At 47.1% G+C, this 111,861-nt stretch overlaps 3 protein-coding genes across 5 annotated transcripts; 2 read left to right on the plus strand and 1 right to left on the minus strand.

The window, feature by feature from the left end:
- Positions 1-6,179: 6,179 nt before the first annotated feature.
- Positions 6,180-34,273, plus strand: NCBP3 (nuclear cap binding subunit 3; the record flags this gene model as incomplete). Its single annotated transcript, XM_079726091.1, has 14 exons — positions 6,180-6,362; positions 8,314-8,379; positions 10,316-10,421; positions 19,777-19,902; positions 21,747-21,875; positions 22,087-22,163; positions 22,903-23,011; positions 25,357-25,456; positions 25,756-25,859; positions 28,468-28,762; positions 30,474-30,628; positions 32,128-32,293; positions 33,430-33,588; positions 34,055-34,273. The coding sequence occupies 14 exons, from the start codon at positions 6,180-6,182 to the stop codon at positions 34,161-34,163; spliced, it is 1,884 nt and encodes a 627-aa protein (XP_079582217.1). The 3' UTR covers positions 34,164-34,273.
- Positions 34,274-44,263: 9,990 nt separating this feature from the next.
- On the plus strand, positions 44,264-103,302 carry ITGAE (integrin subunit alpha E; the record flags this gene model as incomplete). Of its 3 annotated transcripts, XM_079726087.1 has the most annotated exons (31): positions 44,264-44,297; positions 57,780-57,900; positions 65,242-65,333; positions 66,584-66,651; positions 67,003-67,120; positions 67,341-67,487; positions 67,901-68,016; positions 68,615-68,766; positions 69,990-70,143; positions 70,733-70,883; positions 71,389-71,456; positions 72,970-73,105; positions 73,652-73,794; positions 74,156-74,296; positions 74,963-75,199; positions 76,226-76,356; positions 77,938-78,068; positions 79,279-79,442; positions 80,851-80,979; positions 83,988-84,061; positions 87,511-87,643; positions 89,690-89,788; positions 90,309-90,388; positions 91,086-91,163; positions 91,685-91,748; positions 91,831-91,938; positions 95,373-95,429; positions 95,746-95,841; positions 97,318-97,413; positions 101,930-102,040; positions 102,990-103,302. In XM_079726087.1, 31 exons carry the CDS (start codon positions 44,264-44,266, stop codon positions 103,083-103,085), a joined length of 3,525 nt encoding a protein of 1,174 aa, XP_079582213.1. In that variant the 3' UTR covers positions 103,086-103,302. The 3 variants fall into 3 exon arrangements, with proteins under 3 accessions (XP_079582213.1, XP_079582214.1, XP_079582215.1); XM_079726088.1 differs by lacking the exon at positions 91,086-91,163; XM_079726089.1 differs by lacking the exons at positions 95,373-95,429; positions 95,746-95,841.
- Positions 92,796-95,141, minus strand: HASPIN (histone H3 associated protein kinase; the record flags this gene model as incomplete). The annotated part of the gene is made up of 1 exon (XM_079726090.1): positions 92,796-95,141. One exon carries the CDS (start codon positions 95,139-95,141, stop codon positions 92,796-92,798), a length of 2,346 nt encoding a protein of 781 aa, XP_079582216.1.
- Positions 103,303-111,861: the final 8,559 nt, after the last annotated feature.

Consider the following 111,861-nt stretch of genomic DNA (forward strand, 5'->3'; position numbering starts at 1 on the left):
AGCTTCCTTATTGGTACAATGCAGACAATATCAGCAGCACCTCCTCACGGGGTTCTTGGGAGGTTGAATGAGGTATTTGTGCCAAGCCTCTGACATAGTGCTTGGTACATAGTAAGTACTCAGCAAGTGAGACCCTTAAAAAACAACCCAAAGAACTTTCTGCCTCTGGGGCTGCCTGAAGCCGGCCTTAGAGACCAGAAGCTCAACACGTCCTGCATGACTGGTATTTGCTCATCTGCAGAGCTCCTCGTCAGGTGCCGCTGGAGACCAACCAGAAGGAGATCAAGCCAGAGGCTGCCCATCATGGTGATCAGTTTTTCTGTCTGAGAAATGGAGACCAAAGCTGCTGCTGCCTGTTTCCTGGTTGTCCTGCAAAGGTCCCATGCGGGCTACACCAAGCCCTCTGCAGGAGGGGGTCCTGGCAGCCAGGCAGAAGTTGCCCAAACGCCACTCCCTCCCGACCCTCACTGTCCCTCCATTTTGGACCCACCACCTCTCGCTTCCTTACTGGTCCCTGGCTTGGTCCTCAGTGCTCCAATCCATTCTCTTACAAGCTGCCAGAGTGGTCTTTGGGCACCCACCTGACCACGCCCACCCCTCTCAGTGCTCGGCCTGGGGTCTGAGGCCATTGCCATTAGCCTCACAGGCCTCCCTGGACGCTCTCCTGACCCATGCCCCGCCCACCCTCCCTCCAGCCACTCCTTGCTCCCCACGGCTCTTCAGACCCACCCACTCCTCCCGGACACGCCTATCCCCCATCCCTGCCTCTGTTCATCAGTGTCGGCCCCACCCTCCGAGGCCTATTCTGCAGTCGGCAAGATCCTCAGGTTGGTTCATCCCAGGCGTTGGTCACCAAACCTTGTGCCTGGGTTTGACAGTGCAGATTGTCACGCACAGGAGCTTCGAATAGGACCACGCTGTCATTTCGCCACGAGGACAACCACTCTGCGTGGCACGCTAAGGTAGGGAAGCTGAGGCTCAGAGTCACTCAGCGAGTTAGGGAAGAGCCAGGCCAGAGCCCAGGCCTCCTGCCCACACCCCCACCCAGGTTCCCACGTCAGCGGCTGGGAAAACCCGAGAGCCCTGCGCACGGGGAAGGACACCTGGGAAGATCGGAGATGGAGGTTGCACTCCCAGGCCTAGCTACATGGGGGAGCTTAGCCCAGGCCGGGGTGTCCAGCTGAAGGCTCGGGGCAGTCCAAGGTTTGCCCTGGGAGGTCCTGGTTCCTCACAGAGAATGTCTCTGGGCTCCGGATCCCACAGGAACTTTGCCTGGTCTCTGCTTCCCCCAACCTCTATCATCCTATATGGTCTCAGCCTGAAGGAGAGGAGGGATGGGTGGTCAGGGCCACTGAGGGTTCCAGTTTTCCCAGGAGAACACCCAGATGCAGTGGGACTCCTATAAACACCTCACAGGATATAGATTCCCTTCCCCCCCCCACAGGCTGGCACACCTACGCAACCTCCCCTTGGGCAAACAAGCAGGCCTATCTATGGGGCTGCCTCCTGGGCCACTGGGGTTCCACTGAGGGAGGCTGGGGAGCCATGCGGTGGGTGGTACTGGGCCCTGGGGGTCAACTGAGGCCCAGAAGGAGACCAGGAGGGGCTGGGAGGAGACTGTCCTCTGTCTCACCTGCAGAATAAAGCCCTGGCCACTCCCTGCACTGCTTCAGCCTCCTGATGGACTGGGTGTCCATGGCTTAAATGACCACCTCCTGTCCCTGGTCCCTTCCTGCAAAGTCTGGGACCTCTCACTCTCCAGGGCAGCTGCCAGTTCCCACGCAGGTTGGGCTGACAGTTTATCATTAGCCCATGCTAGCTTTGTGGTCAACTTCCATGCTCTCCCCACTGCCTAGGCCCCCACCATCTCCAGGTCACCTCCTCCAGGAAGCCTTCCCTGGTCCACAGCCCCAGAGGCACCCTTGACATGTGGTCTGGTGTCTGGTTCATCTCCTATAAGACTGGAAACAGGGCCCAGGGATCGCAGCCTTACCTACCGGCTGAGTCACTTTCACAACTTGTTATCTGTCTACTCACTGATCCGCCATGATGAAGACCATTGGAAAAGCATCTCTCAACTGAATCGCAGGAGTGGGACTTTCCCTCTGGGAACCCCGTTCTCTCCACCTGATCCCTAGTAAGCCTCTTCGCTGGCCTGTATATCTCTGGCCTTCTCTGGTCTTCCCTCCCTGCTCCTCAGCCTGCAGACTAGCTCAGGTCTTCCCTTAACTATTTCCCTATTGCCACCCCCTTGGCTTTCTGAAGGCTGCTGTCCCACACTCCCAGGCACACAGGACGAACCCCCCCACCCCCCGGCTTCTCTCTCAGACGCCCTCTGCGCAGACTCCTTCTTCCCTCTTACTTCCTGGCTCACTCTGTCCAGTCCCCAGCAGCGCTGGTCCCTGCTTGTTCTAGTCACACTCCATGCTATTGGCTGATGCTCTCTGCCCTGAGAGCCCTTTGACACCCCCTCCCCCCAGTCCTTCGGTCTCCCCAAGACCCTCCCTTGCCCATGGCCTAGGCACAGGTCCACACTGAAGGGATGGAACCGCAGCGATGGGGAACCGTGACATGGGAAGGGGCCAGTTAAACTTCTTCGCCCTTGGTCTCCCCCAAGCGCAGGGGATCAGCCTTGAGGGGCGGAGCTTTCACAGGAGAGGATCCACATGCCCTCAGGTGCTCTCGTCTTCTTTCAGGTAATCTTGCCAACACCCACCCACCTCCCTGGGAAATGCACCCCAAAGCTGAGAGAGGGCTCCCAGCTGCAGTCCGCCCTCTCCCATTCCCAATTCAGCCTAAATATCAGTTATCAACCTGGCTCCATGCTAAAATCTCCTAGGGAGCTTTTGAAAAGTCATCCACCCTTAGAGATTCTGATTTATTTTGGTCTGGGATGTAGTCTGGGTGTCAAGGTTTTGTTGTTGTTGTTTGAACAAACAGACTTTATTTTTTGGAACAGTTTTAGGTTGACAGAAAAAATGAGTAGAAAGTACAGAGTCCCATACACCCTCTCACCTGCCTCTCCCGCCCCCCAGTTTCCCCTGTTAGTAACATTTGCCTTAGTGTGGTACTTTTTTTTTTTAAAGGTGGATATATGAAATTATGTATTTTTTTTAATGTTATTTATTTATTTATTTTTGGCTGCATTGGGTCTTTGTTGCTGTGCGTGGGCTTTCTCTAGTTGCGGTAAGTGGGGGCTACTCTTGTTGTGGAGCATGGGCTCTAGGTGTGCGGGCTTCAGTAGTTGCGGCACGCGGGCTCCAGAGTGCAGGCTCAGTAGTTGTGGTGCATGGGATTAGTTGCTCCGCGGCATGTGGGATCCTCCCGGACCAGGGCTCGAACTCGTGTGCCCTGCATTGGCAGGAGGATTCTTAACCACTGCGTCACCAGGGAAATTCTGTATGTGACACTTGATCACTTCTTTTATGAAACTCTCCAGTCTGTCTCAGTATCCCACTCTCCTGGTTTCTTCTATTAATAGGAAATTATCCAGACATTGGAAATAAGAAAAAGGAATAGAAAAAAAAAGAGCCACACTGATGTTGTCTCAGTATAATGCCAGCTGCTATCTAACATGCCTATTCCACCTGGGATCATCTCATTCTCTAGGGAAGGGTACCTCAGTTTGACTTCCGATTTACTATTGATTAGGGTATTTTACAACTCTGTAAGGGCAGAGGTTAATTTATAGAAAATTCACAATGAGCAAATAATTCTTTTTTTAAATTTATTTCTTTTGAGTAAATAATTCTTGCCCAATAGTAATGCAAATATTTTCTGTCTGGTAGAAAAGGGAACCCCAAAGGTTACAGTTTCTTGCCTTGTAGAGCATTAACCTCTGTGGTTAAATTCATTTTAATATTCCTTTGATTGACCAACTTGGCGTTCATGCTCAAATTCTCTTTTGAGCTAGTCTTAATATCTTCCTAGGGGCTTCCCTGGTGGTGCAGTGGTTGGGAATCCGCCTGCCGATACAGGAGACGTGGGTTCGAGCCCTGGTCCGGGAGGATCCCACATGCCGCGGAGCAACTAAGCCCGTGCGCCACAACTACTGAGCCTGTGCTCTAGAGCCTGCGAACCACAACTACTGGGCCTGTGTGCCACAACTACTGAAGCCTGCGTGGCTAGAGCCCGTGCTCTGCAACAAGAGAAGCCACCGCAATGAGAAGCCTGTGCACCACAATGAAGAGTAGCCCCTGCTCGCCGCATCCAGAGAAAAGCCCGCGTGCAGCAACGAAGACACAACACAGCCAAAAAAATAAATAAATAAAATAAATTTATTTTAAAAAACAAGACCCAGTGCAGCCAAAAATAAATACATAAATTTATAAAATCTTACTGATGTCCTCATTCATTAATGAGGATTAAAAGCTTTGACGTGTTCATTTAATATTTGGGAGTCATGTTTTTTAACTTTTTTGAAAATTGTTCTTTGCCACACTAGTGCTGTGACCTCACCTCAGCAGGCTGCACTGAGGAAAGGAAGGGGTGGTGGGGGTGAGTTAGGTGAACAGAAAGGTACAGGCATCAAGGGCTTTTCTGACAGGAGTCTAGGACCCCTGGTGTTTCCTGGATGCCCTGGCTTGCTCTGGATTCCTGATTCTCGTACCAGCCAGAGGTCCCCCAGGGAGCTGGTTCTCCTCTGAACTGTGCTGAATTGCAATGCCTGAGTCCTCAAGGCTCTTACCCTGCAGGGAGAGGGGCTTGCCCAACCTTCTCTGCTGGCCTCCTGATGTCCATAGCTGAGGAGGGATTGCTTCCTCCTCTCCCCATGCCCCACCCCCTCAGGCCTATGGAATACATGTAATGGCACGGTCTGTGACTGTGGCCCAAAGCTGGCCAGCTAAACACAAACTTTCTTTGAAATGTTCTTTAAAATTCATGCAAGTGCATTCCATGCACTTAACCCAATCTTGTAACTACTATGTGTCCCTTTCATCAAGGAAAACTAGCCCTCTAAAGAGCTCCATCTCGTGTTTGCTCTGTGTTTTAGACCATATTTTAAAAAAAGCAAAACCGAACAAACAAAAAACTATGATGTACTGTACTCCTTCTGTTTGATCCTGTATCTACATATAATTATCTCATTTAAGCCTCACAACCTCCCATGGTGGGTAATGACCCATTTTACTGATGAAGAAATTGAAATTCCAAAGGGTTAAGTAGCTTGCCCAAGGTCACATGTGGTGTAAGGGGCGGAGCCAGCCAGCTTGAGACCCAGGTGTGTCTGATATTGATCATGTTCTCCCTTGTTTTATAATTATTTGCTTCTCCATTGTCAGAGCTGGTGAGGCCTTGGAGACCCTAGGATCCCACCTCCACCCTCCTCAGATGGGAAGACAGGACCAGAAAGGGGTCAGAACTAGCCCAAGGTAACACAAGGAGGAAGGTGCAAAATCAGGATTCAAAGCAAAAACCAGTGGCGCCCTCTGGAAGCCTAGAGGACACTCCCTCTCTCCCAACCAGGTTCTTGTTAGAAATGTCCGCAAGAAACCATGCTCAGAAGTCTCCAGTAGACCGAGCCCTTGGGAGACACGAAATTAGCGTTCAAGCTCACTACCCTCTTGGAGTCTCAATTTTGCGGTATGTAAAATGGGCCAACTATTGGGAGACTTGAAAGAGACAAAGGTTGTCAAGGCAAGTGCATTGTAAACCTACAGACTTGTCCAGAAGTGACAGACCAAGGCTCATTCTGGTTGCCAAGGCTCATATCCGGATTTTGTCCTTTAAATAGCCTGTCATCTTGGGTAAATTTCAATGCCTCAGTTTCCTCGAATGTGAAATGGGGATAGTAAAAGTAGTAACTTCATAGGGTTGTTGTAAGGATTCAAGCGCTTGGAACAGTCACTGGCAGGTAATGATAATTCAGTAAAATTAGCTTTGATTACAAGTTCACTGCTCAAGGTGTAGCTATTTTCTAAGCCCAGACTGTAGCGAACTGCTCCAGGCCCCGCCCCCTCCAGCAGGCCCTGCCTCCGTTCCCACTCGGTCCCGCCTCCTCTTCACCAGATCCCGCTCCAGCCGTCCAGGGTTCCTCCCACCACCAGAGGGCGTCGGCGCTGAAGAGAGCCTTCTAGCCGCAGCAGGCGACGCTCTAGGTAGCGGCAGCTCTGTGGCCTGTGGCGCTCTAGCCCGCGGTGTGCGGGGCGAACTCTCAGTGGTGCGGCCGGCGGGCGGCGATGGCGGCCGTACGGGGCCTGCGAGTGTCGGTGAAGGCGGAGGTCCCGGCGGGGCCGGCCTTGGGGCCCCCGTCGCCTGAAGCGGAGTCAGGTTTGGACCGCGGCGAGCCGGAGCCCATGGAGGTGGAGGAGGGCGAGCTGGAGGTCGTGCCGGTTCGGCGCTCGCTGAAGGAACTGATCCCGGTACGGGCGGGGGGCGGGGGCGAGGGCGAGGAGGAGGTCGCTGAGCCAGTGTCCCGCGCCGGAGGGGGCCGGAAGGGGAGGTGGCCGGGGCCGGGGGAAGTCTGGGGAAGGGATGAGGGGGGCGAGCGCCCGGGGGGCGGGGGCGCCAGGCTTGAGCAGAGACGGGGAGCTAGAGAAAGGACGCTGGGGCGCCCGGAAATGGGTGTTGAGGGGGCTGGAGGAGGTGGGGAAGAGCTGGGGGGTAGTTGAGGACACCCTCTTCGCTGCCCCTCCGAGTCAGTCTGTGCAAGAGTGTGAATGAGGAGGGGTTGGGCTTATCTGGGGGCTTGAGATAAAGGGCGAGCCCCGGGCGGGAACAGAACCAGGAGCGGCCCAGAAAGAACTGTCGAGGGGCGCGAGCATCCCGGTCTCTTTGTGGGTCCTGCTGCGGTGGAGCTGGTATCTGTTAAACATAGCACTCGCGGTTTCCCTTGGGAGAGCTGGGCTTGTCAGCTGCAGAAACTGTGTTTCTGTTGTGACTTGAGGGTCATCTTGTCCCCGCGCGGCTCCGCTGTTACACCGTGGCTCCAGCATCTCACCCTTAACGAAAACAAAACATCAGTGAACTAGCAGTGGTCCTTGGTCCCTCTTTTATCACAATGGGGATGCTGAGAGGTGTTTTTGCGTGTGGTTTGATGGTCTTGTGTCCGGTTCTTAGGGCTGGTCTCAGGCCTGCATGGCTCCTCTCACGTACTTAATTTCCCACCTAACATGGACTACTTTTTAGCACATGTCTGCTAGTCTTGCTTTTAAATTAAGATTATGGAAAAAGGTAAAAAAAAAAAAAAAAAGTGAGAGCACTAAAGACAGTAAATTATAGTGACTCTGGCAACAACAATTAACATAGTGGCATTTTACCATTTACTACATTATATCATTTAAAATATCACTGAGGTTGTGAAGTAGGTGTTATCATCCCTTCCTTCCTTCAGTTCAACATGTACTTACTGCGTCCCCCACTTAGTGCCAGCCACAGTCCTAGGCACTTGACCAAGATCAAGACCAGACTGTGTCCTGGAGTTTATGTTCCAGTTGGGGGGACACAATTTACGGTAGTGGTGAGTACTGTGGAGAGAATAAAGCATGTTAATGGGATGGAAGTGTGCAGAGGGCAGGGAGCGTGTGCAGAGCAGGAAGCAGAATGGCATAGGATGGTCAGGAAAGTCCTCTGAGGTAGTGAAATTTAAGCTGAACCCTAAGTGACAAAAAGGAGCCAGCCATGTGAAGATTTGGAAGAGAGTGTTGCCTGCAGGGGCAACAGTAAGTGCAGAGGCTCTGAGATGGGAACAAGATTGTTTTGTTGGAGAAAGGTCAAGTTCTGTAGCACAAGTGGGAGAGCAGTTAAGAGGTCAGAAAGGTAGGCAGATACCACAGAGGAAACCTAGGCCCAGAGAGGCCAAAGGAATTGCACAGTGTCATGTAATCAGTGAACGTCAGAGCTGCGATTTGAGTCCCCAGGCTTCCAAATCCCATCCTGTTTTCATTGCACTGTGCTGTGTTTTCCCCAGAAGGTCGAGGTGAGTCCTGACTTTCTGCATTTTGGTGAAGACTTGTGCTCCATCTGGTGGCCTGGCACAATGAATTTGTCCAGTCTGGGTTGGGGAGATAAGTGACTGTGCCTCATCTTGGGTATTTTTCATGAACGCCTTTAGATTTTCATTTACACGGATACCTTCAGTAGATGGAATTACTTTAGTTTGTGGATAGGTCTAGAAAAGCCTTCTTGGTAGAGTGGTTGATTGCTACTTGGAGTCACTGGGACAGGCTTCCCCATAATATGGGATTGTCAGGGTGGGGGAAGGATTGCTGGAAAGAACGGCTATCCAGAAGGAATGGGTTGTCAGGCTGTTGTTTATCACCTGCTTGTCGTCAGTTGCTCGTTAGCAATTCTCACCCATCCCCTTCTTGTTAGGACACAAGCAGAAGATATGAAAACAAGGCTGGCAGCTTCATCACTGGAATCGATGTCACCTCCAAGGTAAGACAGACCATGATTAATTTATTCATTTTGAGAAACAGGTGAACTTAATGAACAAATCTCTAGGAGTTGTAGAACAGCAATTATTCTTTACCTCCTTTTTTCTTTTGTTGTTGGATTGAAACTTTTTTTTTAGGTTTAAATTTTGTGTTATACAGTGATGCCTTCATGCATCCTGAAAACATTCAGACAGCGTTTGTGTGTTGTTGAATCCATGAGAAGATATAATCACTGTACCTAGATGCCTGTAATTAACCATGTCCAAGAAAAAGTTCTGCACTGGAGTGCTTTTTTTTATGCCGTCCATTCTTTAAAAATGCGTAAACTGTTTCCACTTTAAATGAAGCAAAACATGAAAGTGCCTTGCACATAGTAAGCCCTTAGTAAATGTCTTTATTCCTCACTGGTTGAGGCCGAGAAAAATACGATTTCCTGAATGTGTGTGTGTGGCTAAACTTTGAAGGCCAAGTGGACTGAATTATTCCCAGTACCTGGGAGTATTGCCTTTTATCTAGTGATTGCTGTTACTAGGTTACCAGCTTCACTGCAACTCTTCACAGAGCCAAACATATTATTTTCTTTACAATAAACAGTTGATACTTATTTGTTGCTTTAATTGCAGCTTAAACATTGTTTCTGATTGTTTCTGATTAAACATTGTTTCTGATTGTTTCTGATTCTGATGCCTGCAATTAAGTTTCGAACAGAGTTTAGGTTACAATTCTGAATAAATAATACTGTGTTACTATATTGGATGTATGAAAGCAAAAATAAAAATAAGTATGTCATGCTTACTCTTTTGTGTTTTATCTGGGTCTCAATCTGTCTCTGATTGCTTAAAGGCCAAAAGAAAGAACTGATCATCTTTTTTGACAAGAAAATAGAATAAAGTGAAGATGTTTTCTTATTGTAATTGAAAAAGAAGTGTACAGTACTCTTCTTAAGCCTACACCGTTTACCATTATATGAAACAAATATATGGGGGAAAGGGTGGTAGCCAAGAATTGGTACTTCAGTCTTAATAAAGGAAGGTAGATTAGTTGTTTCCACTGGGAAAACTTAAATGAAGAAAATTAGCATAACTGTTGGGAAATAACAGAATTGTTGCTGCTTTACCAGTCCCCACAAGCTTTCTATAGTCAGACCTTCAATTAGTGTGGCAAAGTCAATATACAATTAGTGAAGCTTCCTAAAAGCTGTCAGAAACCCATAGTTGGACCTGAATTTATTTTACCTCTTGGAAAAAAAATTTAGGAAACTGATTGTTTTGTTTTTTAGAGAGCATCAATGCTTCTTGTCACTTATAGATGAAAACTGGCAATTCCGTGGGCGCAAGTTTAGAATAGAGGAGAGAGTTTCTTTGCTTCAATGTTATTTTGAAATGCAGAAAAAGCTTTAGGGAGTAGACTGCTCAGGCGGACATAATGTGATAGGTGTGATTACCATGCACACAGACTTTGTGAAAAGGGGATGGTGGTGGGGCTTCTAGAAATAGCACTGAGATGAGGAGATCTGCCCCTTATTAGCTGAAGTGCCTCTAGCAAATCTTTTAACTTTCTTTGTGCCTCAGTTTCTGCACCTGAAAAATTGGAATGTTAAGATTGTTTAGTTACAATTTGTTTGCATGATTCCTAATAATAAATGTCAAACCATTATTCATTACTCACTGAATCAACAAATATTCATTGAATTCCTACTATGTCCCAGATACAGTGATAGGCAATGAATCATTGTAGAGATTATTACAAATTATAGCACTATTAGTGTACACCCTCCCAGTCATTGACTGTGAATATCTAGTTCTCTGCAAAAATTATTAAAGGCACAATGTTGCTTATTTCTTCTAAGTTACTTGTCACTGATGCATCATTTTGTGTTTGTGATTTAACTTTCCTCCTCCATGTTTCACTTCTTTGGCTTTTTCTGTACCTTCTAGGAAGCAATTGAAAAGAAAGAACAGCGAGCCAAGCGCTTCCATTTTCGATCAGAAGTAAATCTTGCCCAAAGAAATGTAGCCTTGGACCGAGACATGATGAAGAAAGGTATAGGGTGTTTGGGGGGGATTTTTCCACATTTTCCCAGAGAATGACTTTTCCCTGCCATGGCCTCATGCTTCTGGCCTTGCCTTGCATGTCCAGTCCTCATCCAGATACTGCCAAAGGAAGGAACTTGTGAATTCCCCATTTCTGAGGTGACCTGTTAAAGTTGAGCTGCATTAGCTGTCTCTCAGATGTTAGAGCTGGGAAAAAGGAGATTGTCTTCTCGGAGAAGCCCCAGAGAACGTCACCTAGTTGGTGGCAGAGCTGAGATTAGAACTGTGCTTCTATGGACTCTTAACTCATTTTCTGCTTTTAACATAAAAGTGTTAACTTTTGTTTGCCTTTAAATGTAGTGGGAGTGTATCACAGTGAGACTGTATTTTAGGGGAGTCAGATTGGTGGGGGGGATACCATTAATACTTCGGTTGATACAGGCTTGTGATTTTATTTTATTTTTGTGTTTTGTTAGGGTAAGTATTATGCTTCCTGAAATTCACCCTGAATTATCATATCTAGTAATCTATCCCAATTTTCGAAAGCAATTTATAAATAGAGGGGAAAATTATTATTACCCTTTCAGGGAGTTCACAGTCATATTTATTATTCCATAAATGCAAATGATCGCCCTCTGTTGTATTGCAAATTTGGGATTTGTGAAGGGCTTAATAGGCAGCCTTCTGAATGCATGGTAAAGGTCTGTGCTCTGCTGTGTGAGTTTCTCTAGGCTTGCTTGTTTGATAAAAACATGTTGAATGAATGAAAGAATAGCGACTATTTGTTGGGAACTTGCTCTCTTACCAGGCACTGTGTTAATTAGCAGGTTACATATTTGTTTTGTACTCATTTCTCACAACAACCCCATGAGGAATGTATTTTTATCCCTATTTTACAAAGGAAACAGGCCCAAAGAAGTTAAATAAGTGCCCAGGTTTACACAGCTAGTAAAAGTAGAGTCAGGGTTAGAACTTGATAAACCAGATAAACCCAGGTTTATCTGACTCTAAAGCCTTGCTTTTAACTACTTTGCTCTGTTGCCTTACAATATGTGATATGATACCAGAGATCCAAACCTCATTCCATGCCAGTGGACAGAGCTCAGATGCAGAGCTCAACTCTGGATGCTGCTTTACTCCTTTTTTCTGCATAATGAGTTCAATTTGGAAATATGACCTTGCTTCCCTTGCAGGCTAGGCGTCCAGGCATCTGCTTGAGTGGATTTCTGTTTCAGGAAAAGTCCTGTGAAGGCCAAGGCCAGCTGTGCAGCTTGGCATTCATGTACCTGCACAGTCTAGACCCAAGCAGATGTCTGAGGCCTTTCTTACAACTCCACCTTGAAAGCAGCCCACCTGTTTACTTCTAGTCCTGTAAGCATTCCTTGTGACATCTTGCTTCTGATCTTGCTCATGCCTGTCACTCTGTTGATTTGCCCTTCCTTGTCCCATGCTTTTTCTGGTTCAGATGTCACTGCCTCTGTGAAGCATCCCTAATTACCCACTTCAGCCTCTCTTCCCACCTGTGTTGGGGCTCTTTAGAGTGCTAAGCCCTCCTGGGATCTAGTCTCAGTTCCTTAGTGAATGCGGGCGAGTTAGTGAACCTTTTTAGGCTCACTTTCCTTGTCGTAAAATGGGAATAGGATACCTTCCTGAAAATGATCACTTTTGGGGTTAAATTTTAATTTTTAAAAAAATGTTTTTTTGAAAAGTAATCCCGATCTCATGGTTTTAAAGATTCTCTTAAAAACAATAGATCTGCCTGGAATGTCAGTTGCTCATTACAACCTGTTTTTGATCCAGGAGGCAGCATGGCTTTGGAGTGTGTTCTTGAACTCCAGAGAACCCTGCTGCCTTTCCCAGATCAATTTAAATTAGAGTGGGGGAATGGGTTTGGATAGATCTCAGAGATAGTTATTATTTTTATATCTCCTCAGGTAATTCTAATGTGCAGTCAGGATTGAGAACCACTGGTGTTGTGGTTAAGAGCATGGGTTCTGAAGTCTGACTGCCTGTATTCAAATCCTGACTTGTGACTTTCTAGCTCTTTGACCTTAGGTAAGTTGTTTAGCCTCTAAGAACCTCAGTTTCCTCATCTGGAAAGGCAGGTTAACGTTAGTTCTTTTTTTTTTTTTTGGTGGTACGTGGGCCTCTCATTGTCGTGGCCTCTCCCGTTGCGGAGCACAGACTCCGGACGCGCAGGCCCAGCAGCCATGGCTCACGGGCCCAGCCGCTCCACGGCATGTGGGATCTTCCCAGACCGGGGCACGAACCCGTGTCCCCTGCATCGGCAGGCGGACTCTCAACCACTGAGCCACCAGGGAAGCCCTAACGTTAGTTCTTATAGGGTGGTTGGGAGGCTCTAACAAAACGTTATGATTCTTAGAGTGGTGTCTGGCATATAGTAAATGTTAGTTATTATTATTATCTGGCATTCTCCATCTTCCAAACAGTCATCTAAGTGGTTCAGCCTCTTGGGAGAATGGGGACATTGGAATAAGCATCTTGATTCCTGCAGCCACAGTAGGTGTCAAGTTATTTCTTCTTATTAATATCAACAGTAATAAAATACACCATTTGATAAATGCTTACTATGTGCCAATCACTCTGCTATGTGGTTAGCTTATCTTCCAACAACCCTGTTGCAGGGAAAGTATTTATCATTTCTGTTTTACTGGTGAGGAAAGTAAGGTGCTGAGAGGTTGAGAAACTTGCCCAAGGTTCCACAGGTAGTAAGTAGCAAGGCTGGGATTCGAAGGCTGGTCTGACTGAAGCCTGTGTTCCTGACCTCTCTGCCAGCTTCAGGGATGTGGTTTGGGATGCACTGCACTAGACCAGTCCTCATCAAGAGTAACTCGCTACTTCTGAGTGACAGTGTCAAGCAGCTTCTCTTTATCTCCAAGATCAAAGCTCTCATGGTTGGAAAGGACCTTAGAGGTCATCTGGATCCCACCTCCTGCCCAGTGCTGCAGGCCTTTTGGCAAAGTTCCCGATGGTCCTTTGGCCTCTGCCTGAACATTTCCTAGTGGTGGCATGAGAACTATTTATGAAGCAGTCAGTCTTGTTTTTGTTTTAATTAAGGCATGCACACTGTTTATTTATTTATCTTTCTTTCTTTTTTTTTTTTTTTTGGCCGCACCCTGTGGCATGTGAGATTTTAGTTCCCCAACCAGGGATCGGATCCGTGCCCCCTGCAATGGAAGCACGTAGTCTTAACCACTGGACCTCCAGGGAAGTCCCCACCGTCTTGTTTTTGGATACTTCTTCATGTTGAACAAAAATTGCTTTCTAGTAATTTCTGTCTATTAGTTATTGTGTAACTCTTAGAACAACATTAAGTCCTTTCCTCATTCACACAGTAACTCTTCAGGTGAAGGAATGGACAGCCCATTCCCTAAACTTTCTTATGCAACATGACTTTCTGGTCTCCCTCCTATAGACCCTTCCCAGTTTCTAAATGTCCTTCATCAGATGAGGTACAGATTCCAGATTTGGTTGGATTCGTGCAATGCATGGCAGGACTCTGACCACGGTTTCTGTCCCAGCCATTTCATAGTAGTCATCTTCTGGTCAACCAAAACGCCAGTTCTTTCCCTCAGGAATTGCACCTATCAAAACAGTCTTTCTCATCTTGTACTTGAGACATTTTAAAAAGTTGCCTTTTTACTTATCCCTATTAAATTACATCTTGACTTCAAGACTCCATTTCAGCCTGCAGAGTTAATTTTCATCTTGACTCTGCCTTTCAACATTTTAGCTACACTCCTCACTTTGGTATGCATGGCTTCTGCATCTTTAGCCAGTTGTTGGTAAATGTTGGTAAACAGGATAATCCCTATTGTGCCATGACACACAGATCCATGAATTACAGTCTTATTCTATTATCAGGCCCACCTATCATTTTATTGTCATGGGGAACTAGATTACATGCCTTAATAAACTTGAGATAGAACATGTCTGTGGCATTCTTTGAATTTCTTGGCCTGCTAATCCAATCAAAAAAGAAAAGAGGTTAGCTGGCTTGCTTCTTAGTGAATTCATGTCATTTCCTATGGGAAAGACTTGGTTTCTTAAGGGATCAGAGATTCTGTCTGATAAGCTATTTTTAAAAAATTTCAGAGAATGACAATCTTTTGCATCGTTTGGGAATTTCTCTTTTCCTCTTTTCTGAAAATCAGTACAGAATTAGTCCTTCTCAAGGCTTTAAGGTACCTCGTTCCTTCCCTGCAACTTTTTAGAGATTACTGCCTAATTCTGAAATCACTGCTTTGTGTTTTGGTTAGTACAGTGGGGTGTAATTCTAGATTAGAAGATTTAAATCTATTAAAACTATTTCTAAAGCCCTTGTCACCTCTCTTGGGTTTTAGTTCTTACTTAAGGATAGCTATTCTACTGCCCTTTAGTAGTACAGCAAAATAGATCAACAGTTCTGCCCTTTTTCCTGCATCATTTTCCCAAAGCAACGTTGCTCCAAACACTTGGGAAAAAAAACCAACCATTGGCTTTTTTTTCTTTTCTTTTTTTTTTTGGCCATGCCGCTTGGCTTGTGGCATCTTAGTTCCCTGACCTGGGATTGAACCCGGGGCCATGATGGCAGTGAAAGCGCCGAGTCCTAACCACTGGACCACCGGGGAAGTCCCCCATTGGCTTTTTTTTTGTGTGTGGTATGCGGGCCTCTCACTCTTGTGGCCTCTCCCGTTGCGGAGCACAGGCTCCGGACGCGCAGGCTCCAGACGCGCAGGCTCAGCGGCCATGGCTCACGGGCGCAGCCACTCCGCGGCATGTGGGATCTTCCCGGTCCGGGACACGAACCCGTGTCCCCTACATCGGCAGGCAGACTCTCAACCACTGCGCCACCAGGGAAGCCCCCCACTGGCATTTTTGATGAGGCTATTTGCTCTGGACTGTAACCTTTTCTTCATTAGATGTTAGACAAACAATTCATGTCCACCAAAGAAAATTTGGAAAGTAAACTAAGAAGAAAAGTTGCCCACAGTGCACCACCCAGATGCGGTCATTGTCAACATTTTGTGCATTTCCTTCTAATCTTTTCTGGGTATGGACTTTATTTTTGCTTTTCCCTTTGTAGTCCTACTGCTTTCTTCCTTTTCACTCGACAGTCTGTCATCAGCATTTTCCATGTTATTATAGAGCCTGATGTATAGTCTTTCAGATTCGTACATTTCTTACATTTCTTCTCTTATATTGGTAATTTACCCTTTATCTGTCTCCCATATGTGTTCTTTGGTGAGTTGTGCTCACCTAAGCTTTGTTGCTTTCTCTTTTCTTGGGATCACCTCTCATCCTCTGAGTCACTATATTTAGTGTCTTCCAGATTTTTTGATCATTCTAATCTGAGGCTTTGAAATTGGCTACTTTTTCTCTGGATTTTCAGAAATCTGCTTTCCTAAAGACTTGAGGTTTGTGTCCTATGACCTGTCATTCATTGTCTTCTTTCCTGTTGGAAAATCCAAGATGATTCCCTCACCACCTTGCTTGTTGTAGTCAACACTCAGTAAATGCCCATTTCTCATTCCCCAGTTCATTTGTTCACTGCCACCTCAGCAATTAGTCCTTTCTCATCATCTGGTCATAAATCTAGGCGCCTTCTTTGTTGCTTTGTTTTATTTTAAGCAGTGACATTGGCAGGCTTCCATCAAATCTTCTTTTTTTTTTTTTTTTTTTTTTTGCGATACGCGGGCCTCTCACCGTTGTGGCCTCTCCCGCTGCGGAGCACAGGCTCCGGATGTGCAGGCTCAGTGGCCATGGCTCACGGGCCCAGCCGCTCCATGGCATGTGGGATCCTCCCGGACCGGGGCACAAACCCGCGTCCCCTGCATCGGCAGGCGGACTCCTTCCATCATATCTTAAGCTTGTCTCATATATGATTAAATCCTTCATATCAGCATCTCCTACAAGATTTTCTTCTGCCTGCTCCTCAGTCTGATTCCTCTACCCTCACCAGGAGCTCTCCTTGTTGTTTACCCTCTTCAAAACCATCTCTTTACTTCCCATAGGATTTTTTCCTCCAAAATCATGGCTTTTAGCTTGAAGAACTGAGAAGGTCCCCTGGGCTCCCTCTTCAGTTTCCCATCCTGCGTGGTAGAGTTACTCTGCATGTCCAGTGTGGACATCCATCTCATTTGGGGTTCTGTTCATTGTTGCACTGCTGGTCACTAATAAGGACTTGCTAAGGATTCGTAAGTCTTTGTTTTGGCCGTACCATGCGGCATGCGGGATCTTAGTTCCCTGAGCAGGGATTGAACTCATCCCCTCAGCAGTGGAAGCACAGATTCTTAACCACTGGACCACCAGGGAAGTCCCAGGATTCATAAGTCTTGATGGTATCTCTGTCTTCATGAATCTGAGTTGGCAGGAAGATACTTACCTGATTTATTCTGGCCACACCTAATGGGCTCCCATTAAACCTGTCTTTTACTCTTCAAAATGACAAAAAAAAAATTAAAAACTTTTATCTGAAAGTATTCACATGTATTTCAAGTTCATTTGTTTTAAATAAAATATATGACATATAAAAACATTTAGGAGTAATGGATGCTGAATTCTTTTTTTTTTTAATTAATTTTTTTTTTTTGGCCGTGTTGTGTCTTCATTGCTGCACGTGGGCTTTCTCTAGTTGCAGCAAGCAGGGGCTACTCTTTTTTTTTTTTTTTTTTTTTATTTATTTATTTTTGCTGTGTTGGGTCTTCGTTTCTGTGCGAGGGCTTTCTCTAGTTGTGGCAAGTGGGGGCCACTCTTCATCACGGTGCACGGGCCTCTCACTATCGCGGCCTCTCTTGTTGTGGAGCGCAGGCTCAGTAGTTGTGGCTCATGGGCCTAGTTGCTCCGCGGCATGTGGGATCCTCCCAGACCAGGGCTCGAACCCGTGTCCCCTGCATTAGCAGGCAGATTCTCAACCACTGTGCCACCAGGGAAGCCCCAAGGGGCTACTCTTTGTTGCGCAGGCTTCTCATTGCAGTGGCTTGTCTTGTTGTGGAGCACGGGCTCTAGGCGCACGGGCTTCAGTAATTGCGGCACGCAAGCTCAGTAGTTATGGTGCACGGGCTTAGTTGCTCCGTGGCATGTGGGATCTTCCCGGACCAGGGCTCGAACCTGTGTCCCCTGCATTGGCAGGCGGATCTTAACCACTGCGCCACCAGGGAAGTCCCAGATGCTGACTTCTTGACAGAACTACTTTGGAGAAGTCGGGGAGAGAAGGGACGTGGAGAGCTTACCCAGGCCCTAGGGGGTTTTTTTGTTGTTTTTAAATTTATTTATTTAATTAATTTATTTTTGGCTGCATTGGGTCTTCATTGCTGTGCATGGGCTTTCTCTAGTTGCGGCGAGTGGGGGCTACTCTTCATTGCGGTGCGCGGGCTTCTCATTGCAGTGGCTTCTCTTGTTTCAGGGCATGTGCTCTAGGCACCCGGGCTTCAGGAGCTGTGGCTCACAGGCTCAGTAGTTGTGGCTCACAGGCTCTAGAGCGCAGGTTCAGTAGTTGTGGCGCATGGGCTTAGTTGCTCCGTGGCATGTGAGATCTTCCCAGACCAGGGCTCAAACCCGTGTCCCCTGCATTGGCAGGCGGATTCTTAACCACTGCACCACCAGGGAAGCCCAGGCCCTAGTTTTATATGTAGTGTTTTATTTGCCTCAAATCTTTTTAAGAATTTAAGCGTAAAGCTAGGTGGTGGATATACAGGTATTTTAAAAGTATTTTTTCTTTGTTGCTACATTTGCATATTTCACAATTAAATGATTAAATGAGATAATGTGCTTAAAGTATTTAGTAAAAAATTAACACAATTTTGGTAAGGCTGAGGTTCCTTTAGACCACAGCCTTCAACGTTTCTTCCTTCCCAGAGGTAACAGCTTTTATCGGTGTGGAGTGAATTATTCCAGACTTTCTTCTATGTATTTGTACACAAATATATACCCTTAGAAAATATATGGTGATATTTATGTTTTAATTTTTTTAATGTATGTATTTTTCTGAAGCTTTTTTTCACTCCGTAATGTGTCTTAGAATCTTTCCATGGTATATAATAAATTATCTCATTGTTTTTAACTGCTTAATATTCTATAATATGGATAAACCATAATTCATTTAATATGGATAAACCATAATTTATTACTCTGATAGCTACTGGGTTATTAAAATAGTGCTGCAACAAACATCTTTGTGTGAACCACTCTGTGAACCCATGTGTGTTTAGGATAGATACTGAAGAGAATTCCTACACGTATAGGGCATGTGCTAAATTACGTTTGTAATAGACACTCTTAGTTGCCCTTCAGAGTGGCTGTGCCAGTTCACACTCCCACCAGCAGAGGGAGCAGCTCTTTCCTCCACACTGCCACCAATTGATACTAAAAGACATGAATTAAAAACATAGTCAGTGGGCTTCCCTGATAGCACAGTGGTTAAGAATCCGCCTGCCAATGTAGGGAACCCGGGTTCAAGCCCTGGTCCGGGAAGATCCCACATGCTGCGGAGCAACTAAGCCTGTGCGCCACAACTACTGAGCCTGTGTTCTAGAGCCTGTGAGCCACAACTACTGAGCCCATGTGCCACAACTACTGAAGCCCTCATGCCTAGAGCCTGTGCTCCGCAACAAGAGAAGCCACCGCAATGAGAAGCCCACGCACCGCAACGAAGAGTAGCCCCCACTCACTGCAAGTAGAGAAAGCCCATGTGCAGCAACGAAGACCCAATGCAGCCAAAAATAAATAAATTAAACAAACAAACAAAAAAACCTGGTCAGTGAAAACTGATATCTTGTTTTAAGGTGGATTATCCTGTTAGTAGTGAGGTCAACCATCTCTTCATGTTTATTGGCCTTTTCTGTTTCTTTTTGTGTGAATTGCCTGCTCATGTCCTTTGCCCATTTTTATTTGGGGCTGTCATTTTCTATTGATTTGTAGGATTGCTTTGCTCTGCTTTCATACTTTGCTTTACATCCAGGGACAGTGTCTCTTCTTCTTTTCAGAACTGTCTTGACTATCACACATTTCTCATTGACATATCTTTAAAAATTTTTAGAATCAGTGTATCAAGTTCAATGAATAACCCTGTTGAATTCGGTATTGCTTTTATTATTACAGGTCATTTTGAGATGAGGTATCATGTATATTATCAACACCATTTGTTTAATCTTCCTCAGCCTGATAAGCCCATTCTGAATAGTCATTTGTTTAATGCTATTGCTGTGTGATAAAAATTAAAATAGTTTACCTTACTGTCAAGTCTCATTTTCTTTTGAAATAATTATTATCTCTTTCAGCATATTTCTTTTTAAAATACCTATTATCTGAACTGTTACAATGGGCTACTGGTGGATTGTGCAACAGCAGGTGTCTTGTTTTTCTAGCAATCCCCAAAGTGAGACTGGAGACTATCTACATTTGCGGCGTAGATGAGATGAGTACCCAGGATGTCTTTTCCTATTTTAAAGAATATCCTCCGGCCCACATTGAATGGTTGGATGATACCTCCTGTAAGTAACCCAGGTTACTTGAATATGCTTTTGTTTATGATTTTAAAAGAACTTTTGCCATCTCAAATCGTGAATGATTTTGGCCAGACTATGTCTAACCTCTGCCTTTAGCCTAGGAGAGAAAAAATTGCCCACTGCTGAGAACCAGAGTGCGTTAACCAGTCTGCCAGATCATACTCCATGCGTATTCTAAGTCAGCTCAGAGGTGGTGATCCGGCCTCTAGGAGGTTGGTTGTTGGCAGCTGAGTCCCGGGTACATGACTGAGGCCTCTCTTAACACCCACAGTTTCCCAACAAAGGGGTGGGTCCAACTGTATAGACTTGGGGCTGCATTTTTAGGGCTTTAGACTTTGTCATTGCAACTTGCCATACAGCTTTTCAGAGGGCTATCTCTGACCTAGAGCTAGACCAGAACCCTCTGACACAATGCCAGACCTCTCATCTCTGCTTGCTTTGGACTGTGTTTTCTGGAGCTTCATCTGCTGGCCCTAATCTGGGGGCTGTTCCACTTGTGAGCTAACTGTAATTTTTAACTTGGCGTCCCCTCTCCAAGTCTGGCCTGACCTTTGGTATCCACTCTGCTGGCTTCTTGACTCGCTTCTAGTCTGGCTTTACTTTCTGTCAGTGTGCTGACCTGCTTTTCCCAGCTGCTTTCTTAGATGTTAATTCATTGAAAGAAGAAGAAGCATGGCTGAGTAAAAGTTTTTCTCCTTTTTTCTTTTTTCTTAACTTAGACCATCCAAATCAGGGCATGGCAAGCCTTTTTTTATAAAGGGCTGGATGATAAATATTGTAGGCTTTGCAGGCCATACAGTCTCTGTGGAATCTACCCAGCTTTGCTGTTGTAGCGTGAAAGCAGCCATAGACAATATAACTGAATGAGCCTGGCTGTTCTCTGTAGAACTTTGTTTACAAAAACAGGTGGCAGGTGTGTAGTTTATTATACGTTAGTTATAACTACATAAAGCCGGTACGAGTATAAATAGATAAACGGATGGGTGATGGGTGGATGGATGAATGAATCAGTGATAGCAGGTGGTGGGCTGGATTTACTATCACCTGATTTAGCTAATTAAAACTGTAGCTAAGGGATGTTAGAGTCAGAGGAACCCTTAGAATCATCCAGTTCAACTATCTCGTATTGTACTTCAGAAACTGAGAAACAGAAGCGGGAGGTTATTTGCTCAAGACCACGTGGCATATTATTAACAAAGATGAGAATCTTTAGACCTTCATTTCCCAAACTGAGATACAGGAGTAACATAAGTTTGAGAAATGCTGCTTTAAAGTTAAACTTCTCAAAAACCTTTTCTTGCTAAATTCTCTTAAAGAAGCAAATTAAATTGATTGCTATAAAGCCAGGTGGCTGTCATGCCTCCATTCTATATATCCCATGGATGCCATCATCACCCACACTTCACAGTAGGGAAACATCATTTAGCATGTCTGGATAACAAGGAACAGCAGAGGGCTTCCATGTAGGGGGCAGTAGAATAAAGGATAATCTAAATTTATTTGAGAATTTTCTCCATCATCATCATCAAGAGCTGCTAACACTTAACGTATAACACCCAATGTATGCCAGGCAGTTTTAATATACAGAACCCTTTTTCATGGAGTACTTGACCATTATTTTGTGCGGCCCAGTTTGGGAATGCAGCTCTAGGTTGATTTTATCAGAGAAGTTTTACTACCAGGTTCTATAGTTCCTTTCATTAGTTGGTGTGTACATTTACTGATGCCAGTCCATAGCTGAATGAGACTTTAGCAATGAATATGATGTGGTCTCTGTTCTGAAGAAACTTAACCATTTGGATGTGATGTAACGTATTATCTTATTTTAGGTAATGTGGTTTGGTTGGATGAAATGACAGCCACACGAGCCCTTATCAATATGAGTTCCCTGCCAGCCCTGGATAAGATAAGAAGCAGGGATGCCAATGAGGACAAGTCATCTGAGAAAAGTAAAAAAGGTAACTGACCACAAAGGAGGGACTTTGGGGCTAAAAGTCCTGTCCTTTACAACTTGAGTTTCTGTGCAGTGTTATATAGCATCTCATCACCAGTTATTTCTGAAATACGCTATGATGCTTTGGATCATTAGTAAAGAGGAGGAGAAAATATTAGACTTAGCATGTATGAGATGGAGTTAAGATTCATCTTGTCCCTCACGTTCCATTTTAGACAAGCAGGAAGACAGTTCCGATGACGATGAGGCTGAAGAAGGAGAAGTTGAAGATGAGAACTCAAGTGATGTAGAGGTCAGTGAGAGGGCAAAGGTGTCTGTAAGGTTTCACTGTAAACTACTGCTTACTGTCTTGGTATTTAAGCCTTAAAGACTTAATACAGTACGTTGTGTTCTTCCTCTGGCTTTCACCATTATACCTCCTGAGGAGGCACCAGGCTCTTGGCCTTTAAGTTCGTGTGGCTATAATGAATGATTCATCTTGAGATCTTAGTACTCACACTTCTGTATGAAAGGAAATGGTTTTATTGAGAAATCCTTTGAAATGCTATCAAATCAGTAAAATTAAGGAGTAGCAAGTAATGGCATATTTCCTAATGGCGTATGTACTATTGTTGGAAATATTAAAGTGTATTCATTTAAAAATTATTTATTAAGTGCCTACCATATGCCAAATTCTAGGTGCTGGGGATATAGCATCAAGCAAAACAAAGTCCTTGCCCTGTTGGAGCCTACATTCTAGTGGGGAAGACAGACAATACACTGATACACAGATATGTAATATAATGTCAGGAAGTGATGAGTGCTGTGAAGAAAAGTAAAGGGTAAGCAGATAGAGAATGATGGAGACGATTCTTTTAGACAAGGTGGTCAGGGAAGACCTCTGACTTAGACATCCTGCAGAGGAACTGGTGCTGTAATGCTGATGGGTATCAGTAAAGGTAGATTGCTTTCTTAATCAATGGTAACTTTGCTGCTGAATGAATATGAAAAAGGCTTTAATTTTTATGTCGAAAATGCTCTTTTCTCTTAAGTTGGACACGTTGTCTCAGGTAGAAGAAGAGTCTCTGCTAAGAAATGATCTTCGTCCAGCTAACAAACTTGCTAAAGGAAATAGGTTATTCATGAGATTTGCTACAAAAGGTAAATGATAATTGGTATTGATTTTTATTTTTAATCAAAGTGATTTTTATTGAGTGACACCTCTCTTGAATCAGAACTTAGGTCAAGTAATCTCAAAGATCCTTCAAACTATAATATTCTGTGCTTATAAAATCAATGACTTGCTGCCTGAGTTGGAATTTCACACATTGAAAGTGAATATTAGTTATTTGTATACTTTTGTGGTTTCTAGCTAAAGTAAGTTATTTTCTGTCAAAGCTGGTTTGTCCCATGTGCTTTTCAGCCAGTTTATCATCTGAACTATGAAAACTTTAAAATTGTATTTTATGTATCACAGCAATATCTTTCTGGACATTGCTAGTGGTGCCATTCAACTCTAATTCTCTAAAGAATTAAAAGTCTCTTAACAACTCATAAGGCTTTTTACACATAATGATTTTGGTGCGCATTAATAATGTGTGTGTGTGGGCGGGGGGGGCGGTGAGTCAGTTGAGAGTTAATTGGAAATGACAACTCTTCACCCCTGAATACTTCAGTAAGTATTTCTGAAGAACAAGGGCTTTGTTTTACACACAGTTATCAAAACCAGGGAACTTAGCATTAATACAATACTGTTACCTAATTCGGAGTCCACATTCAGAATGTACCAGCTCCCCACTCTGTATTAAAACTACCTGGGGAAAAAAAAAAACTGCCTGGCACACAGTGAGTGCTGTGTAAGTGTCAACAGTTCATGCTGCTGCTGCTGATGACAATGATGATTATCAAATACATTTGGATTATTCTTTATACTACTCCCCCACTGAACTAGGATCCACTCCAGAACTGGGTGTTTAAGTCTGCCATGTCGCCTTAGTCTCCCTGAATATGGAACTACTCCTTTGTTTTCCTTGACTGGGACATTTTTAAAGAGGATAGGCTCATTATTTTATAGGCTGCCCCTTAGTTTGTCTGATGTCTCCTAATTAAATTCGGGTTGTGCGTTTATACCACAGAAGTGACATTGTGTCATTTTCAGTGCATCATATCAGGAGGCACATTGTATTTATTTATCCCCTTCCTGAGGATGTTAGCTTTTATCACTTGTTTAAGGTAATGATTGCCAGGTTTCTCCACTATAAAGTTACTGTTTTTCCATTTATAATTTAAAGGTTTGTGGGGAGATGCTTTGAGGTTATGTAAATAGCCTGTTCCTCATCCAACTTCCATGCAGTAGCTTTAGATCCATTGATGACTTTTTAGCTCTCTCATTTATTAGTTGGCAGTCTGCTGTAAGGAAGAGCTTTCCCTTTTTTACCCATTTGTTTATGTATTTACTTATCTTTTTTACTTATATCAGTTTAGATTCATGGAGTTTTATTCAATGGGTTATCATCCATTCTATCATTATTTTGATTCACAAATTATTTTGGATTTGGCCAGTAGAGCCTCTTCAAACTGTTCTTTTGACATGCCTTCATGATTCTTTGAGATCTTTCTTACTTTATGGCACAATAAAACATCTTGTTTTGCCAGACTCTACTTGTACTTTCCCTGCCCCAGATCTGGAATCAGCCATTTCTCCAAGGAGCTGGTGGGTATATTTTTTGTAGGGTGCACATTCTGGTTTGTGCCACCAAATTTATCTCTAGCACTGGGTACATTCTCATTGGTGTTCATCCATTGCGTTCAGTGAGTGCCCAGGGAGCTGTCAAGAGACCTTTATATTATGAAAATAGGTGTGCTCACTGACCACCTTTTCTTCCTGTTAACTGGCATTTTAACTTGATAAATGGGGTCTTTTCTTCATTTACTTATTCGAGGGACCATTTGTGTGCATTCTGGATATATGGTGCTGTGCAGTTTTCCTTAAGCCATTTTGAGGAACGTCACGGTAAACTGGGAAAAAAATGATTTGCCAAATATATGGACCTATGTATAATCTGTTTCTTTGACCCTGATTCTGTGTTATTGGAGTGTTGTCATTCAGAAATGAATATCATCTTTCAGGGGGCAGTGAAAATGCCACCTCTTCTAAAAGCCTTTTTGATTCCTGAACACTGGTGATAGATAACTGATGCTCTCCTATGCTTCTTGGAACCTAGTATATTGTATTGTTGTTAATAGTATTTTCTCTATGAAGTCAGCTCCCTAACAGCAGCTTAACCTCCCTCATCTCTGAATTTTGCTCCACCCCCTCCACAAGGCACTGCGTTAGGAGGCATTCAGAGAGTGAGTGTTTATAGTGCATCTTTCCCTTTTGTTGGCAGATTGTGCTGATCTGATCCCAGCCATGAAAAACATTCTTTTTTTTTTTTTTTAAACCCATTCAACATTGTCTTCACACTCACAGGAAATCCTTGGTAACTGTTGTAATTAATTTTTAGATGACAAAAAGGAACTTGGAGCAGCAAGAAGAAGTCAGTATTACATGAAATATGGGAATCCAAATTACGGAGGCATGAAAGGAATTCTTAGTAATTCTTGGTGAGTCCAAAACCTTAAAATACAATAGTTTAAATAGTACGTAAGCTTTTCATAATCCTTCAGTTGGTATTCTGCAGTGGAATGTCAACACCATATGTGGACGTGAAGGAAAACAAGAAGCAAGAATTCAAGATTTTTAACTGTGGTAAATGGTGTGAGAATGCTGACTTTCAGTTTCATGTGAAACATCTCTGTTTCAGCACCTAACATTGTGTCAGGGTGTAGTTGAAATTAACTAGTGGATTTCAAGGCCCTTCCTGTTGGTTTTTGATTATGTGCTTATGCTGGCAATGTTGCAGGAAGCGAAGATACCATTCCCGTCGCATTCAGCGGGACGTGATCAAGAAGAGAGCCCTGATTGGGGACGACGTTGGCTTGACATCCTATGAACACCGACATTCCGGTAGTTGCCTGCTCAGCTCTTGGGTAGACACATGTTTGGCTCCTGAAATCATATTTTTATTCTTAATACAGTCTCTTAAGGTTCCAAACTTTATCATCCTCTCTTCCTTGCCCTCACCCTCTGCCAACATATAGGAAAGTAAGTCAAGTCACAATTAATTTGAAATTGCCCATACAAAGAGGTCAAATGATTTTATAAAAGCTGTTCTAACAAAAAAGGCAAGATGTAGGAAAAATTAAAACTTTTCTTAGGAATCTAATTTTCCTATTAATATCAAAAGCTGCGTGAAAAAAAATTTTTTTAATTATTTTGTTGGATGAGTTGATTTTATCGTTCCTTTGTCTGATGAAAATAAGCTGCTGTGTTTAGTGTTCTGTGCTTACTGGCTTGTGCACGTGAATGCCTCAGTAAAGTGGGATATCATGACTTGGGTTTCATTTTGTTTCTTCTTTTTTCTTTTCTTTTTTTTCTTTTTCTCTTCCTCTCTCTCCCCCTCCCTCCCCCAACCCTCCCTACCTCCCCTCCTCCCCTCCTCCCCTCCTCCCCTCCTCCCCTCCCCCCACCCTCCCTTCCTCCCCTCCTCCCCTCCTCCCCTCCTCCTCCCCTCCTCCCTTCCTCCCTTCCTCCCCTCCTCCCCTCCTCCCTTCCTCCCTTCCTCTCTTCCTCCCTCCCTTCCTTCCTCCCTTCCTCCCTTCCTCCCTTCCTCCCTTCCTCCCTTCCTCCCCTCCTCCCCTCCTCCCCTCCTCCCCTCCCCCCACCCTCCCTACCTCCCCTCCTCCCCTCCTCCCCTCCTCCCCTCCCCCCACCCTCCCTTCCTCCCCTCCTCCCTTCCTCCCCTCCTCCCCTCCCCCCTCCTCCCCTCCCCCCACCTCCCTACCTCCCCTCCTCCCCTCCTCCCCTCCTCCCCTCCTCCCATCCTCCCCTCCTCCCCTCCCCCCACCCTCCCTTCCTCCCCTCCTCCTCCCCTCCTCCCTTCCTCCCTTCCTCCCCTCCTCCCTTCCTCCCTTCCTCTCTTCCTCCCTCCCTTCCTTCCTCCCTTCCTCCCTTCCTCCCTCCCTTCCTTCCTCCCTTCCTCCCTTCCTCCCCTCCTCCCCTCCTCCCCTCCTCCTCCCCTCCTCCCTTCCTCCCTTCCTCCCCTCCTCCCCTCCTCCCCTCCTCCTCCCCTCCTCCCTTCCTCCCTTCCTCCCCTCCTCCCTTCCTCCCTTCCCTCCCTCCCTCCCTCCCTCCCTTCCTCCCTTCCTCCCCTCCTCCCCTCTTCCCTTCCTCCCTTCCTCCCTTCCTCCCTTCCTTCCTTTTGGTGCTTATTGTGAAAGAACCATTTTCATTATGTTTTATAAAGATTTGTTTATTTTGAATCTGATCTGTGAAAATCTTCTATATGCTTCGTAGAACCAGCCAAGTCAGCATACAAACACAGAATAACACGCGTACACATTTATCATTGTAATAGGGACAGGGAGAGATGAAATCTCTACATTTTAATGTAATGTGAATATTCAAACTTGTATATTTGAAATCTGCATCTTGACGCACATACTTTTCTGATACACAGTTAGGCTTTTCCAATTTCAGTTACTTTAAGATACTTTCATTATATAATCTTTATATTCATATTAAAAAAACAAATTGCCTCTAATTCTAGCACTCCAAGGTTAACAAATGATTTCATTTTACATTTTTCCTTTGTCTCTTTTCACAATAAATACTATGACAACTGTTGTGGACATATATTTTATATTCTGCTTCAAGCATTCCACTTACACACATTTTCCCATGACTTTTAAAGGTACATTTCATTATTCATGGCGGTTATGTTCTATAAAGTCACCGTGATCATTGAAAACCATTCAGAGACTCTAATCACACTATTTTTGTCAACTGATCAATATATAACTTTGTTTGATGTGTGTTTCTGCTTAAAGACACCTCATTTACTACATACTGTTGATTCATTAACATTGGACTCAAGGCCAGCAGCAGTGTAACTCATGCCCGAACAAAGCTTATCTAACACACGTATTTTCTCCATACGGCACATCACAGCCTTCTTGTGTTTAGGAACACTAGACAGCTTTGGAACTATGCTCAGAGGCTATTTTAAACAGGGAAATCACCAATAAAAGCCACACAAGTGTTAAAAGTTAGCACTCACTGGACTGCAAAAAGGACACTTGTTTACAGCGTGAGAGATGAAACAAAAAAGATGCGGCTTTGTTTGCCCGCAGCTGGGAATGTGCATGGCTGGTGCCTCAAATTTTTTGTTGCTCCTATGCATGTCCACAAATGACCACGAAAGTGCCATGGGTTTTGATTCTGGAGTTACAAATAAAATTGGCAAATTCACAAATACAGAATCTGTGAATAATGATGAGGGTCTGTATTTTAGATAACTTTGTAATATTGCATCAGGCTGCTAGTTCATGCTTTACCTAGACATTCTTTGTTGTAGGGATCAGAATGGTAACCAGATTAGCACTATTATAGATAATGCCCCAGTAAACTCTAAGGATGGGAATCCCATCTTTTAAAAAGGTCACTGACGTAGAATAGAAAATTGGATTTGTTAGTTTTAGGGCTTTTCCTAATATTTTTTGGTTAAATTCCTTAGGACTAGTGAATGTTCCTGAGGAACCCATTGTAGAGGAGGAAGAGGAGGAGGAGGAAGAGGAGGACCAGGACATGGATGCTGATGACAGGGTGGTGGTGGAGTACCAAGAGGAGCTCCCAGCCCTCAAGCAGACCCGGGAGCGGAGCACATCGAGGCGGTCCAGTGCCAGCAGCTCAGACTCGGATGAAATGGACTATGATCTAGAACTGAAAATGATTTCCACTCCTTCACCAAAGAAGAGCATGAAAATGACGATGTATGCTGATGAAGTGGAATCTCAGTTGAAGAATATCAGGTAAAAATATTTTTTTCTTTTTATCAGTGCTAGCTTTTAATTTGATTTAAAAAATTACTAAGTTCTTCTTAATACCTCTTAATTTTATATCCACTTTTATCTTTTCTAATTTCAGTCCTTTGTAGAATTTGAATAAAAGCATCTGATTTTTCCTCTTAATGTACAAGAGGTGATCCTTGTTATAAAAACTATAGACGATATAGAAAGTGAAGTCACCTATAATCTCATCTTCTTCTAAGAGAACGACTGTTAGCAATTGGGTGAATTACTTTCCTGCTAGTTTTTTTTTTTTTTGCGGTACGAGGGCCTCACACTGTTGTGGCCTCTCCCGTTGCGGAGCACAGGCTCTGGACGCACAGGCTCAGCAGCCATGGCTCACAGGCCCAGCCCCTCCGCGGCATGTGGGATCTTCCCGGACCGGGGCACAAACCCGTGTCCCCTGCATCGGCAGGTGGACTCTCAACCACTGCACCACCAGGGAAGCCCTTTCTTGCTAGTTTTATGTGTATACATAACACATAGAGAAATTATAGATATATTTGTACAAAAATTAAGTTATACTGTTTATATTGTTTTGACATATGCTTTTTCCATTTAATATAGTGTAGACACCTGCTATTTTTCAACTGCATGTAGTCCATTGTTTGAAAGTGTCATTGTTTATTTAACCAATCCCTTATTGATGGAGATTTCTGTTTTTTGTTTTTTTTTTTTCCCCTTGGCTGCGCCATGGGGCTCACAGGATCTTAGTTCCCCAACCAGGGATCAAACGTGGGCCCTCGGCAGTGAAAGAGTGGTGCCCTAACCACTGGGCTGCCAGGGGATTCCCTGCATTTCTGTTTTCTTACTGTTGCACCAACTAGATAAATTCTAGTTACTGCATAAGACGAGGCACGTGTTTTAAAATGTGATGTTGCTAAATTTCCTTCCAAAAAGGTTTTACTCAAATTACCACCTGTTGCCTTCATAATTCACCAACCTTAGGTATTATCACTCTGATTTTTGCTATTCATGGACGAAAAAATACAGTTATTTTAATATGCGTTCTTTGATGACCAGTGGAGCTGAGCAGATTCCTGAGGGCAGATCGCGTATGCATGGCTCAGAGAGGGCTCGAGGCTGGGGTGCTCTCTAAGAGTTCTTGATGATGTATTTGGGAAAAGGGAAGAAAAAAACTTTTAAGCTGGTTGGTTTGTATGGCCTTGTTCACATCCTTATTTTTAGTTTTCAGAGAACTTTCCAGTGGCAAATGCTGCCAGAATAATGGAACTCGTCCCCTGACGTGGTGGGAGAGGTCTTTGGCAGAGACGTCTGTCCTTTAACGAAAGGGGTTGTAGACTCTGTTGTATCTAGACTACAGCCAGATCACAGCCTGGGTGAGCAGAGGCCTCCAGCCCTCTGCAGGCCTCTATTTAGCGAATGTCCCAGGAGGAGGGGGCTCGCAGGTACGTGCTCTGCGATAGCTCGCAGATGCCATGTGTGGAAACCACCCTGGAAGACTCGGGCCTGCTCAACCCCAAGCAGCCTTTTTATAGCAGGCTGGTCCTGGCTTTTGTAAGCAAATAATTACTGGTTTATGGTGTTGTAAGTGAATGTTGGCCATGTTAGATTGGGTTTCTTAAATTGTTTTTCCAGAGTGTATGAGATTGTTGTATGAGTGTTATCCCACAGTTCAGGTTGGTTTACTGTTCCCCTATCCCCCTTTTTAAAGGAACTCCATGAGGGCAGATACTCTATCTACAAGCAATATAAAAAACCGAATTGGTAACAAATTAACACCTGAGAAATTTGCAGATGTCCGACATTTGTTAGATGAAAAACGTCAACACACACGTCCACGGCCACCTGGCAGCAGTACTAAAACAGGTATTGTTGAGTTGTGTATCTGGGCTTCATTCTGAGTTCCAGAAAGCAAATGCAGACAGGGATAGCTTCTTGGGTAAAACGCTGTCATTTATGGACCAATTTAGTAGTCCTGATTCATCACTTCTAAATTTTGGGTTAGGCGTTAGAACTTTAGGACATGAAATTTAATCAGACTTTTGCAATACTCGTTTTCAATATTTTTGTCCCAAACAATTATTTTATTCTGTATGTCATTGGTATACTTTATACATAAGGATAATAGAAATTAAGTCGGGTTGTTGTATAAATGGTTAAGAGTTTGAACTGGTTAGTTTATATGTGCAAACACGCATATAGTGGGTACTTGGCCATGCCTGCTATGTGCCAGGGCTAGGTGCTGGGAGTGTTAGAAGTCTTTGCAGGGGATGCAAAGTCATCACAGAACTCAGATGGAAAAACATAAGGGCACACATTCAGGTAATTCCACCTGAAGCAGAATGGAGTAAGTGCTGTGATAGGGCACTGTAAGCAGTGGGCTGTGGGAGCAGAGAGGGGAGGTGGATCTGTTGGGGGAAGATCTGTTGTGGGATGCTTCTCAGAGCACGTGGCTGTGGAGGGAGGCCTCGGAGAGGAAATAGGATCTCAGTTGGCAAACCTAATTTTTTTGAGGTGGGAAGTAACCTGATCTTATATCTATTTTAGAAAGGTAACTTGGTGGCAGTGTAGGGTGTGATAGAGAGTTAAGTAAGTAACAAGGGCCTGAACTAGATCAGGGACGGTGGAGGCAGAATTGATGCCAATGTCAGCCTTGGAGAGGAAGAAGACTCAGCGCTGGGAAGTGCGGGAGGAAAGGGAGAGAAGCCAAGGGGCTCAAGCCTGAGGGGCTGAAAGATGGGGATGCTGTCCTCAGAGAGCATAGGCAAGGTGGGTGAAAGCCCAGCACAAGGACTTGCTAATAAATGTGTTTTTGTGGTTGCTGTTATTGTGAGAGGGAGCTCAGGAGGACAGGCAGATTTGCGGGGGGGTGCTTGGAGAAAAACAAATTTGATTTGGGACATCTTCCCTTGATCCTTTGCTTTTTGTCAGTCTCATTACAACTATTGTTCAATGTAATAGTTTATTGAGAACTTCTTATATGTTCAGAGATTGCGGCTTCTGTCCTCAGGGAGCTTGCAGTATTTCTTGTCAGCCGAAATGTCCGTAAATTATTTGCTCTGCTTGATTCTACTACAGAAAACACAAAGCAGACAATTCTGCCTGAGAAGTTCCTTTCTGGAGCAGTCAGCTAAGGTTTTTTTCCCCCTGCGAGCCCCTGGGGATTCTCATTTGAATTTTCCCAGAGAATCCAGACTCTGTAGAGGGAAGGCTCTTAAAAGCCTGGTTGTGCTGGGCCCCATGTCCAGCGCATGTCCAAATCTCAGGGAGATTTGGCACCAGGTCCTGCAGAGATCTCAGGTTGACAGTACAGATAGCAAAGCATATGCACGTGGTCACGGTAGTACTTTTTTTTCTTTTTCTAGATATACGCCAGCGATTAGGAAAAAGACCACATTCTCCGGAAAAGGCTTTTAGTAGTAACCCAGTCGTTCGGAGAGAGCCCTTTTCTGATGTACATAGTAGGCTAGGTGTTCCCAGGCAAGATGTTAAAGGCCTCTACTCCGATACTCGGGAGAAGAAATCAGGTTGGTAACACTGAACACTGATGGAGAAGGGAATTGGGTAAGAGCAGAGACAATGGGTGTAGCACAGAAATACTTTGTTAGCAGAAGGCAGGAAATAGCATATGACAAAAATAAATTATTTTTCCTCTTTCATTATAGTCATCGTCATCATCATCATCATCATCATCATAATGGTAACAGTGTGGAAAATTTAGAAAATGGGGAAAAAAACTCACCCCTGATTCTTTCTGTTTAACGCAAATACTTTTTAGTTTCATGCTATTCCAGTCTTTGCCCATATACATATACTACTATTTTCATATATCATCTTATCATAGTCATTTTTCCACATTCTTAGAGCTTTTATAAATAAAACTTTTTTTTTCTTTTTTTTTTTTTGCAATACATGGGCCTCTCACTGTTGTGGCCTCTCCCATTGCGGAGCACAGGCTCCGGATGCGCAGGCTCCGGATGCGCAGGCTCAGCGGCCATGGCTCACGGGCCCAGCCGCTCCGTGGCATGTGGGATCTTCCCGGACTGGGGCACGAACCTGCGTCCCCTGCATCGGCAGGCGGACTCTCAACCACTGCGCCACCAGGGAAGCCCTTATAAATAAAACTTTTAATTGCCTTACAGAGTGGCTATCTTATGAAATTCTGTGTATTTCTCTATTGTTGAATATTAATATTTGAAAAATTAATGGAGAGTGAGCAGAATCTGAACGTTGACAGTGTAGCAGGCCCGTCAGTTTGCAGAATATTGTAGCTGGGAAGATGTGGGAATGGCCCAGTCCTGGCAGAATGAAGTTGTACACGGACGGGATGGTGAGTCTCACCAGGCAGGGGCAGGTGTAGTATAAGCAGCCTCCCAGGTGATTCTGATGTGCCTAGCATGGGGTAGGATGGGGTTGGGGGGGCGCATATCCCCGAGCTGAGAGAATCTCCCGTTGGGTCCAGTTCTCTCAGTCTGCAGGCAGGGGACTGCAGCCAGGGAAAGGAGAGGATCTGCCCAAGGCTGCACCATGGTTGCAGGTGCCACGGACAACCCCCAACGGCCCCCCCACCCCCCGCCCCGTGCTTCCTGCACGTCGGGTGTTGCCAGTGCCCCTGTTTCTCAGCATCGACTGCCAGAGCTGAAATGCCTTCTCACCCAAACAGGTAGTTTATGGACTCGCTTAGGATCTGCACCCAAGACCAAAGAAAAGAACACGAAGAAAGTGGATCACAGGGCGCCCGGCACAGAGGAAGATGACTCCGAGCTGCAAAGGGCATGGGGGGCTCTGATTAAGGAGAAAGAACAGTCTCGCCAAAAGAAGAGCCGGTTAGATAACTTACCATCTCTCCAGATTGAAGTTAGTCGGGAAAGCAGCTCTGGTTCAGAGGCAGAGTCCTGATGCCCTTGGGGCCCAAGGCGGCTGCCCTAAAGCCTGACATTCTTTTGCAGGGTGGGGTGCACAGTAGGACCCCCCCATGCGGGAGTTGGCGCCCCTCCCATTCTTGCTCACGCAGTCACCCTCCACTCTTGCTACTGCAGCAAGACATCTTAAGAATGTGACATGTTTTGAAGGGCATCTATCTAATCTTTTGCTGCAGAGTTATAGTTCTGGGCCCTCACTTCTTTTCCCACCACCCCACAAGCTTTACCCTTTGAGGAAAAGGCAGCCCTCCAGATTTTGTAGACATTTTTCTTAATATTTTTAACATTGTGTCTTTTAAAAGAAATGTTTTACACAGTTCATCCAAAGAGCAGAGAACTGAACTTCTCACTATTGCCTTGGCCCTGACAGCTGTTACCAGCACCCTTTTCCCAAGAAAAGTCAATTCCCAGGTGCTTATTGGACAGCCTTCGAGGGGGAAGATGAGGGAAGCTGCCAGCTCACCCTTCCAGGATCCTAGTGTGGGGGCCGAATCTCATGGACCTGACCTCAGAGGTGCACCCGTGCCGCCCAGGTAGATAAGAGCCGCAGCGTCGATCGCCCTTCGTTCCTCCCTGGGGATTTCTGTTAGGGGGCCTTGTTAGTGATCAGCTTGAAGTGAAGATCAAGTTCAGTGCTGTGGGATTTTTAGGAACAAAAAACTGTGACTTTGGGATTTGGGGTGGATTTTTGTGCTAGGGGTGGGGTCATGGGTTCATGTTGAACAATTTTTAAGTCTGTATTATGTTTAAAAATTAATGATTTAAAAGTTTAAATTTTTAATTTTTATATGTGAAAATATTTCCTTTTGGCTACGAGGGAAGCTCAAGTGGTGTCTTCTTATGTGCTGTTAAATATATATTATATACTTTGGAAGAAGGCAAAGAGGGGAGCCTCATTATTTTTAAATGATCCCAACTGTATAGTCTGTCTGTTGTACATAGAGTTTAACTTGCTTTTTGGCCACTGTAGGGAAAAAAACCCATCCACCTGAGATGGGAACCTGTCATTTATTATCACTTCAGAAGTGATACACTGATATTTATTCTTTCTGTCTCCAAGTTCTGGCACTTGAAGACTTCTTCAAAACTGGCAAATAAGATAATAGTTATAGAAATTTTAGTTCATTTATTTCTAAACTCCTTTCAGATTATTTTACCATGAGAAGGTGGTAGATTATTTTGTCTTCCCGTCTGATTTTTATTTTGAAGTATTTAGTGTTGTATTCCTCTGCAGGCTTAAAAATAGTGTTTTACTTCAATTCAGTAGAGCTTAGGAGTTAAAGAGAATAAAGCCTGTGTTGCTTGTGTGGTGTCACAACCCCTCACCTGTCTGGAATGTTCAGCACCCAGTGCAGCTCAGGGTTCTAGAGATCTTTGCTCATGCCTGAGCTAGTGGTCACATGATTAGTTGATTGCAGTGTGGTGCGATGGAGGGTGGAACGAACGCTTTGTTTAATAAAGAAAGGCGGGGAGACTTGAGACTTGCAACAAGAACTATGTTGTCCATGTTTTGTTGGTTAACCTGCTTTTTCCCTCCCTGTAGAAAGATGAGAGCATGTAACCATGATATGTTTCAGCTTCCTAGTGGGATTCTAGGAAAGAGCTGGTTCTGGTTTCTCTGCCAGTTAAGACCTAAGGTTTCTGAGGTTTCTCAGCTCTTTGCCCATGAAGCACACAGCTGGGAACCAGGTTCTTGAGGAGGGGCCAGGGTCTGGGCGGTTGGTCAGGTGAGAAGTGCAGGGACTGTAGAGTCAGAGACGCCGACCCCTGGCTGTGCTCCGTGGGCCTGGGCCTCAGTTTCCCCTTCTAGCAAATGAATGGGCTGGTACTAGAGCTGCTGGCTTCGTTGGTGCGTCTTAATGGTGTTTTGCTGTCTCAGAGTGGTGGCTGCAGCGGGCTGGCCAGCACCAGTGTCTGCGACAGGTGCAGGGAGGGTCAAGGAGACAACTGAGGGTGTGCATGAGGTTGTGGACGGGACTACCCCCACCCCATTCCAGTCTCTGGGCCACTAGTGAGACAAAGAGGTCCCCACGGTCAGGGTCCCCACTGACATGCTCTCTGCAGTGTTCAGAAAACTCCCCTTCTCAGACTTTCCCTTGTGTTTCCCAGTCATGACCCTTTCCCACCAGTAGTTCAGGCCCACTTGTCCCATGGCCTTTCAGCCCTCACCAGTCTTTTGCTAGGGATCAAGGAAGACTTTCAGGAAGGGCGGTGGTGTGTTGTTAAAACTGACGTGACCAAGAAAAATGCCTAGTTCAGCAGCCTTGCAGTTCTCACAAACACGCAGAGCCCAGAAAATTACCTTTAAAGATGTTAAGTTTTATTTCCCAAAGTTATTGGCCTTAGCCTCTCACTCTCCGGCTCACTCCAGCACTCAGATCTTGCAGCATCTCACGAGTGCTCTGAAAGCCCGGGCCCTTTCTTGGGAGTTGGGGAGCAAAGATGGACAGTCGGTTTCGTCTTTACACATATGAGATTTTAGATACATTTTTGCTGCTTGATAATAATTACAGATACCTCATTTCTGTTTTCCACTCTCCACCTTGGGAGAGGTGCCAACTACCCAGGAGAGCTTGTGGAGCCCAGCACACAATGGAACCTCTCCTCCCCTGGCCTCCTCTAGCCTGACCCCATGAGTCCCTCTCCTTAGGTCAGAAACTGTCTTCTCCCTCTGCATCCTGCAGCAGCCTCTTTACTGGTTCCTCTCCCCTCTCTCTCCCTCTCCATTCTGCACACTGCAGCTGGGATGAACTTTCGGTGTTATTAGCAGCTTTATTGAGATATAATTTACATAGCATACAGTTCACCCATTTAAAGTGTACACTTCAGTGGCTTTTAGTATATTCACAGAGTTGTGCATCCATTGCCGTAATCGATGTTAGAATATTTTCATCATCAAAAAGAAACCCTGCACCCGTTCACAGCACTCCATTCCCTCTTCCCCACTGGCAACCACTAACTACTTTTTGTCTCTATGGATTTATCTATTCTGAACATTTCATATAAATGGGAATCATACACTTTGTGGCTCTTTGTGACTGGTTTCTTTAACTAAACATATTTTCGAGGTTCATCCATGTTGTAATATATATCAGTACTTCGTTTCTTTTTATTGCTGAGTAATGTTCCATCGTATGGATATACCATATTTTGTTTATCCATTCATCAGTTGATGGACCGGTGGGTTGTTTCTACTTTTTGGCTGTTATGAATAATGCTGCTGTGAAAATTCATGTACAAGTTTTTACATGGACATATGTTTTCATTACTCTTAGGTTATATACCTAGGAGTGGAATTGCTGGGTCCTCTGGTATCTCTATCTTTAACCTTTTGAGGAGCTGCCAGACTGTTTTTCCAAGTGGCTGCATCATTTTCCATTCCCCCCAGCAACGTATGAGGGTTCCAGTTTTCCCACATCTTTGTCAAGACTTGTTATGTTTTGATGTGAATTGGTATCTCATTATGGTTTTGATTTGCATTTCCTTGATGACTAATGATGTTGGACATCTTTTCATGTGCTTCAGGGTGAACATGCTTACGAAGGTTATTCCTATTACTCCTCTGCCTAAAAGCATCACCACTGCCAATGGGATAAATTCTGAACCCCTTTGATAGCTCACAAGGCTGGTCAGGATCTAGCCTCTGGCAGTATCTCTAGCCTCTTCTCCCCATCCTCCCCTACTTTCTGCTTACTGGTTTCCTGGAAGCATCTTGATCTCACCAGCCTCCCAGACTTTGCTCAGTGCTGTTCCTCCCCCCAGTGACCCCCTGGTCCTCTCCTCATCCCACTTCGGCTTTGCCTTCTCCTCTCCCTCATCCTCAAGGACTTATAAACCTCTCCAGGAAGCTACCTGCAACTTCCAGAGCAAGGTTATTGGCCCTGTTATGTGTCCCGTGGTACTGCCACGAAGGAGTCTTGTTACGTTCCAGGGTTAGGTTATAAAGTCATGCCTAGGATAAAAATTGAGTGTAATCAAAATTCCTTTCGGACACCCTGAGGAAGGCGCCAGGTTGAAGACCATTATCGCGAGGTGCAGTGCGGCTGGTTCCTGCCTGTGCGGGAATAGGTCACAGTTTCTTTAGCTGAGCACCAGAAGTGGTTAGACTGCAAATAGGGCCGTGTTATGCAAGCAACACTTATTTGTAGGTGTTAGACTCACACTCAGGCGAACAGTTCGCTTTTGAAGAGGCTCTTGGGAACCGAGACAGGCCACAGGAGCTGCAGGGGCACAAGCTCACCTCTGGCCCTCCCGCCTGTCTGCTCAGGGAGCGGAGTGGCAGATGGAATGGCCCAAATGACTTAAAATTGTTTTCCTTGACTTTTTTTTTTTTTCCCTAACTTTTTCAGACAAATACCATTATGTTTGCCTAAGTGAAATATGTATGTAATGCCAAATCTCTGTACCCCCTCAAGCCAGCACACCGGTACCCTGGATCGCAGTTCCCTCTTCCTACTTTGTCTTGATGTTAGACTGTGAGCTCCGTGAGAGCAGGGCCACGTCTGGCTTGGTCATGGGGTTCCCCTGTCTGAGTGCCGTGCCTGGCACCTGGCAGATCCCCTGTACACATAGCTGGATGTGTAAATTCCCCAGCTGCTGGAACAGCTCCATTCTCTGAAGCCCCGGCATCCTCTTACAGGCTCGTCCTCGTGCTTCTGCCTTGTACACACAACACTATTTTCATGTTTTGTTTTCCCTGCTAGCAGCCCCTGTGAGCAGGCTTCTTCATGTCGTTATCTCTGTTCCTCCTCCCAGGCCAGTCCAGAGTAAATGGTGCCTGAAAAGTGTTTGGCAAATGAATGAATTGTGGGAACCCAACCCAGCCCTGGCACCTTTGTCTGCAGGCTAGTCTGCTTCTAGCAGAGACTACCAGATTCAAAAAAGAGGAAGGTTGTTCGCAAGTGCATAAATTGCACTTGCATAAGAAAGAATCTCATTAAGTAGACCTCCATGAAATTCAAATTTTGTTGATCTGGCTATATCTGAGCTGAAGCTTACCTGGCATTATGAAGAATTTGCTGGAGAGTCATGTAGATAATCCAGAATATTTTTTACAAAGTATTCATCTGCACCCAGGAGACCAAGAAAGGAAGCCGGCGGGTGGATCAGAGGCCCCAAAGAGAGACTGCTGGGCCGATTCTTAGCATCTGATCCAATTGGTGAGGAAGTGACAGCAGCTCAAAGAAGACACAAAGAAACAGAACTCATTCCTGGCAACAACTCTTTTGCCTAAAGTAGGCTTCCCACCGTCACGCGGAGCAGTTTTAAAGTTATGGTGAAATGCTAACAGGCAATTTGGATTAAAGTTAACAGCAAATGACGGCTTCACAGATTAATTAATTGCTGCACAAATAAGTTGATGTACAAGTATTTGCTTTTAAATCTTACACAATAAGAAGTAAATTAGAAGTCAAACCATTTTTTTCTTTGAAGAACTAAAAGGACAATGTCTTTGATGAACTTGAGAGCAGCATACTGGCTTCAAGGCAGACTGGTGTTGTGTAGTCTGACCAATAATAACGTAGAACTTTTCTTACATGTTTATAAAATAAATCTTAGAAGAAAAATAATACTGTAGCCTTTTTAAAAAAAAAAATGAAATTCTATGAACATTTCACAGAACTTGGATGTTCCTGGGAGCAGTTAGGGAAATGCTGGCTCAAAAGCTTATTTCAAATAGTTGTGAGGCATTGGAGGGGGCTTTTGCTCTGCTATAAATACAACTCTAGGGTATGGGTGGTCTTTAACCCACCAAAGTCAGCACCTGGCACCCGGGGTTCTTACCTGGTTTTGTTGGAGCAATTCCAGAGGCCCCCTCTGGATGACAGACTCTTCAGTAGTTGAGATTTTGTGTTACGTCAGACTGTGTCACCCCTGCCTCGGGACCAGTGTTGGTTAGAGCAAGGGACCCACCATCGACAGGAGAGGTGACAAGGCCTTCCCGTCCCTTCCTGGGCTGTCATGTGTTTTTTTTTTTTTTTTTGTGTGTGTGGTACGTGGGCCTCTCACTGTTGTGGCCTCTCCCATTGCGGAGCACAGGCTCCAGACACGCAGGCTCAGTGGCCATGGCTCACGGGCCCAGCCGCTCCGCGGCATGTGGGATCCTCCCGGACCGGGGCACGAACCCATGTCCCCTGCATCGGCAGGCGGACTCTCAACCACTGCACCACCAGGGAAGCCCAGTCATGTGTTTAATGCGTCACCTCTTCTTAGTGACAAGAGTTCGTCAGAGGGCCCGTGAACAGGAGACGGCACTTTTTTGCTCAGGTAGAATGTCTTGTGGGGAGGTCAGATGGGGTGACGGCTGGGGCTGGGCCTGGAGCCTTGGGAACTCATTCTATCTCATCTGCAGACTTGAAAAAAAACCCAAGCGTGTCCCTTCGCTTCTTGGGACCTCAGTGTCCCTGCCTGTCAGATGAAGGGCTCAAGTGGGATGACCTCCAGGTTTCCTTCTAGTGCTAATGTGAGTTCTAGGATCTTTACTGAGCTTTCCCAAGGAGCATCAGGAGTGTAAGTTGGACGGGAAGGAGTTGGGGGCAAGCAAGAGGCCTAAGCCCTTGCACCCTTGATTCCATGAGCCAGTGCAACAACCCCGCCGCAGCCCTCCGTTACGAAAGGAGAAGGAGATCCTCTCCCTTGCTCCCTTCCCCAGTGCGCACGCACACCATTCTGTGTTTTACTTGGGAGATTTTTTAGGAGGTAGCTCAGTGTCTTAATCAGCTCAGGCTGCTATAACAAAATACCATGGACTGGGTGGCTTAAATAACAGAAGTTTATTTTCTCATGGTCTAAAGGTAGAAGTCCAGGATCAGGGTGCTAGTAGTTGGGTTCGCACGAGGCCTCTCTTCCTGGCTTGCAGACAGCATCTCACTGTGTGCTCACATGGCCTTTCCTTGGTGCGTGTTCTTGGAGAGAGAGGTGTCTCTTCCTCTTCTCAAGCCACCAAGCCTATTGGATTAGGGCCCTACCTTTTTTTTTTTTTAATTTTATTTATTTTTGTCTGCATTGGGTCTTCATTGCTGTGCGTGACCTTTCTCTAGTTGAGGTGAGCGGGGGCTACTCTTCGTTGCGGTGCACGAGCTTCTCATTGTGGTGGCTTCTCTTGTTGCAGAGCATGGGCTCTAGGCGCATGGCTTCAGTAGTTGTGGCACGCAGGCTCAGTAGTTGTGGCTTGCGGGCTCTAGAGTGCAGGCTCCGTAGTTGTGGCACACGGGCTTAGTTGCTCCATGGCATGTGGATTCTTCCCCAACCAGGGCTCGAACCTGTGTCCCCTGCACTGGCAGACAGAGTCTTAATCAGTGCACCACCAGGGAAGTCCTGGGCCCTACCTTTTTGATCTTAATTATCTCCTAAAGGCTCTATCTCCAAATGTAGTCACATTGGGGGTTATGGCGTCAACATATGAATTTGGGGAGGGGGACACAGTTCAGTCCATGGCACCCAGTAACGCAAGGGTCCCAGTGTGTGTTTGTGGAATGAGGTCACTGCTTTTTAAAAGCCCACAGACTGGATTTTGATCCATGGGTCTGAAGGCAGTAAGGTTTGTAGTTCAGAGTCCTGGTTCTGGAGGAAACAGACCCATTTGATTGAGTCCACCTCGGCCACTTACTAGCCTTATGGCCTTGGGCAGATTACTTAACCTCTGTCTCTGAGCCAGCATCGTCATCTGCAAAATCGGGATAACCGAGTATGGTGGCTGTGAGGATCAGATGAGGGCTTGCGTGGAAGGCCCTTGGCACTGAGTCTGCGTCCCCTCCTGACACTCAGTCAATGGGAGTGATTACGACTGCTTTTCAGTCTTCCCGGTGCCCCTTTGCCAGCTCTGTCCTGCGCTGCAGTCCCGTGTCTAGTCTCAGTAACATCCTCACTCTTCCAAATGCCCTCCTCCCAGCCTCCTAGGACTCAGAAGGCAAGTGGGTAATGAGAAGTATTTCCTGTGTCTGGGGGCGAGGAGGCAGGCCTGTGGGGACAGCCCCCATCCCCTGGTGACTTGTGCTCTCCACTCACTCTCCAGACAAAGCAGTTAGTCCTTTTAGCTCAGGCTGAACGTGTGTCCTCCATCCCCTAACTTTTAAAAGTTTATTGTGAAATAATTTAACAATTACAGAATAGTTTTGAGGGTAGAACAAAGAACATTTTGCCACATTTCATTATTCATTCTTTTCTTCCTCCCCTCCCTCCCTCCTCCCCCCTTGTCCCCCACCAACCACGAACTGTTTGAGAGTTATTTGCCTACATTGCATCCCTTTACTCCCTAAATGTAATACTTTAGTGTACATTTTCTAGGAACAAGGACAGTCTGTCATATGACCAGAGTATTGTTATCAAGTTCAGGGAATGTGTAATTTTAATCAGTACAGTAGTACCTAATCCATGGTTCATGCTTCAGTTTTGCCAACTGTCCCAATAATGTTTTTTTCTGGTCTAGGATACAATCCAGGATCACACACTACAGTTAATATCCTGTCTTTAGTCTCTTATAATGTGGAGCAATTCCTTTGCCTTTCTTTGCCTTTTATGATATTGACGTCTTTGAAGCGTTCAGTCCGGTTATGTTGTAGAATTCCCTCAAGTTGGTCCCTTACCACTTGTTTAAAGTAAAATGAGTTAAGAAGCCATTTTCACATTGCTTTTGGATGTAGCTACTGAATGCCCGGCCTTGCATTAGGCTGTGTGAACCGGGAGCATTATATAGCCTGGCTCTGACTTAGGACCTTAAGTCTGGGTTTGTGGGGACAGCAGTTACTGTCAGAAGGGCTTGAAGGGCCCCTGCGTGCTCGTGATTAGGGGTCTGCTGTGCTGGCACCAACAAGCTTGGAAAATACATCTCAGATGGATGCAGGATGATTCAGCATTCTGGAAGTCTCCAAAGATGCAGAAAACGGCCCTGCACCTGTTCCAGCATCCACTCATCAACTTTGCCTGGCCTCCAGAGATGTCCTAAAGTTCACACTCCAAACCAAAGTCCTGTTTTCTCTCAGAAACCTCCAGCAGGCTGCAGTCGTGGGTTCCAGCCTGTCCTTACTGCAGCTCTGCTCTGCGGCCTGGGTCTGTTCTCTCCCGCTCTGGGCCAGTGGTGGGAGGGGAGCCCCTCCTTGCTCTGCCAAGTGCCCCTGGCACTGGGAACAGGGAGGGAAAGAGTCACTGAGCCCTGAGTGTGGGAAGACAGCCAGCACCCTGGCCTATGACGAGGTTAAGCCAACTTAGGATGATCTTCGTTGTGATCTGGCAGACGACTCATCAGACCCGGAGCTTTGCTTTTTCATCTGTTTAACTTCTCTGTTGGATGGTATATACTGTGGAAAACAGTGAATCGTAATCTCTATTCAAACAACCGTGTAACATCAGGGGACTATCATGCTAGTTGGAGGTATTTTGTCAGACCAAAGCAAACGATGCAAGAATGTTGTAAGTGACATCAGTCTTTACAGAACTTTGGCCAAGCAGGCTTTCACTGTGAGAAACAGGGTAAAATTGATTTTCATCTAGTCATTAAGTCAACACCATTGTCTGCTGTGTTTTAACACTTATATTAACACTTCAAAGTGCTCTCCCTGGAGATGCAGACATTCATGTGAGAGAGACATAGAGTCCCCTGCCTTTTTGATTGTAAATTAATTAAAATTAAATAAAATTGAAAACTCAGTTCCTCAGTGACTGGTGACATTTCAAGGGCTCAGTAGCCACGCGTGGTTAGGGGCTCCCATGTTGGACCCTCATCGCTGAGTTCTGTTGGACACAGCGCTGCTCTGCACGGCCAACAGTCTGGGAAGCAGAGGCGCGGGAGAGACTTCCTTCTGCGACAGACGTGGTGACACAGGGAAAACTGGACAGATTGTGAAGTTGGCATTTAAATATGACTGCAGGCCGTCGGCAGTGTGTCCTCGGGCTGCTGGCTTGGATCAAAGGTGTGCTGAAAGATGCATGGAGTTTCACTTGTTCCGTTGTTCTGGTAGCCCAGGGCTCTGTTAGGTTAGTTCCACATCATGGGCTGTAGTCAGGTGTTAAAGAGAATGCAACCAAAGCTGCACTGAGGCAGCGATTCAGGCAGCGCGTGGGTCTTTCCACTCACCTGACCCTCCGCAGTCTCAGGGCCTCGCGTGCGCAGGCGGAGTGCCAGAGCCCCGAGCTGTGAGGGTGCTTTCTGTAGGAAGGACCCTGGGCCAGGCGCTGGGGTGGGGTGTGTAGTGGTGGGTTCCAGGGCAGGGCATGGGGCTGGGACCCACCCACATGGATGATAAACAACGGCTGGATTAATACTGCTCCGGCACCTCACACATCTGCTGAGATCATCCGGCTCTGTTCCCAGGCCAAACCTCGGCTCACCACCAAAGCGTGGGTGATGGGGCAGGGCTGGCAGGTGTCTCTAAGCTCCCAGGACCCAGCCCACAACTGCTGAGGAAGCCACGCAGCCAGCCGTGTACAAGTGGAGCGTCTGTGTCTACTTGAAAGTGCCTCTGCCTGTGGTCCTTGCCTGTGTGTGCGCCTCTGTCCCCGCCTCCTGGCTGCCGGAGCCCTGGAGCTGCGGAGGGAAGCTGAGCAAGTCGAGGCCCACGCCGCTGCCTCTGCTCCAGCCAGGATGTGGCTCTTCCATACTCTGCTCTGCATGACCAGTAAGTCAGCCTCACCCCCTGCCCCGAGGGGCTGCACAGCCTGTCCATCTGCGTGTCTCTGGTGGGGCTCAGAGCCTGAGGTGAGAGAAAGTCTGGGGACTCCGCCTGGAAGCCCGTCTTGCTCCGTGGGTCAGACCCCCAGGCTAGGAAGGACCTCTGAGGCTCTGTTGGCTGCTGACAGCGTGTGGCTTTGGACTCCAGGGCTCTCCCTCCTGTTCCTCCCGCCAGCTCCCCTCCCCACGCAGGCCCTCTCCCCTGGAACCCACTCCAGGCAGCCCCTCAGGTCTGTGCCAAGCTTGTCCCCAGAGTGTGGAGGCTGGTGCAGCCCACCCACCCAGCGGAGCCCCCTGGTTCAGCTGAGGGGGGTGAGGACCCTGTGCGCAGGTGAGCACTGATGAGAGACCGTGCGGCGAACGCATGTGGGGAGCCTGCTTCCTGTTCCTGACGTTAGGGCCCCTAAGAGAACCTGTATGGGGGAGGGGACACTCCCTCTCCTCTCCACTGCCTGGGGTCCCTTATGACCTTTAAAACTCCTATGGAAGCCCCTTGGGGCAAGCCAAGCCAGGAGCCTGCACCCAGCCACTAGGCCCCAGGGATGAGAATAAGCGTGGTCAGCGAGCCCCTGGGCACTGCTCAGATCCAGCCTGAGGCAAGAGTGGTCCTGTGTAGTGATCTGGCAGGCTTCCCGGGGGCCTCCTGCGCTGGCCAGGAGCTGGTCAGAAGAATGAGACTGGACATCAAGCAGGTGTAGTTTCAGGGCTGCTGGGAGCCTGAGTTCTCCCTAAGGATGGGTGGGGGCCAGCTAGTAAACGCCAGACAGTGGCTGAGGGCTGAGGCCAGGCTGGGAGGGGGCTCAGAATTAGCACCCACCATGGGGCCAGATCACCCAAGAGGCAGGCCAAACGTGCATGGGGCATGAGCAAAGCATACATTTTTGGATACCTTTTAATATTTGATATTTAAAAAACATCAAAATAGTCATCGTGGAAAGATCAAAACTTTGTTGAACTTCCTTTTCCTTATTTTACAGTTTAGACTTCCCTTTACTTTCAGTTACATACGGTGTGTGGAGAAGGTCTCACACTTTTTATGGCTTATGGCTTTGATCCCCCATCACCAAGTGTGTCCTGGTCCACCCCATCCCAGTAGAGAGGAGGTGACTGAAGCCCAGAGAGGAGTAATGACTGGCCATAGTTACAAGCAAGTACTAGTAGAAACGGGACTCAAGCCCAAGCCTCTGCCTCCTTGTCTCCTGTCTAGAAAGACAGAGCCTCTTGTCTCTGTCTCCTGTGGCCTCTGGAAAGACCAGTTATCACCCCAGCACCTTTTTCAACAATGTCAATCCAGATGACACTTACCAAACCCCTTCTGAGGCTAAGGCACTCCCCAGGCTGACGGACAGCAGAGAGCAAGATAGAGCAGACTTGCAATGAGATCACTTACCCCGCACCTTGGCTATGCTATGGGCTGGGGCTAAGAGCAGAGCCCCAGCAGCTCCAGTCTGGGTGGGAGAAATGGAACGGTGACAGTTCTGCTCCAAGCTGTGAGGTCCTGAGACTTAGGGATGGGCCAGTCCTGAAGAGCTTCCTGGAGGAAGTGAGATTGGCACTGAGTCTTAAGGGCTGGAGAGAGTCTGAGAAAGTGACAAGGAGATGCCAGGGAGGGTGGAGGAACCCCTCAGACAGTGACCCCAGGCCCAGGGCCCTGCATCCTGTGCCTGGCTGCACCTCCCTAGGCTGGAGACAATCCAAACTGTTCCTGGCCTGACCTTCCACCCTTCCCAAGCACCCACTGTGGTGATGCCCACTTCTCATCAGTGGGAGCAGATGAGATAACATCAGTTGTCTGAGACAGTCAGATGCAGATACAAACACACTGAAACCCTGGAGCTGCCCATCTCATCCTGCTACCATGCAGCCTGCTGTTCCCAGGTCAGTCTTCACCCTGACTCATCTGTGACCACAGCCACTCACTTCTCCCCCCAGGGTCTCAGAGGTTGCGTCTACATCGCTCATGCGAGGAAGGGAACTGTGCTAGTGGCCTGTAAAACCTTACAGTGGTACACAAGCCAGCAGTCCAGGGCCGGCTCTGCTGTTGCACCAACTTCAGGCTGGTGCCGGGGGCCCTGCTGGGTCCTGCTGGGGGAATGGGGAGGTGTCAGACCTGCCTCTGCCTGGGGCACAACCCCAGACCTGAGTGCAAGTGTGTGTTGGGAAACCTTGGCCATTGAGGATGGGGGACTGTAGTGTCCATGGTGGCCCTGAGGATGGGGGAGGTGCTTAGCAAGTGCAGAGAGGTGGTGCGGGGTGAAAGGGAGGCTTTCTGTGCAGGAGAAACAGTATGGACAGAGACCCGGGTGTGAGGAGTGTGTTTAAGGAGACGCAGGGTGAGGTTTGAGTGGGAACAGAAGGCTATCTGCTCTGACATTGCCTGCGCCCCACAACCAGGACACGCTGGGCCCTAGGGGGGAGCAGCCCGCACGCACACAATGACCCTGACCCTTTGTCCCCAGCCAGAGGGCCCACTGAGAATGCCTTCAGGTGGCACACAGGGGATGGGGAAAGGGCATCCCAGGCAGAGGTAAGGCAAGCACAGTGTTCGTGGGCCAGCCGGGTGTGGAGAGCGGTCCACGCAGGAGCCAGACGCCTCCGACCTTCTCTGGGAGGCTGGCTTGGGGAGCAGCTGGGGGCCACGTGGGTGGTCAGGGTGCTGGTGGAGAGTGTGGGGGGCCCAGAGTGCCAGGCTGAGGGAGCTCGGGCCACACCCTGAGGGCAGTGGGAAGGCCAGCAGGCCCCTAGCCCGGAGGTGACAATGGGACGTGCCTGTGGTGTGGAAGGCGGAGTCCTGGAGAAAGGGGAGGCAGACAGGCCCATGAGGAGCCACTGCCGAGGTCCCATCCAGGGGGGTTGGGGCAGGAGGGCAGGGGGAGGGGGAGACACCTATGAGAAATGTTTAGGAGGAAAAAGCACTTTAGCACAGAGCACAGCACTGTCTGCTCCAGACCTGTCGGCCGTGGTTATTAGGTAGCCTGTGAAGGGAGCCAGGGTGGGGGACTGAGGTATGAGGTTTGGGGCTGAGATGATGAGGCTCAACATGGAAGACCCAGGCGGGTGGGTGGAGGGTAAGCTGCCCCACGGGACAGGCGGCCTGCAGACCTTTCTGGGTGCTCTGGACTGGGCGTCAGGACGGCTGAATCTAGTCCTAGCTCTATGGCCCGGCTCCTTGTATAAGTGCGGGCAAACCATTCCCTGCCCTGCATCCACCCCTCCGGGTTCAGTTTGCTAAACCGAGAACAGTACTGTGAGAATGTGTATTTAAACTGCCTGGTGTGATGGGGGAGATAGGCGGTGGGTGCAGGCAGCGGTGGCTGACAGGATGGAGGGGACCCTGACTCAGCAGGCCTGTGTGGCCGGGACAGCTTGGAGAGGCGGCCCTGTGGGCGCTGTGGTGACAGACTCTGGTTCAGCAGGGCTCTCACCCCTGGCAGCCCAAGAGGGGGGCTTGAGCTGGCGGGCAGGGCTGTCAGAGAACGTGGCAGGCCTCCCTTGTGGTTATAACACTGACATTAGCACCCACATACTGAGCCTGCAAGATGTCAGATGCTGCGCCCGGCCTTGCCCCACTAGTCTGCACGGTCCCACATCACAGATGAGGAGACTGGGGTGAGGTGACAAGCCCAAGGTCCTTCAGGGACTCCGTGGTAGAGCAAGGATTTGAACTCAGGACTGTCTCCCTCCAGGGCTCATGCTCTCTCCTCTGAGTCGAAGTGGGAAGTGGGAAGAGAGGGGGTCCCCTGATGGAGGCACAGCCTGAGCAGAGGGACCACGGCAAGGGCCTGGGGGAAGTCAGCCCCAGCAAGGCGGCCCACGCCTGGTGGACCCCAGGCACTGGCTGGCCTTATGGGAAAGCTCAGCAGACCCGGTGACACTCCTGAACACACACACATAAATGTGTTCTCACTGAGCTAATGACCAGCTCGATAACCCAGAGGTCTGCCCCAGCTCTGAGCTGCTGGCACGATGGGGAGCCAGGTCTCTGTTTACACCATACCCCCCGCCCCCTGCCGCCGCAGTGCCTCCAGCTTTTATTAAAGGCTTTAGAAATAGGCAGACCTGGGCCCCAGACACAAATTACAATTTGCTGATGGGCCACGAGCAATCACCCGACCTCTCTGAGCCTCAGCACCTGAGTATGGTACCTGGAGGACAGCAGGTGGTCCAGGAAGGTGGCTGTAATGGTCTCTGCTTATCTCCTCCCCATTCCCTCCCCTCAGGAATCTTGCACCAAGATCCCTCCGTTGAACAAAGCAAAATGGGGATGTGGGGGGTGGGGTAGGGGATCAGGCATCTCTGGCCCTCTTTGGTGTTTCCAGGACACCTCATCTGGGCCTGGCACTGTGCTGAGCGGGACTCAGTGGTTGGGGGTGTGTCATGGATGACTCAAATCAGATTACAGTTTTGGGGAGACAGACTTTATCACAGATCACTCTGACCCAGACACGATTTAGTCAGAGCCAGACAGAGACCCCACAGGATGCCAAGGGAGCTCAGGGACCACTGGGGTACTCTGGCTGAGAATCTGGATTGGCTCCTGGGGCAGGGCCCCAAAGGGTGGGGCAGAGGTGGGAGAGTGATGAGGAAGGCACATTGGGCAGAGGGAACTGCTTGTGCAAAGGCCCTGCGGCAGGAGGTATGCAGATGGTGTTCAGGAAGTGGGGTATCGAGGAACCAGAGAGCAGAGCTGGCAGAGGGGGCACTGGGCTGAGCAGGGAGGTACCATGGATGCCGGGGGAGGAGGCTGGACTTACCACAGGGGTTTCAATTCATGTCTCTTAAGTCACACAGATGGTAAAAAGGGGAAAGAATGCCTTCCAGTCGCCCCTTGTAAGAAGTGGGTAGTTCTCCCTTTTTAGTTTTTTTGACCTGGCCCATTATTTTAAAACAAGTTTTATTTTAGCACATGGTATATTTTTATGAGTCACTACCAATCACTTCAGGCAAGGCAGAGGTATAAAGGGAAAGGAATAAAGTACAGATGTCTATTTTGTGCCAGGCTTGGGGAGGGGGACTGGGAATTGAGAGGAGAGAGTGGACACTACCCTCTCACAGGGTGCCTGCTCCTTCAGCCTTTGGAAGGTTGGGGGGTTTTTTTGTTTTTTTTTAAATGTTTTATTTATTTCGGCTGCACAGGGTCTTAGTTGCGGCACACAGGATCTTTTAGTTGCGGCATGTGGGCTCTTAGTTGTGGCATGTATGTGGGTTTTAGTTCCCAACCAGGGATCGAGCCCAGGCCCCCTGCATTGGGAGCACAGAGTCTTACCCACTGGCTCACCAGGGAAGTCCCTGGAAGGTTGGTTTTTAACAAATTTTTAAGCATGTACAAAAATAAAGCAAATAACATTAATAAACCCAATATACCCATCACCCAGATGACACAACTATCAAGATCTTGCCGCACTTGCTGCATTTATATGTTTCACTGTCCCTTTTTGTTTCCTTTACCAAAGTATTTTGAAGCTTTGCTGCTCACAGTTTGGTCTGGGGACCAACAGCAACCTGGCATCACTTAGCGGCGGTTAGACTAGGATCTTAGCCCCACTCCCTGACCTACTGAATCAGAATCTGCATTTTCAAGAAGATACTTGGGTGATTGGTTTGCACATTAATGTTTCGGAAGCATTGTTTGAAAGATAATCCCCAACATCAGGCATTTCTCCCTTCAGGACTTCAATACGCATTTCTGAAGTACTTGGGGATGTTTTCTTACACAGCCATAATGTTCTCATCACCCAACAAAATTAACAGTAATTCTTTGGTATCATCTAATACCCAGTTCTTAACTCAAATCTTCCTGACTGTCTCAAAATGTCTATTTCTAACGGTTCACATCAAGAGCCAAGCAAGACCCACACATCACGTGTGGTTGCTATGCCTTTCTTAGTCTAGAGTGGCCTCCTTGCTCATTTTTGAGGTTTGTGTGTCTGTTTCAAATCTTCACTTTACTGCAGAGCTCAGTTGCTTGTCTCGCAGAACATCTTCAGGGTTTGTGCGTTTGCTTCCTCTCGATGTGATTTGTCCTTCAATTCCCTACATTACTCGAAACTTGGAAGTTAGCGCTAATGCCTTCATTAAATTCAGGTTTAACTTTTTTGGCGAGCATCCTCTAAACAGGAGGATTTTGCCATACGTCCTGCATTTATCTCACTCCCTTTTTTCTGTTTCCTTTGCCAACGTATTTTAGAGAGTTGCTTCTCAGTGTGGTCTGATGACTGGCAGCCTGGGCATCACATGGGAGCTGTTAGAAATGCAGTGTCCTGGGCCCCAGTATTCTTCCTAGGGGGTCATACTAGGAGGCACACATGCCTTGGGGGCCCACTCTAGCGGCCTGAGGTGAACTAGTGGGCTGGGGGGAGCGGTCAGCCTAATTGTGAAGTGCTCTATCAAAATCTCATCTAAGTAACTTCATCCATGGATGATGGCGGCCTGAACTAATTGCTGTATTTCACTATGACTTGCAAAATTGTGTTTTTATGGTTCTGTTATTCCTTCCACATTCATTAGTAACGATTCTCCTGTAAAGAACTTTTTCTCGTCAGCTAGGACCATTTGGTGACCCTGAAATGCAGCGCATACAGGAAAGGCAAGAAAAGTGCTTAATGCTTTCCCTTTAATAGTCAATTTTCAGAGTAAGGGCATAATGCCCTCATTACTTCCAATGGTGAAAAATGCAGTTTTGATTTGTTTTTGTTTTCTCTCTATCTTTTAAGTATCATTATGAACCCCTGGAATTTTTGTGTATTCAATGTGCTTCAGACACTTGCAATTATTATTTTTTTATTGAACTGTACTTGATTTACAATACTGTGCTAGTTTCAGGCGTACAGCAAAGTGATCTCATTATACATACATACATATACATATATATTCTTTTCATATTCTTTTAATTATAGGTTTTTACGAGATATTGAACATAGTTTCCTGTGCTATACAGTACATCCTTGTTGTTTACCTATTTTATATATAGTGGTGTGTATCTGTTAATCCCAAACTCCTAATTTATCCCTCCCCCCTCCCCGCAATTATTATTTTTTAATGTAAACTTTTTTGAAGACAACACACGCAAAAATGGACAAATTCAGATCAGTGAATTTTCAGATTAAATCAAATCCACATGCTGATACCAATTTCAAGAAACAGAGGACATTACCAACATCCCAGAAGTACCTCCCATGGCCCCCTCCAGTTATTACCTTACCCCCAAGAGTAACCACTCCCCTGACTTCTGATACCATGGATTCGTTTGCCTGTTTTGAACTTTGTATAAATGGAATTATACAGTATGTTCTGTTTTGCTCTTGTATTTATGAGATCCAACCCACCTTGTTGTTGATTATTTTCATTGCTGTAGAGTATTCCATTGGTGAATATACCACAGCATATTTTTTCTACTGTTGATGGATTTTTGGGTTGTTCCAGTTTGGGGTTGTTATGAATAGTAGCCTATGAAAATTCTTGTACATGTCTTTTTGTGAATATATGAACACATTTCTTTTGGGTTTTTGCCTTAGGGTAGGATTGCTGGGTTATGAGTTATGCATATGCTCAGCTTTAGTTGATAACTGCCAAATGGTTTTCTAAAGTGATTGTACCGATTTACATTCCCACCAGCAGTATTTGAGGGTTCTAGTAGCTCCACATCATTGTCAGCACTTGGTATTTTCTTTTTCATTTTAGCCATTCTGGTGGTTGTGCAGTGGTATCACATGGTGATCTCAATTTGCCTTTCTGTGAAGTCTAATGGTGCCTTCTCATATGATTGCTGGCTATTTGGATAATCTCTCTTGTGAAATGTCCTTTTTCTGTTGGCTTACGTGACTTTTTCTTATTGATCTGTAGGAACTCTACAGATTCTGATATGAATCTTTTGTCAGATATTTGTATTGCAAACATCTTCTCTCTCTCCGTGGCTTGCCTCTTCATTCTTTTTTTTTTTTTTTTTTTTTTTTTGGCGGTACATGGGCCTCTCACTGTTATGGCCTCTCCCGTTGCGGAGCACAGGCTCCGGACGCGCAGGCTCAGCGGCCATGGCTCATGGGCCCAGCCGCTCCGTGGTAGGTGGGATCCTCCCGGACCGGGGCAGAACCTGTGTCCCCTGCATCGGCAGGCGGACTCTCAACCACTGCGCCACCAGGGAAGCCTGCCTCTTCATTCTTAATGATGTCTTTTGATAAACAGAAGTTCTTAAGTTTAATGAAGTTCAGTTTATCAATTCTTTCCTTTATAGCTCGTGTTTTTTGTGTCCTGTTCAAAAAATATCTGTCTACCCCAAGGTCCTTTGTTTTCTCTTAAAAGCTTCATTGTTTCATTTTTCATATTTAGATATATGGTCTATCTAAGTCCACATTTAAATCTTCAGTTCATCAGGAACTGACTTTTTGTGTATGATGTGAGAGAAGAGTCAAGATTAATTTTTTTTTTCAATATTGATATCCAAGTGACCCAGCACCATTTATTTAAAAGAGCATTCTTTCACCACTGTCCCTCACTGTCACCTTTGTCATAAATCAGGTGCCCATATGTTTCTGGACTCTCTGTCCCATTGATCTATTTTCTATCCTTGTGCCAATATAATTCTGTTTTAATAACTATAAATTTATAATAATCTTGATAAATGATAAGTCCCAAAATTTTGTTATTATTCTTCAAGAGTCCCTGACTATTCTTGCCCTTTGCATTTTCATATAAATTTTTAAAATTGGCTTGTGAACATCACCCTTCCCCCAATAATTTGCTAGGATGTTGATTGTGGTTGTATTGAAGCTATAGATCAATATAGTGATAACTGACAACAACACGGAATCTTCTAATTCAGGAACATATCTGTTCCTTCATTTTAGATCTTTAATCTCTCCCAATCTTTTAATAGTTCTTAGTGTAGAGGTTTTGCATATCTCTAGTTAGAGTTACTCTTAGACATTTGATGTTTTTATGGCTTTTGTTAACGGCGTCTTTTAAATTTTTTCATTCTTCATTTGATCATTGATGGTTCATAGAAATACAATGGTTCTTTGTATTTTGCCTCTGTATCCCATGACCTTGCTCAGGGCATTTATTAATTCTCAATATTTGTGGATCTGTTGGATTTTTCAATCTACTTAATCATGTCATCTGCAAATAATGACAGTTTTATTTTTTTCCTTTTTAATCTTTGTGCTCTGTATTTTTTCTTTTTTCTTACTGCTGTAAAACCTCCAGTAAAATGTTGAATAGAGGTGGTATGAGTGAACATCCCTGTTTCATTTCTGATTTTAGGGGGAAAGCTTTCAATAACTCACCAATAAGAATGATGTTGGGAATTCCCTGGTGGTCCAGTGGTTGGTTAGGACTCCATGCTTTCACTGCCGAGGGCATGGGTTCAGTCCCTGTTCGGGGTAATGAGATCCCACAAGCTACGTGGCATAAAATAAAAAAATAAAATAAAATAAAAATAAAATAACTCTGGCAGTCCGGTGGTTAAGACTCTGCACTTCCACCGCAGGGGCCGCGGGTTCTATCCCTGGTTGCAGAACTAAGATCCCACATGCCGCATGGTGTGGCCAAAAATTAAAAAAAAAAAAAAAAAAAATCAAAAAAAAGAATGATGTTTGCTGAAGGATTTTTGTGGATATTCTTGATTAAGGACATTCCCTTCTATTCCTAGTTTGCTATGAATTTTTTAAATTACAAATCAGTATTGTATTTTATCAAATACCTTTTTCAGCATCTATCATAATGATCATATGATTTTTTTCTCTTCTTTTTTCTGTTAACGTGATAAATAAATTGATTCTTTTTGAACATCACATCTCTCTTGCATTCCTGAAATAAACTCCACTTGGTTGTAAGGTATTATGCTTTTTATATACCCCTGGGTTTGATTTGCTAATGTTTTGTTTAGCAGTTTTGCATCTACATTAAAGAGAGAGATTGCTCATTTTCCTTTCATGTGTCGCTCTTGTCAGGTGCTAATATCAGTGTCATGCTGGCCCCACAAAATGATTGGAAAGTGTTCTCTCATTTTCTCTTCTCTGGAACAGTTCATGTAAGATTTGTATTTCTTCTTTACGTGTTTGGGAGAGCTCACTAGTGAAGCCATCTGGGCCTGGAGTTAATGGATTCAGTTTTTAAAATTTGGGATTATTCAGATTTCACTTCTTTTGTCAGTTTTGGTAAATTTATTTTTCAAAGAATCTGTCCTTTTCACCTAAATTGTCAAGCTTACTGGCATAAAGTTGTATATACTATCCTCTTATCATCTCATGAATGTCTTAGGCTCTGTTCTGATGTCCTCTTTTCATTCATATTGGTAATTTATGTGTTCGCCTTTTTTTTTTTTTTCTTGATCAGTGTTGCTAGGGGGTTTTATCAGTTATATTACTCTTTCTAAAAACCAAACTTTAGCTTTGTTGATTTTCCCTACTGTAGGTTAGTTTTCTATTTCACTGATATATGCTCATGTCTTTATTTCTTCCTGTACTCTCTCTGGGCTTGATTTGCTATTCGTTTAGCTTTTTGAGATGGAATATTAGATAACTGGTTTTCAGCCTTTCTTTCTTTTTTTTTTTTTTTTTTTTTAGCATATGCATTTAAGGCTCTGCGTTTCCTCTAAACACTGCTTTAACTGTATCACACAAGTTTTGATTTGTCCTATGTTAATTCTCATTCAGTTCAAAATATTTTAAAGTTTCCATTATGATTTTATCTTTGGCCCTAGGTTATTTAGAAGTACATTGCTTAATTTCCAAGAAGTTAGACTTTTAAGCAGTGGAGTAGCATGCTTTTAAAAATTCTTTCTGGCAACTGGTACGGAAAGGATGTACCCAGAGGGAGAAGTCTTGGAAGAGAAAGGTCAGGAGACGAATGAATGTGTCTAAGCAGGAGACAGTAAGGTCAATGGGGCAGAACTGAGTCCCTGGAGACGCCAAAACGCACATGAGAATTCTGAGAATGATAAAGGTGGTATTTCAAATCTGCAGGGATAATATGAGCTATTTGAGAAGTAATGTTGAGACAATTTCATTTTGGGGGGAGAAAAAGTAAAGCTGGATATATGCAAAAATAAAGTCTAGATGAATCAAAGACTCAAGCATAAGAAATGAAACAAAGAAAATATCGAAGAAAACATGAGTGAATTAAATAATCTCTGAGTGGGGAAGCGTGACACAAAACTCGAGTCATACAGGAAAAATAATTTGACTACATAATAAATGTAGATGTGGGGAAAAATATAAGCCAGTCAAACAAACAGCTAAGTGAGAAACAGTCTCTAACACATTGACAATTTCTTTTGGACAAAAAGCTCTTATAAATTAGTAAGAAAACAATAAAGACCTCATAAAAATGAATAATGTATATGAATAAGCAGGAAACAAACTTATAATAAGAGGCTTGACTTTACTCATAATTTAAAAAATAGGTTCTTTTGTTCAAAAAAAATTTTTTTAAAGAGCTGGGCTTTTTTTAAATTTTTATTTAATTAATTTTTTTTTTGGCTGTGTGTTGGGTCTTCGTTGCTGCACGCAGGCTTTCTCTAGTTGCGGCAAGCGGGGGCTGCTCTTCCTTGAGGTGCGCAGGCTTCTCATTGCAGTGGCTTCTCTTGTTGCGGAGCACGGGCTCTAGGCACGCGCGGGCTTCAGTAGTTGTGACACGTGGGTTCAGTAGTTGTGGCACGTGGGCTTCAGTAGTTGTGGCTCGCGGGCTCTAGAGCGCAGGCTCAGTAGCTGTGGTGCACGGGCTTAGTTGCTCTGCGGCATGTGGGATCTTCCTGGACCAGGACTCAAACCCGTGTCCCCTGCATTGGCAGGCGGATTTTTAACCACTGTGCCACCAGGGAAGCCCTAAAAAATGGTTTGGAAACAAAATGATGAGATACTCTTTTAAAACAAGGATGAGGAGGTCCGCACAGTCTGCTCAAGCGATGCTGTGAGGAAATAGGCCTTCCATTCTGTTGTTGGAATATGAATTGGTGCAGCCTCTTTGGGGGACAATCTGTCTATATCAATTTTCCCCCCAAAATTTTTAGTGAAGAATTTCAAATGTACAGAAAATCTGAAAAACTTGTGCAGTGAACAACCACATACAACACTTAGATTTTACAATGTATAGATTTTACAATATATATATATTTGTATATTACATATATGTAAAATATATGTGTGATAGTGCAAATATAACAAAATGTTGACAATTGTAATTGACATATATAAAAATATGTTTATTTATATCCATCTATATATAAACATCCATCCATATATATTCATCTATCTGTCCATCAAGCCGTCTTATATATATTTTTTTCCGTCTTATATTTTGATGCATTTCAAAGTAAATTGCAGACATCAGCACACTTCATCCCTAAACATTTCATCATACATATCAACTAGAGTTCAATATTTCCTCATGGTTCTTTTTTTTTTTTTTTTTTTGAGGTAAAATTTACCTACAGTGAAACACAAATTTTAAGTGGACCATTTGATGTATTTTTGACAATGCACACCTTTGTAATCCAAACTCCTATAGAGATATAGGATATTTCCATCACCCCAGGAAGCTCCTTTCTGCTCCTTCCCAGTTAATCTCCATCCCACATTAGCCCAGGCAATATTTTTTTTTGCTATAGATTAGTTTTGCTGGTTCTAGAACATCATATAAATGGAATCATACAATAGATACTCTTTTATGTAAGACTTCTTTCACTGAGCATAATGATATTCATGATTCACCCATCTTGCTGTGTGTGTCAATTGTTCGTTCCTTTTTACTCCTGAGTAGTATTCCATTGTCTGAATATGTCAGTTTATCGATTCCCCAGTTGATGGACATTTGGGTTGTTTCCAGTTTGGGACTGTTACAAATAAAGCTGCTATAAACATTCGTTTTCTGAGGTATTTTTTGAGGACATGTGTTTTATCTTGGGTCACTCGATGGGCAGGTACGTAGACAGATGTATGCAGACCCTCACCCTGGGGCCCGTAGTCTATTTTAACTTTGGTACATGACACGGTGATGAGCATGTGCTCCGTGGCAGGTATAGAAAGTGCACAGTGGGAGGTGTGAGAAGGTAGCAAGTGCTCTGGGACAGAACCAAGGAAGACCTCCTGGAGGAGGGGGCCTTGGTGCCAACACAGCTTGGTTTAGTGGGAGGACCAGGGGCTCTGGGTCAGACACGCCTGCATTCCAGTCTTATTCCCATGGAAAAAAGATTCTTGGTAGCGGGGGGACTTCCATGGCGGTCCAGTGGTTAAGATTCTGTACTTCCACTGCATGGGACATGGGTTTGATCCCTGGTCAGGGAACTAAGATCCCACATGCCATGTGGTGCATCCAAAAATAAAAAATCCTTGGGAGTCTTGCTTTCCTCATCTGTAAAATGGGGATAGTGGCACTGCAGGATGTGATAGAATAACGGTGCCTCTTTTGTTAAATGTTCTTCTTTTCTCTTCAGGCCTGGCTCCCCTGGCCACCTTCAATGTGGACATGGTCCGGACCTGGGTGACTCCCAAGGGAGACATCCCCTACGTGATCAGCTCACTTCTGCATCAGGACTCCAGCACCAACCAGACCTGGTGAGTGGGGCCTGGCGCACGGGGAGGGGTGCATGAGGACTGAGGAGTCCTCGGGGAGCCTGAGAAGGCCCCTAGACAAGGCCTCGGCACCCCACCCCCCAGCCTGGGGAGAACCCCCTTTCAGAAGGGCGTGCAGGGGGGAGGCCGTTAGCTCAGGGCCCGTTCTCCCAGCCCCGGCCCCTCTCCTCACCCTGGGCTCTCCGGGGGTGGGGGAGGGAAGGCTAAAAAACTTTTAAAACAAATTTTATCAAGGCTCTTTCATCTGTTACAAAAGTAACGTGCTCAACATAGAAATTTTGGACAGTGACAGAAAATATTTCTTTTAAATGGAAAATATGAGGCAGGCGGGCGTGGTGGTTATGAGGAGGCTGCATCTGGTCGCCGTGGTTCAGTGACAGCTTCGCTCTGTATTTATAGCGAGGCACGCAACCCCCAGCCTCAGTTTCTCATCTCTGCAGTGGGGGTGATATTTTCCTACCTCACAGGGTTGTTGCAAAGAGTATTTGAGTTCATGCACATAAAGTGTTTGGCACAGTTTCTGGCCAAATTTAAGACCAATACGCATTACTTTGTATTTTAAACTTCTCATCTATACCCACCCATTAGATAAGTAAAACATCTTAAGTCTGATAGCATTCTGCTGGTAAGGATGGGGTGAAACAGGAACTTGTAGGAATGTGAGTTGGTATAACCACCTGGGAGAATCATTTTGCTGTATCAGGTAGAGCTGAGGCGGCCCTTGACTCAGTGATTCCACCCCCAGATACCAACCCTAGGGAACTTTGGGGGCACACCTAGAGATATTGACTGGGACATTGTTTTGAAATAAGCATCGTTGGAAAAATGGAAGACATAAGGTGTGAATCATCCAATGCGACACTGAAAGCAGGTAAAATGAGCGAATTGAGTGCAGTGGTAATGAACTGGATCAGTCTCGAAACACATTGTAAAATGAAAAAGGCAAGTTGTAGAATTATTTATACCATGGCCATTCACTCTGCAAGCATTTATACAATAGCACCTACCGTGTGCCAGGCCCTGAGGGAACAGTGGTGAGCAAAGCAGACACAAATCCTTATGCTCAGGGGAAATAGACAATAAGCAAGTAAATCAAATGTAGATTCTATCAGATGGAGGTAGTGGTGGTGTGCTGATTAGAGACATGTCTTTGGTTTTAGGAGAAGTTCTGCAGTGAAGGGTCACGACACACACTCCAATGTCCCCTGTGGTCACCAAGATGACGTTTAGAGCTGCTCATTTTTAAGCCAGGGTTCAGTCAAGGTTCCTGTGTTGCATATTGTGGCTGTATCTCTTTAGTCTCCCTTACTCTAGAGCAGCCCTTCCTCTCCCTGTCTTGTTCGTGGCAGGGCTCTTTCTGTGCTTGCTCCACTGCCCAGCTGCCCCGGCTGGTTCCCTACCCCACCCCTCACCTGCCGCTGCTTTGCTTTGCTTCGCTTCTGGTCCACGGTGAGGGGTTTCCTTCAGACCCGGCACCCCTGAGCCATGAGCCCAGGGTCCAGATAGCTTTGGGGCAGAGCCAGGTGAGGCACTCAGGGCTCCTGGCTGAGTGGAGCTCTGTTTGGTAGCAGATGGGTGGGCAGTGGTGGCTCCCAAGGCAGCCTCATAGCCCTGGACTTGGGCCATGGCCACGCCAGCCAAGTGGGCTTGGACCCCATGCTTGATTTCCTCACTGTCCAGTGAAGAGGTTGGTGACCATTAGATTTAAGTGGTGAGGGCAGGGCCCATTCATTCATTCATTCATTCATCAGTATTTATGGAGCATCTACTCAGTGCCAGGCAAAGCTAGGGGGATAAGATACTAAAGGAGACAGTCCCTGCCCTCATGGAGCTCCCAGGCTCTTGTGGGAAACAGACAAGTTGGTCGATGACAGGAGGAGTGAAGACTGCTCTGTGGGGACGTCCAGGGTGCGTTGGGGACATAGAGGCACGTGTGTCCTTCAGCCAAAGGATGTACCTCGACACTGGGACTTAGGGGCTGAATAGGAATTAGTGTGAGAAAGCATGGGAGGGGGAGTCAGGGCTGAGAGCTGCTTGGTCAGAAGTCTGGAAGCCAGCCTGAGCCAGGTGGGGGGGCTGGGAAGGTGTCGGTGGCTGAAACTGAGCGTGATGAGACATTGGATGGGGGAGGTGGGCCGTGCTTTGTCACCGGGCACAAAGGTTTGGGGAGCCTGAAAGGCTTGAAGGGCAGTGAGAAGGTTGTTAGGAATGTTCTGGCTCCAGGAAGAAGAATTAAAGGTAAGCATTGCTGTGTTTTGTCTTGATAAAGTTCTGTTGCTGCACAGAAAACTGCACGTCATCAGAGTGCCATCAGCGAATGTTCACAAAGTGAGCCACCCATGTAAGCAGCGTCCAGATTGAGGCAGAACAGGACCAGCCTCGCATAAGCCCCCTGCAGCCATGTGCTCCCTTCCACGCACATCCCAGGCGAGAGTTAACCCCCGCTCCCACCCCTGGCCCAGCTCTGTACTTTCTTTCACTGGCTGAATGCACTTCTTTTTATCAGGCACAGGGTGCCCAGCAGTGGAATTGCTGGATCGTGGCTTCTAAGCTGGGTCAGCATTCAGTTTTACCAAAGTTTGCAATGCGTGAGCGTTCTGCACTCCCCGCACTCATCAAGGTCAAGGCCGGGTTTCAGCCATGCTGTGACCATCTCCTGCCGAGCCCCCTCCCTCCAGTACCCCAGCAGGGCCCTCACCACTCCAGCTTCAGACCCAACAGACTTTAATCCCCCTCCCTCAGAAGCCAAGCTGAGGGCTTCCCTGGTGGTGCAGTGGTTGGGAATCTGCCTGCCAACACGGGGGACACCTTTTCGAGCCCTGGTCTGGGAAGATCCCACATGCTGGGAGCAACTAAGCCTATGCGCCACAACTACTGAGCCTGCGCTCTGGAGCCTGTGAGCCACAACTGTGGAGCCCACGTGCCACAATTACTGAAGCCCACGTGCCTAGAGCCCGTGCTCCGCAACAAGAGCAGCCACCGCAATGAGAAGCCTGCGCACCTCAGCGAGGAGTGGCCCCCACTCGCCGCAACTAGAGAAAAGCCCACGCGCAGCAATGAGGACCCAACACAACCAAAGATAAATAAATAAAATAAATAAACTTATATATTTTTTAAAAAGCCAAGCTGAAAGGCCACAGTGGAGGAGGGGACTTTGAAGCACCCAGAGCAGGAGGCTCCGAGCCCCCCAGGGGTGGGGGAAAGAGCCCGCTTGGGCCCAAGAAAACCTCCCTGGACACCTGCTGAAGCAGAGAGGGTCTCACGGGTTTGAACGTGCATGGGGGAAGGATGTGGTGGGAGGCACCTCTGGGTTCCTACCTCAAACCTTGGAGCCTGAGACCACGGGCTGCTGCACAGGGCAGGAAACGCGCCCCGGCCGCAGAGGAACAGGCTGGGCTCCTCGTGCAAGGATGACACGTGCCTCTCTCTCCCTCACGTTGTTTCTCTGTAAGTTGTAACAGCCAGGGCTGGCAGCATCATGGACTTGGCCGCTGCAGTGGGGTGGAGTGGAATGTAACGAAGGCCTTCCCCCTGGGCGGCATGGGAATAGATTCTGAGGACAGAGATGAGTTACAGCTGGGTGAAGCCAGGAGATGGGCTGCACTCAGCCCAGGTGTAATAGGGTCCCTGAGGCTGTCAGCTGATGGTGAGCTCAGTTATAGTTTAGTTTGCCAGCCACGATAAACCTGGAGATCAAGAGACCACCCACCATGGTGGAGGTGGTTAAAGGGACGGGCGGCAGAGGCAGCTCAGACGGGGCCCCGGGCCCCCGGCATTGCGTGACTGTGATATGGGTGGCAACCTTGGGTTCTGCAGTGAATAGCCTGTGCAGCTGTACATGGTGGTCTCTCAAGAACTCACAGTCTAGGTGGGAACAAAAGCCAGGGATAAGTGTAGGTATCCAGTGGTGAGGGCTTCCTGGAGGGCTTGGAGGGGCTCAAGGTGCTCCTTCTTTTGGGAAGCCTTCCTGAGGAGCTGGCACTTGGGAAGATTGCTCTGCAGGAAAAGGAGCTGAAAGGCATTGCAAGCGGAAGAAACAGCTTGGGCCAAGGCCCAAAGGAGGAAGGAGAGCTGAGGCTACTCCAGGCCTGCACCTACCCCGCCAAGACGTGGTCGGGTTGGATCCCAGTTCTGAGCCCACTTTTGCGGGGGAGCAGAGAATAAGGTGCTGGGCCCAGGGCTGAGGCTCAGGCTGGGAGGGGTCTGGGGAAAGAGGCAAGGTTGTTGAGCAGGCGACCTAATTGAGGGGCTCAGCTGCACGTGGTCCTCTGCCCCTCAGCCTTGCCCCAGATTAGCCCCTGCATGTGCTGCCTCGGCTGTTGTTCAGTCATCATTTAACAAATGTTTACCAGACCTCTGCTCTGTGCCAGCCACTGTTCCAGGTGCTGGAAATAACATGGCAAACAAGAGAGGCGAGGGGAACTTGGGGAACTTGTGAGGACTTGGACTTGGTTCACTGTTACCAAGCTCCTCTCCCCCTAGACTGTAAGTTTCCTTGGGGAACTTAGAGGCTAGGGGGAGAGACAGATAATAAACAGTAAACAAGTAAACAGGATGCTATCAAACGGGGACAAGTTCTGGGAAGGAAATAAATGGGATGATGCAAAGCAGAGTAACTGGGTTGTGAGGTGAGGCTGGCTGGAGAAAGCGTTTGTGAGGAGGTGACAGTTAAGCGAGGCCAAGGAATGAGGATGAACCAGGTTGCGGGGAGGGGGCACAGCAAGGCAGAGGGCCCAAGCCAGGAAAGAGCTGGGGGCAGCCTGGGAACAGAAGCCAGCCAGTGCGGGGCTAGAGCTCGGAGAGCACGGGAGCAGGAGGGGGGTCTCAGCGGTGGGGAGGTGCCAGATCGTGCAAGGCCCCGGGGGCTGCAGCCAGGGGTATGGACTCCCTGCTTAAGTGCACGGGAGGCAGCTGGAACAAGGGAGTGACATGGTGTAATTTACAAGGGTACATTTATTTTAGTTTTCATTTTATTTAAACAAATATTTATTTATTATTTACTTATTTGCCTGCACCGGGTCTTAGCTGAGGCACGTAGGATCTTCACTGCGGCATGCATGCGGGATCTAGTTCCCCGACCAGGGATTGAACCTGGGCCCCCTGCATTGGGAGCTCAGAGTCTTACCCACTGGACCACCAGGGAAGTCCCAAGAGCAAATTTAAAAAACAAACAACAGAAAAAATAACAAGGGGCTATGACTACACACCGGGCAAGATGATGGTGGCAGGGGAAACAGAGAGAAGAGATGCTCTCTGGATATAGTTTGGAGGAAAAACCAACAGGGTTTACTGATGGATTTGATGAAGGGGATGAGTGAAAAGACGAAGCAAGGGTGCCCCCAGGCTTTGGACTTCAGTGTGGTGCCATGTATTGTGTCAGGGAAGATGGAACGGTTCAGTTCAGGCAAGGGAGAACAAGACCATAGTTCTGTTTCAAACATTCTAAGTTGAGATGCCTATTAGACAATGGGCAGTTGTTTATTTATTAGTTTCCTAGGGCTGCTGTAACAATTCACCACAAACTTAGTGGCTTAAAACAGCACAAATTATTATCTTACAGTTTTGGAGGTCAGATGTCCAAAGTGGGTCTTACTGAATTGAAATCAAGGCATTAGCAGGGCTGTGTTCCTTCTAGAGCCTCAAGGGGAGGATCTGTTTCCTCACTTCCTTTAGGTTCTAGGCGCTGCCTGCATTCCTTTGCTTGTGGCCCCTTCCTCCATTTTTAAAGGGTCTGATAAGGACCCTTGTGATTACATTGGGCCTACCCAGATAATCCAGGATAAATTCCCCAACACAAGATCTTTAACTTAATCTATGAAGTCCCTTTTGCCATAAAAAGTAGCATATTCATGGGCTCTGAGGATTAGGACATGGACTTCTCTGGGCAGGGCAGGTCATTATTCTGCTTTCTAGAGCTGTGCTGGTCTGGCTTCTGGTGGAGGAATGCTAGCATTGCAGATATAAAGGTGGGAATGTCAGCATTGATAGGTGTATTGAAGCCAGGGATTGGAGGGGATCAATCACCAGGGAGAGTGTGTGGGCGAGGAAAACAGGGACCCAGCCCCGGGACACCCGTGACATTTAGAAGTCAGACAGTGAATGAGCAAGCAAAGGAGTTTGAGAAGGAGTGGTGAGAGAGGTCGGGGAATCAAAAAGAAAGTGATTCAAGGGAGAGATGGTTACTTATGCCCTGGGCTGTCGAGAGGTTGAGGAAGATGAGGGCAGAAAGGTGTCCCTTGGATTTGGCAATGTGTGGACCACTGCTGACCTTGACAGGAGCCCTGTCAGGGGTGGAAGTCAGCTTGGGGTGGGGTAAGCTGGGTAGGGCACACACACAGGTGTAGATTTTATTATTATCCTGTCACCCATGGAGATAAGTGAATGATATATTTCATAATTTTTTTAAATGTCAAGTAACGGGAGGTGAGGAAGTGGAAACATGACCTTGTTCCTGGCCCCCAAACCACTGTAACTCATCATGACCTGTCTAATCCCCTTTATAAAGCTTCTCCTTTATAAAGCTTCCCCTTTATAAAGCTTCCCCTTTATAAAGTCCTCTGTGGCTTCCTACTGCCCTCAGCATAAAACCTTGGACTTGGTTCACTGTTACCAAGCTCAGCCTCGGGCCCCTTCCCCAACACCCCCTACTCACAGCTCCTAGGATGGGGAGCTCTCTCCCTGTCTTGGGGCAGCCCTGATCCTCCCTGGGCAGCATGCACACTGAGAATGTTTAGGCTGACGCTGGCTCTCTGCTGTCTCCCTGGGCAGGGGGCAGAGTTTGCCATTGGGAATCACGTCTCCTGAGGCTGCCTTAACCAGGCAGAGGGGCCCAGAACCTCCAGTTCTGACCTGCCCCTAGGAGAGGGGCACAAGTGTGCTCTTCTCAGGAAGTGCTGTCACTGGGGCCAGGTGGGGCAGGTGCCCTTGCAGCCGCTAGGAAGGCAGCACTGTCCCCAACAGAAGCAACTGTGCTGCTGGTGGCTTCCTGGTTCCCCCCACCACCATCAAAGAGCAGCGAGTCTTTATTTACCACCAATGTCACCCCATTTCTGTCAGGGTGAGCCAGCAGGCAGAGAGGGGATGCATTTAGCCATTTCCTGCCTGGAGCTGTGCAAAGGTTGAGCCCATGCCTCCCTCGTAATGCAGATCCACCACCCTGGGCTGGGAGCCTGCCCACCTTTCCAGGTCTGGTCTTCTCCATAGTTTTCCCCACAGGGAACCTGTGGGTCTGTGGGCCTGGAATGGAAGGACTGTGTCTGGGCAGGTAGGGAGGAAAAGGGAATCGCTGACCAGCTCAACTTTGCTGCCTACTCTTTCGCTCAGGCTCCTGGTAACCAGTCCCAGGACCAGCAGGACGGCAGGGCCCCTGTATCAGTGTTCCCTCATTCAGGATGAGCTCCATTGCCAGCCAGTAGGTAAGTCAGCCCCTGCTCCCGGGAATGCTCCCAGGACCTCCTTTCTAGGAATCCCACTCATCCAGCCCAACCATTCCGGTCTCTCCACCCTAGACTCCACCACCAGCCACAGCAAGCCTTCCATCCTGGTGCCCAGTCCCATCCCCACCCAACCCTAACCCCCAACCCACCTTTCCGGACCCAATCCTAACAACAAAAATGAAACCTAAAATGGATGGAGTGCTTACTGAGTCACCTGACACTCTGCTAAGTGGTTCGCGGACTTTTAATCCTCAAAACCACACCATTTTACAGAAGAGAAAGCTACAGTTAAGAGAAGTCCTTTGGTTTCCACTGTGACTAAGGTCACGCATCTGAGCAGCACCACAGATGCAAACCCAACTCCACCCGATTCCAAAACCCAACCTACTGCAACTCACCATGCCTCACTGGATCCCAACCCTCCCCCCGACTCTGACCCTGCAATCTAACTGTGGCCATCCTAGCGCCTAGCATGGGGTCTGCCGTATATTAGGTGCTCAATAATGCTGTTTGAATGAACAAAGGAAGGGACCTAATTCGCTCATTGACCAAACTCTCCCCATCCCGCCCAGCCCAACTGAAGGCCCACTTTGTTGACGACCGCTGGGCCATGTCAGGTGGAGTCCTGGTCTCTGTGGGAGGTGCTGTGTTGAACAACCTCCATCTCTGCCTCAGAAGGGCACATGGTCCAGCAGGGTGACTGAGTGATCCTGGGACTCAAAAATGCAAGTCTCCTGAGGCCCACAGTGGGGCGGGAGGGAAAGGAGCTACACTTCTGCCCCTGGGGATGTCGGGCAGTAACATTCCCCGGAGACAGGACTTTGAGAAGGGGGGAGTTCATTGGATTCTAGGGCCAGCCCCTCAGCCTCTTGCCATTCCTCCCTGGTGCTGCACACGCCTGCCAGCTGGTGCTTCTCTGCCTGCCTGCCCACCAGCCCAGGGGTCCCTGGAGGACCAGCACCAGGTCTCAGTGTTTCTGGATCCCTATCACCATCTGTCGCAGGCTGGGCACAGAGCAGACATCAGGGGCATATGTTGAATGAGACACCGAATGAGCCTGGAAGAGAGGCCTGTCCTTGAAGGCCCCCCCATCCAGCTTGTAGAGGATGCTCTGAGTGGCCAGCTCTTCCTCATGGGGCTTTGACCAAGATGGCCCTGTGCCCTCTGACCTTGGCTCCTGGGTTGCCTCCCAGCATTCCTCCCTCCTTACCTGGGCCTCACTGTTTCAGAGACTGTCCCCAGCCCAAAGGGGAGGTACCGTGGAGTGACAGTTGTCCGGAACCACCACGGTGTTTTGGTGAGTATGCGTGGCGGGGGAGGATGGAGGGCCTTGGGGAGCTGGTGCTACCCCTGCGGTTGACCGTGTGGATTCCAGTCCTGACTGGCGTGTTATTCTCAGGGCTGAGCCCAACTGTATCCCTGGCAGCCCCAGGGCTGACAGCGGCTCTGAGCTGGGTACTCCGTGTGACCCAGCACACTGACCCAGGCAGCGACTCCTACCCCTGGTGAGGGGTGAGCAAGCTGTTCCTGCGTCCCCTGCCTGGTTGAGCCACTGGGTTCTGACGTGGGGGTGTGGGTGTGGCTGTGACGAAGGAGCCTGGGCTGGAGGTGACCCGGGCTTTCCCCTCCTTTTCTCCCCCTCCTCTAGATCTGCATTCAAGTGACGACCCGGAGGCCCCAGAGCCTCAGCTCAGAGCTCACAGGCAACTGCATCCTGCTGGCCCCTGACCTCCGTCCCTGTGCCCAGGTCTACTTCTCTGACCTTGGTAAGGACTGGACCCTCGTTGGACAGCTCTGAAGGGATATCCTGGGGTCTGCAAGAAGAGGCGCCAGCCCGTGGTAGTTGCAGAGGGACACAGAGGCCCGGAGGGGGCAAGGCAGCTTAGGCCCCATGTGAAGGAACCAGGGCAGAGCTAAAGCAGGCTTCCATGGAGGTGAACGAGGAGGCCGTCTGACTCTGAGCTCTTCCATGTGTACTTTTTAAAGAAAAATTACTGGACCCTGATGCCCCTGTGGATGCTGGACACTGCTCCAAGAACAAAAAAAGCAGCATGGAGAACACAGCCAGGCTGCGCCGGGATTTGAAGGTGGAGGAGGAGGAGGAGACAGAGGACGAGGACGAGGAGTCAGCTGGTGAGAAGAGGCAAATCTGGGTCGCTCCCAGAGCTCTCAGAGCTGACTCCCTAGGCTGGCAACCTCCAGGGGTGAGGCGTGCCTAGGTCCAAAAGATGGAGAGCAGTGGCTGGATTCTACAGGCCTGGCCAGTCCCAGCCCTGTCTCTCTCCATCTTACAGATGGGAAAACTGAGGCCCAGAGAGTGGGGGTGCTAGGAGTGACTCATGCAGTAAGTCAGAGCCTGAGCAGGTTCTGGCTCTCTCTCTGCCTCTGAGACAAAGGCTTCACTCTTGGGAGCGGCACTGATGCCCTCCCTGAACTGAGCCCTCAGGGCTTGAACTGGGTGGGTGCCCTTCAGGGCAGGACGAGTTGCCCTCACTCCTGCCCCAGATGCCAAGCCCACTTCTGACCTGTTCCCTGTCTTGGCCCAGGCACTGAGATCGCCATCATCCTGGATGGCTCAGGAAGCATTGATCCCCCAGACTTCCAGAGAGCCAAAGACTTCATCTCCAACATGATGAAGAACATCTATGAGAAGTGCTTTGAGGTGAGCTTCCCTAAGAGTTGGACTCACACAGCTTGTGCGTTATCTACCGCTGTGAACAAACCACCTCAAAACATCCACCAGCGATCTGCTCTCCTTCTATGGGTCGGCTGTTCGGTCTGGGCTCAGCTGGGTGGTTCTTTTGCTGGTCTTGCCTAGAGTTATTCCTGCAGCTGCAGACATCTGGTTGCTTGACTGGACCCTAAGATGCCCTCGCTTGTCTGGACCATGTGTCTCCAGCAGCCCAGCCCAACTCTTTCATGGCAAGCACTTTCCAAACCTCTGATTATATCACATTTGCTGATGTCCCATTGGCCAAAGCAAGTCCCCTGGCCTATCCCGGAGTCAGCATGGAAGAGGGGGACTACACAGGGACATGGACTCAAGGAGAAGTCTGTGATTCACTGGGAGCCATTACTACCACACCTTCCTCCACCCCCACTGGCTTAGAGATTTCCCTCTGCCTGAGCATCTCCTCCTGCCCAGAGACTAGGAGGAACGAGTGGATTCTTCCACTGCTTCCAGGCGGAGCCATCTAAGGGGCAGGGGTGGCCTTGGGCAACTCTGCCAAACTCCTTCCCTCTTGGCCCCTCCCCTGCAGTGCAGCTTTGCCCTGGTGCAATATGGGGAAGTCATCCAGACAGAGCTTGACCTTCAGGACAGCCAAGACGTTACAGCCTCCCTCGCCAGAGTCCAGAACATCACTCAAGTGGGGAATGTCACCAAGACTGCCTCTGCCATGCAGCATGTCCTGTGAGTGTGAGGGCAACAGAATTACCTGTACACCTACTGAGTGCCAGTCCACGGCCCTGCCCAGAGGCTCTGAGGCATCCTACCTGGAGAAGGTGGCTGGACAGACTGTGTAGAGGAGAGGGTCAGGGTTCAGGCTCTTCCTTGGCTGAAAGGGGACATTGTGAGGCCTTCCAACCCAGCCTTGGCTGATAGATGACACCCCAAGACAGTCCTCCAGAAATTCTTCCAAAGACTCCTCCTGCGAGCAGCAGTAGGGCACAGTGCTTATCAGAGGGGCTTAGTGGGCAGGCTCCCTGGGTTCAATCCCAGCTACAGTTAGTACTTGTGAGACCTTGGGCGAGTTGCCTAACCGCTCTATGCTTCAATTTTCTCACTTTTAAAATGAGAATAATAGGGAATTCCCTGGTAGTCCAGTGGTTAGGACTTGGCGCTTTCACTGCTGAGGCCAGGGTTCAGTCCCTGGTCGGGGAACTAAGATCCTGCAAGCTGCAAGGTGTGGCCAGTAATAATGATAAATAATAATAAGAATAATAGTACTTGCCTTAAAATATGTACGGTGCATACCAGAGTGCCTGGCATCTAAGTTCTATGTAAATCTTAGCCACTGTTTTTTTTTTTGTTTTTTTTTTTTGGCGGTACGCAGGCCTCTCACTGTTGTGGCCTCTCCCGTTGCGGAGCACAGGCTCTGGACACACAGGCTCAGCGGCCATGGCTCACGGGCCTAGCCGCTCCGCGGCATGTGGGATCTTCCCAGACCCGGGCACGAATCGTGTGCCCTGCATCGGCAGGCGGACTGTCAACCACTGCGCCACCAGGGAAGCCCCTTAGCCACTGTTTTTAATATCATTATTATTCCCACACATACACACGAGGAATAGACTCCAGTGCTGTCCAGCACCTTTCTTTTTCTTTTTTTAAAAATAAATTTATTTACTTACTTATTTTTGGCTGCATTGGGTCTTCGTTGCTGTGCACTGGCTTTCTCTAGTTGTCCAGCACCTTTCTATTGGGAGCAGGTGAGGGGTAAGAACACCTGTGTTGCAGCCTCACCTCCACCCGCGCAGCTGTGTACCCAGGGACATCACCACCCCTCTTTGAGCCTTTGTTCTCCCAGGAGGGCTCCTTAATCCTCTTCAATTCTAAAACAGGTCAGTGAATAAAATCTCCCCAGGGTTCAGTCATCCCTTTGGCAAAGTTCTCTCCCTTTACTCTCCCCGATTTAGAGACAACATCTTCACACCAAGCCATGGCTCCAGAGAAAAGGCATCCAAGGTCATGGTGGTGCTCACTGATGGGGACATATTCGGGGACCCCCTCAACCTCACAACTGTCATCGACTCCACAAAGATGCAAGGTGTTGAGCGCTTTGCCATTGGGGTAAGAACCAGGAGCTGGGGGATACCTCGTGACCCTGTACAGCCTGGGGTGGGGAGAAGCCAGGGCTCCTAGAAGGGCTTCAGTAAGCAGCTTGCCCAAACCCTGCTGCGCTCACAAACACTCACCAACTTCTCTTCTTTCAGCCCCCGTGTCCCATGCACCCCGCACTCCCCCACCCCACTCAGGGTCTTCCCCGCAGACGGCTCATTTCCCAGTGGTGGTCACAGCTCACTTGCCCAGCAGTGATGGGGAGAGCAGTGGACACCCTGGGAGCCCACAGGAGGGGTGTCAGGGAAGGTTCCAGGAGGAGCGGGTGCTGAGCTGAGTCTCGGAGGACAAAGAGGAGTAGCTGACTTAGGGCACAGCGGAGGCAGGAAGGGCTCTGCAGGCAGAGGGAATAGCGTGGGCAGGGGTGAGGAGCCCGGTGTGTTCAGGAAAACACACGTAGAGTGTGTGGGAGAACAGGGAGCAGGGAGAGAAGGAGGGAGGTGATGGGGGGCCCTGAAGGCCAGACGGAGGGGCTCAGCTCTCTCTCTGGGCCTGGAGAGCCCTCGCGGTGCTGGCCCACTGACCCAGGGCCTCTGTGCAGGTGGGAGATGCATTTAATAAAACTAGGGCGTACAACGAGCTGAAGCTGATCGCCTCGGACCCCGATGAGGACCATGCCTTCAAGGTGACCAACTACTCAGCGCTGGATGGGCTGCTGAGCAAACTGCAGCAGAGCATCATTAGCGTGGAAGGTGAGGCTCCAGGTCCCTGGCCACCCTGTGGCAACCCCCTCGGCATTCAGCAGGAGGCCCGAGGCCCGCGCTCCAGCCCTACTCCTGTCCTCCCTCCATGTGGCACTCTGGCAACTCCTGTCACCTCTCTGAGCCTCAGCTGTTCCATCTCTAAAAAGGCAACAATATCCCCAGCCTTCCTCACTTCCCCCAAATTCCGTGAAACTCTGATGAGAAGCTCTTTCTGGTGCGGGAGGAAGAAGGGTGACTGGGGCATGATTCCTGCTCCCAGGAGCTCCCAGGTGAGGAAACTGAGGCCCAGGAAGAGGGAGGGGATGGCCCTCTTCCCAGCTATGCTGCCAGTAGCTGCTAAAGCAGGACCCAGATCTCAACTCCAACCTGATGCTCGTCCCATCCTACCAGAACATCCTTCCCTCTGGGAGGAGGCCAAGCCGGACCCTTCCCCGACTTGGTTTCTCCCTTCACCTCGGCCCACAGCAGTCTCACTGGGCTTCTTGGCTTCCAGGCACGGTCGGAGATGCCCTCCACTACCAGCTGGCACAGGTTGGGTTCAGCGCCCAGATCCTGGACGAGGTACGTGGCCGACTCAGCACCAGGTAGGCTCTCCACAGAGGAGGGGCCCCGGCGACTCCCAGGGACTCAGGGTCCCCTGGCTCTCAGTGCCCTCCTGTGGTGAGGCCTCTGAAGGAGCCAATTTAAGATTTTTTTTTTATAGAGACTTTTTGATGTGAACCATTTTTAAAGTCTTTATTGAATTTGTTACAATATTGCTTCTGTTTTGTATTTTGGTTTTTTTGGCCCCGAGGCATGTGGGATCTTAGCTCCCCAACCCGGGATCAAACCTGCGCGCCCTGCATTGGAAGGCAAAATCTTAACCATTGGACCACCAGGGAAGTCCCATGAAAGAGCCATTTTAGGACAAAGGAAAACACTTCTGTGTGCTCGCCCTAACCTGGACCTTTGAGGTCAAGGAGAGAATGGCCCTGTTTATAACAGGAGGTCATGTCGTCCTGCGCTCAAGGATTAAACAGCTTCCTTAACACAGACTGGTAACACCCAGGCCTGGGTGGGCTTGCCTACCAAGCCGGGTACTTCTCCCCACCAGAGGCCCTGTTCCCCACAGATGGGGAGGGATACGGGCAGTGAGGACACCGTCCTTGCATGTGGTGGAAGTGCGGTTAGCATGTCACTTGACACAGGTGGGCCTTGGGTGCCAGACTCAGGCTGTGCAGACTTGGAGGGCATGAGCCCCATTTTGCTCAGTCATACTTTTTTTTTTTTTTTTAATTTATTTATTTTTGGCTGTGTTGGGTCTTTGTTGCTGCACGCAGGCTTTCTCTAGTTGCGGCAAGTGGGGGATTCTCTTGCAGAGCACGGGCTCTAGGCACACAGGCTTCAGTAATTGTGGCACGAGGGCTCACTAGTTGTGGCTCACAGGCTCTAGAGCGCAGGCTCAGTAGTTGTGGAGCACTGGCTTAGTTGCTGTGCGGGATGTGGGATCTTCCTGGACCAGGGCTCGAACCTATGTCCCCTGCATTGGCAAGCGGATTCTTAACCACTGTGACACCAGGGAAGTCCCTCAGTCATACTTTTTTTTTTTTTTTTTTTTTTTTTTGGCGGTACACGGGCCTCTCACTGTTGTGGCCTCTCCCGTTGCGGAGCACAGGCTCCGGACGCGCAGGCTCAGCGGCCATGGCTCACGGGCCCAGCTGCTCCGCGGCATGTGGGATCTTCCCAGACCGGGGCACGAACCCGTGTCCCCTGCATCGGCAGGCGGACTCTCAACCACTGCGCCACCAGGGAAGCCCAGTCATACTTTTTTAAATGCTCAACATCTGGGCCCTGGGTTGGATTTCTGCCCCAGGGGTTGCTGGTACTGGAGGGACAGCTGCCCTGACAGGATCATGGGTACAAGGCAGGAACCCAGTGTTTGCCTCTTGCCTTCCTCCTGCGTCTCTGGCCGGGTGCATTGAATGCCCCTCATCCCCCCTGCAGGGTTTGCTGTGCTGGCAGGTAGACCCGAGGCCACCCTGGCTGGCCCTGGGTCCCTCCCGCTCAGATGGCCGCCAACCCTTGTCTCCTGCAGGGGCAGGTGCTGCTCGGTGCTGTAGGGGCCTTCGACTGGTCGGGGGGCACGCTGTTCTACAACATGAGCAGCCGCAAGGGCCGCTTCCTGAACCAGACGGCAGTGGATGCCAAGGCTGTGCAGTACAGCTACCTGGGTGAGGGCGGGGCCTGGAGGCTACCTGGGTGTGGGCGGGGCCTGTACAGGGACACAGGCTGCAGTGCGCTTCCTAGCTGGGGAGGGCCCAGGTCCATCACATGGACTGAGGGAAGGGCCCCAGTTAGGGAGCCTGAGGCTGAGAATTAGGCCTGCTTGGTACCAAAGCGCCAGGGCCCGGCAGCTGCCTAGGGAGGTAGGGCCTCTCCATTAGTAATGGCGGTGGGTGACCCTTCACCCCTCCTCAGTCTTCATGCACTGCGTTTGTGATGAACATGGGTGATGAATGTGTGTGGAGTGTATTTTGAGTGAAGCTGTATGTATGATCGTGTGTGTCTATCCCATCTATGTGGTGGGACACACGTGTGTGAGCAGCCGGATGGGTAAGTGGAGCCACCGCTGATGATTTTAAAAGGATGAGAAAGATAGTCTCTCCATTTTTGCCTCCCTGCCCAAGCTACTTCGAAGTCCTGGCTAGGAAGGTGGGGGGGCCAAAGGAATGGCCCGGTGGGAGATCCTGATCACAGTTCCCCATCTGCCCCCCCAGGTTACTCGGTGGCTGTGCTGCACAAGGCCTGTGGCCTCTCCTATGTGGCAGGGGCTCCACGGCACAAGCAGCGAGGGGCTGTGTTTGAGCTCCGGAAGGAGGGCAAAGAGACCAACTTTGTACCAGTGCTGGAGGGCGAGCAGGTACTGCTGGAGAAGGACCCCCACCCCCGTTATTACAGATGGGGATCTGGAGGTCCCAGAGGGAACGGGGTGGGCTCCAGGGCACACAGTGGGTTGGGGACCCAGCCTGGGCAGAACTCAGACAGAACTCAGCCTCTGCCCCGGCTCTGCGTGTCTGAGCGCCAGCTGGTTTCCCACATCATGGGGGATCAGGCTGTTCACCCAGTCTCCTGTGTTATTCTGCTGAACAAATTGATCTGGTCTGACCCAAATTTGGTGGTCCAGGAAGAGCAAGAGCAGAGGTCTAGCTTTGCTGAGGGGTCTGGCGGTGGGGGCGTGCCTCCCTGGCACTCCTGTGAGTTGCGTTCCCTCTGGCCTGTAGATGGGGTCCTATTTTGGCTCTGAGCTGTGCCCTGTGGACGTCGACATGGATGGGACCACAGACTTGTTGCTGGTGGCCGCCCCGTTTTACCACGTTCAAGGCGAGGAGGGCAGAGTCTATGTGTATCGTGTGAACAAGCAGGTGGGAAAGTCATCATCTTCGCAAGTTGGCTGAGGCTGTGGCTGCTCAGCCTGGGGCTGAGGCGACAGAGGCTGGGAACGCCCCGGCCCTGCCTTGCACCAGAGGGCGGTGATGGGGAGCTCAGGGTGGATGGCAGCCTGGTGGGGCGACTGCTCCCCTCCATCCCCTCCCCGACTTTCTTACTTTCCCCACCCATCATCTCATGTTGATGATGATGACATCGCAAATAGCTGCACGGTTGACAAAGCACATCCTGTCTGTGATCTCACTTGTTTCTCACAGTAACTATGGGAGGTAGCTGTTACTCCCATTTTACAGATGAGACAGTTGAGGCTCAGTGATGTTGAGACTTGCTCCAGTTTACAGAGCAAGTGTGTGGTGGAGCCAAGGCGAGAAGCCAGGCCTCCTGATCGCCACCCCAGTACCCCAGTCACGGGAGCAGAGGAGTGCAGCCCTTGGTCCTGAACTGCAAGGCAGGGGGACCCCAGCTTCACCACCCACTCACTGTGCAGACCTGGGAAGGTCTCTTGCCTCTTCTGAGCCACAGACTCCCTCCCTGCTGGAGAATCAGAATCAACAAGTCCTTGAGCATGCTTCCTGGGGTGGCAGTGGGGTGGGCACCCCGCATCCCTGTCTTGAGGGCTGAGCTGCCTCTCTGCCTTACAGGATGGTTCCTTCTCCTTGGTACGCACGCTGAGTGGGCGCCCCGGGTTAACTTATGCGCGATTTGGCTTTGCCATGGCGACAGTCGGGGACATCAGTCAGGATGAGCTCATAGATGTGGCCATCGGGGCCCCCCTGGAAGACTTTGGGGCAGATGATGGTGTAGGCTTCGGCAGCGTGTACATCTACAATGGACACTCTACCAACCAGCTGGTTGACCTCTCTACCAACCAGCCACAGGTGATCCGCAGGGCTCTCTCTTTCCTCTACTCTGGGACTCTGACCTTCCCCAGATATGATGGCCTGAGTCCCAAGCCAGCTCCAGTCCTAAGTGCCAGGCAGGTGCCAGGGGGTTGAAGGACAGAAGTCACTTGGAGGTTCTCACCTCAGACCCTTCCAGTGGGGCTAGAGGTTGTGGCAACATCCATGTACTTTCCTGACCTGTGACTCCCTCCTTCTTTGGCATTCCTGACCAGGGACCTGCCTCAGATCCTCTTTCCTCTCTCTGTCCCTTCTCTGGCTCCTGTCTCCCACCCAACCCCTCCCCCCACCCCAAGCCTAGCTCTCACCCCCCAGGAATCCATTGCCAACTTCCACGCTACATCTCTTATGGGCACTTTCACTCACATCCAGCTGCAGTTTCTCTCCAAGCTTCAGTCCTGTGTGTCCAGCTGCTCCTGAGCCCCTCACCTGGATGGCCTCCAGCATCTCACTCTCAGGATGCCCAACTGAGAGCATCCTCTTCCCCTAGACCTGCTGCTCCCCTGGGCCCTACCCCTCCGCTGCTCACAGCAGAAACCCAGGCTAGTCCCAGACCTCAGCTCAGCCTGTCAGCCTCTGCCTCCTAAAGATCCTACTGTCTCCCAAATCCAGCCCCTCCTCTCCATCCCCACCACTCCTGCCCTGGCTCCTTCCTCTTCCCCATCTTCCACCCTGTGCTTCAGTGGTGTTTCTGAAATGTAGTTCAGAGCCACGCTCGCCTCAGCCCCACAGGAGGACTGCTTGTGCCCAGTTCTCCCTGTGCCCACTGCACTGACCCCTGACTGTTTCCTGGGACGACCCTACTCTTCCCCAACCCCTGCTCTCCTTACTCTCCCTGCCAAGCCCCACCCCCCTGCAAGCCTCCCTGGGAGAACCTTGATGTTTTCTTTCCAGTTCCTCAGCTGAGGGCTCCCTGGGGTGGGGACAAAGGCTAATCTGCTGATTGAATTAAACCAAAAGGAAACCCCTTTACCTCCCTGACACCTTGTGTTTCTCTATCTACAGAGGATCAGAGCCTCAGTGGTGGCCCCAGGACTCCAGTACTTCGGCACATCGGTGGCAGGTGGCTTAGATTTCAGTGGCGACGGCCTTGCCGACATCACTGTGGGCGCTCTGGGCCAGGCGGCTGTGCTCCGGTAGGGGTCTGCTCTGCCTTCTGGCAGCTTCACCCAGTTGCCCTGCCCTAAGTGACCTCCTGAAGGCACCAGGCACTGATGGGAGGGAGTAAGTGCAGTGGTTAAGGGCACTGGCTCTGCCTAGCTGGCTTTGAACCTCCGCTTGCACTTAACGGTGTGCCCTTGGGCAGAATTTCTAAGTCCCAATTTTCTTATCTATAAATGGGAATAACAATGCACCTACCTCTCAGAGTTATGAGGACTGAGAGGATCAATGCAAAGTATTTAGCATGGTGCTCAGTGATGGCTGCTATTATTACTATCATTAATTTCAGAGCTTCTGTGCTCCATCCCTAAGTGAGTGATCTAGTCCCATGGCTATAAATAATCTGGCAGGGCACCAATCTGCCCTGTGCTCTCCGCGAAGCTGCAGACTCGGCTGTTTATTCAAAACAAAAAAGGGGGACTTCCCTGGCGGTCCAGTGGTTAGGACTCGGTGCTTTCACTGCAGAGGACGTGGGTTCAGTCCCTGGTCAGGGAACTAAGATCACGCAAACCCCATGGGGCGGCCAAAAAAAAAAAGGACTCACTCCCACCCACCCTTCATTCTCCCCACCTGCCCCTCCCGGGCTTCCCATCTCAGCAAAGGGTGCCATTTGTTCAGGATAAAAACCCAAGAGTCAGCCTTGACTCCTCTTTTTCCTTTCCCTGCCATCCCATCAACAAGTTTTTGTTGGCTCTGCCTCCAAAGTACTTCCTAGTAGTTCATGACCTTGTCACCTCTCGCCTGGACCACTGCCATGGCGTCCTTCCCTGCTGCCACTCCCTGTGCTCCGTTCTCCACACAGCAGCCAGAGAGACCCTTTCATTCTGCTGCTCAAAACCCCTCAGTGGTTCCCACTTAGAGTAAAATCGAAATTCCTTACCATGGCCTGGCCCTGCAGACCCCTCCATCCCTGCCACTAGTTACTACTCTCTGTCTCACTAATTGTGCCCCAGTTATGCTGACTTTTGTGTTCCTCAGACAAAGCAAACTCATTCCTACCACAGGGCCTTTGTATCAGCTGTGCTTTCTGCCTGTAATGCAGTTCCCCTAGATCTTCACAGAATGGGCTCTTTCTCGGTAACAGAGCTCAACTTAAATGTCTCCTCATTTGTGAGGCCATCCCTGACCACCAGCTAAGTAGCTCCCAGTCTCTATTACCTTATCCTATTTTATTTATTTATTTAGTTATTTTTTGGCCACATTGCGCGGCATGCAGGATCTCAGTTCCCTGACCAGGGGTCAAACCCGGGCCCCCTGCAATGGAAGCACAGAGTCTTAACCACTGGACTGACAGGGAAGTCCCAATCCTATTTTATTTTTATCATAGCATTTCCTGTACATAGGATTTTCCTGTTTCTTCTTGTTTATTTGCTTGTTGTCTGTTTTCCCACTAGAGCAGGGCTTATCTCTTTCCCTATAGTATCCTGAAGACTCAGAACAGCACTTGGCATAAGAGAGGTGTTCAATATATATTCACTGAATGAAGGAAAGAGCTCAGGCACTGATCCAGAAGTCCTATGGTCCCTTCTCATGGTCCTCTTTGCTGTCTTGTTTAGCTCAAGACCTGTGGTTCGTCTGAAGCTGTCCATGACCTTCACCCCCAAGGCACTGCCCATTGGCTTCTACAGCAATGTGAATGTGAATTTGTGTTTTGAAATCAGCTCTGTGTCCCCAGCTGCTGAGTCAGGTAACAGGCAGCCTAGCTGACCCATCCAGTGCTGTGGTCAGTCCCTGCTGGCTTCAGTGGGGGGCAGGAAAAGAGGGCTGGGTGGGGGCGGGGTGTTATGAAATCCCTCTATTAGACTTTAGCTCCTTTGACCTTAGGTTCAGTTTAATGGGAACCACCCCGGAAAAGGGTGATCTGCTGTCAAGTCCACACTCTGAAGGGGTCTCTCTGACCCTGTTGGGAAAAGGGGCACTGGATCCCTTCCTTGGGTTGAAGGGTTGAGTTTCTGAAAGAAGACTCAGAAAAAGGCCAGCACTTCTCCATCTCCACCTACTGTGCCCACGCCTGTGCGTGTGTGTGTAGGGCTCCCGAGAAGTGCCTGTCCTCTTTCTCCCTGATTTACATCTTCTTCCCTTCCCTGCTCACCGTGTCTCCCTGGCCCAGGGGGATTGGATAACCTGCCGGAGGCCTGGCCTCCCTTCCCATCCCCTTAGTTGGCACTGGTTGGGAGAACTTCCAGAAGGCATGGCTTTCACAGCCCAGGTACTCACTGCCAACCCAAGAGATCCCTGCCAGAACAATCCCCCAGCAACCGTCCCCAGGGCTTAATCTCTCAGTAACAATCCTGGAGATGTCTTCCTGCAGGTCAGAATGTGCTCTCCCAGGTGGACTGGCTTTACTGCAAGAGTCCATGATCAAATCTGTTAATTAGAAAAGGGCAGGCCTATCGGTTCCAGCTGTATAGGCTGAAAGGTTCAGGCCACAGAGCCCGAATGGCAGCTGCTGGGTGGCTGTGTGACACTGGGAGGGTGTCTTTCACTCTCTGGGCCCTGGTTTCTTTTCTCCACAGTAAGGGAGCTGGCCCAGGTAGTCTACAAGGTGCTTCCAGCTCTGCTATCCTCAGGTTTTACTCTGTGGTTTCTCTCTCCATTCCTTGACTTTTTGCTCCTCCTCATTTCCCCCCTCAATACCATCCTCCTCCCTAAGCGCTTCTTCCCCTAGGGAAGACTGACTCAGCCCCTGGGATGTGCTGCTCCAGGTTTGGGGCTGGCGCACTGAGGGACCCTAGCTGGGTGCCAGAAGACATGAGAAAAAAGTACCTTTGAAATGAAGAAGAAACTTGGGGAAGTGCCTACATGGGGGCACCACTCAGGAGGGACTCATGGGAGGGCCCTCTGTCTGGGGCTTGCCCACCCCAGTCTCATCAGGAAGACCTGGTCTTCATTCCCAGGCCTCAAAGAGACCTCTCTGAACTTCACTTTGGACGTGGATGTGGTGAAGCAGAGGAAAAGGCTGCAGTGTTCAGATGAGAGGCTGTGTCAGAGCTCCCTTAGGGACTGGGGCACGGGCCCCCACCTCTGTGAGCCCTTCCTGCTGGTTCCCACAGAGGGACAGGTAAGTGGAGGAGTTTCCCAAAAAGTCTAGAGGGGTCTGTATTGTTGAGAAAAGAACTGAGGTGCATGCAATGAAGCACACGTACCCATACACACAAATGAGGCAACTGAAATAATCATAATAGATTAAGAACCAGATGATGGGGGAATTCCCTGGCAGACCAGTGGTTAGTACTCTGTGCTTTCACTGCTGAGGGCCCGGATTCAATCCCTGGTCAGGGAACTAAGATCCCACAAGCGGCGCGGTGCAGCCAAAAAAAAAAAGAACCACGTGATGGCATGGGAGGTGGGAGGTGGGAGTTATGGTACCAGAAATCCAAATTAAAGAAACCTACCGAGGGACTTCCCTGGCGGTCCAGTGGTTAAGACTCCTCACTTCCACTGCAGGGGGCGTGGGTTCGATCCCTGGTCGGGAACTAAGATCCCGCATGCTGTGCAGAGTGGCCAGAAAAAAAAGAAACCTACCAAAATCGAACACTAAGTAGATCTCTGAGCTTCCTAGAAACTGGACAAAAAGAGAAATTCTCTAATTGCTGACATTTTTCTTGGTAATAAATTGGGAATTACAGGGCCCCCTCCCTCACCTGATAATAAAAGTGGGGCAGAGGGCCCTTGCGTGAGTCAACATCAGAAAACCTGCACGAGAAAAAGGAGAAATAGAAAGACAAAAGTTGTGATTTACAAAAGTTTACTCCTGACAAGTGTGCCTAGAGACATGAAAAATGTATTTGTCAGGACCCAGAGCCTGACAGGACCCAGAGTTGTGGACCTAAAAGGATCATTTATTCCAATAAACTCGTAAATTATGCTTCTGACTACACATCTGTTCCCATGTCTGTTGATTGTTAAATGGATTGAGAACGAGTTTCTAGCACATCTATGGCTTCCTTAAATACAAGCATAACTACCTTTTCTACCTGGGAATCGTGCTCACCTACTCTGAGGTGTTCAAAGCTCCCACCTGGAAAAAGTCTCAATAAACAAAGAGAATGGCAAACAGCATCCCAGGCCATCTCCTGGCCTTCAGTTTTTATTTCTCTGGTATATCCTCTGTGTTGCTTGGAGAAGGATCTTGGTAAACACAGATGTGACCGTGACTCTTCCCTTTCGTGGCTCCCCTTTGTACTCTGAATAAAGCCCAGGCCAGTTTTTAACTCCTAATGGCCAGAATCCCGTTGTGATTGGGGCAGGAACCCTAAGGAGTTACGATGCCCGAGGCCATGGCAAATCAAGGGAGATTTTCCCAGTGCTCTTGGCAGCCTGGCTTATTTGGAAGAGGCTTAGGAATCCTGGCTTACCACTTTCATTGTTTATTTCTTATTGTGACTACATCAAAGTTAAAGGTATTCTCCTTGTCATCTTCTCCCCCACATCCAACTCCAACCCTGCATTCCTTGGTGACTCTGCAGCTCTGTCAAGAGGACTGCTTCTCCAACATCAGTGTCAAGGTCAGCTACCAACTGCAGACCCCTGAGGGCCGGAGGGACCATCCCCAGCCTATCCTGGACTTCTATGCTGAGCCCTCTGCCATTTTCCAGGTGACTCAGCTAGGACCAGACTCTCCTGGGAGCCATCCCCCTAAAAGTACCTGCTCCCCTATCTTCAAAGAACGTTAAAGTTGGGAGGGTCTTCAGACAGCATTTAGGCCCCTCACTGTACACATGGGGTTATAGAGTTCCTGAGATGGTGTTAATTTGCCCAGGACCTCACTGGTGGGTAATACACGTCTCCAAACCACTCCCAAGGCTCGTTCTTTTATGTTCACAAAAAGTGCCTGCTACATATTTAATGAAACGTATGAATACATTACCCACCTTGGCAAGAGTCTCTGATAACGGTGTAGTGAGGGTCCTGTGTGGGGACTGGACTGGAGCCCACCTCCCCCGCGCTGCAGAAAGGATGCCCTTTGGCATACCTGCCTGTCCAGGTCCTGCCCAGGCCTTCAGGCTGAATGGCCCACCAGACCTATACCCTAGCAGATGGATAGTGTCCAAAAAACTTTTCTCATAACTACAGGAAATTAGAGAGGGAAAAAAAACAGTAAAATTTCTTGATTCTATGATATCTAAGGAGATTTTGTTCCCACTCAGGCCCTGGCCCCCTGGGGTATTCTGTCAGTATTCATTTAGACAGTCTTATGGGGTGCAGAAAAATCAGCAGGATCAAAGAAGTGATAACATGAGCATTGAAAAGTAATAATTACAGTTAGCTGGAATGCATTGAACCTCCAAAAATAAAAATAAGCCAAAAGTAGTTCATGCTGGCACAGAAAAGCTTCAGGTAGCAGAAGTATATTTCTAGGTAATCATAGGACACTCACAACTGTCCAATATTTGTACAAGAATGCTCTATATTAATTCAGTTATATAAGCCTTTAGCTCCAGTTTTGGTTAACACCCAATGCATCAATCACGAATGGTAAATAGAAATAAGAGAATAACGTAATCAGAGTGACTGTTCCTATTGCTTGTCTGCCCAGGAAGAGGGAGAATCAGGTTCCTGATGAGCAAAGATTCTCATTTTAATTTTTTAGGCAAATTTATTTTAAATTTATAATAGTATATTAGTTTTCTAAATTTTTAAAATTTGGCATTGACAGATGGTTCAGAAAAGACTGGGAGAACTAATATAATAAAGTTTTGTCAATAAGCAGATAATCACTAATTATATATATTCTGTTTTAAGAAAACTTTAGTTTGAAATATTTTGCTTACTAAAAAGTTAGAATTGTCCAAAGAATTCCCATCCTTTATCCAGATTCCCCAAATGTTAACATTTTAACCTTTTATCACATTTGCTTTATCCTCTGTCTCTCTCTCTCTCTATATATAAAATCTCATATATATCTTACATATATACATATGTAGTCTCAGAAATTTATATTTCTGAACCATTTGAGAGTTAGTTACAGATATGATGCGTCTTTACTCCCAATACTTCAATATGTATTTCCTAAAAAACAAGGACACTCTCTTACATAACCACAGTACAATGATCAAAATCAGGAAATTTACAATGATGAAATACTATAATCTACAAACTTTATTCAAATACCACCAGTTGTCCTATTAATGTCCTTTTTAGCAAAAGAAAAAAATTTTTTTCTGGATCAGGATAATTCATTACTTTTGTTTAGTCTCCTTTAATCTCGAATAATTTCTCAATCTTTCTTTGTCTTTAATGACCTTAACATTCTTGAAGGGTACAGGCCAGTTATACTGTAGAATGTTCCTCAACCTGACTTTGTCTGATGTTTCCTCATGGTTAGATTCAGGTTATGCATTTTGGGCAGGAATATCCCAGAAATGAAGTCTCATCCCTCTAAGTGCATCGTATCCTAGGCACATCATGTTAATTTGTCCCATTCCTGGTGCTATTTCCCTTTGTAATTAATAAGTATCTTATGGGGAGATGCTTTGAGATTATGCATATATCCTGTTTAACATCCATTCAGGATTCTTACCTTAATCAATTATTAGTTTGATGGTTTGGCAAAGAGGTTTTAAAACAATTATCCCACTGATAAAATGGATGAGGAGAAATGATTTGGTGTTAGGTTAGGCACATAGATGTTTCCAGAGAATGAGTTCTAGCTGGGAGCTTAGGGTGTTGTAATCCTGCTGAAAGAGATCAGGCTGCTTGGCTGTATTAAAAACAAAACTAAAAAAACCTGCCCCCAGTTGTTGACCCAGTCAGATAGAGCTCCAAGCTCTGACTTCTGCAAACTGCATCTCCCTTCTCTGGGAAGCAGATGGTTTTCTTTCTAGCTCTGGGCTCCCACTCTAGCTCCAGGTCATGGAAACAGTCCTTGCTGCTGTTTAATAAAGCTGCTGCGATGGTCACTGGCTGCTGGGAAGATAAATGCAGAGATTCCCCAGTTAGAGAGCTGGCTGTGGTTCCTTCAGAATAAAAAAATAGACCAGCTCCTTTAGAAAACTTGATTTTTCAGCCTGAGCTGGAGCTTTTCAACCTTGACTGGGCCTTTTGGACCCAGTGCGACTTTCTGAATTTGTTTGGTGTAGGCAAGATTGCAAGGGGGAATATTTAACCTACAGAGAAGACTAGCCGTGGGGGTAGAGGACCTCACGGGACTGGACCTTGACAATATTTGGTTAGGTGCCCCCTTTTGTCCCCTGCTGTTCCTGCTCTACTTAAGAGGACTAAGGAAGCCTTTCTTCACCTGGGTTTTCCTCCCCCAAATGTTCAAAATAGTGAGCTGTGAGTGTTGCTGCTTAATTAGCATGATATGAAAATGACAGGCACTCCCACCGTTTCACAAAGGTCGCCCCATTTTTGACCTTGGCCAGTGGCCTGACGCATGGTACCTGTGTTGCAGGACCAAGCACATCCCCGTCCCTGACAAGCCCAGGAATGTCACAGTCACAGCTCTCACGGCCATGTGGACACAACCCTAGCCTGCCAGCCTTCACCTGCACTTCTCAGAATCAGCAGGAGGGACAGGAATGTCCTAAGGAGAAGATCATGAAGCAAGGCGGGGATGGCGGGGTCCCTGGGCTGATCCTGCCCCCTCTCTGTCTGGTTACAGCTGCCCTACGAGAAGGCCTGCAAGAATAAGCTGTTTTGTGTTGCTGAGCTACAGTTGGCCACCACCCTCTCACAGTGAGTGGAATCCAGTCGTCACGGTTTCTGCAGTTAACTTCCTCCTGAAGGCTTACCTGGGCAAACCCCTCACCAGGACGGATCGCTCACTTCCTCCCGCTTCCCCTCATGGCCCACAAAGGGCTTCTGCACTTATTATCTCTTGCTTCCCCACCCACCCAATGAGGGAGGCAAGACAAATTTGTATTCCTATTTTATAGATTAGGCAACAGACTCAGTAGTTGAGGGCCTGTGTGGGGTCACATGATCATTGGGTGGACTTACACCCAGGTCTCTGGACATCCTGGACAACGCTATTTTCGTTAACTCAGTGTGTCTCACTCCTAGGACCACCTCAGTTAGAGGTAACCTCTTCCCTGGCTCACCGCTTAACCAAATTACTTAATTCATTGCATATTTATGGAGCATCTCCTCTGTGCCCAGCACTCTAGGTGCTAGAAATACATCAGCAAACAGCACACAAAAATCCCGGCCCTCCTGGTGCCTTTAGGGGGAGAAGATAATAAGTCAACTTTGTGTTGATGAGATGTATCAATACTATGAAGAGAAAGAAGGCAGGGAAGGTGGGACGGAATGCCGGGGGGAGGTGGGGTGGCAGTTTTAAATAGAGTGGTCAGGAGAATGTTCACGGAGAAGGTGACATTTGGGTGCATGCAAGAGGAGGTGGAGGAATGAACTCTGCGGGTGTCTGAAGGAAGAGCACCTGCAAATGCCCTGGAGATGGGAGGAAGAGCCAGGACACCAGCATGGTTGCAGTAGATGAGGGAGGGAGAGGTCACGTGAGGGGAGGAAAGGTCATACGTGGCTGCATCTCCATGAGGACTTGTACCGCGAGCTGAGAAGTCAGAGGAATGACATGACCATGCACTTTAACAGGATCATTCTTGCTGCTGTGTTGAGAGTAAACTGTAGGAGCAAAAATGGAGGTGGGGCAATAGTAGAGAACTATTGTAGTAACTCGGGTGAGAAGTGATGTGACTTAAGCCAGGGTGGTAGCAATGAAGGTCGTTATATTTTGATGTTAGAGCCCAGAAGATTGGATGACAGATTGGATGTGGGGAGTGAGAGAAAGGGACGGGTCTAAGAAGTCTTTCAATGCTTCAGCCTGAGCATCTAGAACTGTGCTGCCCAATACAATAGGCTCTGGTCACACTTGGTTATTTAAGTTGAAATTAATTAAAATTAAATTTTAGCTCCTTAGTTGCACTAGGCCCATTTCATGTGCTCAGTATCTGCATATGGCTAGTGATATTGAACAGCACAGAATAGGTCATTTTCATTACTGCCAAAGTTCTGTCGGACCACACTGCATTCTAGAATGATGGTGACGTCAAGAACTGAATTAGGGAAGCTTTTGGAAGAATTGTTCTGGAAGGCAGGGTGGGGAGGAAGAGATCATGAGTTTGGTTTTGGACATGTGCTGGTCTTAAAATGCCTTCCCTGACTCCTAGTGCTGTGTGTGTAGCATGGCACTGATGGCCAGTTGGCCGGAGTTGGCATCTCTGGGGAAGAGCACTGTTCTCTGAGTCCCGGGAAGCCTTCCATAGACATTTGCAGGACTTGTGTTTCAGATGTGGATGGCTTAGCGCTGCCTCCCTCAGTCACTGAGGATCCAGTTCAACGCTTTTGAGTGCTTTGGAAGCCAGCCTAACAAGGACACGCAGTTGTTTCTAACAGGGAATTAATTACAGCCAAGAAAGCCCTCCCAGCCACGTCCTTGTGACGTAGACAGTGATACAGCTGGCCCTACATCACCCCCTAGTGTTCACAGCCAGCAGTCTCTTCTCTTTTCAAAAGTATTGAACCTAATCCTTAGCATGCAAATGTCTCAATGGCTTTGACCTTTTTTGTGGACATGGGTCTCCTGAAGAATCTAAGGGAGACCTCAGAGCTTTCTCCCTAGAAGATCACACTTGCATACATTGGTGTTTGCATTTGGGGCCCTCTGAAACTGCCCCAGCCCTCAGGTTGAGAACCCCTGGTAAATAAATATTCCAGTGACTCTCAGATCTCTGTCCTGGGCTCTAGAACAGGACACCTTACTGACATTTCAACATCTCTGCCTTCCTATCCTCTGGGCACCTCTCGTCATGCCCTGGACTGAACCCATCTGATCAACTTCCGCCCTCTGGTCTTCCCCCTGTGTTCTCTCCCTCATGACTGGCCCCACTTGGTCACCCAAGCTGGAAACTCAGGAGGCGTCCTCGACTCCTCTCTTCTGTGCTGCTGCAAGCACGGCCTTCGCGCCTCTGGTTTCTCCCCCCTCCCCATGCCCGCTCCTACTGTCTGATTTCAGGCCTGTGTCATCTCCCAGACGGATCCCCACACAGGCTCTGCCTCTGCCCCCTCTAGCCCTCCAATCTGTCCTCTTCTCAGCTGTGATAAAAACAAAAAACAACACGACAAGACACAGGTCACATTACTCTCGAGAGCTGCACGCTCCATCTTTGAACCTTTCAGAGGGTTAGAAAGTTTTCTTTGTTGTTAATATGTTTCCCTGTAGGTCTCAATTACTGAGGGGCCCCATGGTGCCTCAGTGGATAGAAAGAAGCACTTACATGTCCCCAAGTCTTAACCAGGCTGAACAGATTCATGTTTTAACCCACAGCCTTTTTTTTTTTTTTTTTTTTTTTTTTTTTGCGGTACACGGGCCTCTCACTGTTGTGGCCTCTCCCGTTGCGGAGCACAGGCTCCGGAAACGCAGGCTCAGCGTCCATGGCTCGTGGGCCTAGCCGCTCCGCGGCATGTGGGATCTTCCTGGACCAGGGCACGAACCTGTGTCCCCTGCATCGGCAGGCGGACTCCCAACCACTGCGCCACCGGGGAAGCCCCCCACAGGCTTTAAATTGGAAGGACCGGGATGATTTTGTGGGTGGGAAGGCTGAGGCCAAGACAGGGGCAGGGGCAGCGTCTGTCCCCCGTGTGCTGTTTCTCCCGTGTCGAGCAGGGTGTCTGGCACAGAGAAAGTCTTCTGTAAACGTATGTGAGATGGATGAATTTGTGTCATGAAGTACGTTGCCTGGGGTCACAGTGCGTTGGTGGTAGAAAGAGGGTTTAGATCCAATTCTCCCAACTCCCTTTTGAGGCTGCTGGACCTCAGGCAAGTTAGTTAGCCTCCCTTGGCTTCTGTTCCCTTCTCTATAGAACAGAGAGCAACCGTACTATTTCATAGGGTTATTACGAGGATTAACTGAGCGTGTGAAGCATTTAACACAGTCCTTGACACATGGTAAACATTACATGAATGGTCATGTCACACAGCAGCCGAGGTATGGAAGTCCAGCTGTTTGCTTATGTTGAGGGGAAGAAAATCTAGGCTAAATGTAGCTAAATGTATCCTTTAAGCAATTTATCTAAGAAGGCAGTTAAAAAGGTGCTGTTGTATTGCACTTAGGTTTGTACAGATTAAATAAACTGGTAACATTTATCTATTTGCCTACCCTCTGCAGGCAGGAATTGGTGGTGGGTCTCACAAAGGAGCTGAGCATGAACATTAGCCTAACTAACTCGGGGGAAGATTCCTACATGACAAGCATGGCTTTGAATTACCCCAGAAACTTGCAGTTTAAGAGGATACAAAAGGTAACTATGACAGCAGTTTGGGAACCACACTGCTCGTGGCTTTCCCTTCTGGCATACTTGCTTTATTACGGCAACCTCCTAACTCTGCCTCCGGCCTCACCCTGGTCCATCCAGTAAATGATTATTAACTAGATGGATCCCCCCCTCTAATCCAACTATATGCCATGGATCCAATCATGTCATTCTCTGCTTTAAAAATCTTCAGTGGTGCTATTTTGCTGCCTAATCACTCCTTTTGCTTGCAGCCTTTCTTTTTTTAAAAAAAATAATTAATTTATTCATTTTTGGCTGCATTGGGTCTTCGTTGCTGCACGCGGGCTTTCTCTAGTTGCGGTGAGCGGGGGCTACTCTTCATGCAGTGTGTGGTCTTCTCATTGTGGTGGCTTCTCTTGTTGTGGAGCGTGGGCTGTAGGCGCGCAGGCTTTAGTCTTTGTGGCACGCGGGCTCAGTAGTTGTGGCTCGCGTGCTCTAGAGCGCAGGCTCAGTAGTTGTGGCACACGGGATTAGTTGCTCCGTGGCATGTGGGATCTTCCTGGACCAGGGCTCGAACCCGTGTCCCCTGCATTGATTGGCAGGCGGATTCTTAACCACTGCGCCACCAGGGAAGTCCCCTTGCAGGCTTTCTTAACTAGAGTTCTGAGAGAGAAATAATCTCTAATAAAGTAGCTTGGGGCTTCCCTGGTGGCGCAGTGGTTGAGAGTCCGCCTGCCGATGCAGGGGACACGGGTTCGTGCCCCGATCCCGGAAGATCCCACATGCCGCGGAGCGGCTGGGCCCGCGAGCCATGGCCGCGGAGCCTGTGTGTCCGGAGCCTGTGCTCCGCAACGGGAGAGGCCACAGCAGTGAGAGGCCCGCGTACAGCAAAAAAAAAAAAAAAAAAAAAAAAAGTAGCTTGGACTGGAAAGTAAGAGCCTGCTCGACCTTTCGTCAGCCTGGGAGCACAGGCTCAAAGCCAGCTGCAAGACACTAGGACACAGTATTTCTCCCAAGGACACCCTGCAGCTGTAAAGTATTGTAACACTGAGAAATTTCATTCCCTAAAATCATAGGCAGTCAGAAACTTTGCTGTTTGAAGTTTTATCTGTAATTATGAAACCATCTTACTCTTGCCTGGAGAGTCTAAGCCACTTTGACAAAGAGAAGCACTCTCATTTTCCATCTGAGGCTTGGAGCTTCGGATGAAATGTTTCTGGACATAACTTTTCACATTCACCTTAATAGTTTCCAAGGACATGGGTCCCTGAGTCCACTTTGCAGTCCAGACCTTGATGCTGAGTGGCCCTTTTACACACAGCCCTGCTTTGTTTTGGGCCTATCAAAACACTGCTTTGTTTACATTTCCCCCGAACTCCACCTTTCCCCAGAATCCTTTAATAACTATCTTTTCCTTTGTTTGGTGAGATACACCACAGTGCAGTTTTCCTCATTGTAATGAGTCAACAAACCTGGCTTTGTCATACTACGAGTGTGTCCCTAGTGGTCTGAGGCTATCTGGGCTAAGACAGCAACCATTACATGAGAAGAATGCCATGATCTCCTAAGCATCTAGAATGGAACTAGATGCAACATCCTTGGGAGAATTAAGAAAATAGTAGTTACTCAAGTCATTTTCTGTATTCAGTGGTCTGGATGAGGAACCATGGCTGAAAAAGGCTGCATGGCAGTGCTTGGGCTCATGCTGGCCTTCCAGCCCGGCTCAGTACATGAAATCTGCATCGGTCCAAGGCCCAGTTCAAATGTCTCCTTCCCCATGAAGACTTTGAATCCTCCTGGTTGGACCTCACCTTTCTCTACTGCTTTTCTCTGTACTGCTCTCACAGAACCACTCCTTAGGCCTTGTATTTAAATTCCTCAACCATCTAGCATTGAGCCCTTCTGCCCAGCTTGTGAGGGAGACAAGGACAGAGTCTGATTTATTTGTGTCCCTGGCTCCTGGCAGGGCGTCTGGCATGTTGAATTGGTGTGAGGAGACTGCTCCTTTTTTTGCCTTTTAAAATCAATGTCAAAAACAAAACAAAACAAAAACAACGTCTTTTATGTTAACAGCCTCCTTCTCCAAACATTCAGTGTGATGACCCTAAGCCAACTGCTTCTGTCCTGGTCATGAACTGCAAGATCGGTCACCCCATACTCAAGAGGTCATCTGTGAGTCTGTTTTGATTGGCTGACTCTTCTCACTACCCTGGGATTGGTGTCTTCTACTTCCCAGTCTCATTAGAATCTCAGTTGCAGTCTCCACACTTCTCTTAGAGTGCTCAGAGCGGCCAAGCATGCTCTGAAAGTAGGGAGTGGTGGGGGTGAGGGATACAGCCATAGATAAATGGTTGACGCACCCCAGTACAGCAGAGTGAAGCTGGGGGCAGTATGGAAGGAGCATCAGACCCAAAGGTAGGAGTCCCTGATCTGCCACTGATGATCTCTGTGCTGTGGGAAATCTCTGAAGCAGCTTCCTCAACTGTAAAGGGGAATAATCCTGTCTGCCCCACTTACTCCATCTTGACATCATGAGGCTTAAGGTGGAATAACGGACCTTGAAGCATGCTGTGCTACAAAAACATGAGGAGTATGAATTATGTTTCCCAGGTCTGTTTAGTTAGTAGGAAGCAGTTTGAGTTGTGAGTGGTATAAAGGGGAATCAAGTAACCTTTTTTGTTTGTTTAAACAGGCAAACTTTTCATTAGTTTGGCAGCTGGAGGAGAGTGCCTTTCCAAACAGGACAGCCGACATTGCTGTGACAGTCACCAAGTAAGTAATGCCTGTGTCACAGCAGGTCCAGCCTGTAGCCCTGCAAGAAGGCTCCCTCCCATGTGCGTGCGTAATAGCTCTGGCTCCCTCACTGCCCAGGAAGGGGAACCTCAGTGAGCCCTGAGAAGGCACGTGTGTCCCTGCTGTGACTTGGCTTTCCCTTCTTGTTATCGAAGATATTTAAAATGTTCTTTTACTGACAAAGTAAAACTATGGTATGGTCTGGAAGAATGAGCTTTGGACTGGAGCTCTAATTCTGGTTCACTTAACTTCAGAGAAGCTCTGTCTTCTGCAGAACCTCTATGTTTGGGGTAGAGTTGGGTACGGTGTTGGGAAAATTCTCAAATGGGTGATTCTGCCCCCAGGGGCAACGCCTGAAGACACTTGACTGGCACCACTTGGGGCGGGTGCTACTGGCATCTAGTGGGTAGAGGCCTGGAACGTTGTTAAACATCCTACAATATACAGAACAGCCTCTCACGAAGACTTATCTGGCCCCAAATGTCAGAATTATCAAGGTTGAGAAACCCTTTTAAAATCAGTTTCTCTAAGTATGGTCTTCTAGAGTGTCTTCTGCACTCTAATTGCTTATCTCCCAGAGTCTTTTCTATCTGACCCCCAGTGATCCCAGGAAGTCAAGGTAAGAAGCCATGTGTACAAAGCAGGTGTGCTCTACACTGACATTCTTGTTTCTTAGTTCCAATGAAAGAAGGTCTTTGGTCAGTAAGACCCACAGCCTTCATTTCAAACATGCCTTCATTGCAGTTCTTCCCAAGTAAGTACTTCCAAGGGGCCCACACCTGCGGGACAGCTTCAGGCATTTTCTCTTGTGGGTGGAACTTGTGGTCAGGGTAGATGTGGGCATTGCCCTTCCCTGAGAGGAGGCTGCTTAGAACCCAGGCGCCCAATGACATCTAGGCCACTAACAGTTGGGTCCTAGAACTCCATGGTCATAATCAAAGGAGGAGCAGTGCCAACTGGTCTTGATACAAAAGGGAACTGATGTGATGCTAAGGAGGGAAGAGAGGGGCTATGGGATTGGGAAGAAAGGAAGGAAAAAAGTAAGGCCACTCTAAGGCATTATAATTAGATATAGAAACAGCCCAAATATACAGAATTCGAATAGTCTAACCTGATCCCAACTGCCCTACCACCACCTTACATTTTGATATTCAGCTTTGACCCCTATCAAAGGGGTCAGGTGCCCTCTGTCCTAGTGTATCCAGTTGGTAGCATTGAGGTTTTTTAAAATGAGAAAGGGGCCTTGAGGCCTAACCCATGTCCTCTCAAATGCAGACCATCAGTGACGTACATGAACACAAGCCAGGGGCTTTCCCACCACAAAGAGCTCCTCTTCAATGTAAGTGCTGTGCTTGTCATTGCAAAGCCACAGGTGGCAAAGCAACACCAGCCGTGACTTCCCGCTCTGATTTATTTTGCAGATACATGGGGAGAACCTCTTTGGAGCCGAGTTCCAGCTGCAGATTTGTGTTCCAGTTAAATTACAAGGTTTCCAGGTCATAAGAGTGAAGAACCTGACCAAGACTCAGGTACATAGAGGCAGTTCTATATCACCATCACATCTCTTTCCAGAGTGACTGTGGATTCTCAAAGGTATAAAAACTAGAACTCTAGAAAAGGAGTAGAAAAAGATTAGTTAACCTGGGAACATATTTTAGGAGTAAATTACCAAAGTCATGTTCACAAGGAATATTAACCACTCAGCCCTTAAAGCAACATTCCAGTTTTTCTTCCCTTGATGAAAAAATAAGCAAAATTCAAACGTTTTGAGTAGCCATGGAGAAATTTATTTTCCATTTGAAAATCATTGATAAATTCTGCTTCTCTTTGTGACTGGCAAATGAGCTTGATAAACATGTGGCATTTCTCGCACTTCTCCCTATAAGCTGCCTACCATCTTCCTTCCCGCTTGCCTTCCAGTCTGTCTGCCTAGGACTCTGCTCTGCTACGGCCTCTTTGCTCTCAGCTGGCTCCTCATCTGTCAAAGCCAGCCTTATGACACCTACAGCAACAAGCTCTGATCGGTGTGACAGCTGAGGCCTTGGGCTTTCCTTTTTTTTTCCTGCTCAGGCTACATAAAGTGTCAAGGTTCAAAAAGGAAAATGTGGAAAGGAATTTACAAAATGGAGTCTGCTGACAGAAAGAGGGCTTTTCAGTTGTGAACACTTGTTCTCATGTATAGTTTATTTTTAAAGAATATTTGTTAAGTTTAAACATTTCAACAAACATTTCAGCTTCCACTTGGAAACAAAATTCTTGTTTGAAAAGCTGATTGGAAACCTGTAAGAACAGGAATCCCACCCTGCTGTGGGGATAGAGGTTAAAAACGGCATCAGGGGCTTCCAGACCTGTGCCCTCTCCTTTGGGGGCGGTCAGCAACCCCAGCTTACTTAAACAGACTGTGCTTGCAGAGCAGGTCTGTGGCAGAGCTGAAGTTCAACATAGTCTGATGGAAATACTTGATCTTTCTCCTCATTTGCTTCAAGGCAGGGGTGTTACCTTTGGTCTTGAAGGTCATTTGTTTCAGGATCTTATCTGTGAGGTAGTGTAGCCAGAGCACGTTGTTATAAGGGTGATATTCGTCCCAGCAGTTGTTGTTTTCCTTCCTCATCAGCCTGTAGATCTCAAACTGGTAGTCACCTTCTCCTGTAAACAGGTCTTGGTCCATGGAAATGTCACAGAAAACCACGATCCCGTCCCGCTCCAAGCGTGACAGGGTGTAGTCGATGATGTTGACCTGTAGCCCTCGGGTGGGGATGGAGCTCGTCTTCCCATTGAGGGTGTAGTGGAGCTCTTTGAGGCTGGTTTTCTTTAAGAGCACGTTCCCCCAGTGCAAATCTCGGTGCTCAAAGTTCAGCGATGCCTCTGCCACTGCAAGGGACGCAGTGATCTGGTGCAGAATGCTCTTTGCAGTGACGATGGAGGACAGCTTCGTTCTCATTTGCTCTAAGTCGATCCCTCCAAACTCAAATTCCAGCACGATGAAGAGCTGGTCTTCCTCAAAAAAGTCAGGCCGGTCATTTGCAGACCCTTTGGTTGAATTATAGCGATCCCAGGCCTGGAGGAGCAAGGGAGGGTAAGATCCTTGAACACAGTGTACCGAGTTCAGCCCAATGAAGCCTTCTGTACGGTTGCATACCTCATCAGACAAGAGGCTCAACTCTTTGGAGATGATGATCTCCGGCAGGATTTCCTCAAAAGTTTTCTGATGAGCTCCATTGACTAACTTCTGTCCTTCAATAGCAATGATTTTTAGGGCTACAGGTGTGTGGTTAGCAACTGTTTGAAACACTTCGCCAAACACCCCTTCCCCAATCTTCTCACAGCATTCCAGTTTTTCTGAGGAAAGGCAGTCGCTGAAGGGGATAGGACCCTCCTGACTGCATTCTCCATAAACCTTTTCTGCGTCGGATGCCTTTTTGTCTGTGGCATGTAGTGTCTTTAAGGGGGTGAGCAAATACATGGAGGAGAAGTGCCAAGGGTACAGGGCACTGTTTGTTCTGTTTGTGACAGGAAGGTGTGAATATTCTGATATGAGGGACTCAGAGAGAGAACTGGCAGTGGTGTAGACACTGCACACTTTTGACACGGCGGTCACCATCTTCTTCTTGTGGAAGCTGAAAGAGGCCCTGGCTTTGGTCCAAGAGCAGGCATTCTGTAAATGAGTCAGGTCCTGGGTGACAAATGAATCTTTTTCCATCTTTTGGCCTTTTTTAAACTGGTGGTGATGGTGGAGGGAGGTTTCTGCTGTCTCTTGATGCTTCCTTTTCCGGCTTGGCCCGGTTCTCTCAGGCCTGTTGCTTTTCCCAGGCGCCATACCGCCCTTGCACCCACGGGCCTCCCCGTATTCTATGTGGACAGCCTCCTGAGACCCAGCCTCTCGAGCGGAGTCCTGGTCCGTGGCCCTCTGCTTACCCGCGCTGTGTGAACCTGGGCTCTCCAGCCTCCTCCCCGCCAGTTCCCTGTCACAGCAGGACTCCCGCATATTCTTCCCGTCTAGCCCAAGCTCAGAATCCTCAGGATTTCCTGAGTCCAAAAAGCTACAGAGAGCTGACCTGAGGCTGGCACGGGCTTGGTGGGCCAACCTGGTGAGCCTGCCTCCTGCTGTCTCCGCCTCCTGGGAACGGGGGAGAGGTTCCTGGTCCAGGGAGGCTTCTGGGAGGTGGAGGCCGCTCGGAGCTTCAGAGGCTGCATCCAGAAAGGCGGAGAGGTCGGTACAGATGCTGCCTCCTGGCGCAGGGGACCCGGGGCCGGGAGAGGCCGGAGAACTAAACAGGGAGGCACTGGTGCCCTGCTCGCCGCCGTCCCTGGGCTGGCCGCACACACTGAGGTCCGGGCTCAGGAGGCCCGGGTGGCCGTTGGGGAAGGGCGGCGGTCCGAGCGGGCCGCAGGGGGTGCTGCACTTCTGCGGGCACCGCGCTCGCAGCCTCAGGCGTCTTGGGGTCGCGGTCAGACTCGGCCGGTCCTTGGAGAGTCGGCCGCGAGCGCGCCTCCGCCGCTGACCCACCGGGCTGCCGGGGAAGTCGGGGTCGTCAGGATCGTCGGAGACGACAGACCGCGAGGGGCCGCCGCCGCTGGCGTCGCTGCTACTGCTGCTGAAGAAACGCTTCTGGTCTTGCGGCGGGAACCACTGCACCGCTGCCTGGCCCGGACGCCGCCGCGGCCCCCCGCCGCCAGCTACCCCATACGTTCGGAAGAGCCGACTCCCGGGTCGCCGGAGTGACGCCGCCATCGCCGGCACCCGCCAGGCAGTTCAAATGCAAACACCGCGAGACTTCTTAGAGACGCAGACCCGCCCGCCGGTTCGCCTGCCCGCCGGGTCCTAGCGCCCGGCCTCGCGCCAGCAAATCACGATGGGTCTCGCGCCAGCAAATCACGATGGGTCTCGCGGGAAGTGGGAGAGGGCGAATAACTATGGCGGTTTGGCGTTCTCATTGCGTCGCGGGAATGGGTCTTGTTTCAGGCTCACACTGTGTGCACCCAGAGTCCGGAGCGCGTTTGTGGGAGCGATCTGGTTCAGGTGAGCGCGGTCGTCCGAGAGGCCGGGGCGGGGCGGCAGGGAGGGAGAGGGCCTGAAGCGGGTGACATGAGACGCACGGATTCTACTTTTCCGAGGTTTCCCCTGAAAGCACAGGCGGGGCGGTCCCAAGGCGCCCCTTAGCCTCTACACTGGGTCACGTTTGCCAGGGTTGCGGCTTTGCTCGAGCCAAGTGAGCGCAGGAACTGCTCACACCCTCTATTCCGGGACCTTGAGGTGCTCTGTGTGCCAGGTGTTAAAATTCCCGGCTTTTCCACCCGAAGAGGAATTGTGCCAACTAACACACACCTTCTTCCAGCATGTGGAAGAATGGCATTCAGTGAGCTGTAACGTCACCTCGGATAAAGAAAATGTAACCGTGGCTGCAGAGGTCTCCTTGAGTCAGTCAGAACAGGTACTTGAGATTTTATTATCCTGCTGTTACCCTAAGAAGGATAATAGCATCTCCAAATATAACATGTCCAAAACAGGTCTCTTGATCCAACTCCTATCCCAACCTGTTGCTTACCCACTTAGTGAGGGTTACTAACTAGGGTAACTTATTCGGGTTAGTTACTAGGAATTCTAGGAACTACTTGCGACTCCTTTTCTTACATCCCCATATCTGTTCCAGCAGCAAGCTCTGTGATTCTACGCCCCCCCACCCAATATATTCTAAATCCATTCACTTCTCTCCATCTCCACTGGTATTGTTGTAGTCCAGGCCACCCCTCTTACTGGGTTTATTGCAGTATCCTTCTCTCTGCTCTTCTTGCCTCTCCTTTTGCCATGCCCTCTACAAACGTTCTTCACATAACAGCTATGTTTTAAAAGAAAACACTGTGCCACTTACCTGCTTTTAAAAAAAGTTTGAATACACTTAGATTAAAATTTGTCTTTTTCAGTGGTGTGCAAGGCACCCTATGATCTCGTCTCTGTTTGCTTCTTCAACTTAATCTCCTAGTACTTGCCTCTTCCCTGCTTTTTAAAAAAAATTTATTTATTTATTCATTTATCTAACTTTTGGCTGCATTGGGTCTTCACTGCTGCACGCGGGCTTTCTCTAGTTGCAGTGGGCGGGGGCTACTCTTTGTTGCGGGGCGCAGGCTTCTCACTGTGGTGGCTTCTCTTGTTGCAGAGCACAGGCTCTAGGCGCGCAGGCTTCAGTAGTTGTGGCACACGGGCTTAGTTGCTCCGTGGCATGTGGGATCTTCCCGGACCAGGGCTCGAACCCATGTCCCCTGCATTGGCAGGCGGATTCTTAACCACTGCGCCACCAGGGAAGCCCTTCCCTGCTTTTTATACTCCAGTTTGCCAATATTGTTCTGGCCACAGGATCTTTGTACTTGCTGTTCCTTCTGCATGACACTGCTTTTCTCATAGATCTTCATGTATGTGGTTTCTTCTTATATTTAACTCACATGTTACCTCTTAGGCCTTACCTGATGACTCATTCAAAAGTAGGGACTAAAGTCTAGTTTAACGTCTTGTGATGATCCAGATGAGAATGATGAGGTCTGAGCTGAAGAAGTAGCAATGAGGATGGAGAAAAAGGGACGGGTGCAAGAGAGGCTAAAAAAAAGAACCATCAACCACTGACTTGGGGCGTGTGGGTAGGTCGATGAGGGTGTGGCATGAAGTAAAGGATAAGGGAAAAGAAGTTGAGGTATAACTGCAGGTTTCTTGCTTGGGTAACTTTGTGGTTGCTGAGGAATACTGGAGAAGGAACACGTTTAAAGGGACAGATGATGAGTGCTGTCCAAGAACAGTAAGTCTGTTTTAAATCAACTATACTGCAATAAAAAATTTTTTTAAAGTTAACTAAAAAAAAAAATGAACAGTTAAGTCCATGTCTAAAATGTGTTTCTTTTTTTTCTTCCCCATCTTGTAGTTACGAAGAGATGTGACTGAGCTGCACATCCTTGGTGAAATATCTTTCAACAAATCTCTATATGAGGGGCTCAATGCAGAGAACCATAGAACTAAGGTAATCCCTGGCTGTCTTCTCGTTTTCTGGGTGATGTCCTGGGAAAACGGTGCCTGGCCTTAGCGCCCCTGTACAGATGCTTGGCTGTTGCCCTCTTCCCGTTTTAGTCTTATCACCTCTGATCTTGACTCTGCCAGCGACTGCCTCCGTGACCTTGAGTTACTCAGGTTCTGCCTCAGTTTTTCTGTCTCTGAAATGAGGCAACTGAATAAGAGGCCTAAGCAGAGGAAGTCTCAGTTGAAATAACTAGGCTGGAATCAACAGCTGTATATACTTTGATTTGAAAATGTATTATTTTTTAAAATTTCTTAGGTGAGAAATTTTGGGGGAGGCGGTATATAACAACCCTCTTCTTAGTGTGTGGTATCAGTGTTTAGTTACAATGCTGCACAGTTACAATACTCAAGAATGCATAATTTTTTTATAAGTCTTAGACTAAGTACTAGAACCCTTGGATTCGTTTTGCAGAAGTATGACTGCAAGTCAGACTGACCTTTGTGATCTGTGGGCCGAATACTGTGTGTGCCACCCTGAGTTGTCATTCTTGTTGACACTCACCTAGATGTGCTGCCGGTGTCAGAGATGGTCCATCTGTGAGCTGTGTAGTTAGGCATGATTCAGTATCGGAGGGAATGTCAAGAGGGTGAGGCTGGATCGCTAAACATTCGGTCCTCTGATTTCCTCCCTGGAGGAGGGGAAAGGCGCAGTTCTCCAAACATGTCAGGAAAAACATTTCCTTTTATTTTTAAGTATTTCTAATACAGAAAATGATACGGAAGAAAGAGAAGTGCCCCATTATCCCATTGCTCAGATTTTTTTTTAAATAGAAAAGCAAGAAAATCCAAGCCTTACACAAAGATCCCAAATCAAAAATAATGGTTCCTTTACTTCCCCCTTTCCACACCCCTGATTCCCTCTTCCCAAAGGGAATTACTGTTAACAGTTTCTTACATGCACATTCTTAAATAATTTATGTATAAATTTCCCCCTTTTACTTACTGATGCTTTTATTTCTATAGCATAGAGTCCCCACGGTGATTTTCCTTTTTTAAAATTCAGGACCCCAAGAAAAGTATTTACATTTCAGCTGCAAGACACTAGCGCTAATGTGCCATAAAGGCCTGTGTTGTTTATCCAGTGAGGGAGGCAGACCAATGTCAACGGCCTGGCTCCTTTGAATCTTGTGCTCTATGGTCCCTGTGCTGGGGATGCCTTCCCTTGTGGCTGCCACAAAGTTGCCACTTTCCACTTCTCCCAGCGATATAGTTTCACATGGCAGAATACAAAATAGGAAGCCAAGAGATCAGTAGCAAAAGGAGTTTTTCCTCATTTTTCTTCCCTTTTCTTTCTTTTTTTTTTTTTGGCTGTACTACGTGTGGCATGTGGGATCTTAGTTCCCTAACCAGGGATTGAACCCATGCCCACTGCAGTGGAAGCACAGTGTCCTAGCCATTGGACTGCCAGGGAATTCCAGCCTTCCCTTTTCAAGGACAATTTTCCTAAAAACTCCCAGCAGATAGTCTCCTTATAACTTATTAGTGAGAACTAGATCTCATGTCAGTCACTGGCAAAGCGGGATGACTTCGTCATGATCAGCTTAGACCAATCATGACTTCTGAACAAACTAGGAAAGGAGGGAATGGCTGTTGGGTGGGCCACCAAGAGTGTTTGCTACAAGCAGGGGTATTCTGTGTCCTGCTTCTCCCTTCACCTCTACCAGGACACCTTTAGGGCACTTTAGGAACCGGTGGTTTTGGAAGAGGAAAAAGGGAAGAGGCTTTGAGAAACAGGAGTACTTCTACTCCAGCCTGACATGTTACATTACTGTCATCTTGGGACTTTCTTTCATTACTTTCTGAAACCTCAGGTTCTCAAGTCTTCTCCCCATACTCCCCGCTGCCCCCCACTTTACTCTTCCATGAAGGAAAAAACCAGCTCTCTTCCTGTTCTTCTTCTCTGTTGCGTTGCTCCCTCACTATTCCCAAGGCCCAGAACTTAAGTTCAGCTTGTATGAGTTAAACAGTGCCTGGAGGGTCAACCCTTGGAAGTGTTTATGACTTAATTGGAAGAGGCCTCAAAGGTAAATTTGTCCAGCCTTCCATCCCATACAGAAATTCTCTCCAAAGCATCCCTGACCTTGGTGCTTGAACACTTGGATGAAGGGAATTCAGTGTTTTGGGCAGGCAGAGATGTCTTGATGGCCTTCTGGCCGTGGTCTGTGTGCTGGGCACAACTTGGGAGGGCCATGTCTGGGTCTCACCTGGGAAGCACATCCCCAGGGTTTTCCACTTGAGCCCTGGGATGGAGAGAGCCTCTGGACAGCAATGCTGGGGTGGCTTCTAATGGAAGGGCTTTTCAGTAGTACACGTGGATGCCATTTTGCATTTATTACTGTGTCACTGACATTAGTCTGGTGAAGAGCAGACCCTTATCTTTGTCATGTATTTCATGTCAGAAAATGTCCTATCAGTCATTAGGCAAGATCAAAAAGAGTTGTCAGAACAGAGTTGGAAGGGACTTAGAAATCATTTTGAAGATGGTGAGCTTGGGGCATACCTGGATGTAGAATCTTGATTTTCCGTCTTTCAGTGTTCTTTAAAACCTAGAGATCTTAATTTGTTGGGACCCTCTATTAAACTGTCAGAGGCTCCTGAATAGAACCTCTCTCTCTCTCTCCCTCTCTCTCTCTCTCTCTCTCTCTCTCTCTCTCGTCTCTCACACACACGCAAACAGAAGGTCACAGTCTCCTGGCAGACTTAACTCTTCTAGGTAAGAGACCAAAATAGTTTGTATAAAATATTTTGGTCATCAGATAATTTTACTGTGCTCTGTTTTTTTTGTTTTCTTTTTAGTTTTTGTTTTCTTTGCTTTTCGAGGATTCTGTTGCTATCTCTAGCTCAGAGATTCTTTCCTCAGCCATGTCCAGTCTACTAATGAGCGCATCATAGGCATTCTTCATTTCCTGTTACAGCGGGTTTTCATCTCTAACATCTTTCTTAGGATTTCCATCTGTCCACTTACATTGCCTGTCTGCTCTTTTTCTTTGTTCATGCGTGCTGACTGCTCTAACCGTTAGAGCCCTTAGCATAGTCATCATGGTGGTTTTAAATTCCTGGTCTGATAATTCCAACATTCCCGCCGGGTCTGGTTCTGATGCTTGCTCTGTCTGTTCAAGTTGTGTTGTTTTGCTTTTTGGTACGCCTGGTAATTTTCTCTCAGTAGCTGGACACGCTGTACCAGGTAAAAGGAACTGCTGTAGACGGACCTTCACCAATGTGGTGAGGTGTTGGGGAGAGGCAGTGTGCTGTCGTTCTGTGATTAAGCCTCAGTCTTTTAATGAGCCTGTGCCTCTGGACTGCGAACTTCACCCCTGTTTCTCAGTCTTTTTCAACCCCATTAGGTGGGACAGGATGGCTAGAGTGGGCTTGAGCTGGGTACTTCCCTTCCCCCAGGACAGTTAGGCTCTGATATTACCCAGCAGGTTAGGCTAGTTAACTAGTTTCCCCTGAGGACAGGCCTTGTTAAGATGAGAGTTCTCTGGCTTATTTCAAAATGGTTCCTCTTCCCCTCCCCCTGCTGGAAGCATGAAGGGTTTTTTCTCCAGTATTTACTGTGGGAACCTGGTCAAGCTCCTGGAGAAAACCTCAGCCCCGCGACCGGGTTTCCTGGAGTTTGTAAGCCCCTGGGTTGTCAGCACCGCGCTTCCAGCAGCCCGTCAGTTGCAGTTCAGGTTTTCCTTCCCTGGTGCTGGTGAGCCTCTGCTCTCTGTGTCAGTCTGTCTGTCTCTCCCTCCGCTCTTGGGGGCAGCAATTTGCCTTGTGGCGTCGCTCTCTTAGGGATCCAAAAATTGTTGATTTTTCAGTTTGTTCAGCTTTTTACTTGTTAGCATGGAGTGGTGACTTCCAAGCTCCTTACATGTGGAAGCAGAAACCACAAATCTCATCAGATAATTTTAGATGCTGCATGAGGAAATGTTTAGCTTTTTGCTTTATTGTCATCAGTTCTTTTTTTTTTATATATATATACTAAAAACCATTGGCGTGTACACTTTTTTTTAATTCCATCGGTATTTTTATTTATTTATTTATTTAATTTACTTTTGGCTGCATTGGGTCTTCGTTGCTGCGTGTGGGCTTTCTCTAGTTGTGGCGAGCGGGGGCTACTCTTCGTTGCATTGCACGGGCTTCTCACTGCAGTGGCTTCTCTTGTTGCAGAGCACGGGCTCTAGGCATGCAGGCTTCAGTAGTTGTGGCATGTGGGCTCAGTAGTTGTGGCGCACGGGCTTAGTTGCTTCGCGGCATGTGGGCTCTTCCTGGACCAGGGCTTGAACCTGTGTCCCCTGCATTGGCAGGCAGATTCTTAACCACTGCGCCACCAGGGAAGTCCCCTGTCATCAGTTTTGATCAATACACTGTATGTTGCCAAGTTCTCACATTTTGCTCCTTAAAATAACGTGAAATTTTTTTCTCATTTTGCCTTACCTGACTTATTGGATGATCTCTTTGTTTTGTTCCAGATCACTGTCATTTTCCTGAAAGATGAGGAGGCGTATTCTCTGTCTCTCATTATTAAAAGCAGTGTTGGTGGCCTTCTGGTTTTGATCGTGATTATAGTCATCCTAGTCAAGGTCGGTTCCACTCATGTTCATAAAGGTTCTGGTGTTGGGCACAGTCCTCCTTAGGACAGCCAGTCCCTGACCTAGAGCAGCTTCCCTGGCCTCGTGACCACCTTTCCCTCTTCCTTCAACCACACGCCTGTTGAGGCAAATGAGTAAGACAGTTTCTGAAAAAGATAAAGATCTAATTGAAGAATTGGAGTACAGAGATATTTTCCTAAAATGAACCTGATTGTCGTTCCCCTATTTAAGTCCTTTCCTTCCCCTGTTTTGATGTTCAGACTCTTTCACTGCTATTCAAGACCTTCCACTCTGGCCTCTACTTTCTCCGCCCTTAAGTCTTGCTTTTTTCTCAACACACTAAACTAAATAGGTTCATGTCTCTGTGTTTGCAGTTAGGCTCTCTATACCCATAAGCCCTTTCCTTCTTTTTGACTTGCTCTCACTCTTCCCTTAAAACTCAGCCCAGAGATTCCTGAGTCCTCTGAGCTGAGCTTTATGCTTTTCCTTTGAGCTCCCCTCTAGAAACCCTTCCAAGGGGTAGTCGTCACACTATATTCCAGTTATTTCTCTTCTCACTAGGTTGTGAGTTTCTTGATGTGTAGGAGGCTGTACTTGATCTCTTTCTACCCTCAGCCCAGTAGGCTGAGTACTTTTACATAGATATATGACCCAGTACAGCTGAAACTGTAGTACTTTGCAGAACTAGTTAAGTTAAAAAGGTTAAAGTGCTCTGGGGGTTCAGAGGAAGGTGGAAAATCACTTCTGACTGGGGACTGAGCACAGGAAGGGCTTGTGGAAAGGCAGTATTTAAGACGGGTCTTGAAGGATTGGATTATCAGGAGAGATTCAGAGGAAGCTGAGGATCATGGGGGCTATTTTGGCAACAACCAGGTAGGTGGTTTTCTAAAGCAGGTGGTTAGGTTAGGCCTGTAATTGGGCTTCCCTCCCTTTGTTTTAGTGTGGCTTTTTTCAAAGAAAATACCAACAACTGAACTTGGAGAGAATAAGGAAGGCCCAGCTGAAATCAGAGAATCTACTGGAAGAAGAAAATTAGACCAGCTTCCTCATCCATTGGGAGAGAGTACCAACCAGTCCTGGAGACTTCTAGAGACTTGGTGTCATGTGGATTACTTTTCCTTTAGGATGATCGAGAGCAGAATCTAGCACATTGTTTTGTGGAATGTTGTTTTTTAACCATACATTGTCCCCAGAGTGTCTGTGCATTGTGCAAAAATGAAACTTGGGAGACATTTGGTATTAAATAAAACTGTTTTCTTAACAGAACTGCCTTTAATATGCAAATATAATATCCTTTGTGATTCCCGCCCCCCCCCAAGAGGAGGCTATGCAGTTATACAGCATTTCCCAGCCTTATTTGCCTAAGAGTGCTTTTTTCCTGCTGTTTCTGTTAACATCTTCCAAAATAGTGTTCCACGAAGTATATCTTGGGGGACAGTGGTCGAAAGCAGCTCCTAGTTTGGCATTTTCAGATCCTAAGATGTGGCCTATTATTTCAAATGAGGCCACAAAAAGCACCCCCAGGACAAATGTAAAAAGTGGAAAAACGGAGGTCACCAAAACAGGAACAAGGGGGGAGAGGAGAAGACCAGGACTTTGTTTTGTAGTGTCTACTTAACATCCTGTGCTGATCCTCGCCTGGCTTCCTCCTGAGTGAATTGCTTAGGGGACCATCGTGCCTCAGTGAGAGAGCTCTCGCTCATCCGCAGGAGGAGGTGGAACCAAGATTAGGACCTAGAGTTACAGGCTGGCTTTGCTCTTAGTATCTGATTTTATTTTATTTGTATGCTCCACGCTGTTAAAACTTGACCAGATCTCCCTACTCCCAATCCTGCAGTGGGACAGTCTTTGTTTTCATGGGTAATAAAAGTCATTGCAAGTAATTAAACGGTGCAGAAGTATATAATGTAGAAAGTAATCCCTCTGATCCCTTGGTCTTCTTTATCTAATTCAGGTGCTTTCATTGTTATTTCTTCTAAATTTTGATTTTTTTCTAAAATTTATGTAGGTATAAGGTGTGAATTAGGGAATTTAACCTGAGTTTTTTTTCTTTCCCGGATGCATAACTGATTTTCTTTTTTCTTTTATTTTCTTTCTTTATTTTTTTTGGCTGCGTTGGGTCTTTGTTGCTGTGCGCAGTCTTTGTCTAGTTGTGGCGAGCGGGGGCTAATCCTAGTTGTGCGTGGGCCTCTCATTGCGCTGGCCTCTCTTATTGCAGAGCCCAGGCTCTAGGCGCACGGGCCTCAGCAGTTGTGGCATGTTGGCTCAGTAGTTATGGCTCGTGGGCTCTAGAGCGCAGGCTCAGTAGTTGTGGTGTACGGACTTAGTTGCTCCGCGGCGTGTGGGATCTTCCCAGACCAGGGATCGAACTCATGTCCCCTGCATTGGCAGGCGGATTCTTAACCACTGTGCCACCAGGGAAGTCCCATAACTGATTTTCACAGCACCACTTACTGAAATATTTAACCACCTCCTCTGCTCATCCTCGCTCTCCTGTATCACAGGGGCTGGAAGGCTTTAACCATTTCCCAGGCTTCCTTGCAGTGGTCTTCTGGTGTGGGTTTTTCCAGTGAGGGGCACTTGCATGAGACGAGAAGGTGGAGAAGGCTTCCTTCTGCTTCTGGTCGCGTGGTGGCAGCAGATGAGGACAGGCAGTGGTAGTGGCTTCTTGCAACTCTTGACCTCTGGGTGACACCAGCCCTCCTGTTTTTATTTTCCAGTCCTCCCAACAAATTTGAAACGTAACTGTGTATTAAATCCCTTTCTGCTCAAAATACCTAGAGTAGTTTCTGTTTTCTTTTTAAATTTATTTTATTTTTATTTTTATTATATTTATTTATTTTTGGCTGTGTTGGGTCTTCGTTGCTGTCGCGGGCTTTTCTCTAGTTGCGGTGAGTGGGGGCTACTCTGTTGTGGTGCGCAGGCTTCTCATTGCTGTGGCTTCTCTTGTTGCGGAGCACTGGCTCTAGGCGTGTGGGCTTCAGTAGTTGCAGCGTGCAGGCTCAGTAGTTGTGGCTCATGGGCTCTAGAGCTCAGGCTCAGTAGTTGTGGCGCGTGGGCGTAGTTGCTCCACGGCATCTGGGATCTTTCTGGACCAGGGCTCGAACCCATGTCCCGTGCGTTGGCAGGCGGATTCTTAACCACTGTGCCACCCAGGAAATCCCAGTTTCTGTTTTCTTGATGACCTAAAGTCTAACTATATTATTATTTCCTGATGAATAACAGTTTATCATTTATTCAAATATATATTAGAATATATATACTAGTGTGGATAAACACACACACACTAGTGGAAATCTAGTTTTGTTTCATTGATCTGTTTGTTCCTATGCCAGTTCCACGATGGAAGGAACCACAGTTTTTAGTATTATGCAAATAAAAAGTTCAAAACAGCAGAAAGGGATCTAAAAGTGAAAAGGTAGTCTCCCTCTCCTCTCCCACCTCTAATGTCTCTTTCCAGAAGCAGCCACTGTTAATGATTTTTCAGATATTCCTTCAAAATATTCCTACACATATACCAGTATAAACGTTTTCAGTGAGATTGAATTGTTTGCAGTGTTCCACCCCTTGCTGTTTCATCTGATAGACCTTAGAAAAGTCTTTCACTAGCAGCACCTGCAGATCTACCCCATTCTTTTTAACAGCTCCATAATATACTGTGTTACATGTGGATGTGTCAGAGTTTACTTGTGAAGTCCCCACAGGTGGATATTTAGGTTATTTCCGTTTCTTTTTTTATTACAAAGAAAAGGTGCGATGAACATCTTTAAACAGGTATCCTGGCACGCTTTTCAAGTATAGTGATGGGTAAGTTCTCAGCACAATTACTGACTCAGAGGTTATGTGCATTTAAAGTTTCAATATATGGGACGTCCCTGGTGGTCCAGTCGTTAAGACTCTGCACTTCCAGTGCAGGGAGCTTAGGTTCGATCCCTGGTCAGGGAACTAAGATCCCACATGCCATGTGGTGCAGCTTCTAGAAACAAAATTAAATTAAATTAAAAAAATTTTAAAACATAAAAAGTTTCAACATATGATGTGACTTGACCTCCAAAAAAGTTTACCAGTTTTCAGTCCCACTTAGAATATATGTAAGTGCCACTCTGTGCCCTTGCCGCCACTGGGCATCATCAAATTTTAACTTTTGCTAATCTGATCAGTGTGGAAATGGTATTCTGTTTTTGATATCAGCCTTCTTTTTAACCTTGCAGTAAATTTGGATTATCTGATAGGTCATTTTCATTCTTATTTTTTTTTTAATTATTGATTGTGTTTTTTCAGGTAATTCATAATACCAGTTTTTCAGAATCCCAAAAGAAACCTTTTGGGGTTTTAATTTAAATGTACAGATTAAGTTGGTGAGAACCATTATCTTTATAGTATTATCTTCTTACTTAGAAATATGGCATTTCTGGCCTCTCGCCTTCTGAGATGGCCCACACTCTGTGGAGTGTGTTTCTCTCTAAATAAATCCACTTCTTACCTATCAAAAAAAGAAAAAGAAAAAAAAGAAAGAAGTATGGCATTTCTCCACTTGCTGAGATTTTTTAAAGCACCCTGCAACAAGATTTGTAGTTTTCTTCAGAGAGGTCTTAATTTACAAAGATTTTAATTTCCAGCTGTATTATATTTTGTATTTACATTTTTGTATTTTTTTTACTGCTACTCTGAAAAATACCTTTTTTCCCCCTGACTGATTATATAGTTTGTATTTAATTGGTTGTTTTGAATATTTATCTTATCTGCCATCTTACTGGACTCTGTTTTTTAATAGCTTTTCTGTTGATTTCAAAATCCTATCTGCACATAATGGTAATTTGGAGTCTTTCTGATACACTTTTTCTCATCCTTACGTCTTTGGCTGGAACTTGTGGGGCTCTGAGCAGTTACCTCTGGGCCTGACTTTCATGGGAGCTTTGCATGCCCTCCGCCTGCATCACAGCCTGCCCTCGGTCCCACTCCCTGCCACTCTGCCTCTGGATGATCACTGGGGCTTGGTTGGGGTCCCGTCCACTTCTCATGGAGCCCTTTATCTTTCCTGTCTGACACGATCAGCTTTTCTGTTGATCAGAATCCGTCTGCTTTATTTGTTTCAGGAATTCCTTTATATGTTGGTCCCTTTATTTATACCATTCTCTGTTTTTCAATGCTGCTACATTTATTAATGGATCTTATTTACAGACACATGTTGTTTTATTGCACTTGCCTTTATTGGGTTTTGCAGGTACTGCATTTTTTACAAACTGATGGTTTGTGGCAGCCCTGTGTTGCACAAGTCTGTCAGCACCATTTTTCCAACAACATTTGCTCACTTCATGTCTCTGTCACGTTTTTGGTAATTTCTGAAATATTTCAAACTTTTATTACATTTGTTATGGTGATCTGTGATCTTTGATGTTACTCTTGTAATTTTTTTGTTTTTTATTTTTAAATTGAGGTATGTATATTGTTGTGTTAGACATAATGCTATGACACACTTAATAGACTACAGTATGGTGTAAACATAACTTTTATATGTACTGGGAAACCAAAAATTTGTATGACTCGCTTTATCATGATATTTGCTTCATTGTGGTGGTCTGGAACCAAACTTGCAATATCTCTGAGGTGTGCCTTTGAAGGAGAAGAAAGAAGTAAGTTTGCTTAGGTGTTTCCCTGTTGTTGGGCTCAGGAGCTGTGTCCAAGTTTTCATTATTATAGGTGACTTGTAGTCCCTGCTTTTATACTTTTTTTTTTTTATAGCAAATAAGATCCCACTTCGATTGTAACAGCCAAGACTTACATTGACCACCTGTAAGCTATTGACTGACTGAGCTGGGCTGATCTGACTGGGTTAGACCAATGTCATTGTAGTTAGTAGACTTCATAAGGGACCAGTCTGTGAGGAGGAAGAGACTTAAATGGAGACTTGGTTACACTGTATAAATTCATGTGCTGTTGGCTTGGGCCAAAGCCTTGTCTTTCTTCTAAAAGATGCCCATCTAGTGCCAGACCTTTCCCATTTCCTGTTCACCCTCCTCTGCCTGGGAACAGGACATGCCAAAGCTTGCATAGATCCAAGGACAGTGGGTCATGTCACAGGGCCAGTGTCCCGGCCAGAAAAGGACTAAGATGGGGCCAGCTGGACACTAGCATGGGGGAAAGTGCCCCTGTGGTTTCTCTTGTTTTCATCTCCCCTGCTACAGGCTAGTGAGTGCTGACTCAAATAACCTTTCTCTCTCATGATAACATCTGAACTTTGAATTGGATTGTTGGAGGGATGAAATAAGCAGATGTGAATATCTAAATTGGTCAAACTATTTAGGCCTAATTAGACATTGAGAAAGGAGCATTCCATTCAGCCAAGCCCAGCAGTCTGAAATTATCTGTACTAGTATATTAGTCTGTGCACATTTTCTCTAATATCCATACAAGGAAGGATATTTGGTTAAGATCAGGCTTTAGGTATTTTGGGGTCTCCTAGCCATAATTATAATCTTGCAATAGTGCCAGAATTTTACCATTACTTGAAGAACAGCTCTAGTAAATGGAATCAAGGGAATCTTAGTCACTTCAGGAAGGGCAGTTGTTCAGGTATCAAGAGCTCAGGAGGTAGCTGGATGCACCTAAACAGACAGTTCCCAACTCCAGTTGACTTTATTTTGATTAGTGGAAGCACGTTTTGAAAAGTATGTAAGTAATACATAGATAACACTCCCAGAGTGAGATCAGAGTGAAAAGTAAAAATATGCTTTAGTCACAACCTTGCTCCATCCTGTGCCCCTCCTTAGAAGCTGAGGTCAGCTGGCTTAGTATGTATCCTTCCAGACCATATTCGGTGCTTTTGTAAATATTCACATATGTACATATACAAGTACATGGGTTTTGGGGTTTTGCTTTGTGTGTGTTTTACATAAACAGGATCATAACTTCCACCATATGTGATAATTTATGACCATTTTCAAGGAGCCAGCGTCGGAGACAAAATGCTGCTGCTGAATGCAGGTTTGGGGGGAGAGGGAGAGGCAACACTTTGGGTTAATGTGTGTTTGGGGAAATCAATAACTTAAATTTGTGTAGGTCATTACACTTTGTAAAGCTTTTTCCAGAAGTAGACTTAAACACATTTGGTAATTGCCCTTCAATGCCAAACAGCTTTCCAGAAAGATTGAACCACATTACGTGGTTATCAGCAGCGTGAACGAGCCTGGGATCTCTGTTTTTACTTTGTTTGCTTAATGGGTATATAATTGTAGCTTTACTTTCCTTTTTTTTTTTAATATTGGCAAGACCGTGTATTTTCCCATGAAATGAGATTTTTTTTGTAATCATAACAAATTTAATTTTTTTCTTCCAGTTTTACTGAGATATAACTGGCATACAGCACTATGTAAGTTTAAAGTGTACAACATAATGACTTGATTTACATACATCATGAAGTGATTACACAATAAATTTAGTGAACATGCATCATCTCCTATAGATACAAAATTAAAGAAATAGAAAAAAATTTTTCTTGTGATGAGAGTGCTTAGGATTTACTCTTAACAGCTTTCATATACAACAAATTTAATTTTTGATTAAAAAATTAAATAGGTAAAGATTATGATTATGATACTTCTTGAGTCACATCTGGAAGCTCAAGATATACCCGACAATGTAGAATAGACTTATCTAGAGATAAATTCAAAAGACAGATCCAGAAGTCATAACATGAAATAAAGGAGTCTGGAGGTAGAAAAGAAATAAGTAGAGAAGTAATTGTCTTTCTGAGTCCCAGGCAGGATTAACGTAAGAATATATGTGTAGACACATGTTGATGAAATTCCTGAAGTCCAAGGATAAGGACGAATCTTAAAGTTTTGAGACCCAAAGAACAGATTATTTACAATGGAAAGAGAATCAATTAGCTTCAGGCTTTTTTTATCAGTAACACTAACAGTTAAATTCCTGGAGCAACATTTGTAGAATCCTGAGGGAAGAAGACTAAGGCCCAAAAATTAATAACCAGGAAAAGATATCATTCGTCAGGGCAAAATAAACATTTTCAGAAGTGCAGGCATTTAAAAAGTATTCTGTCCATGTACTTATCTGAGGACAACACTTGGGGAAATACTCTATCAAGTGACAGTTGGTTCAGAACAGAAATCCCAAGATAGGGAAAGACAAAAAGGAGAGGAATAATGGGAGCAACGAATCTTGCAATATATGTATTATTATAGTTAAATATATAATAATTATGTGACTAGGACTTTGTAATATAAATGCTAAGTAGGGACTTTTGAAATAGAAGAGTCATCCTTTAAAGAAAAACTTAACAGTAACCTAGAACTAAAGCTTCAATCCTGTTTGGGGTTGAGGGAGGTGTGAGCAGCTATAGATGCTTGGTGCATGTGTGTTAAAAATACATATAGTGTAAAAATACATGTATAACATTTTAAAAAATTCATTTATTTTTGGCTGGGTTGGGTCCTCGTTGCTATGCACGAGCTTTCTCTAGTTGCGGCGAGCGGGGGCTACTCTTCGTTGTGGTGTGCAGGCCTCTCATTGCAGTGGCTTCTCTGGTTGCAGGGCATGGGCTCTAGGAGCGTGGGCTTCAGTAGTTGTGGCGTGTGGGCTCAGTAGTTGTGGCTCGTGGGCTCTAGAGCACTGGCTCAGTAGTTGTGGCACACGGGCTTAGTTGCTCCCCGGCATGTGGGATCTTCCTGGACCAGGGCTCGAACTCATGTCCCCTGCATTTGCAGGTGGATTCTTAACCACTGCGCCATCAGGGAAGCCCCCACATATTGTATAACATTATTATTTTCTTTTGATAGAATATATATATTTGAAGATGACTCAGGAATATGTAGGCATGAGCTGATCTTTAAAGCACAGTAGGACTTCAAAACTGACAGGAAAGAAAGGCAAACAGGAATGACAGGGAGGAAAAAGGAACAGGAAAAAATGACAGGGATGAAAAATGGCTAATTCAGCAAAAGTAAGAAGAAGGAAAGTGAGATTGTATTTAAGATGGAAGGAATAAAACCAAATACATTAATTACTTCCCTAAGTGTGAATGAACTTAGGAGACAGAGACTGTCAGATGGGCTGAAAAGTCAGATTCAAATGTGTATTATTTGAAGAAACACTTGTAAAACAAGATAACAGGCAATTTGAAAAATAAATAGACAAAGATATTGGGAAAATGCAACAAAAATGAAGGAGGGGTGGCAGTTTTCATATTTGAAAAAGCAGAATTCAGTGTTCAAAACATTAATCAGAACAAAGAGAGGCACTATGTAGTGTCCTTCCAATCACTCCTGGATGGCATCTGGCACTTTCTGGTCTTAGGGCAGTCTCATTGTCAGGTATTAAAGATGAAGTCTGAATTAAAACAAAACTTGAATTTTTTACTACAGCAAATTAAAGGAGAAAAACAATTAAGTTATATGAAAAATGCTACAAAGGCATTTGATAACACTTAGCAACTTTTCCTAATAAAACTTCTAAGTAGGTTAGGAAGGGAAGGAAGTTATTGCATAATGATAAAGACATTTACCAAAAATTTTTAGTAAATATTATACTAAATGGCAAATTTCTGAGGCTGTTTCCTTAAAATCAGGCACAGGAGATACTTACTCTTAATAATGTGATTCATTATTTGTAGAGATCTGGTCTGATGACATAGATGAGGGTATGAAATAATTTTGTAATATTAGAAAAGCATAATTTGTCTGTAATTGTAGAGGTCTCAAAAACCCATGAGAATCTAGTAAAAGATTGCTAGAATTAAAAAGAGAATTTATAAAGTGGTATAAGAATTTATAAGACGTTATAAAGTTACATAAGAC

Source organism: Hyperoodon ampullatus (assembly GCF_949752795.1).
Source record: "Hyperoodon ampullatus genome assembly, chromosome: 19".
Lineage (NCBI taxonomy): Eukaryota > Metazoa > Chordata > Mammalia > Artiodactyla > Ziphiidae > Hyperoodon > Hyperoodon ampullatus.